Below are 127,240 nucleotides of genomic sequence, written 5' to 3' on the forward strand. Positions count from 1 at the left end.
AGAGCGACTCTTTCAAAGTGATGTCGACTTGTCTGATGAAGAGGACGATCTGGATGACTTAGACGACAGCAGTGAATGCTCAGACAGCAGCACTGATTGTGATGAAAATGAAGATGATGACACACAAGGCAGCCGCTAATTTCAGGCCCGTGGCCCCAGTTGGAAAGTGGCAGAGTAAGTATTTAGTTTCTGTAATTTGTTTCGATGCTAAGGCCGTTATTCGAAAGAAACTTTTTAATTCAAGATTTGACTAACAGGTTTTTTTTTCTTTTTTCACCGCTTCTCTCCCAGGTGCACATTGGACACCACACCACCACAAGTACACTCAAAGTCGCCTCTGTCTCAGTTTGCCTACTTCACCAAGTACTTTCCCGAAACCTTTTGGAAGCTATGCGCGGAGGAAACAAACCTCTAGTCGGTTCAGACGCGTGCCCACAGATCTGTGCGCACGTCCGCATCAGAGATGAAAAAACTCGCTGGAATCCACTTGTTAATGGGCCTTCTCGCGCTTCCTCGAGCTAGATTATACTGGTCCCGTATATCCGCTATACCTCTTGTTGCGGAAAACATGACACGGGACCGATTTTTCGAGTTACGTGGCATGCTGCACTTCGTCGAGATCACCCAAACAGCATCACAAACTGAGAACAGGTTGTTCAGAGTGGAGCCTATCATCGACTCATTTCGAAAGGCATGTCTCGAACTGCGGCGCCCGGAAGTACTATCTGTCGATGAGCAGATGATTCCATTCAGCGGACGTTGTCCTGCCCGGCAATACGTACCAAGCAAGCCAAATCCTGTTGGCCTCAAGAACTTTGTCTTGTCAAGTAGTGATGAACTTGTGCTAGATTTCTTGATCTACACAGGCAAAGGAACGGTTCCGGATGCCGACATGAAGAAACTTGGTCTTGGCGGCGCAGTTGTAAAGCGGCTTCTGGAAACAGTGCCAACGGACGAGCCTGTTCATGTTTTACCGACCGCATTTTTACGGGAATAAAGTTGGCAGAATGCCTTCTCAAACGAAATGCATATCTTACCGGCACAATTGTGGCAAACCGAACTGGAGGCGCGGCTTCCAAACTTCCAAACGAAAACAACATGATCCGCGGAGAATCGTGTTCCGTTGTCCGCAGTGATGGAGAAATGTGCGTCACCAAGTGGAAGGATCGAAAATCAGTCATGATTCTTTCGACCGCTTCTGGCATTAACCCTGAAGGAACGTGTAAAAGGTGGTCAAAGGAGCAAAAACAGAAAGTGGATATACCGCAACCATATTGTGTAAAAGCCTATAACAGGAACATGGGCGGCGTGGACCTTGTGAACAGGTACGTGTGCTATTACAGGACGAAGATCCGTACAAAGAAGTGGACAGTACGGGTGTTTGCCCATTTTCTCGATCTAGCGGTCGCAAACTCCTGGATCGAATACAGGAGTGACTTCAAGCTCATGGATGTTGCCGCAAAAGACATGCTGGACCAATTCGAGTTCAAGAACAGGATTGCCGAAACACTTATCCGCACCACGTCAAGGAAATTCCAGAAGTCGCAGATGAAGCAGAGCTTGAAGTTGAAAATGGCGAGAGTGTTGCAGTGACTAAGCGCACAAAGGTGACGGCGATACCACCAAATGAGGTGCGCTTGGATTTGCATGGGCACTTTCCAGAGCACGTGCCCCTGAAGTCTCGAATGGATGCCGCAACCAAGGTTGCAGCGGAAAAACCCGCATGAGATGCACAAAATGTGATCTCTTTCTTTGTCTTCTCAACAGAAACTGCTTTGTTGATTTTCACTCAGCTTAGGCCTGATGTGCCCAAATGGGTACCGCCATTTCCTCCTCCAAAATTACAGTTTTCGGTTCCTGCGCTTCAAAGAAGTGTTTATTACCTCTAAAACTAGCGTCCTTCCTGCCCTCCCCCTTCCCCTGCGGCTTCGGGGCATCCTTTCTTAATAAAGTTTTCTTCCTTCCTTACCTCTAAAATGTTCCCAATAAAGAGTTAAAACGAGTTTGCCTTGTCTATCCTTTTCTCGGGTCTGAAAATAAGCTAAATCGATTTAAAATGAAAAGTACGCTTTACATTATGCAAAAAACCCTCGACGGATGGAGCATATCCTATGATGGCTGACTTAAACAATTTGGTCGCTCGTGAGAGACCTGTCATGGAGCTTATCCTATCATGGCATACTTCAGGAATTCGGGCGCTCGTGAAATACATGGCAAATGCCCATGTGCATGTTCATTAATTTGTCCACCCACCAAAGCGGTTCAATTCACAGTGAAGCTTTGTTTTCCATCTCGCCGTCTTTTGAGGGAATTTTGCTGCTGCTGTGTCCCTGCCCGAAGGCGGCGCTCATGCCAGGTTGCTCCTCCCCGCCCGCCGCTACGGAGGCGTCGAGCATCATCGGGGTTTCCTATAAAACCACCGGTCGGCGTGCCGGTCTCATTCATCGATTCCTGCCGGTCTCCCGGATACGACGGAAGAGCATGGGAAAACGCGCCGTCAAAAATTTTTGAAGACATTCCCGCAGGTGTTCAAGACCGAAAGGCCCAAAAAAAGAAACACGCAGAGTAGGGAAGTATTCGCTAACATCAAAAGGTGGCGCATATTATGAATGTGTGCTGGGTATGCCGGAACGAGTACGTGAGTAATTATAACGAATTTTTATGCAATTAAAGACGAGGGTTGTCTTGAGAACTAAGCCCTGAAGGGATACGAAAACAAATATGCCACGTGTTTTTTCACCTCAACCCACTTTTACTATGGAACCGTTGAAATGATTTCACAAAAAAATTCCCCGCATTTCCCCGAGGGGAAGAATGTGAAAGTGCGAATGCACGAGTTGAATTTGCGCGGTTCGGTAATGTTCCCGAAAGAGAGATCACACACACACACACACAACTACAAAGAAAGAAAGATGCATTTATTCACAGACACCTATTTGTGTTGTCGTTGTACTTGATTGCTAGAGCGGATCTCAGCTTTGAAATTTCGTGTCAGTACTCCTTTAAGCGGGTGCATTAGCTCTTCTCACGCCCGATTCCTGGCCAATCCCCCACGTGGGTATGTGCCATGTCAGCAGGAACAACAACAAGAATGAGCCATGGGGACGCGGCCAGGCAGCGCGCGCCCATCTCCCCCCGTTGCTAGGGAAGACGAGGAGCGCGCGCACCCGCAGCTGTTGCTATGCGGACTACGGCGGCGGACGATTCAGGCTCCCTTAAGAAGTGCATTCGCACTTAAAATAATATTTGATCTTAGTTGTGAAGTTGAGAGTACTGGCAATAATGACGATGATAGCATTACCGATTCCTTGGCTTTATGACGATTCCCACGCGTTCTTGGAAGCCGACATCTTTTCCCACAGGAGCCGTTCTTCTCGCAACATTTGCAGTCTCTTTACAGGACAGCATGGCAGGCCAAACGTCGAGCCCGCTGGCTCTGCCAACCCTTCAGCAGACGTCGCAGCAAACCACCAGCTCCCTTAGGCTGGACTTCGACACCGAATCGTTCGGAACGCCCTCTCGACTCGACTCATGGGTGGCTGGTCTAGACGGATCCTTGGACCTCACCAACCAGACGACCTCCTTCTGCGATACGCGGGGCTTGTGCGGAACAGCCGACGAATCCTTCATGCAGCCGACGCTTGGCGGAGAAGAGTTGTACTGCAAGTATCCTCACCCACGGGGCATGAGAGAAGAGCCCTGTGAAGGTTCGACACTGCCTCAAGTCACCGAAACAAGTGGCAGCTGCCTCACTAGTGAAGCAAGACTCTTTATAATATACACAATGATGCTCGAAGTGCTCACCTTCTATACAAATGTCGTCAATATTATCTTTGTATTGAACTTTGCAGTAGGCGAATATTCGATAATTCAGCCGCGCTGATTTTTTTCGATACCTTCTTCGTTTTATGGGTACATGGGTTCGACACTGAAGGTCACGTGGCCTCTAATTTTTTTCTATTTTAACCAGATCAGAGTTAGCAGGAAGTTATTTCATATTGTTACGTCTTCGGAAGGCAAAGATGACACGAATATTGGACGATGGCACAGCGATGTATTTACATGCATGATCTATGTACAAGCGGCCAGGAAAGAGCTAGCGCCAGCAACATCATTTTCGTCGTCTTCTGTGACGTTATGGCGCTATGCGGCATTGTCCAGATCATGAGAATATATACAATGGAGTCCTTGTTGCCGCTGATTACGGTGATGGTCGGGATGAGCACCGGCTTCGGAACAGCTGTGACCACCGGCAACCCGAGGCCGTGTCGAAAGCCCTCGGAGAAGCGCCGGACACCTGGGTAGGGAAACGTCGACGGCTCTACGTCTGGTCGTGGTGGGTCAGTTCATCTGCTCTCGGCGAGTATTGGGCAGAGGACACGGGGCTGGGGAACGGTCACGTCCATGGATCACCGGGGCTGGGGATGGCCGATGCAATCGAACAGCCTTCAAGCGATGTTCAGGAGCCAAGAAGGGACGAAGCTAGAGGGCGAGGATGGCGATCGATACCCCACACCCTTTGCCAAAGATATTACGGGGCGACAAGACAAAGATGAGACGAATATTGAACGATGGTACAGAGATGTATTTACATGGATTATCTATGCACAAGCCGTAAATATATAATAATATGTTAACATATAGAATATGTTCCGTAAATATATAATAGATGCTCTGCATGACTGTCGCAGGCAATACAATATTTTTCGTCACTCCTCAGATTTTTTGCCATGGGATATTCGAGTTCCCCATATTTCCGAGATTGCCCACGTTGCCCACGAAGGTTGAATGGGGGACTTTCGTCTCTACCGAAATACCTTACGCAAGTGAGATATCTTAGGCCGTTAGCATTTGTTCCCAAGAACGCTCTGGCAGCTGCGTAATTGGCTTCGGAATTACAAGCGAATACGCAGAAGGGCGTTAAAATATAAAGAACCCAACATGCATTCAAATGTCGTAACGCAAATGAAGTTGTCCACGTTACAAGATCAATAACGCAAGATATGCTCTTAGGAAGCACTAAAATCTGTGTAAAATCTGTGTAAAAAATCTTTGTAAAAAAAGGCCGCGAAAGGTTCGCTTGTCTAATATCCTATTTTGTTCAGCGATGGGGGGCTTTTAGGACGTTTAGCTACAATACCTCTCTTTAGCTCCCTCTTTTACGTCAGCAACTATTTCTGTGTGCTGGAATGAAACATGGGAAGTCATTCCTTCGGGCTATATAATTGGCTATTCTTATTTCAATTGCAGTCCGGCCTGAAGAACGAGCTGCCATCTGTGCCTTCTACACCTTCAGGGATGCGCGCGGGTTTCCCGCCAGGCCGTACCACTGCTTCCCTGGTACCCGACAGCAAATCAGAAACGCCCGCTGTCGCACCAACGACCACGCATAAGGTACGGCGATTCAAAACGCAGGAATTCAAAACCTTATTCTTCTTATCCCAAAACACGCGACTAACCTTAGCCCGTCGTATCCCTTCCTTATCGTCTTGACCTTTATGCGCCGTTTTTTCATGCCTTAAAATGATTCACCGACTGGCCCAACAGCAAACTGTGCTTATTCCTCCAGGTTGGCGCTCGCCCTAATATGGGGACAGGCGGAGAGTTTAGTGAGATTATGTTTATTGATGTACCAGGGCTTCGCGCGCACAGCGTCACGCCGCTAGCGGCGTACGGATAGCAGTCAAGGGAAGCTGCACGATCCACTTCTTCTGTGAGAAAATTCCCAAGAGCATGGTTCTATACAGCCCCGCCTAGCTCGATATCCCAGAAAGGGTCGCGTCGTAAGAGTCCAGTTGCGACTTTAGTCACGCGTCTCTAGGTGGTCGCCACCGCGAAGCACAGGCGTATATGCAGATGGTGCAGCTGAGCTGGGCGTTTTCATTTTTCAAGTGGTTTATTTGCCGACGACATGAGCATTGGGAGACAGTGGCAAGCTTACTTTGTGGCAAGCTTACTTACAGCTTAATTGTGGCAGCTTACTTACTTGCAGTGGCAAGCTTACTTTGGACAGATTTGTCGGCAGAGGGTACTCGTATAATAGCACTGCGCATGCGAGTAATTGACCACTTTCTTTCTGAATGCGCTGTAATTCCTTTGGCTATTGAGGAGTTATAAATTAGGAATAGATGGAAGTGGAAGAAGAAGTGAGGCGGACGGCCGCCATAGGGGGTAGCTCGCGGAAAAAGCTGCTCTTCCTATTCGTTCCCGCGATTCACTACGCGAGCAAGACCCCCAGATGTCCCACCAAGGCATACATGTTATGATTGTCATCTTTAAAAATCCATTCACTTCGGAAGAAGTCCCCATATTGGATCTTGCGGTGGCTGGTCCTGCAGCCCACCTGATAGCTCCTTAACACACATGATTAGGTACTGCGTTGTTGAAGGTGAAGGTTTCATTGTTGTCATGCGTGGAAAGACTCCAATTAATTGTTATTTTGACTTGCTGAATCGTTGCAACCGGTTGATAAGTCTGAATTTATTTCCATTGCATGTTAAAATACTTGTTTATCTTTGAAATGGTGCTGTTACTTGCAGAGTAGCAAGAGTGGTTTTATGGCGTACTGTATTGAGCGTTTCATTCATCCTCAGCGCAACACGAAGTAAGTGAGGAGATTTGACATTCCAAGCGTTCTGTGACGAGATTTTATCGTTCTCAGTTGTCACGTGTATTGCATCACACGTGGATTCATTGGTGGGGTTATAGCTCCCGATTGCCCAATTTTTCTATTTAATGTGGTCAAGTCAGCGTTCAGATTCTGGTGTAAATATATTAAATGCTACTTAATTTTACTTGTGAGTTCAGCGCTGTGTTGTCACTCCTACCTTTGCTGTCCTCATCTCAGTGTATTTTTCACATCAAATCATTTTTTGAAATTAGGGGTGTTTTCGGCGTTTCCCGTATATAACCGAATATTATTTGGAATTCATTTTTGATAATTACGTTTCTCATAAAAATACGTAAAACTGTTGCAAGCATTTCGCTTTCCGACGCGGCTAGAAGTGCCCGAAGAATTCTTTGCACTTACCACCCTAACAGACTCAATCGCCTGAAAGGTAGCCAACGTCGAGCAAAACGCCCGATTCTAGAGGCTTGACATTTAAGGAGTTCATTATCACTATGCTGTAGATGCTCACTGTGGCTAACTTTTTTAAACGTATACATTTGAGAAAGAAAGAAAAACACTGACACAATTTCTATTAAGTCTTCACTATACTGCTGGTCCGTCAAGAGATCTAACCGGTCTTGATTTTTTACGCAACCCATTCGAATGTCTAAACCTGCTTTGCGACGTTCTACCAAAGTAACCCGCAATTGGACTTCTTCGGATTTTGTATAAAAGCCTTTTTACATATTTTTATAAGGATAAAGCCCGTTGATGGATCCAGTTGTTTTTGTCTAAAAATGTTATCAGCACGATTTCTGACGAACAAATTTCAGAATTTTCAACTAGCGAACATGTAAAAGGTGAGCGAAGTTAATAAATTTACACCATTCTTAAATCAAAAGTTCTCTGATGTAATAATAACACCTAGGTCAGAATGCTCCACGAACTGACACACTCAAAACAAAACTTTGGGAGGGCGTTCCTACCCTAGTGAAGGAGCTAATATAAGCTCTATTCCTCTGGTGCCGCTTTTCTCCCACATTCTCATCCATATGTTATGTGCCCCCTCCACCAACTACCGTGATAAATGTATTAAAGTTTTGTTTTCAATTCAGTTAATTTTTTCGCCCGCACCACGCTCCCGAATTATCTGTAGGTACCGGGATGGACTTTTGGACGAAACGTAAATGGCACATTTTTTCTTGGTTTTAAACAAAGCTATTTAATCAGTTTTTACTCTGTCGCGTTTGTGTAGCCTGACACATCCTACCCTCTGAAAAAATCTCCGACAAGCCAAAGTGTGAATGTGGTTTGGCACAAATGGCAGTATTGTCACTATTGACAGGTGCGCGCAGATTAAATATAGTTTGGTTTGTTTAATGATATGTTTTTTTCTTACGAATAGCTCACGCGCTATCTGATGGAGCAGCGCGTGGCGTTTTCGACAACCAGATGAGTCCCGTACGAGCCATGTTATGAAACTACGAATTACAGTTCTCTACTGCACCTATGGACGTAAAACCTACCAGTTCTGTAAAGGTAGTCGTTTGAGCACACGAACACCGTAAAATGTGTTTCAGGATTACTTAATAAAACACCGGTTCGAGATTTTTTTCTTCCACTACATGTGACCGGCAGGACTCCTTCTATTGACGACAGGCCGGTATTCCTCGTGGTATAGAGCCCCACGGTGAACTAATTATGACAGGCACCAAGAACCTCAATGTGGCTCACCTGGTTATTGCCGGGTACACCGCTAAATCTCTTACGATGACAACAACAGCTTGAAACAAAAATTCTTCTTATAAATAAACAATCACGAACCCAACTTCCCGTTGTACGACCATAAAAGATTAATTACGGCACAAACAAAACATAGTTTGGATTTATTACACACAACAGCAAGTGATTTCTGTAAGATTGATGTTTAATAAATATTATTCAACTCCAAATTTTCACGGCTTCTGGAGGACAGCTCTCACCCCTCCACCACGTAATAAAGCGCAGAGTGCTTAATGAAGCGGAGGTGATCGTATGTTATCCCTTACCTGCTATAGTGGATGAATCTAAAGTGGGAGGCACCTTAACATTCAACACTAGAATGAAGACAGGGAAACTAACACCACAAGAGGATGGCGTAGCTAACAACTCATGTATTTTCTCACTTACTCGCACAGACGCTGCTAGAAAGAAAAAAAGCAAACAGTTTGAAACACACAGTTTGGTCCGTGAAGCGCATTCTCACTATCAGTTATGACATCAATTCTGCCGCTTGTTTGTATAAGCTGATCGATTTGCGCTGATGTAGTTCTTTCTTTTCTTAATACCCTGCTATAGAGCACCAACTAGCCCCTTTGATTCGAAGCCAGGGGATTAATCTTTTTGGGTGCTAGTGGCCTGGCACCCCCCCCCCCCCTAGATTTCTCTGCTCAATTGCAGGTATTTAACACTATCGCTGTTATTTACCCTTACTGCCGTCTTTTCAGATGAATCGAAGAACTAGATGCACCCACAAATAAGCTCCCAAGTACGTTACACTCAGTCACAGAACTTTGAGCTTCGAAAAGGACATTGAACGAGCACGAACCAGTGAAAGCGCTCAAAAACTTGTGGTGCTCTTCAGTCACTAACTTATACGCATTGCCACGTAGACACACACGCATACACACACATCCACACATAAATTTATACATGCATAATTAAATACTCACACGCATATATACGCAAATACATACCCACAAGGGGAAATTCACTGTTGTGTCAACGTATTTCAAGAATTTCATGTTCCAAACAAGTTTTTGTTTTGTGGTGTGCTACAGCTTCGAATTTTTAGGTCACTTAAAATTTGCCGAGCTGTTTTTATTTTGGGCTCACCAGAAAGGCGCAAAGGTAGAAAAATTACACCATCTTCCCGTAGGGGAACCCTTAGTTGTATGCGAAGCAACCATGGGGTCGACTGAATTTCCCATTAGTTTTCAGTTCGTCGTTTCCGTTGGCGTTCAGCTTCGCGTGCCTTCGTTGTATCACTACCTTCTTGACGTAGTTTGAATGAGTGAAGGACATAAGGCGCATTCGCTGCACGTGCTCCCGTCCCGGTTTGCAGCGCAGTGGGAAGAGCACCACGTACCTCCCGTTGCGGCCAGAGAGTCGTGGGACCGAAACCGGGGGCCGCCTAACTATTTGTTTTTATAGTGGACTGCGCTGACGTCAGCCCAAACGCTGACGGGGCTGAAGAGACGCGCATGAGCAGTAGATTGTGGACGGCGGAACACGACAACGAGGGAGGGAGGGACACAGCCCTGAGCATGAGATGCTTCGCATCTAAAAATGGGAGTAATCTAACCCTAATGCTTGACAACTACACAAAGAGGCTGGTTAATAGCGGAAACACCATCTCAATACAAAACCTAAAAGACGTTCATACACTGCACCCCCCCCCCCCCCCCCGACAGCATATAAGTCTTTATTGAACTACCATTGCTGCTGGCGCTCCACAAAAAGCACTCACCTTACTATTTTGTTCATTATTCATTCAAGCCACACAATTTCCGCACCGGCATTTCTTGGAACAGAATAAATTTGGGTTCCAGCAGTTCTGCAACATTTCTGCAGTGGCACTTGTTCTGGTTTTGTTTTGCCAAATGTATCCGGCAGAAAGTTTGCTCTTGCTCAGATGTTTTGCTCTGATGGTTTGACTAATGTTCGTACATCTTTCTGCGCGTGTGCTTGTCAGTTATATTCCCGATATCGATTACCTTGTTGATGTCCTGGAGAACAATAAGGAATGGAGTAGGAATAGCAACAATATCCTGTATAGGAGGTGCATGGCGTTGTACACTCCAGTGAGCGCGTGTTATTTGGAAGAGTTTTTGTTTGGCGCACAACCTTGAAATTTTTTTATTTCCTAGTTTTCACTGCTCGTCATCACCGGCTTTCATTGTGCCCGTCACACCTAATTTTTCCTCAACCACCTTAGTCAAATAGACACAGTACATTTTTGTGATCACAAATGAAGGAAAAGAGATAACTTTTTACTTCTTTACAAAGACAATAGCGTACTCTGCTTCGATTCCGAAATTGGTACTTGTGAGTCTATCCTTCGAAACACCGTCGCTGGATTCTACAATAAGTGAAGTTCGCAGCTACTTTGTTTGCTTGACAAAAGAACAGACACCACATGCATTTTTCGCTATTTAGAATGAGTTTCCTTTGCACCCCAGTCCAGTATTTGAGGCCATGGAAACTTTTCCCAACATTCGAACACTTTCAACTTCATGTACGTGTTTCGTTTGTGTTGAACATTTTTACCGTCGCACAGTGTATGGATCAGTCATTATTACTGCAAAAACATTAGCAGTAATAATATGTTCCTGAGTTCATGCTTTCGTAAGCTGGTCGAAAACTTTCTTCATCGAGCTTTGGGTGCTAGGTTTACCTTTAGGTGGAACTCCTTTTTGCAACAAAGTAGGCGGTTACTAAAGTAGGGCGAACATACTCAGTAGGTTTAGGGCGTTACGGGCGAAATAAAAGCGTTGTGTTTTTTGTGATTGTTCTCGGACGATGCGAACTTCACAAGTCCTAACGCCACGGCACCAAACATTCTCAATCGATGGGCAGTGCAGAGGTTCCGCAAACGCACGTAAATCTGCGTCGGATGGGAACACAACATTGATTTTTGGGGAGTATAGCGGGTATCGCGTTCATGTTGAATGCGAGTCAGGGGAGACCAAAGTACTGGTTTTCTGATAGTGGTTGCCATGTAGGTTGCGCGAGCTTTATGCGTTATAGAAATAAAGTAGTGAGACAGGAGTTCGTTACCCTCACTGTTTTGAAAAGTTCAATATTTGACGCAAATTGCAGACACGAGGCGATCTAGCCCGACGGCGGTCATTAGTCACGCCAAAGGCGGTTCTTCGCGGATTGAATTCTCATTTTCCCATGAGAGGCGACTGCTGTCGAGCAAATGCTCCTTCCCGTTCACTCGACATACCCTTTGAGATACAAAGCTACACTATTTTGAGGAAAGGTTTTCGTTTGAACGTCTAGAATACGGCGAGACTATCAACATGTTGCCTCCTCTGCCAGCGCCCGAATTACCCGAACCAGGTTCCCGGAACTTAGCCACAATTTCGTGCCCTACAACCCTGGCATCGTGCCCAAGTTTTACAATGGGGAAAAAGTTGCAGTGGATTTGCAGGACGTGGCGTTTTTGCGGCTGCTTTCGTGTGGCTAGATTTAATCCCCGTGACCTCAGCCGAGCTAGAGTTTCGTGGAAGTCCTTCTACACAGTTTATTTTTTTCTCTGCGGTTTTATCTTCTGCACATTTAGAGTGCTTCAAATTGCTAAAGACGTAATGAACCCCAGTTTTGCTAAAGGGGCCATTTTTCGCTCGCTGTACACTTTCATGGGATTTGTAATTGGTGCGGAAAGCATTGTTGTGTTTTTCACCATGTCACTGAAGTCAGCTACTGTCTTGAAGTTCTTTCACGATGCGAAGCTTTTCGAGACGTCTGTAGTAGTGCCGTTCACCCATCGTTCGAAAAGGCTTTGCGTCTTATCACGATTCCTGCATGGGCTGTTTTTTGCCATCAGGTGGCTGCAAACATTCCGACCCGTCATTTCGGTTTTGGTGGCCCGATCTATGCGTCTGACGGCTGCAGAAGTGACGGAAGTTTTGTACTTCACGGTCGCCAACATTATCTATTTGTTCTGCGAATATGGCAACGTCGCCACAGTTCGAGCCGTAGCCGAGGTTCTGGTAGGATATACCAGTATCCAAGCAGGTGTCTTGAAGGTGAAACAGTCCTCAGGCCTCACACTTCCAGACGTGGAGGAGCTTGGCCTCAAAGTGAGCTCCATACAGGGCCTCAAAGACCATATCAACGGTGCTTTAAATCCTTGCATTTTGTTTTTTCTTTTGAAGGCGTTTAGTGTGATCTCGGGATCGGGTTACGGGGTGTTTCGGCTAGGTTTGACCCATAAGGCGAGCCCCACAATGTTGGTCTACAGTATGTACGTTGGATTTGGGCTACTCGACATTGCTTTAATAAGCAATGCCTTGGAAGACGAGGTATGTATTCGTGGCATTCACAGAGTACCGTTCTTTTCAATGGTGGATTTTATTATACAGTATCCGTTACTGGTGACGTTGATGTTTCCAGTGACGCGAATGCTACGCAGGAACAGAAATAAACGGCTGTAATTGTGATGAAAACTGGGAGGTGTGCAAACACAAGACCGCATCGAATACACAGATTTATCATTGCTTACTTTGTTACCGATCTATCTAGGTTAATAAATTACTTTGCCCTTAAGCTTTGTTAGTTTTGGGCAACGTAGGAAGACCACCTATATTTCCACGTATAAGGGCTAGAAATTATTTTTCGGGTAAAGTTGAATTTCTTTTCAATTTTAATTTGTAGGCATTGCGTATTCCTGTGACTATTTTTTGTGTGCATAGGCACATTTTGTGTGAACGTAAGTTCATTTGCTGCCTTGAGCACTTAGGACAGCTTTCCCTTCTCTTTAAAATCTCGAAGCTAAGTTTCCTTCTGAAATTGTCTTCGTTAACTTCACTGAAAATTATGATTTGCCGTAGACCAAAACTCGAGTATAAGTTAGCATTTATTTTAACTAACTGATTGAAGCAACATATCTGTATTTAAACGCCTTAGCACGCTCACCTCATACACAGTCAAACACAATTGCCCACACTTTTTGAATGCTTCTTTTCAGGCCGAAAATATAACACATTTACTGGCGGACACAGCCACACGAGGAATGTCACCAAATTTGATATCGAAGGTAAGCAGCAAATTATTGACGGCAAAAAATTCAACGCAAAATTTTAACGCTACCGAAACTGGACTATGAGCGACATCCCGTTCCGAGTTACGTACAGGCCAAGTTTTCGCTGTTCATACGCAGCGCCATCCATTGGTAGACTATTGGTTTAATATACCGCTAAAATAACTGCACTCTTCCGCTTAAATACCATACGGGACCAACAAAGTAAAAAGAAATCCTGAATAGCGTTGGGGTATAATCGCGGGTTTTTGAGCGAACGGACTGCGCTTGAGCTACAGAATTGCCAAGTTTTTTCTAAGAACCGTTATTTTACTGCAAATAGTTGCCGTCGCGCATTTCGATGCATACGTTTTCTCACGAATGGTGTTTTGTAATATTTAAGTCGAACCTGGAGTCGGGCGCGGCTTATAAACGTTTCATTACGTTCCGGATACCACCGGGAGTGCCACGCTCGAATCTGTCTGAAGAGAACATAGCGGCACTTAAGGCTGCTTATTACACATGATGGTTCACCAAAAGCGAATCGTTACCAGCATCATAAATATTATTATCTGCTGTTTAAATCCATTGCAGAGCCATGGAATTATGAGAAATGCCGTCATGCTTTTCCAGAAACTTCCCCTCAAATCCATAAGCTTTTCATAGCCGTTATTTTAGGCATAAAAGTAATTTTGAATATTTGCCTCCAAGATCTCATCCGTTAAATTGACAGGAAGCTGCATACTGATTTATAAAAAGTTGGGTAGTCGTTGCAATGTCCTGTACAACTGCACTGTAACTATTATCATTGACATAGTCGAGAAGGTCGATTTATTCGGCCAAATCACAAGAGTTCGTTTGCAGATCTGCTTTTTGCACAACAACATCAAACCATCGGATATACGTCTGAAAGGAGGGGGATTCTTCGCTATCAATTCGAGGACTCTGATGTATGTGAGTACGACATCTATTCTTACCAAAACATTAGTACTTCTAAGCATTTGGAATAGTGCTTGAAATGCGATTCTCAAAGTTAAATTGACATGCCTAATGTTCTCCACACTGCTGTCTCATCTTTTACCCACCCCGGCTACCCCTTTTACAAAATTAATCATGAGTTTCTTACGCATTGTGTAAACATCCTCCGAGTGCATACCTTTTTAATCGATGCAATTTTTCCGTTCCGTTGCATCGATGCAATCGATGCAACGGAAATCTTCACATCTCATTGGGAAGCCAAACGCGATTGTGCAGTGGAGTCATTGGGACCTCTTATTTACCACTGACTGTAACCATATGCTTCACACTTTATTCACACAGCATGGTTTGTTGGTAGTTTCGGTAACCAAAGTGCAAGCCAAGCTCCCGTTCATGCTCATTGTGTTATGCGCTCCATTTACGTCATTAGCAATGAAACTAGACGACTTAATTAGCCAGAGATGTCATATTGAGCACGTAAATCAGTGCACACAACAATGATGTTCAAGCAAATTGATTATTTCGAAGCAGGATGCAGGGAACATGAGTACACTTCACCGTTCTCTCGCAAGATAATCCTTTTATTTACAACAGGGTGTTGATGCATGTAAGGAAGGAAGGAAGGAAGGGAGGGAGAGAGGGAGGGAGGTAGGGAGAGAGGCGAAGGCAAGGAAGGCAGTAGGAGAAAAAAGGAAAATGGGCGGATTCTACGCAGAGGTGGGAATTGCCATAATGTGAAGCTTTCGTCGTGACATACTTGGCTTCAAATGAACTGGCGTGTGACATCTTTTTACTGTAAGTCTGCCTGGCGTAACTGGTAATTATTCAGTGTGGTGAGCCGTGCCAGGGCATACTGAAATCCGAATCGTAGAGGAAATGCTGAACATTTTACCTACATCTCAGAGGCGACATCAGCTCCGTAGATCAGAGAACGTGATGCGTGCAGGTACTCATCGTCCCAAAACTCCGCCCCCCCCCCCCCCCCATATACCCCCGCCTGTTGCTATGGATTTGCGGGGCAGGATGCACCGTGGAGATGAGGGTGCGCACCGTAGAACAGCCAGAAAAACCCAAAAGATTGCCATATTTTGATTTAAATCTCCGTTTATGACCCTAGAGGTACTCACAAAGGGCTGCATCTGCAAAATTCCCCGCATTTACCCGAGGGGAAGAATGTGAAAGTGCGAATGCACGAGTTGAATTTGCGCGGTTCGGTAATGTTCGCGAAAGAGAGATCACACACACACACACAACTACAAAGAAAGAAAGATGCATTTATTCACAGACACCTATTTGTGTTGTCCTTGTACTTGATTGCTAGAGCGGATCTCAGCTTTGAAATTTCGTGTCAGTACTCCTTTAAGCGGGTGCATTAGCCCTTCTCACACCCGATTCCTGGCCAATCCCCCACGTGGGTATGTGCCATGTCAGTGGCCAGGCAGCGCGCGCCCATCTCCCCCCGTTTCCAAGGAAGACGAGGAGATTCCTGGTCAATCCCCCACGTGGGTATGCTATGCAGACATCGCCGGTGGACGCAGGTTTAGGGTCGCTTAAGAAGTGCATCGCACTTAAAACTGTTGATCTTCTTTCTTTTTTTGTGGGACGAAAAATCGAGGTTAATTCCAGGTGTGAACGCCAGCTACTTCTCACTTAAAGGGGTGTTTCTTAAGAAGTTATTGCAAAGTTCACTGAGTTATAAAGCGCCTTAGAACAAGAAACTCACCTGCAAGAGATTCACCTCACCTGCTCACCTGCAAGAGATTCGCCGTTCAAGCCTTGCGCTTGAGTACTAGCTCTCCTGAATTTTACTGGAAGTTCCTCAAATGGTTTCTTTTTGCTCTTTCAATCCTTCAGCTTTTGCATTAGAGACCGACGGCTTGATTCCTGACTTTCATACTCTCGGCCAAAGGCGGGACGGCATCCCACAGGTAGGCTGCTGGGACAGCGGGACCACAGCCGCAAAACCGTGACATATCCCGTGTCAGTGGGGACGTCTGGTCACTAAACTCCTGGCGTCTGGATATGGTTATCGGTAGTTTAACCGCCACTAAGCGTCACCCTATAATAGCTGGCTGCGTTGCTCTTGTCCAGGAAACCACATAGTGTGACAAAGGCTATGAGAAGGTTTCAGTGCCAGATATCGCAATTCTCGTTCGTACAAAGGCAAGTGATCTTAAGGTGCAAATACTTGGACGTACGTTGCTATGCAAACTACAGCTGTGCTGTGACAAGAGGAGGAGGAAATAAAACATATAGTCTACAAAAAAGAAAAGTGCGTGATATCTTCACATTTCATCGAGCCGTACGCGTTTTATATATGCAGCCGGAGAGTGTAAGATGCCTCTAGTAAGCATAAACTCACCTACTAAAGAATTTGACTCAAAAGGTAGCTCCTGTTTGTATACATAGTGCAGCAAGATACATCAGTGGCTAGAAGAAGCACTAAACTGCCCATGGAAGTCCAGTGACAAAGATTCTGAAATGTCGATGAAGCGAGCATGAAGACGATGGGTGTTTGTACTTGTGCTTGAGGGGTCACATGGCAGATATATAAAACAGGGTGTTTACGACCGAGCTCCCAAAAAACATTTGCATAGCTGTGTGGTGTAACTGTGAGGCATAACTTACCTAGTTATGCCTCACAGAATGCTTCAAGAACGACAGCCCAGCCCTGATTCGGAATACTACTTGAAATAATGAGCAAATGAATGCCTCAATTGCACAGGCCCATCTTATCACAATTATCTACAGAATGCATGTATTAAACATTTAAACCTGAGCTGAAAAAACCTACATCTTCTAGCTCCGATCACCCAACATAGTATTAAGCGTTCCCAGAATAGAACAGTGAACCCTCCCTCGTTGGTTATGCAAGATACCTAGTTTACCATGCAATTTTACTCGTGCATCACTTTTGATAGGAATTGTTCTTATTTTTATGTTTTAATTTGATTCTACAAGGCCGGAATTAGAAGGAACACGTCCGATCGCAGCAGTTGTCTTACTTAGCGAAACGGCGCTTTGAATTTCAAGCACACCAACTGAAGCTTTTGGAGCTATGCTCTGAGATCCTTGCGATGCGTAAATACACGACATATTTGTCATAAAATTAAGAACAGCTATTGGCACAATATAATAAAACAATTCCAATATTTAATTTTTTTATTTCGAATGTTACTGATACAAAGGGTGCGAAATAACAGGAGATGTACAAACGCTTTTGAAGGATTGCCAAAATTGTTTCTTTCTGCAGGTTGCCGAGGCAGCCTTCACCTACGGCCTCATCTTGGTACAGACGGGAGGACACTAACTTTCAGGAACTCCTCCAAACTGATTTCTGTTCTTATGACTTATAATTTCTTCTCGGAACGAATAGATATTCCTTCCGTCCGGGAGGTATGGTATCCAGAAGAAGTGGCTGTGGTAAAGTCTTCATTTTTTGCGAAAGCGTTTTGTATTGCCAAAATTGTGCAATAAATATCTTTAGCTGCATGAATATGTTTACCTGCATCTTTACCTGCATGCTACCTAAACCCATAAATTTTGCTCTGTCTGTATGTCAGTCTGTCAGTCTGTCTGTGACTATATTCAACCACCCGGCCAAAGTGAAACTAAGTCTGCGCAATAGTCTTATATACTCACAGCCAATCTCAACGTCTAAGTCTGGTTTATAAGTTCATACATGTCAACATTGTTTGACAAGTACAAAACATAACGCAAACATAAGACAGGAAATAATACAAAAGAGACATTTACAGTGTCCCTTTATAAAAAAAATTCATGGATGCTTGGTTTTTGCGAAATAGAATACTACATCCAGTGCAGAAAATTACCCTGTCACCTGCTGTCACCCGCGCCACTATTACTTCTGGCGGCATTTTAAGAAATCAAGCTGCAACGGTTACGAAAGGTTCTACTATATAGATTCCAAGTTCTGCTTGGAACGCACGTGCACTAGGTCAACGCGGTTCTATAAACGTTGGAGTAGGGCGCATCGATTCACGTGCGTCTCCGCCGTACGGCACCGCTGGCATCGCGGCACCCGGCCTGCAGCAGTGCAACGCGGTAATTTAAAACTGACTTGAACAAACCTTTAGCGTCTTTACCTTGTAAGGGCCGCGACGCAAGAGGAACAACATGAGAGGTGAGCGGGTAAGCGAAGGGAAGCATTTACTTGGCAAATGTCGACAAAGGCTATCCTCTTTTGTCGACATGTGCAACGAAAGGAGCATATACGCTGCCAATTTTTATAGCTTGTGCATTGTAACATTGCCGAATGAGCTACTCTGTTATATCTAACACCAGATACCCTGTCCACTCCTTATTGTTCCCGCTGTCACAGGAAAGCGACTCGGTGTACGGGGGAGGCACCAGGAAGAACGCCATTTGATATGTCGGCGAATTCTCGGCGCTTCATGGATTAAAAAGCTCCGTGTCTGCGCTTAGGTCCATTGCCGTCTTTGCCAAGGAGAGTAACATGTTGAAATCGAGGCTTCGACGTACGCCCGTCTGGTCGGGAATAACATTAGAACGCATAAAAAATAAACGCCATGGTTTATTTTCTCTGCTGGTCGGCGTCTTCTTTATTATGTATTCTAGAAAACATGTTGATGGTTTGCTGAAACTTTCAAAAATCAGCCTCTACGCCAAGCAATATAATACTTTCAAAATGCGCCCCAAGTACGTTCGTCTCAACACAGACGTGCCATGATGAAACCACCGATTTACGTCGCCTCCCACCGATGCGTGGGATCCACCAGTTATTCTCTACGTTCGTGGTTACGTCCCTTTCTTTTCGAGGCGTGTAATAAGGCCCGAGGTTTCTGTTCTACCAGTAATCACTGCCAGTACATATTCGTTGTCCACCTTCCGCATCAATAATATACCAAGTTTTCTGTTCATTGGTTTAGTCTGCTTACCGAATGTGCGCTTCGTATTATAACGGACTGCAGGATTTCTTTTTTCGCGCTCAGCATCAGCAATGGCAACCTGTTAAGGATCGTTATTTCATACCGTCCTTCTATATTTCTCTGTCGATGCTAAAGGTGAGGCTTTCCTTGTGTCTCTATTATGTTTTGTTTTGTTTATATTGATATCTATTTATTAGGCTCAATAATATCGGCAGCTTTAGCGTTTTTGTAGATCTTCTCTAGTTCACTCAACAATATCTGGTCTGCATCTCCAGTGTTCGAAGAATTCCCCATTCACTTTAATTCACTTTAATGTACAAATGCCACTTTTGTCAGCCCTTTGATTTCTTTGATTTGTTTTGTTGTTGTTGTTGTTTTGAACAGTACGTTATTTCTAAACCTGACCCCCGCGTGAACCTGGTTCAGTGGTGTGATGCACTGCAGATATTAATTGCCCTCTTGCTCTCTCTCTCTCTTTCTATAATTTTTTTTTGTAAATTGAACCTTTTGCCCAGATAGGTGCCTTACTGCCGTTAGTAGTTTGTATTGATATGTGTTAAGTTACGTTGTTTGAATTGTATCCCCCCCTATGTAATGCCCTTTCGGGCCTTTAGGGTATTCACAATAAATAAATAAATAAATTCCTGAGTTCTCTCATCTAATGTTTCTGATCACCTTTCTAAACAGGCTGCTAAGCGAATGTCTCCTTGCCCACTCCCACGATCGTCCGAAAGTTTACACTCTTCTTTTAAACAATGCTGTAGAACAAGCACCTATCTATTGACGTTTTCAGTAGGCAGCTGTATGTTTATTTCATGTTCTGGTCCTCCCGTGATTTCTGTATTCCAGTTATGGGTAAAAAACCTAACACTTTCAAGTAATAGTATAACGCAATGGAAACGCTTTTATTTGACTCCTGTAAACTTTCTGTTGTCTAGTTGAATACGAGAAACGGATCAATTGTTGCGTAGCCTTTCGTGAAATATGACTGCTCTCTCCGGAAGATGTATGGCATTGTTTGTGCGCTTGACTGTACCAGCGTTAACCAGCGGGCCCGTAATGTTTAAGCCATTGGACATCTTCTTTCCAATAATATGAATTGTGTCGGTATGTTGCTTCGGTAGGGGTAGCTTGAAGGCTACGAGGCAATCTCATAATAATTTACGAGTATTTCTGGTCGAATAGCTCCTCAGATTTTTAAACCACCGATTGCTGATCCGCCGCCTAGTGGAAGTTTTCGCCTTTTCTTAGCCTTAGGCTTTTAATCTTGTAGCCTTTAGTAACTATTGTGACTCCGCCAACCCAGCTATTCTTTGTAGTACTGTCTCTTCGCCACCGTTGCTAGCGTACAACTCGGCGGATGTTTTTCGCTACTATAATTTCTCGTCCAAGTTAAGTGTATTGTTGCCACTTTGATCTCTCAGATTGTATATTCAATCTCTCCCGACAGTCAGCTGCCTTTAAGTTGACATCAGACTTCCAACTCGTTCAACATTTCTTCCACCATTGCCTGGTTGTAGATATAGATATAATTAACTTGAATTGTGTTATTAGAGTAAAAACCATTGATCTATGTGTTTGAATCACGTGCTTTTGTGGCGCAGAAAATTAGTACCACACAGAAGAAAAAACTGTTGCCCCAGAGAGCGCTATTCGTGGATAGCGCGCCGGGGAAGTGAAAGAGCGACACCATAGAAATTTTGGTAGCTGCCACGCGTGCAGTACGAGCCGCCGTATAGCAGGCTCCTGGTTATGGCGACCGAGGGGAAGAAGCTTTGGAGAGTGAAGTGGTGACAACCGCGGCCCCGAGAGACAGAAGCGGAACAACATACCGAATGTAAAACTGGCCTTTTCATGATATTCTGTAAAGTTCTAAGCGCACACCGCAACTTTTACGGCTTCGATTGCAGTGCAAATATTTTTTCATTGCCAATTTAGACAGTGTCATAGAGGGTTTACTGCTATAAGTCTGAGATTTGGGACTGATGATTTTTTTTTGTTTAAAAAGTTTGCTTTAAAATTCTCTATGCAACATTCGGCTTCCCGCAGAGAAAAGATTTAGTATTGGGTTCTACACGGCGAAACTGCACAGGTTATATGAGGCGCGCCGTAGTTGAAGGCTCCTGAATATTTTTGACCACCTGGGGATCTTTAATGGGCGCCGAAATATAGAACACGCCGGCGTTTTCGCTTTCCGCCTTCATAACAAAACCGGCCGCCGTGGGTGGAAGTCAAACCCCCGTTTTGGAGCCATCGAGAACACACGGTAGTCGCTGGGGTAGAGGGGACGGTTAGGTGAGAGGAAAACATTTTTAGTTACAAAATGTATCTAGGCTTTCATCTTCACATTCTTGAAAGTTCTAAACATCGACCACAACTTCCTCCACTTTGACTTGCGGCACCCATAGTACGTGAATTGAGGTCTCGTCGGACAACAACGACCCTTTAAGACGACAGTAAATTGTGTTATCATTTGAAAAAATTATTTTCTCTTATTATTTAGCATGTGTAGCCATGCTTGATTTAGTTACAAAACTTCAGGATGACAAATTACCTTCTTCATTATTTGCCGCCTCACAGAGCAGCAGCAGTAACGTTAGACTGTTTGACAAATAGATTCATTGGTGATCAGGGTTTATGAATGAACCAGTGTCATCGCTGCTTCAATTAACTCTCTGTCTTCATATCTTGTTTCTTGGCTTAGATTTTTCGATAAAATTGCATTCATTGTCATAGGGACAAAGCTCTCTGTTTTTGAGCGAAAATGTTCGATTTTGTGTTCTTGACCCCTTCAAAATATTTTTGTTTTCCTGACTCCGCAGAACGTCCCCCTTCGCCGCAGCCGCTCACAGTGGCCCAACCAAGAAGACTGGTTCACCCAATTATCCGTCTCTGTGAGCCTGTGATTCTGACCGTTCTGCTGCTCGCTGTGCTAAGCAGTGCCCTGCTTTTCCTGCTGCTGATGGCGCACAACTGGGGGCTTGAACATCTGCGTCATTACCGCGGTTAACACTTGAATACATGACTGAAATTACTGAGTAATTTTAATTATTTGTGCTTGTCTGCCTAATCCTCAAGGATATAGTACTTTAGGCGTGTCGTCAAGTGATTGCTGTGTGCAACCAACCAGATAATACGTTGTTACAGTAGCTCGTACCCATGCTCTAAATGGGCGTTACCTTAAGAAATTCTAAGACAGAGACCGCTTACTATGCGTCGAAAATATTGAAATACACCGAACTGCCGACAAAGTAGGGATCACCTATTTGACGTGCTCTTCCGAAATGACTTGGCTTGTCAGCATCAGTTGTTCATACCTGGTCATAAAAGTATGCCCATCCAAGCGAACTTTTCTAAAATATAAGACTCCGAAGTGAATCACTCTCCTACACATAGGTTCGCTGAAAGTTTCCACTGCATTACTGTGGGTAATCACGGCTAAACGTGACTCAGGTGGAACAACGAAATCACAAAAGATCAACCTCATAGTTCAACAAGGCACTGGGAATACATGACTCACGCAGAGAAAGTTTAGCCCGGAACCTACAAATGGATAATTGAGCGGTAAAGCCTGTCTTTACGTTGGCTTCGGCGTCTTCAAAAGCCAAAACGTTTTTGACCAAGCGTCTTTAAAACGTTCTGCAGCGATATGTGTTGCGTTCAGTCTCTTAGACGGGTCAGTTGCAAGAGTGGCCTTCCAAGCCATTACAGCGCTGATGAAGTGCTGAAGCAGAAATGCACGGCCAACTGTGCAAACACGGGAAATTCAGCCTCCCCCTCTAAAGTTTTCAGTTCGCCGTTTCCGTTGACGTTCAGCTTCGCGTGCCTTCGTTGTATCAGTAGCTTCTTGACGTAGTTTGAATGAGTCAAGGACATAAGGCGCGTTCGTAGCACTTGCTCCTGTCCCGGATTTGTAGCGTAGTGGGAAGAGCACCGCGTACCTCCCGTTGCGGCCAGAGAGACGTGGGATCGAAACCGGGCGCCGCTAACTATTTCTTCTTTTATATAATGTAGTATCGCGGAGCTGTGGGTGTAAGGAGGAGAGTTGCGCATGCGCAGTGAGCGTGTGGACGGCGCCGCCATCAACGATGGAGGACCAGGTGAGCCTAAGAAATGCTCCGAATTTAAAAGAGAAGTTTTGCAATCCTGGCCAACCCTTCCACTACAAGGAGGCACGAACCAGGAGCGGTGCAACGTGATGGGGTCAGAAGCCACTCGAAAGCGTAAGACGGGAAGAGGACCACGAAGGTAATTTTTTCGAAGACAGGATGAAGCCCTTCAATACAGCGGAAGGAAACAAAGCGTGTTATGCGTTTATTCAGAGGAGAGAACTTTAGGGGCCCGGTCGTCGTAGCTCCCGCTCTGGCCCCAAGTGGATCCCCACGGCATTCCGTCGGAGCGGCCTTCGCAGCAGCATACCACATAGGTTCGAGAGCCAAGCGATTTATATAGTCCGAACGGTGGGAAACTCGTGAACCGCTGTCATACTCTTCCCGTTGTTTAGCTCAAAGCACGCTAGGTACATTTGAGTCATATTATACGCCATTATTCGGCAGCACCAGCATTCATTTTGTTAGGAACGCTCGTTGGGTTGGTGCTTGCCATAGTAAACAAAAAAAGGGCCAGTGCAACGCTGGCACGGGCGGGAGGAAAAGCAAGCACAAAAACAACAGAGCTCCCGCTGGCTCTGTATCAGGCAGGGGGCGCCCAAGCACTGCAGATTTGGGAAATTTGCATTGCATGGCGTGGCTGCAGTTGGCAGATAGCGACACTACAGCCCATTATGGCGAGTCACTGCTCTGCCCTTCCGGAAGCTTTCACGTTGAGCAGAACGGCTTTAACGTTTTTCGGAAATCAATGTCTTTGATTACGGAACCCTTAAAAACTGCTTAGTGGCGATGTCACGCGGGGGCAGGTTCTCAGACGTACCGCCACAGGGCCCCCCTGTCTCACCTGTATGGGATCAGAGAAATCATAGCGCGCGCTAGGGGTCGAAAGGCAATTGGCGGTGAGTGAGTGAAAAGACTTTATTCGATCATCCGGCGGACGACTATCCTAGCCCCAGGAGGGGAGGCAATTGGCGGTGAGCGCGACCACGGGCGGTGCTGCGAAGCGCGCCTCTGTGACGTCGGCTTAGGGATTCTCGCATTTGTCGTCTGCTTCACTCATACTCGCTGTCCGTGCTGTTTCTTGCGCTCGGTTGATGTCTGATGCTTGTGCGCACCACATTTTGCGTGAGCGTAAATTTTTATTATAATAATAGACTTAAAATCGCATAAACAAGCTCAAGGCATGAGTTAAAGTAGGGTTTTGGATCCAGCAAATGAAAAAAAAAATATTGCCGGCGTCGCCCCATTCCTTGCGAAGCTGGTCCTGTGCGAAGCGCGAAGAGTTGGAGCTAGGCTTCAAATTCTGTATAAATCAATCTTCTGAACAAAGAGAACAACCAGCTGCTAGTAACCGACAGCAGCGAAAATACAAGACCAATACAAATTCCAGGCCTTTGGGGTTGTCGGCTTTGGCAGAAGGCATTACAATTTCCGGTAATAATTTGTAAAGTAAAACAGCTTTTGCGAGCTTGCATCATACAACTTTACGTTATCATGGCATGAAAGTATGCACTAAGACATGCACTATGGGCTGAAAAAACTGTAGGTGGAGTTACAAATAACCCACTGTGCATGTAGGCGGCCAGGGGTGCTATTCCAGAAGGCCCGAGATTGAGCAAAAATCAGGAAACACGAGCTCTTGCGACGCCCACATAACGTAATGATAATATTTCAAGGCCGAGTTCAAGCACTTTAAAAACGCAATTCACGCTATTTGCTGATTATTGGGGTGGCGTAACCGGTCCACGGCAGCGCGTGTGAAGAAGGCGCGACAAGGGCGTGGCGCTTTTTAGATGCGAAGCATCTCATCGTCGGGGCTATGTCCCGCGTGCGCCGTCCGCACTCCACAGCGCATGCGCGTCTCTCCTCCATTCTCCTCTCCCCAGCTGTATAAACGCAGGTGCGCTCGCTGCGCGGCGTCCAGTCTGCTCTGAGGCGCCGTCTGCGCCGGTTCTTCTCCCGTGCTGTAGGATGAGTTCGAATGGAACCAGCAGCTCCTAACCAACGGCCCCCGCAAATGGAAATTGAGTGAACCCCCATGCTGCGTCGCATCCCACTCGTGGTTACCCTGTGGGAAGATGGTGTAATTTTTTTCACTGCTCTCTTTCGTTGCACTGCTGCACTGGTGGATACTGGGGGCAAGCAAATCCAACTACATTACTTTATCGCGTTTTTATTTTATTAATGTGCATTTCACACTACAAACTGCATTTATATTTCATTTTAGGCGTTTGTATGAGCTTTTTGGTTTGAAATTCGCGGTCCTAAGAAGCAGTTTCTGCCAATTTCTGCCTTCGGTGGCAGACAATGCAATCACGTGGCTTAGGCCGACTGGCAAAAAAAGAAAGCGCGTAATGGAAACGCGTCACATTCAAAGTAATTGCTGCTCGGTGTTATCGAAACGCTCCGTGCACTTTCAGATACGCAATTTCCTAGAAGCACTTCAGTCTGCTTACTTGATTTAAAGGTGAAAGCTCGGCGACTCGTAATCCCGACTGATACATTGTACTTGCGATACTTATTAACAACTAATAATTGTACTTGCCGAAATTCTTGTCTTATATATTGCAGTTGCACATTTTTCCTCGCTTTTATTTTTTTTTGCTTTCGGCATGAATTCTGGCATTCATTTGAATTCTTTTCCGCTGTACTGCGTTTCCGTCAGTTTCTCCTCTTTCATTTCGTAGTGAACTCGTCAGCAAGAAGGCAGCCCAGCCTCCCTATAATCGTGGTTCTGCGCAGCTGGTGTGCACCTGTAATTCTCTTGTGCCATCACGTTCACGTGTCACGCAGTATTCTACAACTTTTACTTTTACAATTCACAGTTTTGTGAATTTTCGAAACCGAGCCCATTCGCTCTTCAAAGCTCTCAATTGCGGGCAAGTCACCCAATTGGCCACGTGCTACGAAGAAAGGAATAGCAACAACCACAGCTTTTCAAATTTGTTTTCTTTATTTCACTTTGCTCTTCGCAGCTCTTGTTCCACGAAGCTCTCTACAGTTGTTGTTTTCTTTTTATGAACTCTATGCCTTCACCCTCCTGCTGGCGTCGCGCTATTTCTTACGGTCTCAATCTTCCCTTCTCAAAGTTTGCATGGTCCGCATCCTGCCAGACCACAAAGACGCTGGACAAAACCCGTTGAATTGCGTAAAGATCGCCTCCGATAATAGACACACGGCATTGAATATATACTATCCTGCGAGTAATGTTTTCTCAAGAATGGTACGACACGAAACACCTGAACAGAAACCGTCTGCCGCGCTGACGATAAATGAAGCGCACGGTCATTCAACGCCACATCAGAAAGTTTTGCTAGCAGACGATAACTGAAGTACGGCCACTCAATAAAACCTTTTTTCCATCGAGCGGCCGCGACTAAAGCGTACGCTCTGGCTGCAGACGGATAAACGCATGGTAGAACCTGCGGAAACCACGTCCGGCTAACCACCTAAAAAAGGCGAAAAACTTGTCTGCGGTAAGCCTATAGCGCACACACCGGCTGACTGTCGACTGGGGGCTGTGGCTGGTGCGGTCGCTACCAACGCTATCGTGGAAGGTGTCCGTCGCGTAAAACCGCACCGCACGCAGCATTTGCTCCTCGGCAGTTATGAAGCTAAAGCCGCCTCAAAGTCGTCGCAAAGGGGGTCGGGTGTCAGATGGCTGCACAGCCAATGCACAGCACTTTCGAGAGACGAAAAAGGTCTTGAAATTCCTCCTCCGCTAAAGAAAAATCTCTGTCGGGATAGATATATGCCTGCTACGGCGACCGTGAACCATGATCCACGCTGCAGCAGCCGCCAACACGAGCGTCACGAGTTCAACTCGGCCATGCAATATCTATCCCGAGTTTCCTCCGAGTTCTCGTGTCAATCACACACACGGTGACACACCCAGCCCATTCGTGGGCGCGGCGTTGCGACCGAAGCCCCACCCAACTATGGCTGCAATTTTTTGTGAAAGAAAACTAACGATAAAATAAGATAATAAAAAATAAAAATAATAATAAAAAGGAGTTTTTGTGAAACAAAAAAATACAGGGCGTTGCATAGATAATCCGTATAAGAGTCGTTCAATGAAGAACTCTGTCCGTATTCATGATTTTTATTTGCGGAGGTTTCCTTATCTGCCCGTTTCCGTTTGTTTCGTGAGGGCAGGGTATAAGGTCTTTATGTGAGCTAGGTCTTCTTAATTTGTTGTTTATATGTTGTATATTTTTCTTTGAAAACCCACTTCGACTAATATAGGCACGTTGGCTGTCTTGTGACGGTTTTAGGTATTACTTTCCCAACTTTGCCTATTCCGGCCCATGTAGGGCGGTACACGTTTCATGAATTTTTACGATCTCTTTTATTCTTATTTCTCTAACCCTTTTCGGTTATGTTTATCATTGCCTTCGTTTTCTGGCTGAATTATAAAGCTGCTGTTTTATTGAGTTCGGTAGCGCAATTTTAAACTTTTTGCTGTTTTTTGTTGTGTTGTGCCTTTTTGTTTTTAAAGCGCTGTACGACAAAATATTTAAATGTACAGAATTATGACAATTATATGTGCTACTCTTCATAAATTTGTTTTTTTTGTGTGTGAATGCAGACTGTTTGGTACAATGGAGAAATAGCTAGGATATCTCAATCCCCTCGTTTAGCGTACCAATGAAGACAAGGCTGCAGCAGTCTCTGGCGTGAAAATGGCTCTCATGGAGAATGATTCATGCGAACCTTCAGAGTGCAAGAAAACAAGATCGACCATATCAGCATTTTGACAACAGCAAACCGGTGGTATATTAGGCCAGTAATAATGTAAATATAATCACTCGTGAAATAAACAGCCGGAGCTGCAGAACTGTGGCCAGCTAAAAAAAGTTTGAGAAGCAAAGTTAAGACTACACAAACGAAACTGTTGAAGCTAGAAAAAAATGCCTCTATGCACTCCACAAGGAATATTAACCAGCAAATCTGCAACATGCGAACTTGCAGGCAAGCTGCAACCAATGTGTTCCTTCGCATAATCATTAAAGTCTTTTTATTGTACATCACGTGTTTGTGGCATTTAGTTTGTTCTCATTTCCTCTAAGGGTGATCTGCCATCTCCTCGGTAGTACGTATGAAGAATGATTTACCCATTTCAAGTATTGTGCGGCCAGTGTTTGCTAGTGCAACGTTGGTGCTGCTCCGCCTGAGAGAGAGAGAGAAACTCTTTATTAAAGAGGAAAATGCAGAGAGGTTTGCCGACATCAGTTCGCCGGCATGCTACTCTGCGGGGAAAGGAGGAGAGGGAAAAGGTAGTAGGTGTAGTGAAGAAAATGAGAGTAGTAGTAGTGAAAAAAAATAAATTATGATCCTTCTTCAGGGTATTGAGTTCAAAGGCTCCTGAGATGGAGGAATGACTATGCCGCCCTGCCCATCGCTGCCTCTTCAAGAGCTGCTCATTAGGCCAGTAGCTCGCTGCTATTCGCAGGAGCGAAAAAACACCATTTATGCCTGTCCACGATAACAAATTCCTGGAAGCTTGCACTCACGCGCAAGACTTAAATGGCTTAGCTGTGATCATTGATGGTCACAACATTGAGCTTTATTATGGTTTCAGATTACATTACAGCAACCACCTTTGTCGGAAGTTCTTATCTGGCACTCGGAACGAAAAAAAGAACATATTCAAACCACTGTACTAGCGGTCATTGCCACGTGTATTTTACACACATGAAGGAAAAAATGATCAGGAGAGTGCCCCGGAATCCACAATTCATTAAGGAAAGTGAGAAGGAAGTTACGTCATTTTTGAAAGGGCGTGGGCCATAGTGTTTAGTTTTTTATTGCCACGGCTTCTTATGTGAAAACTACCACGTTGAATGTTGCACCACATCTACCTGGTTGTGGGCGTGAACAGAATTAGTGGCGGAGAAGGCGAGTACGGCTGATTGGCCGCATACTTTGTGGCGTCAGCCAAATTTTTTGGCTCTTGCGTGCCCCGGCATAATTTATCAGCTGCGCTTTGATTGCGTGATTGATTTTTCGGTTTAACGCGCTGACGCTACACAGGCGATGAGTCGCGCCGTATTGGAGGGCTCCCGATTAATTTTGACTACCCGGGGAATTCTTCAAGTGCACCGAAAGTTCGATACACGGGTGTTTTAGCTTTTCGCCTCCATCAGAAAAGAGACTGCCACCGCCGAAAACCGAACTCGCTTCCTTGGGTTCAGCAGACCAACGCCTTAGTCACTGAGCTGCAACAAGTTGCGGCAGAGTAGGCGAGACCCAGCAGCGCAGAATGGGGAGGGTACTGGGCACAGTAGACCTCTCGACATGGTGGTAGCGGCTTCCCTAAACGTAATGTCAGCACCTCTTGTAACGTTTTGTTTCCTCGATGTTTCCGCACGTATGGTGACATCTACCCGAGTGGAATTTCCATTGCAACACCGCGCCTCCAGATGTCCCGTCGGCGGCGTGTGACTGCCTCACTATCATCTACCACCCCACATACGGTTCCACCCACCATTCTCAGATTCCAAAATAAAATATTTTGCTGTGCTGCACGTGAAGTGAACATGCTTCGGGTTGGATCACGTCCAGTTACGGCACCTTAGTGCAACCTGTGCCTAACGTGGTCACTCCCACAACCTAATTTTCTTAGTACGCCGACCGTTTCATTGAAAACCTCTGTAGTTTATACACCAAGCCAAGTTGTTAGTGTAGCCGTGCTCTTATTCATCCATTACGCCACACGAAAAACGTTTGGATAATAACAACAGACACGCACTTTTAACACGACAGTGTTTTATGCCTGGGAACACCAAGGTCTCACTGGCGTCATATCCGTCCCGAAAATGACATCGCCAGAAAAAGTTCAACTGACGCGGCTCCGCTCGAGTTCGAGTCAGAGACTCTCTCACCGCAAGGGCAAATACACAACGCTATGCCAACTGAGTTATGAGTACAAGCGGCAGTAGGTCTACGAACGCGCCTTATATCTTAGCCACTACTTTTTTCATTCAGATGCTTGTGCCGTCTAGGAAAGGCCAAGGGAAGTAGTTCATCATGACGCTAATGAGCGCCGCCAGTTCGCGCCTCGGTGCCAGCGTTAGAGTGAACTACAATTCTAGTTCACTCTACCAGCGTTTCCTTGACTCACACGTCCGCCCTACAGGGTGTAGACACGTATACTCGAGTTTTCGCAGCCATTTTGGGTCCCTCGCTCGCCGCCGCAACAAGTCATTGAATCAAAACCGCGCTAAACGTATCGCCGCAACGCTTTAACTCGCGAAGTTTGAATAATCTTATCTGTTTCTCGTTGCTGGGTCTTATGGGAAACGAAAAGAACAACACGTTCAGCACTTTGACGAAATAAGAGCGGCACGAGACCGTTCAAAGAGTGTATTCCCCCTGTACGGCGGCGCTGGAATCGAGGAACCCTAATCGTCTTCGTGTACGCGGGACGGGGCTGAATTGAGGCGCCCTCCGCCACCTATCGGTTTTGGTTTTGGTTTCGGTTCGGTGTCGTTCGCGCGGTTTTCAAGGGGCTCGGGTTTCACTTGGATATACGCAATGTTCCGGCGCGTGCAATCCAGTGTCTAACGTCGATGCGTCTAACGGTGCCATACCGACGTAATATAAATAGCGATGTGCACATTCATATGGATGCACAATAAATATTTAAAGGCACATTTCACTTTCGTGTTTTACCGATTCCTATGAAAGAGGCATCAACCATTTTTTTTAATTATATGCGCTCCTAATTCAAACGACGCCGTAAGTGTTATTGATGACCCGTTTAGGAGCTCAAAAACTGGTCGCTTATTTTAGAACAATTTATTGAAAAGTTGCATTGCCGAAAATCTTGCAATGAATTACGTTAATTTCCGACGGGAGCTCTGAAGCAACCATCGGAGTTGTATCTACTGTGACTTAGTTCCGAGATGGGTGGCGGGTAGGCCTTGCTTTATTCGCTGCCTTCCACGCCAGTGTTGCTGGGCCCCATGGACTGTAAGCGGCGTCACAACAGCACCGATGACAGTCGGGGCGTCCTTGTTCCGCTTGACGGATCACCCAAGGCGGAGAAAACGGCTCGAAGTGATCATGAATGCGAGTGTTGCGATAAATAATTGAAATCCAATAGCAACCACTGCAACGGCGAAATATGTGTGGGCAAAACTTTGCTGGCATTTATTAGATGCGAATAATCTCATGCTTGGGGCTGTGTCCCTCCCTCCCTCGTTGTCGTTGTCCGCCGTCTGCACTCTACTGCGCATGCGCGTCTCTTCAGCCCCGTCAGCGTTTCGGCTGACGTCAGCGCAGGTCACTATAAAAAGAAATAGATAGGCAGCGTACGGTTTCGATCCCACGACTCTCTGGCCGCAAAGGGAGGTACGTGGCGCTCTTCCCACTGCGCTACAAATTGAGACGGGAGCATGTGCTACGACCGCGCCTTATGTCCTTCACTCATTCAAACTACGTCAAGAAGCTACTGATACAACGAAGGCCCGCGAAGCTGAACGTCAACGGAAAAGACGAACTGAAAACAAATGGAAACTTCAGTCTACCCCATGGCTTCTTTGCCTACTACTCAGGGTTCCCCTACGGAAAGATGGTGTAATTTTGTTTTGTCTCCGATATCGTCAAACGCCTCTAGAGAAACGATGAGGGGATCTACGTAGAGATTGTTTTAGGGCGCAGCCCTTTGGCGCCTAGTACTTGGGTTTCGCGGTGGTAGTGGCGGAGTCCGTTTGTGACTGCGCAACCGAGTGAGCGAAGAAAGGAACGAATGCATAAAGAAAACGTGGGGGGGGGGGGGGGGGGGGCTTCTCGGGAAGGGTCAGGAAAGGCTGCAACGCGCAGCTGTGGCGTCATCTCTCTCACTACCTCTCTCTCACACCTTCGCCATGCGTCTCCGCCAAGGAGTGCGCTCCCCCTGACACTTTCCCGAGACGCTGTTCTGTTCGCTGATAATTCGAACTAGGTTCAAACACGACTTGCAATAACCTGCTGGCCGGCGGCGGCGACGCACCACAAGCTAACAGCAAAGTAGGGCGCACCCTCGAGCGTTCGCTGATCACGCCATCACTTCTTGAGACCCAGCAGCTATGCGCCGCGACCTAGAAGACTGCAAGTCGCGCTGCGCACAAATTTCGCATTAGGGAGCACAGAACTCGTCAGTGGATTTTCCCTACCGCTTTCATTTTACGGTCTTGTATATGATCTCGGCTGGATCCCACGACCAGAAGCAATCGGACTCGGCACTATGTGTCACATCCGCGTTATCGGGAGCGCCTTGAGACTACCGCATTCTTGGGGCCAGCAGGGTTCCTACATGTTTTTTGTATGCTCCGGTGAGGTTTTGGGCTCTTTGTAAACAATATTTTGTGTGATTGACCTAAGAAACTAAAAAGATGTTTTGTGGTGTAAACAGAAGTAAGCTGATGATAGAAATGTAAGCAACGAGATATTAGGAAAGCCTGTAGAGAATTACAAGCTCCCACATAATTCATCCAATCTGCGCGAACTATACACACGGCCGAGGATATGGTGATAACTATGATTGGAGACCTCATTTTGCCACGGGTGAAGGAGGCGATTCCGCCTTTTCTGTGGCATTGAACTTTATCGAACAGAAGTCTAGAAATTCTTGGCGTTAGTTTCTTCTTCTAAAACACAAAAAAATAACCAATTTTTGGGTATATTTATACATTGAGCAGTAAAACAGTACCAGGACATTTTTCCCTACAATTAGAACTTCTTTTATGTTTATGAAGCACTTTAAGTTATGTACTCTGCTCACCTGAAACGACTGCCCAACATTTATCCCCACGTTCACTGTCGCGATTGCAAACGCTCCTGTCATTTTCTTAGGATGGGGAAACGTAGACCTCCTTCAGGTAGAGAAATAACAACATTTGTAGCCCTTTGTGCTCCAAACTGCCACATTGTGTTTTCGTAAGGAACCTGTTGTATACACGTAGTAATAGGAAGGTTTGTTGCACTTGACCTCATTCGTACTACAGAGACCCAGTCTACTAAGGGAGGAGTAACATCTAGGCCGGTTGGGTACAATTTAACACCGACTACTCTTAGAACGCGAAGGCAGTTCTTCCTAAATTATACCGGACGGGCCTAAACGTTACCGCTCACTTATAGCATCCTCTGTAAACCGCACCGGTACGCACCATCTGTACTCGATAAACCGGGGCGCATAGCGACGGGGCAATTTTTAACACGAAAGTATTTTATACACGGGTACACCAAGATCTGAGTCACGTCATATCCGTCACGGAAGTGAAGTCGCCAGAAAATAAGCCATTGAAGCTGCGCCGCCCGGTTTCGAGCCCATGCCCTCTCGAGCCCTCACCGCAACGGGAGGTACGTGGCACTTTACTGACAGCGCTATGAGCAAGGACGTGGGCAGCTCTATACGAACGCGCCTTATGTCCTTCCCTATGACTCATTCAGATGGTGCTGCCATCTAGGACAGGCGATGCGAAGTAGCGCATCATGACGCTACTGAGCGCCGACAGTTGGCGTCTCGACCAGCGCTATCGTGTACGCGAGCCGCGCGTGAATTGAGGCAAGGCTCCGCTGTGGCGTTGTTCCCATGACCGGTGTGTTTCAAGCTGCTCTTTCTTGCGCATGTTATTTTTTTTTTCGTCCCGGAATAAACGGGTTATTTTTTTGTTTCTTGCATGTCGGCGCCACTTTGTCTGGTGGGGTCAGGCTCGCGAACCCTTCGCACATGAAGGAGGTTCCTTTAACATTCGACGGCTCCTGTGAAGGCAGCTTTCACTTTCGTTTTTTACCGATTCTTATGACAGGGATCAACCACAAGTTTTGGTAACTATGTCGCGCACCGAGAGAGTTTACGGAGCGCGGGGGTGAGTGACTGAGTGAGTGAAGACTTTATTAAAATCGCCTGCAGGCGGCCTCCCGTACCGAAGTGCCGTGACGCGGCCCTACGTCTTTCCGGCTGGGCTCTTTACTAGGCAGCTCCCTCGCTACTAGCGTCGAGGTCCTCCGGGAGCGCGGGGGTGCAATCCCGAAATGCATCGCGAACGATGCCGAGAAAGCGGCTTCCTCGACTGCGAAGCAAGAGCACTTGTGTGAAGGCCCAAATGGCTGTAAATAGTTGCTGACAAGGATAGGTCGCTGACTAATTCGCTAGACAGCGATTCCACGGGCTCAGAGCGGGCGCTAATAATGGCCAGAGATTGCATATGAGCACACAACAGTATGTGCTGTGTAAGGAATATCGCTTACTGCAAAGCAGGCTGCATGGCCAGCCAGTATGAGTAAATACAGCAACTGTTCATTCGTTATGTTCGAATGAGGTATCATACGCAGTCACTAGAGTGCCTAGACCATGAAGGGCCTGCATATTTTGGCATAGCTTAGGGCAGGCCGTGTCTTCAGGCCATCGCGTTGTTGTGGTTTCAGAAGACAAGAAAGAGCTTGTAGTGGCTGTTTAGCTGGAGTATATTGTCACGCATGTGTGAGGGGTGTAGGTTGTGTGGTGGCTTTCAATAATTAACACTTTGTAGCTGCGCTGCACCCTATTGAGCCGCTTCATTGCAACGTGTCGACATTTTCGTGAGCTGCCCTCACAGCCCAAGAGAAGGCGCTAGTGCAGAAACGCCCATTTTGTCCTCGATCAACGCTCCGTGCCGGTGCACACCTTCGTGGGGCACTTTGCACCAAGCGAGTTTTAGGGCGGCCCCGGTGCACGTTTCTCCAGGACTCTATTAGTAGTCTGGAGTGCGAAAAACCTCTAACAAAACCTCTAGCGTCATCATCGTGCATCGCTGTGAGCACTACCACCACAACGCGGCGTACCATTGGAGACGAGAAGCGCAATGAACATAACCACTAAAAGTAAGATGCAAACAAGGACGGGTACGGACCTCGCGAAAGAGATGGATAAAGTGAAAGGGTGATTTGAAAAAGGGGTGTTGCAATTCTTCTAGTTGTCGTACCCTCCTTCAAAGGCCCCACAATATTCGCCCCTCCACGAGCACAAAGAGTCACCTACCTCTGAATAGGAGAGTCCGAACTGGTCACAGCTGCCTCCCATAGTGTGAACGTATTTGTGGACCTGAATACTGAGGGTCAGGTAGGGCAGGCACGCGTTGCATAGAATAAGCTGAAGCGATTTTGGAATTTATAGCATGCCTTTGCGAGCGCTGAGAAAACATTTTGATAGTCTGAACATAAAGCTTCACTTTGCGACAATTACCACGTGTGTGTGGCGGGCGGGGACGAGGGGTACATAGCAGCTTAGTCGGCATTGTTGGGCTTGCCCGGCCTGCCTCTACATCAGGGCAAAACCGATGAGAGAAGTTAGCCCGCAGCGGTGCCTTCATGATCACAAAGAGATCACAATAGGCAGACGCACGATGTCTATCAGGCAATTCACAATGGTCCTTATGAGACCACCTTTTAGCCAGCGACGGGAAATGGGTCCTTAAACGAGCATCAGAAACTCCTGTTCTGTTTGCTCGACGAGTGTACTCGGACTACTCCCGCTTAGGACTTGTTCAAAAGTCCTCTACAATGAGGTGGTGGATGATGCGAGCAGTTGTAAAGATAAGATCGGGATTCCGCGGAGGTTCGCGAAGACAACGAACTTGCACCCGAAGGTTCTCGGCATTGCGATCAGGAGTCGCGGACTTTTTCAACGGGCAAAGCGTTGCGCTACAAAGTTTGCTGGCCGTCACAGTTCGCGCATCGAGGTTGGGTCCGTGGCGCAGAGTCTCTGTGTAAGTCCCGGAGCGTACTTTAGAGCGTCCTGACCATTTCCAATATTTGCGATGTTGCCATGACCTTGGCATTTGAAACACTACGTGGCTGCACAATGTATGATGCAACAGGAAAGCTACAGAAGTAACGGAATACTCATGGTAGTAGTGACGTGGCAGGTTAGAAGTGTAGAATGACGGATCACAAGAGAGTTCCAGCAACGACATCGTCCTCGTTACGCGTGTAACAATAATTATTTTGCAAGGCTTTGACCTATGTATTCTGTTGACAAAGAAAAACCTGTAAAATTTATGCTTCCCGCAGCAAAGTATATGAAGAATGTTGTTGGTAAAAGTACAAAGCTGACTGCTTCACAACCGCTCGCAGAGGTCACTCTTAACAAAAATGTGGAATAACCTTTTCATAAAAATTGACGTGGATTGCCTCTAAATTACCTTGACACCGCAGTGACCAGTTGCCCAATACAAGGTTTTGTATCCTAAATTACCGTCACTACTCAACTGAAACCTATATTTCGGCCACGCCGTGTTCTTAAGGGGTATCGGCATACCGTCGTATAACGATAAGACGACAAGGAAGAAAATCAAAGCAGAATATTGTTTCCACCATTTCACAGTCACCCAATTCCAGAATCAGTCACTGAAAACTTTCTCAGCTGCTCGACGAGGACATATATTCCTTACCCATAAACCATGCTGCTGCTTCAAATGCCAGCGGTGCCTGTATACAAAAACACCTCCCGCGCGAAACTCACGTGTGTGCAGTTCTCACAGCGAACTCATTGGACGGAAAAACGCATTAAAAACCACTGCATACGCCCCATGTGTTATGTACCACATCACACCCAAAAAATCATGAACCTGAAAGCAACGGAGGACACCAGCTTCCTTGAGTCCAGGGGCTGACCCTGCCCGTTCCCGTCCGCCCATCCTACGCATAAGAAGGGGCTATTGAAACCACTTAAATTACCTGACAGGCGCTGCTGCTTCCGGCCCTTCTTCACTTGGTTTCAGCAATATAGGGGCGCATTGGGGATGGACACAGAAGGACGAGCAGCACCGTCCCCGCCCGCCCTTCCACGTTCAGCGCTTCTGGTGCCCGTGGCCGCCCGAAGAGCCACTCCTCTCGCTGAACTTCCGAAAGCGTGATCCGTCGTATCCTCTGCGGACATTCATTTGTGCAATCGACGTGACACCACCTCCACTGGTATCACATCCGCTTATGAATTGGCACCGCACCTTCCGTTGTTTTTTCCCACCAGCCAGAGAAAAGCGTTTCCGGAGGCACAAATGACAAAACCAGCAGCCAAACTGAACGCGCACTGTTCCCCTAGACAAAATTATGCAAAAAAAAAAAAAAAAACTGAATTCAACAAACCTCCAGAAGCATCATAAAAATCCTTAATGCGAGTAGAAAATTGTACAAAATACAGGCCAAGTGCTTTATACCTTGAGGAGATGCCCTCACATTGAACAAAAAACGTCTAACAAGCACATTAGAATAACTACAGTCAGATGGCTGTGCCCATTCTTCAGGGGGAGTACCAGTAATCTTATGAAAATCACCATCAAGTAGTAACTTTTGTTTAGAACGAGCGTTGAATCATTTGCGGGAAAATTATTTTTATAAGCCTTCTAGCACTGTGCCGTGTTTGTCACGTGATGCCATTGTGGGGTTTAGCGCGCCGAAGATCTACCTGGGTTCTGAGGCGCGTTTGGGGGAATGGCTCCGGATTAATTTTGATTACCCAGGCATCTTTAACGTGCGCCGAGACCCCAACACATACGCATTTTCGCTTTTCGCCTCTATCAGAAAACCGGTCTCAACGGCCGCGAATGACACCCGCGTCCTTTGGCTAAACAGCATGACGCCTTAGCCACTGAGCTACCGCAGCGAGTGTGAAGTTTTTGCACCTTTTGATTGTCGGAGAGAAAACTTGGGATAGTTGGTGCTCGCATTATTTATGCATATTTCCTAGCTCAAAAAAGGCATGCGGCTGTCTCGTTCGCCATCTTCTCAAGTGCTCTCGTCTCTTTTGCGCCAGGAAATATACCTATGCTATCCCAGTACCAACTTCCCAGTTTCCGCTCTGAGAGGGCAAGTACGTTACCATCGCACTACGTCCCCACATTAGAACAGGCCGTGCTGCGTGGCACGTGTAGTTGACGGCACTTCAGTAGAGGAGTGACATCCCAGGCGCCCATAAGCGTTATTTTCAAAGCTGTGTAGCGTGTTACAAGGCCGCTTGTTGAAATAAGTCACGCAGAAAAAGATAGGAAAGCAAACAGGCGCAAATACAATGCAGCAGTAACGGACTCTGATCAGTGTGACCTAGCTTTCCCATTAAATACACGTAAAAAAACAAAACAGAACGGCTCCGATGAATTTTTGTGAGGCATGGACCGTACTTGAAGCCAAGTGACGCGTACAGCCAGTAGGATTGCCTCTTTATAAGTGCTCCCATTTATTGTGTTTTATCCTCGTACTTCAGGTCACGTGACGCGTCGCAGCCGACCTGAAATGTCCTTCCTGCCGACGTCGTTTCATCGGATGACCAATGTATGCTTTCGCTTGAGAAGGTAGGGACATAATTACCGAGCAGTTTTATTCAAACGTTGCATTGGTGCCGTATGTGCCTTTCGTTGAGTCCTTGTTTTCCAACGATGCTTCCAGAGTCGTAACGTCAGCATCCTGGATGGATGCTTCGTCGTGAGAAGAGCGATGGTGCAGGCGCGTCGTCATTCTCCTCGCACGATGAACTCCCTGCGCGCCTGTGGTATTCGGTTCCGTTGTCGGCTCCCTTTCGTTCAAGACGTCATGCCCCCACGCGAACTGGGCACGAACGTTTGATAAGATGATGGCGACCAGTGCGATGACAAACAAAAATCCAACAGCGACAGCCAAAATGAGTTGAACAGGCACGAATTGTATTACTTGCTGCTGTGTACGACCTTGGGTTACTTCAGGCGATGTGAGAGATACGATGCTGAAGTGGTCGGCGGGTAACTCTTCTGCACGAGCATCACTTGGTGCCGGTAAACGTGCCTTGGAAAGAGCTTCAGCAGCAGCTGCGCTGGGGCCCCGGACTCGTGCGGTCTTATTGACCCCAGAAGCTGAACTCTGAAAAACGTTTTCCGGATTCCACATCCTTACAGTGCGAATGCTTTCTTCTTCGTCGTATAATTACAGTTGAACATACCCACGTACATTGTATCTATCATGTGCTTTTGAGAGGTTGGATGGTTTGTTTGCTCAAAGGAGCGAGGTTTATCGAAACGTGAGTATTACCAACCAAACCATACTGATTTATCTTTTTAGGGAGATCATGCTTAACGTTTTTAGTGTTAAACCATCACGAACCTACCACTATTGATTTCGCCTCTATCTTTTAAGATATGTGTACTAAACTGGTGAAAAAAAGAAGGCTGGAGGGATTGGCGTCCGAGCGGGGTTGCTTTTTCCAATCGTGCACCGTACTGCATAAGCTCTTTGTGCAGGGAGCATAGCATACAACAAAGACGGCAACAGGCTGTACACTGCGTAACGGGTCTAAATAAAACATACCTGACCACTGTTATTTACGGAAAAACTGGCACAAGTATCGATTTTCATTTTGTCTACACTGCAGAAACGGCTCTTCCTGTACTGCGCTAAGCATCGACTGATGACAGTGATACGCCGAAACTTGCGCCGCCATCGACACGCCAATTTTCTTGGGAAACCTCTGTTACTTTACCGTATGGTGTATACGCCGAGCCGATGTGGTATTTACTCACATTTTCCACTCCCCAATGCAGTTTGATGCAGCGGCCTTGGTTGTACGGGACCATAATGCGGACGCTAATAATGTATTCTTCCCATCTGATAATATAATTAAACTTCACCTAATAGGAAATGTTTATTTGCAACAATTATCAAATTGGTTATTACATAACAAATTCGAACTTAACGTACAAAAATAACTTACACGATATTCAGGCCCTACGATAAAAAGGTCGATACAGAAACTTCGATCATATTCAAATGAACCAAGTTAAACCGGGTGACAGAACCGAAGTTTTCAGGTGTTTGGTTTCAAGAAGAACTTTCCTGTAATACACATATTGCTCACCTGTTCACCGAACTCACAAAAAGTATAGGTATCGTTTACAGAATCCACCATTTGATACCACTATGGTTGAAACAAACTTTATACAACGCCCTCATTTATTCGAAACTCTACTACGGGATTTCGGTGTGGGGCACCCCACCTAAAACAAACTTTAACAGGCTTATTGTATTACAAAAAGAATTTCGCGCAGATATTTAAATTATCACGAACATTACGCAAATTCGAGCAGAAGTCCTTTATTCAATGCTTGCAGCTGACCAAACTTATTACATGAAAGACCCACAATCAAGTTACTATAAATCCCGCTACCATCACAGGCAAACAATACGGCACACTGACAAAGTAAGAACGAGTTATAGGGAGAAATGTTTCCTCTGCCAGTCAACAGCAATAATTACTAAGTTTGGAGAAAAATCGAATTTCGACGCCAGTGTAGCCACGTTAAAAAACAGATTAAAGAGTTGTTACGGAAGTAAAATGCCTGCAATACATATATATAATAAATGTTTGCTGTTGATGTTGATCATAACCATCATCATCAGCCTATCTACGCCCACTGAACGGCAAAGGCCTCCCCATAGATCTCCAATTATCCCGGTCCTGTGCTAACTGCGACCAATTTATTCCTGCAAACTTCTTGATCGCTTCTGCCCGTCTACCATTCTGCCGCCCCCTGCCACGCTTGCCTTATCTAGGAATCCACTCGGTCACCCTTAATGACCAACGGTTATCTTGTCTTCGCATTACATGCCCTGCCCGCGTCCATTTCTTCTTCTTGGTCGCGGGTTCGATTCCCGGCCGCGGCGGCCGCTTTTCTGATGGAGGCGAAAAGCAAAAACGCCCGTGTGTACGAGATTTCGGCGCACGATAAAGATCCCCAGGTGGTCAAAATTAATCCGGAGCCCTCCACTACGGCGCGCCTCATCGTCTGCGTTGCGTCGGCGCGTTAAACCCCACAATCAATCAATCAATCATTTCTTCTTCTTAATGTCTACTGATATGTCCGTAACACGCGTTTGTTCCCTGATCCAGTCCGCTCTCTTCTTATCGCTTAACGTAACAAATATTATCTTCCGTTCTATTGCTCACTGAGTCGACCTTAATTAAAGTTGAGCCCTGCCCATACGTTCTGCCAAAGAGAGAAGTTAAGAGCATTTACCAAATAAATACATTATTTTGTAATTGGGATGTAGTTGTGTCACAGCCGAAACTTAAAGCGTGAGAATTATTGCATCAGCGTGTACACTTTTTCCTTCCGTGCATTTTAGACCTACGCTTTGCATAACACGAAGGAAATGTATTATTGACCGCGAGTTCGGCTATTTTGCTGCTATGATTGGGCTATAATGTTTACATTTGTTTAAATTTGTGAACGACTCTTCCATTGTGTACGCTGTCAATAAGGTGGCTGAGCCCTCTGCCAGGCCGCTTCTGCCTTTGGTCTTAGCCTCCCCTTGTTCTTCATATGAAACAAAAATCAAATCAAATTAAAAGAAATCAAATCAAATATTCTCACGCTGGTCACACTTGACGCTTATATTGTTCTTTACCTGCGCTGCAGGAACTTGTTTGCTGCCTCGTTCTGCAATGTCGCCAGCCAAATGTGGTTAACTTGGGAGAAGCCGAGGGCAAGAAACTCGGGGAATGCGCCTTAATGATTTAAAAAGTTCCGAAAACGTTTCCACGCCACAGGCCCCCGCCATGATGTCAGCGTAGAAAAATACAGTTACTACTGACCTTGTTGACAGAGGTGGCACAACACTGAGCCGTGCTTACTCGCCGACAAGATTAATGGAAGAGCATGGCAATCCAACACTTCAAGCACGCCGTCAAATTCAGAGGTTAAAATTTCTATTCTTGCTTCAAAATAACAAACTTTCACTTTAACCCGAGGAATACCTTCAGCCACTAACTTCCCGACATACACGGCATAGACACCTCGAATGTTTGACTCCGTACAGCGTTCGAACTAACATTTTTAAGTTTTCCTTTTTTCCCGCATACAATTACAGATTGTAATAAACTAACTGAATCGGCTGTGACCAATATTCACTCCCTTGAACAACTGGAATTCTGAATGGCATTGTTTTGCAATTTTGATGCATTCTTGTGTATGTGTACAATCTATTGCCAACAGTGTACCACGGTTATTGGTATTTTTGTAACTTTGGTGCATTCCTGTGTTTGTTCAAACTATTTTGATCAGTGTACCATGCGTATTGCGCCTAAATGTTTTTTTCCCTTGTGATGCCCCTCCTGTTTGGGCCCTTCAATTGGCTTGAATTATGTTTTAAATAAATAAATATTCCGCGGTGCCTTGTTATATCATTCCTGGGGTATTAATCCTTGGTGTCTGGTAATCCTGGGTACAGCGGTCCATAGTAGGTGTAGTGGCACGAGACCCTATTGAACTTAGAAGTAGGAGTGGTTCCTTAGTACGATAATCCGTGATCACTGGGCGACCGACACAGTGAATGCGAGAAGTTGCCGGACATCCAGGTGGCCGCTGATAATGAGGTTTCCTCACCGCTCATGCTGGAGGAGGTGGAAGGTCGGGTGATGTGAACATTTCAACAAAATGTGAGCTAGTGTGCCAGGATCAGAGCAGAAAGTGCATTGGGCGGAAAATATAGTGGGAAACATGTGGTGTACGCGATTTGAATTTGATGGACGAAAGCATTCATCTCGATGCGACGGAGAGTCCTTTGTTTTTATTTGGACAACTTCCAATGAGATTGAGGAGATATTTATACCCAAAGCGTCAACCGTCAAAACAAGCGTTCCCTCTAGATTGGGCACATGACGCAAACGGCACAAACACACACAACACTCTTTCCACAATTCCTGAGCGATCGGTGGTAACGGTGCAAGCTGAGTCCGAGAGAGGAGGTCTCGGCAGCGGTTTCCGCGTCCTTTGGGCAAGTCGAAACCTGCCTCGTCCGCCAACGCCGGTTTGAATCACGCCGATAGCGAGGCGCCAGAGATCAAGACATGTCGCAGCTTGTTTTCCGTGGGCAGCAAGTGTGAATCACCGACAGGGAGGCCTGCCCGAAAGACGCATGTAGTGGAGGCTTCGCCACACAGCCGAGGAGTGTTGAACAAAGCCCTGCGGCGGGCTCATTCGTAACAGTTCATACTAACGACGCGAAAGCGACATCGTGATCTATGAACGTAAAAAACGGCATGTCACGCTGTTCGGTTGGCTGAGGCGTGAAATGATGTCATTCTTTGAAGTTATTACGACATGTGTGGCAACAGTCTAAACCCGGCCTAAGTCGCCTATCTCACATTCCTTACCGAATTAGCCATAATTTCCCTGCCTGCGTCAGTGAAACACGTTGTAAATGCCACTTCTACGGTTGTTCTGTACATTCATTTTCAGTGCAATTTTCGGCATTAAGCGTACTTAAAGAATCGCAAAGTGCCGCTCTGAAGTTGGGGGCTGCGTCGTTCCAGTATGGCTGTGTTGCTGCAACGAGTTACGCTATATTCTGGCGATACCCGGTCCCTAATGTTAAACCTATTTAGACTTATCTGTGAATAAACATAATTAGTCCAAATGCGCTGAGCAGGACATGGGGGCCCAGTACGATCATCAATCAATTTACGCCGGCGTGAGCAAAATACAGATTCAAGAACAATATTTTTGGCCTGCCCGCCATCACGCACCGTTTGCGGACAGCGGTCCCTTTTGTACGGTCCCTGCGTCCGAAGCCGACGCAAGCACCTTCTATGGACCTGCCCTCCGGGGCACGGGGCACGGGGCACGGGGCTCCATCCTGGGCACGGGGCTCCATCCTGGGAAACCTCCTGATCTACAGCGGTGGATATGGGGCCCTCAGTACCTCCGGGGCACGGGGCTCCATCCTGGGAAACCTCCTGATCTACAGCGGTGGATATGGGGCCCTCAGTACCGGTCTCTGCTGACGTTTCTGCGTGAAACCAATGTGATGTTGTATATATAACTGTTATCCCGTAAGGTACACCCTCGCAAAAAAAGAACAATATTATTGCGCCGACGACAACGTAAACGTATTTTGCAGGAGCCACAATCTACGTGCATGGGCCAATTCACTGTTTCCAGCAGGGCACACGCGTCAGTTCAGCCAGGATTAAAATAATATTCCTTCGTATAAATATTTCATAAAGATTCCTCAAATATATCCTCTATGTTACAAGGGAAAATACAGGGCAATGTTGAAGAAACCTTATGCTGCGCTTTAGGTTACACAAGCCAGGAAGACAAGACGTAATTAGTCCATTTAAAACAACTCGTCTATGGTAACTAAACTAAGCTCTATTTAATGTGTTAACGAAAAACACCGGAATTAATGAAAACCTATGAACTTTTGTGCTCCAGGGACGTTATACGGGCATGAGTGACGTAATATGGGCCATCACTAAATCTAGTAGCACAAGAGTATTAGCTACACGGTAGCATTTACTTACTGCCAACAGAGGCCCAGCTTGAATAGATTAGTAAAGTTCCTTGGTGGTGGCTTAGTTCGGCGGCCGCAATTTGCACAAACAAGACCATTATACTGTGACACATGGTTAAGTAGCGTAGTAAAAACAGGACAAAATTAGATACCACACAGGAATAGCGCTAGTCCTGTGTGGTCTCTACTTTTGTCCCGTCTTTACCGCGCTACTTAACCATGTTTCACAGTTTGAACCAACTAGCCCATATTTACGCGTTGACAAGATCATTATACGTCACGCGAATTCCGCGGGAAAGTGGGGTGGGGAGAACCCACTGCTTCATGTAAATTCTGTGTTATCTTGATTATTTCTCTCCGATAAATTTTTACTATTATCGGAATAAAGGAGTCTTTCATTGAGCCACATTTGTAATTTCTCCTCAGTTTAAAAATTGATCGGACGGGTTTTTAAGTTGAAGGCTGTCTATATGTATTGACACCTAGTTTAGTGAGATTTTGCAACGCTTTCGATATTCACTTTTACTCTTTCTTTCGCCCCTGGAGCATTGTCAGTGCTTTAGTTCTCAACAGCATGGAACGGAGCTGCAATTTTCCCTCGTCACAGCAGAACTATCCTCCTTTCGTTTCTGCTGGGAAGCTTTGTAGCTTTTTGCCAGTGTGGCAAGCGAATGCGTGTATTGCTGCAACAGAAAGAAAAGGGCACATAGCCGTTGTAATGGCTAAATTTGTTGTTGTAATGACGCAATTCGAGCGCTCAAAGAACACGAAGACTCGGGCATGAGAGAAAAACTTTGTAGCCGGTTTTCTAGTTATTTGTTCGACTAGAGCATAAATTTTGGGCTGAGGTGCAAAAAGACCCCTTTTCTAAGTACTATATGTGCTAGTGCACTGCGTCTGGAAAGCATTGAGGATTTAGAAAAGAGAGAGAGAGAATAAAAATTTTGTTTTTCGAGCAGCGGCTGATGAATGGGCCTCGCCCAGGGGAAAGCATCCCTAGTCCGGGATGCCTTGACTTCGGCTGGCTGTCCTTGCTCGGGTCACCAGTTTGAGCTGGGTATCCGGGTCTGGGCTGGCCAGGAAGCCCTCCACTGCTCGTAGGTGGGATGGGGAAGTGGGGGAAGGTACGGAGTACGTTGGCACTCCCATAGTATATAACAGAGGGTGCCAGGCTGGGGACAGTGAGCACAGAGGGAAGGGTGTTTGGTGGGGAAGGTGAGGTGGAGGCGGGTGGTATGTGGGTAGGCATTCGTTTGGAACCGACGCCAGAAACAGGAAAAAACTGTTGCAGGGTCCATCTAAGCCTGCACTGCATCTGCGTCTTTTCTTCGCTTTCATTTTATTGTGCTTGGACGTGAGTTCCTTTGGTCGTTTTCTTTTCTGGTACCCTGTGTACGCGTCTAGTGGTAAGTTGTAAATGTTTGAGCACCTAGTGACAAGCTGCTGAAAGACATGGAATCCCGGACTGGGGACGCCACCCAACTTGGATGAACCTCGTTCGAGTACCGTTGATCATTTGTTGTTCTATTTTGGTACAGTAAAAGTGTTTTGGCGACCCCCAGGGACCTCTGGACTAAGAAGCCCCACCCCCCATTGCCACTACTCCAGAACTAATATAGAAATAAAGATTGATCCTCCTCCTCCTTAACCTCTTCACCTTCTACGTCACAACAGTAATCATCAACCAGCTCCCACGCTGCATTGTGGAACGTGAGCGGAAAATTAGAATCCGCCCATAAGTGGTCGTGGCCCCGTGGCCAGTCGTAGTAATAGTACTAGAATTATTGTGAGAAGAAGGGGGAAGGGGATAAGGGTGGAAAGTTGAGAGGGAGTTCATCAGTACTAAGAGGCGCCATCTATTATCGATATGGAGAGGCTCACCTACCTGAGCCAGTTATCGTCACCACTAAGTGGCGCCATCTATTATTTATATGGAGAGGCTCACGTACCCGAGCGACCTATCAAGACGGGCAGATGGGCAGTACGTCTAGATTCCGCGTGGTGGACAGCGCCATCCATGGAGGTGTCGGCGAGGTGAAATTTTTGATGAAGATCGCCTCATGAAATTCCTTACGCATCCGTTAACGTGACCCATGACGTGGGCGCACTGCTCAGATCGGTTCGAGCAGAGCTTTCATAATGAAAATCGCTTTCCCTGGTCGGAATCTGACCTGGGTCGCCAGCGCTACCAGAGTGGCGTCTATTTGATTGCACAACATCGGCAGTGTTTTATTCGCAAGCAAAGCTTTGGATGTGAAATTTGCGGTCAGTGGCTTCCACGGACGCTGCCGTTGATAGGCCACGCTGCATTCCGGGAGATGAGCTGCGAATTCCAAATTTGTCGTGAACTATGTTGTGTCAGCGCTGCAGAGACGTGTTGTTGTTTTAAGGTTGTTGCTATGCCGATGTGAATGCTGACACGCGATATTTTTGTGCCGGAATATCAAAGAGCATTTAAAAGACGCCTTCGGGGTTAGGTAAGGTTCGCGCCAACTTGGAACTTTGGCCTGAATTTGCAACACGCAGATGAAATCGTTGGTGGTAGCGGTATACAGCTTTGGTATAAAAGTCTGGTGTCTTTGAAGCACAAACTGTTGTTGCGGGATGCGTTGGAAAACAAGTGCCCCGAAGTGTTCGTTTAGTATGTGTTTTTGCCAATAAAGGCGAAACGTTCTAGTGCGAGTGGTTGCAAAACTAGTGTTCCGGCGCTTTCTTTTAGCACATGTCACTTTCTACCACGGGGCGTTGACAATTAAAGGGTCGCGGTGTTCAAGTACCGTGGCGACATAGACGCCGACCGCCCGAGCCCCTAAGGTGCTTTGCCCATAACAAATTGTGCTGTTCTGGAGGGAAGTGCCAGTGCAACATTTGTACTAATGTGATACCTGAGGAGGAGCGAAGCACGCAGTGTATAAGTGTATTGTAACAAGGGAGGAGATGACACGAACCATGTGGTAATAAAGCGGTATATGTACATGAAGCAAAAGACTATTTACATGCAGGCATAACTGAGCCCGGGCTGGCTGCGACCCGCACCGAGCTCATTCGGTGCTGGCCCATGGCGAAGCGGGGATTGCCCTGTCCCGTGACAGTATTATTGGCGCCTGCGGGCCAATGGCGCCAACGGAGATGACAGCGTCGGGGGTAGAGGTAAACAGCTTCGCTGCAAAAGTCTCGTGTCTCTAAGCGCGAAGCGTTCCTTCGCGAGGCGTAAGCGAGTGCCCGTGCTTTCTTAGTACGCGTTACGGAGCGTTGCAGTGCGCGGTGTAAATGAGTGTACCAGTGGTTTGCAGTGCGCATCACAAAGCGTTCTAGCACGAAGCGTACACGAGTGCCCCGGTGTTTTTTTAGTACGCGTTACGTTCTAGCGTGAGGTGTAAATGAGTGTCCCGGTGTTTTAGTAGCGTGACTATATATGAGACAATAGTTACGACGAGGACATGAGACGCAAGCAACCCGAGCTTCCAAGGGGATGCGCCCTAAAAATTTGACTGTTGAGCCGAGCGGTAAAATCCTGTAATACATGACGCTTGTTTGCAGCAGCACGCTATTCAAAAGTTTGTCAAGTTGTTCCCTTGTTTCGTCATGTTGTTTCATTCTTTGACGATTGGTGAAATAACAAACCAAACTACAAAAAAGGCAATGCATGGGGCACTTTTAATCATTTTAAACCCTTTGTCAATTTTCGCTGTACCAAACAGTTTTCATTGTTGCAACTGGTGCAGTTTTCTTCTTGGCACTCCGGTGTGCCCGCATACACATAGTTGTTTTGTCAGTTTAGTGTAGTTTTTATTGGAAAAGCCATTCCAAATAGCACATTCGCTTGTATTGTCCCGTTAGCGCAGTATTTGAGGTAAAAAAATCAGCCCGCCTTGCAAAATTAATTGTTTGCTTATACATCAAAAGGAGCCTGGAGCATGTTGAAAAATATGACTTGCTGATAATGCACTCAATGTGTATGTAGGGCGGCAGGGCGGCGTTGCAGGGGGCGGCAGAAAGTTAGATGGGCAGATGAGATCAAGAAGTTTGCGGAGATAAATTGGTCACAGTTGGCACAGGACCGAGGTAATTGGAGAATAATGGGAGAGGCCTTTGCCCTGCAGTGGGCGTAGATAGGCTGGTGATGATGATGATGATGATGTGTATGTCTGAAGTTAGGGAGTCAGGCGCCAGTTTGCATTCTTATTATTGTCTGCCAGACATGTTTATTCCTTGGGCGCTACTCGAGCATGCAGTCAAGCCCTGTGGAAGTAGACATGCTTCATCTTCACACGAAGGAATAAGACTGCACGAAGGACGACGACAAAGACTAGGTTGACAGGGCAGCACTCGTCCGGTCACCCTTGTCTTTCGTGCAGCCTTTGTGTGTCATGAGTGTCTTTGCTCTTGCGAGTCTCGGATAAGGGCGCTTTCTACGTCGATGTAGCCCAATACCCGGACCCACCAAACGCGTACGTCGCAGTTGTAATAGCCGCCGTCTCTGGTGAGGTATACACTGCGAGCAGCATCAAAGCCAGAAGCGCACACCACGCCGAAGAAATGGCCATTGCACTTGCAATCACCAATCCAAGATGCACCACTGTGCTTAGTGACTCGAAGACGGCGATCATGCATTACGCTACAAACTGTGTCTCCCCCAGTGTTGTGAGGGTGTGCGGGGCCCTACCCCCCAGAACGACACCAGTGACTTTAAGATGGTTTCCGGCACACGTGGGTCCACTGAACTCACGCGATGGACACGGCAACCGCAATGAGGAGGCGGACCGGGCAGCGCACGCGCTCACCAGCCCCGGCACTCCTGAGGTCCAAGCCCCCGATTTGCGACGCAAGTGCCCGAAGAAACGGAGCCACTCACTGCATATAGAGACATTCTCGAGTGGTACCGCATCAATCGCCTAACTTTCCCACCACCACACCCTAACCTAACTAGACAAGAAGCAGTGATTTATAGACAATTACAGACTTGTTCATTAATGACTCCAGTGGTAGCCAAACACATCTGCCCAGAGGTGTATGTTAGTGATATGTGTACACTATGCAACAGAGAGAGAGCCACCATGGCCCATATCCTATGGGATTGTGAAAATCACCCGTAAGAAGCCAGAAACACTACAATTCCGCCAAGATTCATGGACGCCATGCAGAATGGAAACTACGAAGACCAACTCCAGGCTGTCCAGCTGGCAATGGCTGGCCTCGAACGCCAACGGCCTGCAAGCGCCGCCTCCACGGAGGTTGTGTGAGCAGGCCTGGCAGCGGCTCAGCTATTGCGACGTACTAGCCGCGTCTTCACAGCAGGCTCTAATAAAGGTTGTTTCTCTCTCTCTCTCTCTGTCATGAAACAACTACCCAGCAACCAAGTGTTATTAAGTCCTGAATATTCTGCTTAGATCTTAGCCTCAAGAATGGTCCTGAACACGTTTGCTGGTTCTATCGCACCCTACCCGTCGGAAAAGGGCTCACTGCCTTTCGACTCTGCCCTTTTCTAAGACTTTATGCCAAAGGGCATACTATCGCAAAAAAAAGAAAAAAAACTCTGCCCATACGACGTTAATCAAGCGTAGAATTATGTTTTCGTGTCTTTCAAACGCGGTCACAAACTCCTGTCCCCCCCCCGTACGGAGGAAAGCCTTAGCTTCCAAGTCAACCGTCTGAAGAGAAGTGGTTATCGAGACTCGTTGTTAGTTTCTGTTGCAGAAAGAGTCCTGAGAATTGTTGCCAAAGGAAAAGGTGTAAAGTAGGAGGAGTGAAAAAACGCAGGCGACATGCCGTCTTGCAATATGTTCATGTCGTTTCCCTCAGGTTAAAAAAAGTCAGGGACAAGCATAATGTGCCCGCGGTTTTCACTGCCCCTATAAAGTTCGGCGGCCTTCGCAAAGCTTTACAGATAAGAAAGGAAAACCGAGCACCTAAGGCAAAGTGAAAGATTCGGCACGTGCGCAAATTTGTGAATACCACTCAGAGAGTTGTGTATAACATACCCTTGTCTTGCGGTCGTTTCTACATCGGCAGTGAGGCCCGTATATCGACCAAAGACTGCGTGAATATAGGTATGCCGGCCAACAGGTCAGCACAGTGGGTAATTTGGCGGCATACCGCGCCATGTGCAACTGTGAGGTTGCGTTTGACAAAACCACAATTTTTTTCCTGGCTAAAGAAAAAATGTCCCGTCACATTTATGAAGTGCTTTCCATGATTGATTGGTTGTGGGGTTTAACGTACCGAACGCAAGCGATGGGGCGTGCCGTAGTGGACGGCTCCGGATTAATTTTGACCACCCGGGGATCTTTAACGTGAGCCGAAATCTCGTACACATTTGCGTTTTTGCTTTTCGCCTCCATCGGAAAAGCGTCCGCCGCCGCCGGGAATCGAATCCGCGTCCTCCTGCTCAGCACTAGCCAGTGAGCCACCGCGGCGGGTGAAGTGTTTTCCATGAAACCAGGCCATGAGAGAAAGTGCGTCAGCACCACTTCTATTACGCTCACCCAGCGTGAGATGCACCTTTAAAACGAAGCTTTTTACCTCTACCACCCAAGGGTTCTGTCGAAACCTCTGGTTTCAACAGAAAACTCCCGTGAACAAATAAAAGTTACGGCTAACGCGAGGAATCGAACCTGGAACGAATAGAGAAACCGAGCGAGAGTCCGTTGTGTTAGCGAGTGAGCTACGAGCCCATGCGGATACGGGGTAAACAGACGGTGCACTCACTGAGAACATCTGACGGTTTACTCCCTGCGTCTTCGCTCAATGCCACGTGAGAGCACAACGGGACCTATCGCGCCGCTGTGCGCTCCGCCACTTCACATGTAGTGGCCATGTGCGCGCCCTGCGCATGCGCTAGGAGTTAGTTAAAATTAAGCGAAGCTCACACCAGCGCATGGCATATCATTTCTCTTCTGTGTCTGCCGCCGATCTAGCTGCCTCTGTCGGAGGCGGCAGAAACGGAGCAGAAAGCTCCTATAACAGGGGGTTTATGCTGGCCTTCATTTTATAAAAAAACGGGTCTCCACTCATGTGCTTCCCCATACAACTCAACCAACCACCATTCGTGCCTCATGCATTGATTTGACCTGAACAAAGAATATCTCTTTGAAGTAATAAAGGTTGTAGTTAAGTGAATTTCCCTTTTTGTCTCCGGTTTTGCTCTCTTCAGAGCCACATGTGCGAATACAAGTGACATCGCATGGGTAATCGTTGTGTGTGTCGTCTACAGCTTCGCTTTCCAACCACCTTCACAGGGTGGATTGGCACGCATTATTTTATAATCATCTTTTTAACCACAGCATGTGGGCGCGCTTCGACATCCCCTATCTTTATATTTCCCCCTCATGACATATCTTCCATGTCATTACGGAATTTGTTTTCTCATTCTTTGTTGTTCTGTACATATGTTTTCGTCTTCTTCAAAATAAATCAGTTGTTAGTGCGCCGTAATTTTATGAAAGTCTACGTTTTTGTCCTGTGTCCGTCTCTGTGATAATAACAAGCGCAACTTACCTTCAAGGACACTTCGTTCGAGCCCCAGCAACCCGAGCATGTTTTTTTTCAAGGAGCCTGGTACATACCGGAAGGTGTCCCCGAACCGGTCTCCGTTGCTTGAATCATGTGAGTCAGCATGGTTATAAGCCACCAGCAAAAGTTGCTGCCTTGGTGACGACCACGACAAGTCGAAGGCAAACTTAATTGATTTACTGCTTGGCGAGAGATGAGCCGAAGCAAGGTTAGAGTACCGGACTCAAGCAGAGCAACAGCATGGATTCGCTGCTCCAAAACGAATGCAGACTGTCCTCCGATAGGGCGGATTTTATACACAACAGCCGTAACGGCTGCGGGCGTTTTACAGTGCTACTGTGCACACGGCCCTTAAGGCGCCCAGCCACACACCACACTCTTTCCAAGTTCGTGAGGGGGTGAGCAGCGGGGCTCGCTGATACTGAGAGAGACGAGAGAGAGGAGATGTTGGCCGCGGCGTCCGCGCTGCCAGGAGTTTCAACTTGATCCGTTCACTGTCGCTGCAACGCCTTGAGTCACCGCCAACCAGGCGCCGACGCGGAATGCGGACGTAGTGGTAGGCTCTGCCACTAGCTGCAGGAGCACTGAACGAAGCTTGCAGTACGCGCGGAGTGAATAGCGGCGCTAAATCGTTACAACCCCGACATTTATACTTAAATACGTTCTTTTACGTCTATTCTTGTTATTGTAAGAACTAAGGATTGTTTGGTATATGTTAGTTAGGCTTAACCTACCAACACGTGTTAGTAGTCATGCGGTATGAGGCGCGACAAAGAGACGCAAGTTGGCCATGTTTTGGCGGAAATCCTTGTCAAATACGCCGGAGGGTTTGCGGTTCTCCGCCAGTCAGCAGGGTGCACTCACCGGTACGGGTAAGACATGCAAATCAGGACTTCCAAGGAACCGCCTGAATGTAACAGGCACCAAAAGGAAATAAATAAGGGGGAAAAACCGTCAATGAAACAAACCGCGGCGTTCCGCCTAAACAGATGAACTGTGTTCCCCCAAGAGTGGCGCTAGCACCAGATCAGTGCCACTCTCCAGTTTTCTTGTTCAATAATCTAAGCGCCAAAGGCAAGCCCGGCGGGATATGGTCGTAAAACCCATAACGGTTTGCTACGACGACCGCAAAGTGATCATTGCTACGAATACCGCAAAATGATGAAACATACCTTAACAGGAGAATCAGTTGTTCCCATAATATAATGCGCAACAAAAACATGGGTGGTGAATCCAATGTAGACCGTACAGGCACTATCCTTTCTTCGATACTTTCTGTACGCAGCATGAGTTTTAAAGACTATACTTTTACTGGGCTACTTAAACGCGCAAATTTACTCCCTCTCTGGCCGTCCGTCCGTCAGTTCATCCATACGTTCCCTAGTATGACCACCATGCCAAAAGCTTTCCATCTGCATCTTGTCATGAGAGCTATTAAGCAACTAGCGCAGCAGAAAGGTCCACAAGGTCCAGTAGTCTTGCAACAGCTTCGCTGAACATCAAATTTCCAAAAAGAGAGATGGCGGGCAAAATTTTTAAGGCGGTAGTCCTTTTTGAGCTACCTACATGCGAATGTGTTCGTCTTTGTCTGCCTATCTACCGATGAACCAGTGATGCAGGGTACAGCGACGCAGGCCAAAAACCAAGCATCCATAAATTTTTTATTAAAGGAACACTGCAGATATCACTTATGTAAAGATTTTCTGCCTCATATTTGTGAAATGTCTTGTTCTTCTTTAACGATGTTGACAAGTGTGAACACTGACATCGGACCTAGACGTTTCGATTGGGCTGAGTATATAAGACTATTGCGCAGATTTTATTCCACTTTGGCCGGGTGGCTGAATCGAGTCACAGACAGAAGGACAGACAGACAGAAAACACTTTCTATGTTTTAGTAGCCCAAGAAAGACTATCGTTTTTAAAAAAGCGTAGCGGGAAGCGTCGGAAGGCGGCATTCCGGTCCCTGAGAGGTACAAGCCAGGCATATTCTTTGCGCACCCTGCGCCATCTATCGGTACGATTGAAACACTCCTATTTTTTTTAGCAACGAGCACATAAATTGTGCTGCTAGAGCTCAGTAGCTTAGTGGTAAAGCTGTAGTGTAGTGTGTGTAGTGTGGTGTAGTGTGTAGTGTGTGTTTTACTGGCGTAAGGGCGTCTGACACCAAAAGGGCACCAGGTCTATGTCGCTTGGTCTTTCAATTTTGAAGTTTTTAAACTAACTACTAACAAGGTAATTATTATGGGGTACACTAAAACAGCTGATAGGTGAGTGTAAAAGGACCCGAATCTCAAACTTTCAGATGGCCTCAATGTTAAGTGCAAATGATGATGCGAGACTACAAGGCGCCGGGTAAGGTGTTTGTTTAAGAAAAGACTGTGAGAGTCCTAGCACATGCCAGAGAATTTCTAGAGCCACACTCGCTCCCGAGATCGCCTTAGGTGACTTGCAATGCTCAATTAAGGCAGGTAAAAATTGGTTTGCTTACAGAACATTAGTTGATCCGTTGGAAACAATGAAGGGTACGATAGGTTTTTTGCAGGTATGCAGCTCCTCCAAGTGGCAGCGCCCAGCAGGATTTAACACCTCACAGTGGATAAAACTGTGCAGCATAAAAAGCCCTTCCCTGCCCACGTCACGCATGGGCGGTTGCGTACCATTCAGAAGGTGTGAGTTTGTCACGTGTGCGAGGTGAACTCACAACAAGGCGGAAAATTGAGACTGAGGTAAATCTTTGTTTTTCTTGTGCTGTGTATTTTTCTATGTGAGGTTTTATTATGTTGAGTTTGTTGCCTGGTATGCCACGTTTCCTACCAATATTTGCGCAGTACCATTCAAACCCGCCGGTTTTATCCCGAACAGCCTGGGTGCTAGCGCCACCGTGGCGGCATGAGAGAGCGCAGCCGCAACGGGTAAGATACAGAAGCCACTTGAAAGCGCTGGGCGGAAACCGATGGCGGAGCAAGTCTTCCGAGCAAGTGTTACGCCCATTACGGCGAACGCCCGAGTTTTTTTTTCTTCTTCGCAATCTTGGCCACACTCCATGAGTTAGTATGATTGGCTTCGTGAACGTGCACCGGGGTCGCTGGGTGGTCATCGCGAGGCACGCACATACGAGCGGTAGGTATTTTCTTGGCTTTGTTAACTGCCAGGCGATTTCCGCAATGCCTGTGGTCACGTGCGGGCGCTCGGCAATTTCGTCGTATTTTTAACTTCGGACGCGAAAAGTTTCGATTTTGTAAACATTTTCGCTGTAAAAATTTCATCGCAGCCTTTGCACTTTCGACGTTTTGTGGAGTATCCAAAGGTGTTTTGTTTGGTTTCTTGGGCATACATTGCAGTAAGTATACTAGCTCACCGCTTCTGCATGCACCACAGTAGTTTGGAACTATGACAAGTAAGGTGAATATTGCCTTCATTCAATCATCCCATCATGAATTGTCAATTTCATAACAATAAATACACAAATGACTAAACCATTTCCTACTTCACGTATCGTTCCTAATTAACGTTGATCGATCTCAGGGGGCTATTTTTGAGCCGACTCTTTTCGCATATAACCACCGCAAGTAGCGTGAAAGCGGCCACTATAACATCGAGACGTATTTCGTACAGTTTTAGATATAATGCAACACACCGGCTGCAGAAGCTAGACGATGTGAAAGAATTAATGGCATCTATTTCGTTTCCAAACTAGCTCGGCGGTCCTTTTGTACCCCTTCAGCAAGTCAACAAAGCAGAGACATCTGCGCAATTGAGTAACGCCCACTTTAAAAATTAATTGGGCAGGAGACTCACCGTTTTGACAATGGAACCAATCAACATCGATGCTGTAAAAAAGCAGTTTTCAAATACCAACCTTTGAGCAAGCTCACCACGTTTTTTGGTTCTCTCAAGCTGTAAAGAAACACAACAAGCCACTGCTTTGAATTGAAACAAGACATAGCAGTTGTTTCCCAGAATATGCATTTATTGTACGCATCATTATATCACTATTTTCGCTCGGATAGAAAAAGAAGGACAACATAGTGTTGTGAGTTCTTCAGCGAACACGGTCGCCTGGACCGTCAACGTCGGCGAACGGGGGACACAACACAGCATCAGCAGTGGTGAGATGCGCTGCGTGTTCAGTTGTCCCCCTTTAGGCATGTCCCCCCGCAGGCGACGCGTCTCCGCCTCTGGAGGGTCCTGGCCTCGGGGACGGACCTGCTGGAGACGGCGTGCTGCCCTTGCTTTTGTGGCCACGGCTACGCCAGTGCAGGAAGTTCATGAGGGTTGTGTAAATGGATGAGCCCGTCGACCGGTCCTCCTCGCCCCAGTGATGCGGGTGGTAGTCGGCGCCACTGTGAACTGTGGAGTTGAAAGGGGCAAAGAGAGCGAGAAAAATGAAGCAGTGTGAGTGCATGTTTCGACCAAACGATCCAAATTGGGATTAGTCCCAACTATACTTGGGTACAAGCTAACAACGGCTATAGCTCGTGTAGTGTATCACTCCACCGAAGTGACGGCGCCACGACACCGATGCGCGCGCACATGCTTGGCAAGGATATTAAGCTTACGCGTGGCATCCACAGCTTTTCCTGACGTAGTTTGTTGTCGCTAATTCAGTCAAAACAATAACGAAAATGACTCATGCGGCGCCCCCAAATACAGTTGAACATTGTTGTAACGTACTCTGATATTGTCACGTGGCCAAAGACGACGCGGTTGTCTTCAATGGAAACACGTTTATCGGAGCAAACGTGTGCTCCCCTAACAACTCAAAGAATACAGGCGGCGAAGCAGCAGTCAACGAAGTGACATGCGAAGTCGAGCATCGACGATTCGAATGCCGCGGCGTTTGCTCTGCAGGCTTTTATCTTTCGGCACAAGTGTTTCTGGAACCGTCGATTCACATCCAGAACTTTGTAGATCACAGAAGATTATTCTGGGCTAGTGACGTTAGGGTGAAACAGTCTGCTTATCTGAATGTGATAGCCCGTGCGGCATAAAAGTAAAGAATGTAAGACGCGCTTCGTTTGGAACGCAGATAACACAGCCGGGCGTGGCCCGGCAGTAAAAACAGAGAATAAATAAACAAAGCCATACCTGGTTCGCGGCAATATAGGGAAGTATCGGCTATAGCGAACTAAATACATACTTTGGTTGGTCACAGTTTATTTCAGTGCCATTCTTGAATAAGAAACTGAAACCGTGAGAGCGCGCGATATCGGATATAACAAACAAACATTTGACCAGGAGGCTGAGAAGCTAATTGGAAAAATCTACCATAGTCCTAAACTGCAGAATTACACAGGCCCTTCTGTTGGTGGGCACTGTGGAAAACTTCATCCAGCTCAGTGCTGTGCGTATCCACCAGACGAAGATCACATCCTTCATCAAATAAATGAGGACGCAGTCCTGTTTTGAAAGTAACTCTCTTCTGGTGTAAGTTCACGTATACTAATGTTCCGGTTCACTGAGCTCGAAATGGAACAAGCAGAAAGGTAAGGGTTAGCTTTGTATAGGGGGTTGGAAGCCTCAAAAATGCATTTTTATGTAAAGAATTACTGCGCGAGACAGATTGTCAATTTGCTATAGACGATTTTTACCTCTACTGTTATAATAAATCTTGGTTACAACGAACTCATTTACTTTCCCCATACTACTTCGTTATAGCGAGGTGGTACTCGCATTAACAAACTCGAATTACTCACATTAACCCACTCCAACTACTTCCGTTAGCGTTGAGCGAAAGAACAGCTGACGACGGTGACGGGGTGAAGGAGTAAGTACAGTTGTCTTTCTTAAGTTCTACCACAGTATAGAATGGAATCGCCTTCCTTCTCAAGAATGCATACACTAGTGGCAAATGCGTGGTTTAGAAGAAAAGCCGAACGTGGCTGAGTTTGCTTTGCCTTAGTCTTCCGCGTCACTAGTCTACGAGAGAAGGCTTATCACGCGAACATTGTTAACTGCACGGAGAATTCGTGACGTAGCAGGGATTTTAAATAAAAGCTTCTTATGGCTTGTGTTTTGGAAATTTTGGCTGTGGTAGCACATGCCACTTTGCGTCTGAGCCTACTTTATTGCAAATTCTTAGAAGAAAACCGCCGTTGCTATCATTTGATCAAAACAATTCGCGAAAACTTTTCATAACAATTGGCAGCAAAGCTGACCATCATTACACTTAGATCCATTTACTTTTTATGAATACGGCACAGCGAAATTGTAAAAGCTGTGCAACACCATTTTGCTGTCAATGCATTTGCTCCAGCAAGATGAAAACGAACAGCCCTATTTGCCTTCTAGTACATAACAATATTCCTTCGAAGTTTCATTAGGTCTAATCACAAAGTCGCAGTCACGGCCAGATGCGAAAATGTGTATGTACATAATCTAACAATGTTTGTGTAGTGTTTTATATACATCTACCTCCACGGACTGAAATAGCACCTAATATTTTTATTTTCATATGCCTTAATATATAGAGACGGATGAGTGGGAGCAATTATGCATCGCGCCGAACTCGCTCTTTAAACGCGCTCATGGAGCGCCACTTTGTAATCTTCCAATTGGCACCTTGCAAACACAGATATTACATGTACGGGAGTCAACTGTCAAATTAACATGCTCCCGCCACCTAGGGCGCACATGTAAATTGCGCTGACGAACCAGTAGGTAGAGTAGGCGGCTTTCGAGCAGATTTTCGGCTCACTTTCCCAAAATTAATGGTACAAGAGAAAAAGAGCTCGCCTTCTATTTCAGATAACCTCCCTATCAGAAAAGATGCCTGTGCACATTGCTTATTTATCCAGAATGATCGTCTGAATTTGAGAGTGGTAGAACTACCCCTAAGGTTTCGTTGAAGCAAATAGTGAGGCAACAGCCCCAGTTCTCTACTCAGCTGCACATAGTTCAGTGAAGTGTGTGTCCCATACAGTGGACGGGCGGTGTCTGTTTATTGTAGCGTCACTACATAAAGGTTTTACAAGGAAGCTGTATATGCTCTCTTTTCACATACAGTGTGCATTGATAAATCGGCGTGGACCGGAAATTTCTCGCATCCAAGAGCTAGCGTATTGTGATTCCTTCTTCAAGGGCTCCTGATGGGACGACTTGTCGCGTGTTTTCTCGTTTAGACTGAACGGCTTCCGCAGCGGCCATTTACTGGTGTCTTTCAGATGTAATCACCCGCACGTCACCGATTGCTGGTTATGCATGCACGCGGGGGGGAAGAGGGGAGGGGGGTTAAAACAGTTTAAAGGCGCCCAACAGTGGTAGTGAAACCCTAGTACGGGAATCCATGAGTTTCCCTAGCCGTCTTCACCCTGGGTCAAAGGAAGGGCCTCGTTCTCCAGTCGACTGCTGGTCAACAGTGTCTCCCACAACTCATCCAAGAACTCAGTAAAGAGGGGTGGTAGGGCTGGGTTCTTAGCGCGAACTAAGTAAAGAGGGGTGGAGGGCTGGGTTCTTACCGCATTCCATAACTATGTGTGGGAGGGCACCTAGCTGTGGACCAAATTTGCATTCAGCAGTGCACGGTGTTGGTAAAAATAAATGCATTTAGACTGGGTGTACGCGTGTTCCACTTTGAAATTGTCGGACTATGATTTCCTAATTTTTGCTGAGTTTTTGCCTGGTGGCCCGCAAAAATTGGGTAATGGCGTGATAGGTAAGAAGGGGTGTGGGGGCTGCAGGGATTTGTGGGGCACGGTGGGTGAGTTCGTGACCCTGTCCGTGGGTAAAGCTGTTATGTTCTACACAGAAATGTTCAGGCGTACACATATTGACATCTCCGCAAATAGGTTGGTAGCGTTGAAGAACCCGGAGTATTGTTGGGGCAGCCTCCCCGACAGAAAACTTCGGCAGGCTGCCTGTAAGTGTGTATGACTTCGCTGAAAGAATAAGTGAGGCCTAAGGCAATGGCGAGCTCTTCGGCGTCCCTAGCCGAGGTTGTCCGGATTGACGCGCATGAAATTAGACTGCCCCAAGGTGTAGCCAGTGCAACCAAAGATTCGAAGATTTTGTTTCATCAAGACTATGAATAGGAAGGGCGGGACTAAAGGCTCCTCAAGCGTGACAGAGGCCCCAGCCTCCTTTGGTACAGTACAATGCATAAGCAAAATTTACAAGCTGAAAAATCTGGTGTGTGAGTAATAACAAACATAAGCAACCTGTACACCACCAGAAAATAAAGAACAATAAGAGTAATGTATAATAAAATACACTATTGTATATCACACCAAAGTATAAAGTGAAGTACAGGAAATCCGTCTCGGTGTATGGTACATCCCAGTGATTGCTCTACATGCGTTCGTATACGCTTGGCTTCGCGCAGTCCTCCGCTCGAGATGAAGCTTCGGATTCATTTTGTTGGGGACCGGACTCACGAATATATATTTCCGCCATTACTCTGCGAAAAGGTCACAATGAACATGGCCGGCGATATTCCAGTTGGTGTTACAATGTGGAAATCTCCCCACCCGACGCGACCTGAGTAGCGTCCTACTTGGTCAAGAATCGATTCCGCATGCTACACAGAAAGTAAGTTGCCTACGACGTGGAAGGAAAGCAGACAGCCCGTGTTTCTGCGGCCGAATAAAACTGTAGTCGTTCCAAGTTCCATTCACGTCACTCGTAAATTGCCAACACTTTTGTTTTGTCTCGTGCGCTCCTTAGACTCCGTCCAGCATCACCGGCCATCCTTCTCCACAGAGTGGAAGGGCAATGAATTTCTTGGTTATAGCTTACCGTGGCCTATCTTTGTGATGTAATGCCAGACAAACTCGTCGGCTGAGCGGAAGCGCTGCAGGTCTCGCTGCATGAGCGCCAGCAGCTCGAGCTTGCGCTGCCACTCCCCCGTCGGGTTGGGCACCGTCAGGTAGTCGCTCAGGTGCCCGCACAGGTACGCCAGCCACAGCGCGTTCGTCTCCGGGTGGAACACGTGCCAGCGGTCCCTGCACGCGTAGGTCGATATGGTGGGGTTTTGTGGAGGTCTTCTAATCGTAAGTATAAGCGGGGTAGGTGTGACGTCACTCTGCGCCAACGCTGGCTTAGACAGGTAAAATCAACACCATTTTCGGATTATTCAAGCTGATTGACTCGAAATTAGGTAGCCGTAAAAGTCATCTTGGGGTCCACATACGCAACACCATTTGAATAGGACCGAAACTGCAAAAAAAAAAAAAAAAAAAACAGAAAAGAGCGCAATTTTTGGGAATAACGTATGAATAGCAAACCAAACTCTGTAGCGTTTGCTTACTTCGCTGTTGAAGCACCCAAAACTATTGTTTTTACTTAGGTTCGGGCTGTGTAGCATGTATTTTAAAAATAACGAGTGTTTTACGTCCCAACGCTACACCCGGGCTATGAGGCACGCCCTAGTGGGGCGCTCCGAAATAAATTGATCAATCGGCGGCAGATAAACTTACTTTCCGCCTGCAACATAAATATGGGTGCCCCTGTAGGTATCGAACCCACGTCCTTGGAATCAGCAGCACACCGCCTCAGCCACTGAGTCACCGTGGTTGGAGGTAGAGTGTAAATAAAATTTTATACACACTGTGGCTGTACCGTTAACCGCTGGTGTCACGGAGGCTGCCGTCAGCAGAAGTCGACGGGGTGTCGTAAGCGTAAGGGACTCTATTTGCTGTAATGATATTGCTGGTGATACCACTTGATTGATTGATTGATTGATTGATTGATTGATTGATTGATTGATTGATTGATTGATTGATTGATTGATTGATTGATTGATTGATTGATTGATTGATTGATTGATTGATTGATTGATTGATTGATTGATTGATTGATTGATTGATTGATTGATTGTAGGGTTTAACGCTCGGCCACGCAACGCAGGCGATGAGGCGCGCAGTAAAGGAAGGCTCCGGATTAATTCTCCACACCTCGGGATCTTTAACGTGCGCGCAAATCTCCTACCCATAAGCGTTTTTGCTTTTCGCCTCCATCAGAAAGCGGCCGCCGACGCAGCCGGGAATCGAACCCACGACCTCGTGCTGAGCAGCGCAATGCCTTAGCTACTTAGCCACCGTGGCGGGTGGTGGTGGTGGTAGCACTTCAGCTTTCGTACTTACGTACGGTTGTCAAGACAGCTCTGCTGCTGAAGATTTTTATCAACCCCTTCCCGAATAGTTATTCCGTTTCCGTGGCTTAGAGGGTAAATGCTCGCTCACTTCCCGAATAGTTGGCACAAGTTTGACTAGCGACCCTGCAGCGTGCTTAGAATGCTCTGGTGTGGCTACCTTGCCAGGACTATTTGGTGTCAAAACAACTTGGCGATGACTGCTATGAACGCGCGGACATACGCATGTACGTTCCGTAAGAATTTGCACAAGCGGGCACGGCCTACTTCGCTGGAAGTTAGCTTTTGCTACAAAGTTGGTTTTGCCAAAAAGCCCGCCCATTATCTAGGGCGGAACGTCCTGTTGTGACAAAACTTACAGGAACAGCGCAACGCCCTCTGTTAAAGATTTCGATCAGCCGCCTTTCCTACTACTGTGGGCTGCCTTTGTGCCCGTTGTGTTGCAGCTTCCTTATCCTCCTATTCAGGTATCTTTTCACAGACAGTGCTCCATTCCTGATGATGGCGTTCAGGTCTGATTAGGGTGAGAACGGGCGCACTCGCACACGAACGTAACATATCTGCTTGTTCTGAAATTGTTGGCTTCGCTCTGGGATTAGCGCTTCCTCGAAAGCTGCAAATGCCTCATCGGTGTTGTTTGCTGATGGGACACTGCAAGTTATGACATCACGTTCGCCATCATTTGTGTCAGCCCCTGTCCCCTAACCTGCAGTTTTTAAGCCAGCACTCTGTAGATGTTTGTTGCTCCCTTATGAGGCAATTTTTATCTGTGCTGGTCCGCAGAATACAGCGAAGGACGTGGCCATGTCAGTGAAGTGACGCTTGTTCAGAGTAACTTTCCCCTTAAACTAAAACATTAAAACTTCAGAGGGAAGAGATAGCGGACGTAGGCGTCTAACTACGTCTGCGTCTAACTTCGCTGCTTTTTGAGTACACAAATTAAAACTTTAGAAGATGCGTATAATCTATATTTACTAACGGTGTGGAAAATTTGATACTAAAATATGCACTAAATTCAAGACTTCATAAACATTTTCGGAAATGTTTTTCAGAGGTACAGAGCCCAAACTTTTTCTATTTGTGTTAAATGCCTCAGGGTTTCTTCTGAACCAGAATAATAATGGTGGCAACAACCGTTGATTTGTAAAAAAACATTTACCTAGCACGAACACAAATTTTAGTCATTTAAAGCAAAACAGTGCGAAAAAAAAAACGATTTTTTATGAGAACGCGTTTATTCTGGTTAAGAAAGTGTAAATACCATTGATAAAGAACTCCCAAAAACTATTTCAGAAACTCGAATTTTTCAAGAGGAAACCTTCAGGGGAAATGCTGTTTCGAGAAATACCACTTCAAAGTTTTGTTTCATTTTTTTTTTCAAATTGTCGCTTCTTGCAAGGATTCTGAGAAAAGCGAGGCCATACAACTAGTACAGTGCACTTTACGCGTGAAAGATGGCACTAATCTGTCAATAAAGAAACCAATTAGATGTGCGCAAACAGAATGATAAACGACCGACCAGGCGTAAAAAAAAAGGTTCGCAATGCATGCGCAACGCTATTTCAACTAACCCAGCGCCATTGCAGCATTTTCAAAACTGAAGAAACATTCAGCTAAGTGAGCGCTATATTTGTAAGTAATTTTAAAAGTAAGCACCGTTTACTCATTTTTAATGAAAAATAAAGTACACACCACTGTGCACACACAAAACTTGCAGTGACCAGGCGGGGCCACATGGAGGCACGTTTGGCGCAATTTTTAAATGAATTCCGGTGCAAATCGGAGGATACCACTTTGTGGTTATGTTTCCAAAGAACGTTATCATATTTTCGCACTATAATAAAAAATGCTTAGCCGGTCTTGCCCACTATCCCCCCTAATCGGGACATGCTCGATCTGGCGTTCGAGCGTGCTGTCTCAGGCTGACGTTCCCCGTATGTCATTCCCTCTGTGCCGGATGATGCCCAAAATATTTTATAGAAGTATGCTAAAACAGCTGGAACGCTCCCCAATCAAGATCCTCATGCTGCTCGGAGCTTAAAAGTCCCCCCAAAAGTTTCTAGGGTTTTTGGCGAAAAATTAGCTCCATTTTCGTGCGGCATGCGGTTGGTGGACATATGACAACAAACCGCCTCTCTGTGATGGCCGGAACATACACAAACCGATTCGCGCCGATATTGAAATTTCGCTGATAAGCGGGCCGTAAAACTGTTAGACCCCTAAGGCACCAATCGAACAGACACTACATAGTTACTGCTTCAAAATTGATGCTATGAGATGTCTTCACACGGTGCAAATATGCGGTGCTTGTAAGACCCCGTTGCCGCCACATCACTTCAGTTTAGGCTGGTCAGTTTTTTATTTTATTTTACTGCAGCGTGCCGGAAGGATGAACGGAGCGTGATTGACAAACTTTGAAAACTATGCGGAACCATTTTATTGATTCCTATTAAAATACGGTGCATGGTGCATGACGGCAACATTATGGCACTCCAAAATCGAACACATAACGAGAACGACACGCAGATGCACATGCGTGTTACTTCCTTCCTGTGTGGGTCTGGTACCAGCACTCCGCTACGTCGAGCTGGAAGATAACTTCACTTAATGCTGAAAGCTGCGCTGGTTGATGCTGATTCAAATTTTCAGTTGAATTCTAGCTATCGTTCAGTCTGCTTCTTTCTTGGTACGTGCCTTTTTTGGCTGGTATTAAGAATCCTTCACTTTATTACTAACGGGCACAAAGAGACCAATTAGTTTCTCGTGCTCATATTTTGGGGCATTAAAATAGAGAAAAATGAGCATAGAAAATCCTTATTATAGAATGATGCCCATATGATGGCTAACTGTGCCTTTTTGGTGTGCGGGGAAGGGCACCTTGAAAACTGTTGAAGGAGAACTAAGAAAGATTAAGTTTAGGCCAGCTGGTAGACTGTTCCCTCATAACGGGCTGCTTAAAGACACACGAGCCAGGAAATAGCGTTATTGCTTCACCAATTTCATTGTTCACGTGCCTCCGAGGAGAACGCCAAAATGAGCAGTTTAAACTGTTGCCATGCGGGAAATTTACGTATGGGTACAATAAATGGTGCTCAACAACGGCACGAACCAGCAGAAAGACCTTATAGAAGAAAGCATCAAATTACAGAAAATCTTCTCCCCTAGCAGTCGTGGTTTCAAAAGAGAAAACCCTCGCAAAGATTCACGTTTTTCCGTAGGCAACCGGGCTACAATCTCGTTGCGTGAGGTTTTCTTACTTGATAATCCGCTCCATAGTGAGGTAGATGGCAGTCTTCTCCTTGTACACACAGTTGTAGTTCCTCATGCGCAAAATGATTTGGTCGTCTGGAAAGATAAAAATTTGCTACTTAAAAGAAGGCCCTTAAATTCATCATGATCATCAACATCATCGTAATTCCGCACTGTGACTTCCTTGTTACCACAAAAATAGACCTGAGCGAGAACCCTCCACATGGCCTCTAGTTTCCTTAGGTTATGGGCTGGAACTCAAAAGGAACCATTGGTGTTAGTAACAGCTCAGGTTTTGGCGAATCAAGCTCATGCAACTGGTGTGTATGTTCTTGAGGAGCCGGGTCGCGTATTCCCAAACCATATCCCGTAGGGGCCCAGGCCGACCACACCCCCTAAGCAGGGGCGCAGCCAAAGAGATTAAAAAAGTTGCAATTTTTTAACCTCCTTGGACGCAGCACCGTGACATCTCTACCTATATGTGCGCGAATTCATGCGAGGTGGATTTCTGCTTTTTCCCCCCTCCCCTCGTTTCGACTGCTTGGCAGGCGGCCGATGGTTTCGCTCCGTGGGCGGGGCTGGCCTGCGGCGCTGGGGAAGCTGACGCACATGTGGTAGAAGCTAACCTTTTGTACCTGAGCCCCTGATCTCATTATACACGGTCCGGAAACCAAACACCCTCATTGAAAGCTCATTCTACAGCACACAGAAGGGTATACAATTGAGTTGGGTGCTCTTTCACTATATACACAGCTCAAAACACGATTCGGTGCTGCAGGTAAGAATTACAAGAAAGGCAGCCAATTACCCATGACTACATTTACAAACTGTCCTTCTCTTGCGGAATATTACAGCTGCATGAGCTGCTACATTTTGGCACTTTCATAAGCACTATTACATTGAATTTCGTTAACATGAACTTCATTGCATTATTCTTTGTCAGGAACAGTGCCACTAAGGAAAACATTGACATTTTGTTAACAGCAATGGAAGGTGTGAATCGTTCTTGCAAGGGTGATACATTGATAAGAAAGACACCAGCTCAAACGTACACGTTTTACACTCGGTCATGAATTCTGCATAATATACACTGCTGGTCATAACAATTTAGGGAAACAATATCGAAAATATATACCAACCAAGGGCTAAGTAATAGTTGGATTGTACAGCAACTGAAGTACTCGAGGAGTTTGATATATGTCTTCTGTACAGGGCTATTGACCACAGTCTCTTCACTGAAGCCACCAGGCCGAGTTTGATATCAGTAATCATGCGTGCTACCACTCACGCTGTTGCCAATGTCGATTAGTTATTTTAACAATTTGTGCCTCATGCACACAGAAATTTTGCTGCATAAGATACGTTATTTATAATAGACAGCTCCAGCAGGATCCCAATGGCGCTGATGCCCCCCCTGTAATCGGGAAGGCACACCAAATCGTTACCACTTAATTTGGCTCTGTCCATTATTCGACCGTAATCGCCACCAGCTTTTAACTCTAGGTCCCGCCCCTGCGACTGAACAGGAACATGTTAGTCGGGTCCGTGACGATCCCACCGCACTAGAAGCAATTACCGAGTACGCCCTTGAAAACAGACTCTACAAATTGGTGTAGCAGCCTGGCCGACTTTCCTGTTCGGTATACAATGTCAACTGTCTGCAGCGTGCACTGTTTTCAGTGTGAACCCCATTGTCCACAGTGTGAACTGTACATTTAAGTGTGAACTGTGTGTTTTGCTGCCACTGACTGACTTTAATGTGTTCATTTTTCGATTAGGACCCCAAGACTGCAACTGTGTTCATTGTGCGAGTTGTGACCTTCCCCTTTTCTCGTCATCCTTGCTCCCCCAGGGCTCCATGGCCTCTCATTTAATGCAGTGTTACACTCACTCAGATACGTATATTCTTTTCGCTGGGACTAATTAGTTGCCCGTGAGCTTGAAGTCACGGTAGTCGCAGCAGAGATAAAACTAAGTAAAAAAGGTATCTCCTTGGCGCACTATTTTTACGATACTGATCTCGGAGTCCAAATAGCGGCAAAAAATTGTCACTTGTAGAGATCCACTGATGGGTATAGATGAGCAGTTTGTGTCTGTTTCCTGCGACGCATTTTTAGCTACCACATATATATATTTCTGTAGTGTCTGGCATTTTAAATCGCCAGCATTGTGTCACAGCTCGTGCCTCAGCTGTAAGCCACACACACGCAAAAAAGTATACAAATGTATAAACAAGAAATAGCAGGAATAAAAATATAAACAGTACAACACAAGTTGCCCGCGGAGCGAAACCATCGGCCACCCGCAAAGCAGCCGAAACGAGGGGAGGGGGAAAAAAGAAAAAATCCCCCTCGCATGAAGTCGCGCACATATAGGTAGAGACGTCACGGTGCTGCGTCCAAGGAGGTTAAAAAATTGCAATTTTTTAACCTCATTGTCTGCGCCCCTGCTTAGGGGGTGTGGTCGGCCTGGGCCCCTACAGGATATGGTTTGGGAATACGCAGCCGGGTCTTACCACAAGTCTCAGAATGCGATATATGGCTCCAACAGAGAAGAGAGGAAACGGGGCTACTGCTTACAGTCATACGAACGTTTTGTTAACGGAGACGACAGATATAACCGCCAAGAACATGCGTAAAGCAGTCTGCCTTCTCGCCGAACATTTGCTCCCTGCTGCCGCTCCTCCTTTTTAATACCTTCTACTCCAGAAGGGCCGCTTCAACCTGTCTTACCAGTCTCAAATTTGTGGTGAAGTACAGATTACGCTTTACCACCAACCAGCCGGCACTTCCATTTCACTCCAAAACGCTGATATCGCAAGTACAACATTATTTCGCAAGAACAATTGCGACGACTAATGTTCACGATAAGGGAAATACTGTACATTTCGTCATAACGCCGTCCCCGCGACATTCTGATGTGGTGGTTTTTTAAAAGCTGTGATAACTTGCTTTTTGTTCCCGGCAGATGGGTCCGTAAAAAAACTTCGTAGAAAGCGACAGTTTGAAAAAAGATTTTATTCTGCGGAGTCTTATTCACTGTTTTGTAGGAAATATAAGCCGAGTAGCACAGCTCAGTTGACCCTCAATCGGTGAAGGGTTGGAAGTCGGGCGAGTTCGGGATTTCATATTGTGGAGAAAAAGCGCGGCGTAAAAAATAGTCAAGAAGGAGAAAACACATGAGCGCCTAATCTTAAATTAAAACGGTCGCGCTGCACACACTTAATATAAAGCTTCAACCAGAGCTGACAGAGGCCATATACGCCTCGAGCTTCGTGATCGCTGCGCCGCCTGCGGTCGCTTCTCCGTGGCGTTCACGGGATGAGAGCTGCGTAGCTGATAGGGGCTCATGCAGTGTTCGGGTTTTCTTTCGTTTCTTTTTGCGTTTCGGCGCCTTAAATAAATAACTTGTTATGGTGATCGTCTGTAAGAAAATAGTATATTTAGGGCACTTCAAAAAACAGTTGCGTCTTGTTAGAGTGCTCGAGCTGCCTGGGAAGGCGGTTCTGCGCGTTTCTAGACCGCTCTTACTGGCGTCCGCGACGGCAGAACTATACCACCACTGTCACCTCTAAACCCGTCCGGCACAAGTGAATTCTATTGTCGTGTCGTTTAGACGGGATATTAGCGCAGTGTGAGGTTGGTTTCGTTTTTCAGCGCGGTCAACAAATGCGGCTTTGTTTCGAATATGCACGTAGTAGAAAAATATGTTTCGGGGATGTGATCACCCAATACCTGACAATAACTCGTGCTTTTGTGGGAACATAAGCCACGCGAAAAGTTTTAGCATATTCAAGGCTGTGAGTCATTAAATATGTTCGCACTCACTTATTATAGTAAGAACCAAGGTGGGTAATGAAACCACAGAAAAATAAATGGTCTGCAAGTCCGGAAGAAACAGAATAGCTCGCACAAGAATAAAAAAACATGCAGTGTAGCATCGGAAACGCTAAACACGTTCGTATAAACTTAAGCACCTGATAGGACTCACCAGAGCAACTAGATGCGAAATTCACTCCTATTTCGCTAGACATCGGGGGGATGGGGGCGCTTAATTATCGTTGCGTTCAAATGCGAAGCGGAATCAACAAATGAACGTTTTAGTAATCACAAACACAAGCTGCGCGTTCCTTTTCCTTTTGTTTTTCGACGTAACGAACGGCTCATAACTCGGCGGCGCATTTTGTGAATAGTGGGGTAGCCAGTTCGCAAGTGATAAAAGGTGCGTTCGAAGAGCTTGGTATCTCACAAGGCCCGCTGATTTCAGTTTGTGCTAGATTCTGCATTATCCCTGCGTCCTATGACGCTGTTTCTAAGAAGAGTTTTGTCGGGGACCCGTATTGCTCTATAAGCCCGTCACCGCGTGGCTCGCAGAGGATAAACGTAAGGAATGTTTGCAAGCCCCCCCCCCCCTCCCCCTTCCGGCCTCACCACAACACGATCCAGGATTAAATTTTTCTCATGTCCTGATTCAGGAGTATATTTTGCATTATCTATCGTACTTCTTTCGTAGAGAGTTCGTGAAATTTAAGCCACTTTGGCTTGTTTAGGGTAGTGATCAATGTCTGAGTTGCTGTCTGGCGTAACTGGCTGTTGCGTAACTGGCGTGCTGTCAGGTAAAGGTGCTCCGCTAGATTATGTCAGCGCGCACACACACAAATCCTATTTACATCGCTGTGTGTATCCGTAGCATGACCATAATGAGGAAACGCTCCTTAAGGGGGAACTGTTAAGTAATTTCAAGGCACTGGAATTACAATCAGCTCCACACTTATGCTGGTTTCATGACTCCGGACTGTGACGCACGCCTGGCGCTTATACAGACCGAATGTACCACACTAACCCTAGTATTCTGAGTCCTTCCTCCACTCGAGGATTCAATGGCAGAGAACCTCGAAATTGATTTCCCCAAGCATGAGCATGGCGGGATCTTCTCCTCAGCCGAGGAGAGGGAGCAAATGGAGTAGAAGAGGGACTCAAACTACGGCCCTAAGACCGCGTCAGAAACAGTTACATTCTCGTAAATACACTGCTCCACATAAATATGTATTTAGAACGCATACAAACGGTAAATCTCAGTCGCGAACGTGCCGCAACAACAGCGGCGTCAATGGGCAGCAGGCCGGAATCTGCCGCGGCTGCTTTCGAAATGGGCCGCAAGGGGGATTTCAGTGGCGCCCCTACAGGCAGCGCTCGAGGCGTATAGATAAGACGGCCTGGGGACAGGTGCGTCAGGCATGCCTGTTGGGGCCCACACAAAAAAACTCTGCCGAGCGGAACGCGTTCCGCTCCCCGCTAGCAGACGACGCTCGCTTTCCTAGCGCAACTCGCAACCGCAGCGCCGTGGTGGCGAGAGTCGCGGCCGGCCGCCTTCTCTCCACGGCCGCGGCGGGGAGATACGGAACGGAAACTAAAGCGTGGCAAACTGTTCGCGTGGCGACGCAGTGAAACATCCCCCTCGCGAGGGGCACGATGAAATGCAGAGCATTTCCGGGGGCGCACGACGTTAAGTAGTTTGCGTTACGTTTATGTTGTTGCACTTGTGGCAACTGCTGACGATAGAGCGCTCATCAGCAGTAAAATTGGCAGCCTCGGCGCACGTTTAGTGCGAGAGAGGGGAGAGAGTGTCCTTGAAACGTGCCTGGGCGCGCTATCGAATGTTGATCGCGCCGATAGCGAAACGTCTCAGCCGGGCATGTCGAGGCGAGCGATGCGGACAACTACGGACGCCAAGAACGGGTGACATCGTGAGTCAAAGAAGTGGTCTGCATTTAAAAGAGCTTGCCTTTCTTGATCGTAAATTGACTGTATGCCCAAGTGTTGCCTTTGTTGCTTTTCGGACCTGAACTTGTCGCGTCTTGGAAATGAAATGTCCGCATGCGCAATACTAATAAAACTTGTTGTATTAATGTGTGACCTCCCGAAAAAAAATGGCTGATGATTACTGTACTCCCCAGCGCGCGCCAAATTTGTGCCCAGCGTGAACTGCAGTCTTCGCGGTCTCCGCGCGCATCTGCTGTGTCTCAGGAATTGATCGCGTGATCAGCCAACACACGGCTCCGCGTGCAACTTCGCTGTTATATTGCAGTGCGTTGCCGCCGCCGAGCATGTTGTTGTAAATCCTGTTTGAACCTCCCGCGCAAATATCGCGTGGTTTGCTTTCAGCCGCGCAACGTGGAGGAGAGAGTTCTTTTATTGAAGGAGAAAGGAGCGTAATGTAAGTGTAATGTAAGTGTAACTCCGCCCCCCCCCCCACCCCCACCCCCCGACGAGCTGGGCTTCTGTCGCACCGCCTAGGCATGCCGCCCTCCCCCTAACACTTCCCTCATCTATTTCCCTTCTGTCTTCGGGCTTTCCTTCGTTTGCTCGGTCACGAGGCCGACAAAGCCGCCAAACTACAGTAGCAGACGGTCAAGTACTGCGCATTAAAAAATTCACTTGATAGTCAACGCTCGCCCGGCCTGTTTTCTTCTTGTTGTGTATTTGTTAGGCTGCGCTGTTTATCCACAACACTAAACCGGGCTTTTTTGCGCTCCGACATACTGTATGACATCCGGCTGAAGCTGTCGTCCAGGAGGGTGACCTTGATTCCGGAGCCCTTGACGCAGCAGGTGCGGCCGTCGATGATGAAGTGCTGGTTCTTGCTGGACGACGGGATCAGCATGATGTTCTCCTCGTTCAGATTCCGGTGCTCGAATTCCAGCTCTCGTTCGGCGACGGCCAGGGTGCACGCCACCTGGCCGATGATGCTAATTGCCTGCGAGGGTTTAATCTGCAAGAGAAAACGTCTCGCCATTATTGGCGGGGCACGCACAGGTATTGTGCAATATAGCTAAAGCTCGGTGGCTCGATGATTCTTTTCCATCGAGCAACCGTGGCTATAGGCTCAAGCTGCCAGGCGAAACCATTCATTGATCAAGGAAGGACTTTAGGGTGACTGATCCCCATTGTTGCGTTCCAGGAAAACCATTGTAAGCTACGTGCAGAAGTAGCAGGTTTTTGAAAAGACGATATACTAGCTTCATCAAGAGGGGCTCACATTGTTGCTTCCTTTGGACACGAGGATTTTCTGTTTGTGAGCGAGTGACGACATTCTCCAATTAATGGTCAAATCCCCCTCCTAGCACCATTATAATCACCGTGACAATATCGCCCGCCCCACTTTGTAATATCTTTTCACATAACCTAAAACGACCATATCGTGCATCATCTTAATCCTCCTTCTATTCTCTTCCCTTACATTTTTTTAGAAAGTGACAGAGAGGATAGGTCACTGGTGGTTTTCTATTCCCCTGCGATGCCAGAAACGTGTGGGGGCGCTTGACAACGAAGTCGAGTTCAAAAGTAACGGTCCTGACGAAATGGGAAAAAGGGATTGACTGTTGAAGGATAACAGATAACCCATAAAGGCTTACGTTTGTGTTACCTTCGAGGAAATGTTTCAACGAGGTAATAAAAGCCAATCCAAGCACCAGCAGTGCCGTTCGTTGCGCCCTTACTACAAAACTGTTCGCTCGCACTGGCCACTCCGAAACGGTATTTTGTCGAGTATATGCGGCTAATTTCTACTGCTAAGGGTTCCTTCGAAAGTCGCATGTTTGTTTTCGCATTTCTGCCCTGACGGCAGTTGTCATCCTCATTTACAATGCAAACGCCCATTGTCAACTAGTATAGGCACATGACCTGTTCGAAGACAATACGGAACTTTAAATCCAGAAACTATGAACTCCTATTGGGGTATATTCATATAACCAGCGGGACCTACTCGCAATCTGGAAGCAGAGTATCGACAGGGAAAGCCGTACAGATATTTTATTGAAAGCGCACAGGAAGGATTAAGTGAACCTTGCAGCACAGTTCTGTGAGGCATAGGTTTACTGCAGCTGTGAAGTCCCGTTACACTACTGCGCTTCCCTGGGCTCTATTCCGGTGCTGGCCACGGCTTTTCTAAAGTTAAGCTTATTACTCCAAGTAAAAATCTAGGAAATGCCTGGTAGCGTCCTTGTGTCCTTCACGCTCAGCTAAGGTCAAGTAAGCGCCTCGTAAGGCTTTCAGGCGCCGGCGGAAACGCCACCGGCCATGCTCCGGCTACCGACCGATCCAATTCGTGGTGACAATAGCGCAACCGACGGCGCTTCAGTCACCACTCGAGCCAGATCACGGCGCTGAATGAGGCCGTGAAGCAGTCGCCGCAGTCGCTTCGCTGGCCGGCTGAAGCAAAATTGAACACAATGCTTGGATCTGGCGTCTAAACAGCGGGGTGGCCACGTATGCGACGCCGTGAGAGACAATCAGTGCGGTAAGCACTAGTAACACAAGTGACAACAACGTCTTGTGGCCTTGCGAGAGAAGCGCGTAACATTTGTCCCCTCCGATGAATGCTTCAAAAACGACTTTACGATGGACGAGTAAGAAGCGTATGTAGTTAAAGCCCCGCTTCATTTCGATGGGCACCCAAGCGTGATATCGGACAATATTTTGAGTAGAAAGAATGGGGAAATTTTAGGCCACTCACAGGCCTTTATCATCCCACGGACACAATGATTTTGCAGTAAATATATAAACACATTAGAAACCAGCCGCTGGACCTGAAATTTAAAATTTCCCAACGCACGGCCACGCTGCACTTCATTTCCGCAATTTTCCAACATCGAGTGCCTCTGGGTGGCTCACAGTTCACGTAAGCAATTGATAATTCGTTAATCCTCAACAAAAGTTCTACGTAACTGATTGCTATAACCTTTATGCATGTGGTTGGTTTTCATTGCGCATGTAATCGACATCTTACTGGTAGTTAACCAAGTGTGCTTGCTTGTTGTCTTTACCAAATATTGGAAGAGTTCGTTTTTCGGCTCTCGTGCAGAGTTTTTGCACTCTTGTCTGTTTTCCTTCATTGCATTCACTTCTTTCCGATCTTTTCCCGGGGCGGTGGCCTCGTCAGGGGAAATAGGAGTCTCCTTTTGCGACGCCTCGTGAACATAAATAACTACATGCATGTATTTATGTCCGAGATAAGTTGAAATTGAAATTGAGCAAACCTTTCCCGTACTCTTCTCCACCATTCCACACCATAGAAATCCGGAAATTGATGGAGCATCCATTGTGTCCCTGACCGCTCTAGTAAACAAGCTGAGAGCGGAGTATACCCATTTGTACTTAGGTGACAATATCTGTCAAGCCCTCCGAAATGGCTTTATATCTTCCTTTGAAGACCCCACAGAAAATAATATGAAATTGATTATGAATAGATTACCCCAGGGTTATTGCAGGGGAAGAGAAAATAGGAGGCCTTTATGTAAAGAAGCCGACATTTCTCTTGGGTATAATATGCGCTTTCACGAAGTTGCAAGAGAAACCGCAGTAGTCTTCGGCTGTGGATACTTACACGGCAGTGTAGAACGGGGGTGCCACTGTAGTCACTTTCCATTACAATGTAACGCTGGTCCTTCGGGCGCACATCTGCGTGGGATACAAATAGAGCACACCAGAAATAGTCACTTTTAAAACAGAAGTCAGGAATTGTCAGTAACATGCACTAGTTATGCGAATTTGAGTTCTTTTATAGAAAAAAATTCAGGCAAGCTTGCACGGACGCGAACCACTTGATGGAGAAGCTGTTGTATGTTAGCATTGCCGCAAACAGAGATAAGTTTCAGTATCAATGTTTATTCGCGTAGTTGCGGAGCTAGTATTCGTCATCATATGCATCGAAGAAGCTGTCGTCTTCATCGCGGCAAGTGGTTGATGCAAATTCATCCTCTGATTTGTTGACGTCCACCACCTGTTCGTCACCAACTCGAGGCAGCGGTGGAAGGATCTGCACCTCCTCTCGGCAAGGATTGGCCCACTCGTAGCCATGTATCCAATTATTCATAATGGCATCTAGAGAATGCGGCGGCCATGGTTAGCTCTCCAAAGCAGGGTGTCTTTTAAACTTTAGCATTAGCGCTGAATTTTGTTTTTCATGCACGGGAGCAGCCAAAAACAGCACTGCCGTTGTTTTTTTTTTTTTCTATAGTCACTGCGCGATCCGGGGACTCGGCGGTCATCACGAGGCACGCACTCACGAGCGGTCTGCATTTTTCTGGAATTTTTTTCCCGAAACGGCAATCTTACAGCAAGAAAAACAGCTCCGCTGCTGAAATTATTCTTCTTCGCAGAACTGAATGCACCCACTTGCTTTTAAATGCAGAGCATTTCAGTAACTCACGATGTCACCCGCGTTGACGTCCGTAGTCGTAGTCCGCACCCCTCCCCCTACACTATATAAAAAAAATACTATCCGGCACCTGGTTTCGATCCCTTCACCATGCGGGCGGAACGCAATGTACATGGTTCTCTACCCACTGCGCCACAAAGCTGACACAGAATGAGAGGCTACGCACGCGCCTTATATCCTTGCCTTATTCAAACTACGTCAAGAAGCTGCTGATACAACGCATTCACTACCACCAACTCCCCAAACACTAAACGTTAACGCAATACACCCACCCCCTATGCGACGCATTTACTCGAGTCCCCCTCGCGGGGAGATGGGCCCAATTTCTTTTGTTAATAGCAACGCGATAAACTTCCTCAGCACCGCTATTTTCAGCCTTCAGGGCGACTGCATTACACTCCAAAGAGGGCTGAACTGATTAACTTTTCTCTCTGATTTTCTCCGACGAGCGGTGCGGAGAGCAGGAGATTGCTTGGCCAGCGACACAACTCTCCCCTAAGCTTACGGAGATCAATAACTTTTCCCTCTCTTCTTCGTTCTCTCAGTGTTACCGAATTCTGTCAATTCCAAGCACCTTCGTTTTAGCGTCTATGATACTGAACACTCCGAAAGGAGCGTATATTTGACCAGACATTTCAATATTATTCTTCTAAGAATTTTTTTCTCTCACATGTTGAGGAAGCTGCTTAGCATGAAGGTGTCTTCAGAATCGTGAAATCGCAGTAGTTTTACATGGCAAATCGCAGTCAGTTTTACAGTGCAGCAATAGTATTGTCTGAGATTTGCAGCTTTGTATTTCTGTGACGTAGACTACGTGAAGCTACGCTATTTGAATTCTTTATTTTAAGGCTGTCATTGAGCGAAACGATAGGCGTCTGCAAAAATTAGGCGTGGGTGGTCCCTAAAACCCCACACACTCGTGCGGATGCCGCATTGTACCACACCAAAATAAGAAACGTTTGCGTTCAGTAGGGCAAATTAAGCAAGTGAGAATAAGCGACATATATCTTGCTTGAGCGCGCGCTGACATCTTGCCATCCAAAACATCTACTAAATTGCGAGAGTTGTCTGCTAATGCGTGGTGTCCTTACGCCGCTTGTCTATTAAATGCAGAGCATTTCAGTAACTCACGATGTCACCCGCGTTGACGTCCGTAGTCGTAGTCCGCACCCCTCCCCCTACACTCTATAAAAAAAAATACTATCCGGCGCCTGGTTTCGATCCCTCGACCCTGCGGGCGGAACGCAATGTACATGGTGCTCTGCCCACTGCGCCACAAAGCCGACACAGAATGGGAGGCTACGAAAGCACCTTATATCCTTGACTCATTCAAACTACGTCAAGAAGCTGCTGATACAACGCATTCACTACCACCAACTCCCCAAACACTAAACGTTAACGCAATACACCCACCACCTATGCGACGCATTTACTCGAGTCCCCCTCGCGGGGAGATGGGCCCAATTTTTTTCGTGAGTTCTGAACACCCAGACGTGGCAATCACTGGTCGAGTAGGTTCCCTTTCTAAGTCGCCTTAAATGTGCATTTACATTCTAGCTATTAGATGCCTTAACTCTTTCGTTACCGCGTCTATAGAACGTGGGTCACCGGTACCCGAACGCGACATGGGCAATTTTTTAAAATACCAGCGCTCCTAAGCACTTGCGGTGCCATCTGTCGCGTTCTACAGGCACTGATATCTCATTTCCTGTCAAGTTAGTATTTTTCCCGCGCGGGGGCGATTTTTAACGGCGGTTCAAAGTGTGCGGTTCGCTGCGTTTGTTTACGAACATGGCGTACGATCCGGTTGCGGGACTCTCGTGCGTACGACGATTTTCTGGAAATTCTGTTGCGTCTCAAAGCGACTATTTGGCTGTTGCTAGCAGCAGTGAGTCTGAAGATGATCCCGGACCATAGGATTTTAGTTCGGGCAACGAAAACGTTATACTTTCACAGTTAAGTTTTTTTTTCTTGAGCCACAATGGGGCGGAAATTGTCCATATATGTATGGTTTAATAGCGCATTTCTTTCTCTTTTTACTCCTATTTACTGTGTTTATGTGTATGGAAAATTTGTACAATAAGTAGATAAGACTGTGCCACCTGGTCGAACAAGGCAATTTCTACTGGGAAGGAAAGAAAAAAATGTAACTCGCATACTTTTTGCGCTAGGGCACTGAAACTTTCCTGTAATGTACAGGACTGGTACGCCAACAATTCGGATATTTCAGAGTATTTTTCATTTTTCCTTCTTTTATGTAGTTTCAGTTTCAGTTTCAGTTTATTATCCGTTCCAAAAAAGTAGTACAGTAATAGTATTATACAGACGAGGGTCCCAAAGTTAAGAACTGTAACGGGACCCTCGATGAATTACAACAAACAATAAATTAGATCAAGTAAACAAGCAACATGTAATACGAATGAACGGCAATCAATTATACAATATATTGGGGTCAGTAATCATTATAAGTTAAGTGACACATCAGGCAACAAAAAGAAACTCAAAGAAAGAAAGAAAGAAAAAGAAAAAAGAAAGAAAATCACATCTAGTTTAATGGCTGACAATATCAATCAAATACAATTGTCTAAATTGCTCGTTTTTAAAGGGAAGTGTGTCAGGTTCATTTTTATATTTCGCTAGTCCGGCTTTATCCTATTGTATTTTTATTGTTGTATACCTTGGTTTTTCAAAAGTTTGTTTGACCGATTATCCCTTTTTACGCTACTACACTGATCGAAAGGGTTTGCTCTACCAATTATGCGTTTTAAGTGCGAATGCACTTCTTAAGCGAGCCTGAATCCTCCGCCGCCGTAGTCCGCATAGCAACAGCTGCGGGTGCGCGCGCTCCTCGTCTTCCTTAGCAACGGGGGGAGATGGGCGCGCGCTGCCTCGCCGCTGACATGGCACATACCCACGTGGGGGATTGGCCAGGAATCGGGCGTGAGAAGGGCTAATGCACCCGCTTAAAGGAGTATTGACACGAAATATCAAAGTTGAGATCCGCTCTAGCAATCAAGTACAACGACAACACAAATAGGTGTCTGTGAATAAATGCATCTTTCTTTCTTTGTAGTTGTGTGTGTGTGTGTGTGTGATCTCTATTTCGCGAACATTACCGAACCGCGCAAATTCAACTCGTGCATTCGTACTTTCACATTCTTCCCCTCGGGGAAATGCGGGGAATTTTTTTGTAGAAATCCAGGGTGTCAGACGGTTCGTTCGTTTTCGCAATTTTTTATTTGTTTCTGTAATATTGTTGGGCCTTCTTTTCGCCTTTTTTGGGGGGTGGGGGGGGGTGGTGGGAAAGGAGGTGTTTATCGCGGGATAAGCGAGACGGGAGGGGGAGCGTTAGAGCTGGGTTGGGGAGCGAATAGACGCATGCACAGCCTCCCAAATTTTTATTAATATAGCGGGAGCGAGGACCGATCGGCATGTCAGTGCCTTATCAAGGTGCTCAGCAGCGAAATAGGAGAGAGTAAACGCACGCGCATACAGCTACCTCCTGTATGAGTGTCGGCTGCTACGCTGTTTTCTTCAGAGTGGTACACCCCCTGCCACTGCATTTGAATGACTTTGCACCACACGCTGCTTAGCTACATTTGGAGGTAGCAAAAAAAGCCTTGCAAGATAAGAAAAACAGGGGGTGTGTTGCCCTGAGAAGAACAGCAGAGCAGACGACGCTCCCACAACAGATAGCTCTAAGCGCGGGCGCGTACCCTCGCCTATTTTGCCGGCGAACACCGTGATAAGGCGCTGACACGCCGATCGGTTGCCACTCCCGCTAGATTATTGAAAATTTGGGAGGCTGTACGTGGTAGGGGCGTCAGAAGGCTTATTGTCTTTCGAAGACATTTCCAGGGAAGTAAGCAGATACGCGACGGGTATCGTTCGTTCCGAGGAAGAAGAGCGGACATTGAAGAGCCGTCGGTATTCGGTTTCAAGAAGGAAGTACACAGAGATGTTTCTGGCTCTTCAATGCCCGCCATAGCTACGGCGTTGCTCTTTGTAACGACTCGGAATATTTTGTGTTCACGTATAGTGGCATAGACGACGCTTGATTATTTCAATTGTAGCGCTCGTAACAGATAGCTGCCAGTAAGACTGGTGAGGTGTATGACGAAATAAAAAAAACAGTAATCATAACCGGCCAGGCGTGTGTTCTTATAGTGAATCCGGTAGTCTGTTGATTGCTATCAATAGGGCGCCTTTCCTAATGAAAATACGTACCACATTGTAATCACACAAAAAAGATCGCGACTGTTGTGAAAATACTGTAACAAATTGGGACTGCTTTCTCGAATAACCAGTAATTTTGAAATATAATTCATTCGCAATGAAAAAATAAGAAAGCATCACGGAGAACAAATACAAGAATAAATTCCGCAAGATATTGCTGCATCTCCAATTTTCAGAATTTACAACGGGTGCTTCGTGAATAAATTCTGCTAAAAAGTTGCAAACGTCGTATCGTTAAAATTTGTTGTGCAAGATGAAAATACCACGCACCGGCAGCGTTCCCCATTTACGGAAATTGCCTCCTCAAAGTAAGTAACACCGATACTAATTTGCCCCCAGGAGATCACATTCTCTACATTTGGATTTTATTTATAAATTAGTATTTTTCTGCAGTAAACTTAGACAACCGTAGAATTTTGCTTTGGCAGTTCAGCGTTGCCCGTAGTTACAGTGCTGTAGGAAATTATGATTGTGCGGTTTAACACGCCTACACTATATATATATTATGAGGCGCGCCTTAGTGGAGGGCTCCGGATTAATTTTGACCACCCGGGTGTCTTTAACGTGCGCCAAAATCTGGAACATACGGGCGTGTTTGCTTTTCGCCTCCATCAGAAAAGTGGCCGCCGCCGCCGGGAATCGAACCCGTGTCCTTGGGCTCAGCAGCACAACGCCTTAGCCACTGAGCCACCACGGCGGTTTCCGTAGGAAATAGAACATCACCGAGAAAATGTTATGCCTTCGACGGGAAAGAAGTTGTAGATAATGATTTTTCATCAATCAGGCTCTCCTTTGGAATATCCCATTAAGGTCACTGAGGAATGCGAGGGATTCAAGTCACAGCACAACCCTGGGTCAATCAATATTGAGAAACCTGCACAGGCTGTCGGGATTTCTGCTCGCGGTAAGAACCTCACGGGGCCTTATTTATCCGCATCCCTCCGCTACGGCGCACCTCACTGCCCTTGCCTTGCTTCATCGCTTAAGACTCTTAAAATTACAATTGGAAAAATGGACGGGTGCCTACGGCGTAGCGAGTTTCCGAGAGCACAGGTTTGACGACGTGGTAAAAGATTACCTGCCACTAGCTTCCTTCATAAGCACAAAAATGCGCTCAAATGCTGTCTTCGCCAAAAAGTGTGTCTACAAAAACACTGCGTTTGCAAAAATTTCATCCTAAAACTGGGAAGCGTAACGAGCATAGGCAGCAACGATTTCGATGGGAGAGAATTGAACAGCACTTGCCTGGGTGGGCATGATATGACCGTGGATGGGAGGCGGAAAATTCGTCGTAGGCTTTGGAAAAGTTTTCCGGAAGAGCGTCTTGTACGAGGGCAAGGCTGCGAGTAAACAAAGAAGTCAGGGCGTCAAGAAGACAGTTTGCAATTTCTTCACGACAACAGCTCTGAAGGTTGCTTCTGTACGTACCTCCGCACTATTCTGAAGCCATAACACTTGTTCTTCCCTCCATCGTGAAGGTCGCTTAGTTTCCTGAGCAAAAAGAGGGAACACATTGTGCAAGAATGAACAAACGCTGCTACGCGGTTCCTAAAAAATGCTAATGCGTAAGGGTGCGTGTTAGTATGCTGCTTAATTGCTAATGTAGAATAGAATATTGTTACATATCTATATACAATTCAAAGCATTAAGACAGTAACAAAGGGTGTAAGAGGAGGCCAAAGGCAGCGCTGAAGTGCCCTACTTGTAATCGCTGATTCAGCCTTACTAATGTAACATCAGGCATTCGTAGAATGCGTAGACAGGCCACAATCATTTTGACTACTTTGAAAGCCCTTTCATGCGCCGGCAGCCGTGAGATGCGACTCACCAGTAAGGGATATTACGCATACTGATATCTATACGCAAAGCATGAATCTCACTCCTCTAATGCTACAATCGTGATCTTGGCTGATGGCATCCAGAACTACAATGCGACGGACTGGAGCCAATATTTTGTGTTTCTCTTTTAAAAAATGTTGAGTCACAGTTGTTGCGATAATTTGTTATCTAGGGCCAGTGTTGTGCACGGTATTCCTCATTTCGGTGGTAGAACATTCTCTACCGACAATTTTGTTTTACAGAGCAGTTTTAATTGTGCAGTTTGTAGTTAAGCAAAAACCATAGACCAATATGTTAGCGGGTTGGGGACACACGAGAAGTATGAGCTTCTTTATGCTATGAATACGCACAACATAGGCTATTGTGCCCTGCAAGCTTTCCAGAGTGGATAAGATAACGGGCAATGCCCCGACAATACAAACAGCAAGCCTGTCAGCAAATGAATATAAGGCTGCGGTTTCCTAAATGGCTAAGCTGTAGCGCCAGGCAGTGGAGTAAGATTTATTAGGATCACTTTCGCGAGTTGTGAATCCGAACTGCTTTCTTTTAGCGGAGAGGAATACCCTAAACTTCTTTCCCAACCCCTTTTAGCTTATTTGAGCAAGTGGCCGTGAGCAAATCTTTGGGCTCAATTATCATACAGTACAGAAGCTATGGGCCAAAGAGAAAAGGTGCGCCATAGGTACATTCTCTTCATTCGTTAAATAATATTTGCAGCTTTCCAAACCACACCATCCTTATTAAACATTCTGTGATGCTAAAAGGTAAACTTGCAACTTTCTGTAGTGTTTAGGGCTCAAAAAAGCAACAATTATAATAGTAGGACTTGTAAACACCGTTATGTATACACTCCTTCAATATTGGAAGTATGTACCTGCCATGACACGTGTTTAATAAAACCTATGAGAACTGTCACACGCCAGATTTGCTTTTTAATACAGCTACACTGAGTATAGCGAGAACAGTTTTGTTGAGTTACATGAACAAATTCAAAAATTTGACGACCATTTTTTTTTGTTCTGGGCACCCTATACCACCCTAAAACTGAATCAAACCCAGTCAGCTTTGCCGTATTCGTTTGTCTTCTTTTTTATTACTAATCTACCCGAAAAGTGCAATATTTCTTACAGCTTTCATCCTCGGCGAACAACGTTTTTTCTACCATATTCACTGCATAAACCAGCGCGTTTACAGTAACCGCTGTATATGGTAATGGCGCTGGTAAAACCGCAGGGTACTAATGCCGCCTCCACATCACCAGTGGAAGTTGTGTCCAGTATGTCTTGCTGTGCGTGCACAAGCCTTTCCTGGGTACTTGCACATGCGTACACCGCAGAACTCTCCCAAGTATAACCTCCGTTCGTGCGGTCACAATGAAAGCTGGCTTTGAAGGAAGTCAATTCTACTGGCCTCTTGTGAGAGTTTTAAATATCAGGAAACCTCTTTCTGCGATTCAGATGATTGTACCAAAATTTAGTAAAGCGTCTAAAAACACTTTACCTTGGACAAAGTTTTCGAAATTGCTGAAAAATCTGTTCACTGTAGTGCCCTACGATGCGATCATTGAGCCTTTCTGCTTCCTCGCGCACTAACAGCAGAGCTGTCATATTGGGACTACGAGATAGCCTCGGAAAAATTAAAGGCAGCCGAACTACGTTAGGTACTCACGATTATTTGGTTTCGCAGGTAAGCTAGAAGTAAGACGTTATGTCTACCTGTTCCAATAAACTTGTCCCCTGACACACTGAGCGAAAGATATTTCCGAGCTTCAGAAGCCGATAATAAATTCTAACCCACTAAAACTACTTTGCCGTGCAGGTAGAAGTCACACAGGTAAGCTCACATAGGTGCGGTCACCTATGGTGCAGCCGCGCTCAGCATTCGCGTAGAAGACGACCACAGAGCAAGCACCTCAGCTGACACCACGAGGCACGGGACGCCACTTAAAAATCGCACCACCAATCAGCAAGACTCGATTCCACCGCAAATTTCGGCAGCAGCTATCAGTCCCACCAAAGACTTGGGGACAAGCTCTACGCAAGCTAATTAATAGTTGGTTCACTCTGTGCGGTTACCTCACATATTGATTACCTTTACGTTACCTTATGTTAAAAGGTTATGATTTAGATCATATGACAGACCTGCTGCAGCATGACAATCGTTCAACAAAATGTGACCACGCAAAAAATAATTCACCGTCGGGGCGAAGAAAGGTAACTTCTTGCGTATTTCGAAGTAACCACGGGACGAAGCTCATCATCTTAAGGGGCTCTGCAACAGTTTAGGTAAACGCTCTCCCTTTTTCTTTCTGGTCTGGAAGCACTGCGAAAGTTGTAGTTATCGCCTGCACTGAGCGGCTCTACGTGATTTCCTCATCTCATCAGATCCGCCTTCCGTTTCTCATTTGCTTTTGTATCAATTTTGAAGTGGCTATCGTGCGTTTACTTTGCACCTGAAAGGAGCCAGCCAGCTGCCGGTACACCACTCAAATAACGTAATTCAAGCGCTCGAAGCAAAACAAAATCCCGAAAGAGTGAAAAAATCTTTTAAGAGCAGTTGCTAAGTTATCTGACGGGCATAGATTAATACTTTTTTGGCTGATGTACTTCCTCACCCGAATTCTAAGTACGGAATGTGTTTGTTGACTACGTTGTGAAAGCCTTTAGGATTTACAGAAAAGTTGAGCAAAATGTTGCAGGGTCCCATTCAGCCCTGAGTTGCGTGCGGGCGTACTTGCAGGCGACGAGGTTGTAGTAGATCCTGGAGGCGGAGTTGGTGTCGATGGAGTAAAGCTGCAGCACGGGGTCAGCGTGGGTGTGCCCCTTGTGCGGCGTCGTCACAATGTACGTCTCCGAGTCGACGGTCTCCGAGGTCTTCTTCAGCTTGGTACCCTGGAACCTGCGGGAGAACAAATTAGGTGCCAAGGCGAAAAAGGACGCCGTTGCAGAGCTGACCGCATCTATTCCCTCAACACAACTAAAAATGCAAAAGCATTTTGTCGGAGTTACTGCTCGCGCGTACATTGCAAGACACCCTGTGTCAGGCCCCGCAGTTTTACATGCGGTGGAAGAGAATACAACTTTTTTTTTTCATCAAACCGGCAGTGCGGGGGCAAGCGCGAGGTGTTGTCGCGTGTTTTTCCCTGGTTAGAGCTGTTTTAAATTCTCGTATGTCGCAGTCCAGCATAACATTCACCACAGCCTTTAACACACGAAAGAGTTCAGCAACTGCGGTATTTTTTCTTCCCACCTAACTCCACCCCAATGACTCGCACACCACGGCAGACCGGCAGCGAGCAAGAGGGTGATCGTGCATCGAAAAGGTGTTCCGCGCACTGTCTGCGCACGCGGCCTTGTGGACATAGTGGCAATGCTGGTTGAGGCAAGACACCCGCTAGGCTCTAAGAGGAACAGGCGTACGCCGTTTCGCATGGCCGCCTTTAGCAACGAAAGCCGCTTACAGGTTTCATTCTAGGAAACCCACGAATTCTGCCGTGCCGATGCGCTGGCACATATCTGCGCGCATTAATCTGGAGTATTAGAGTATCCTGACAACGCCCCACAGAAATAGGGGGATGACGCGTGAAGTCATCCTGGATAGTCTAAATCTCTGAAAAGATTACTACTTATTATCAATGAATCCGTAGTACTCCCGAAATTCCCTTTCTAAATTTTTACTCAGTCAGGGACCGGTGTTCTATCTTTTCCTAGTAGCAGAGTCCTGCAAAGGACTTTTGCTAGTAGTGAGAAGAAGCTGGCCGATGGGCATGAAAGGAGCACGGATGCAATGCGTTTTGACGATGTTTTCTTTTTATTTCTCGTTGCAAGAGAGATGGGCGCCAACCTGCTTCCACTCAGATAAGGCTATGTCTGTAGTTCTACAAGGCCTCTCATCAGCGAGCCTTGTGCATTTCCTGCGTAGTCGAAACCGTCTACATCAGTCAGCATAGTTGTAAGAAAATATAATAAAATGTTCCTTACGATGGCTTCAGGGCTTGGCCGAAGCCTATCGCTTCCGGGGGGTCACAAAGGCTCATGAGCTTCTTGATGCATTCACTGTAGCACGTTCGGCAGCTGTGTGGATACTGAAACGACAGAAAAATAAAACCCTGAGCTCCGTCTAATTTCTAAACATTTGTGAAGAGGCGAAATATGTTGAGACGCGCTACGCGAGGGAGGAGGTGCACATGCACCCGTCCGCGCGCGTGCGCACGCACGCGCGCACGCACACACGCACACACACACACCGCTTCCCACATTCGTATACACGAGCGCAAACACACACATGACACGCGCACATTACACACACCCGCATACACACACAACCACACCCACACCGCAGCCAGTGGCATACTAAAGCACGGGGTGAGGAGGTCACGACTTTTAAAGATATTTTTTGCGTTTTAGAGGGATGGAACAACGAGATGGCGTATTTTGTATGTCATCAAGTAATGGTCACAGACAGTTATTGTTCTCTCATAAGTGGTCCACGACTGCTGTCATCAAGATGAGAACAGCCCTCTGTTAAGGTGCAATGATTTTAAAACAAACAAAATAATCGCAAGTAAGAAACACCGACGGCGTCACGAAGTTTTTCAAATTGATTCATGTTTTTTGTTATGATTTTTGTTTTACGGTTTCCACCCACATTTCTCTCTCGCGGCGAAGCACCCACCTTCGGCGACTACAGACTAACTCCTACCCGCATATCACCCTTCTAGATGCCAAGTATCACACCGTACACCCCGCCACATGCAAATTCTGCCCCCAACCAGGCACACTCTACCAAGTGGAATTGGAGTGCCAGCATACCCCAACCATCACCCCTAACCCCATCCATACCTATGAGCGGTGCAGAGCAGAGGGTGAGGGTGCTGACCAGCTCCACCCTCTCAGACCATCGGCAATTGGGAAAGAGGGCACGGATGGCCAGCATAATCCAAGGCATCCCGGTCTAAGGAAGTCTCCCACCGTGCGGGTGCCCTAATACCGAAACCTCGACTGAGACAAATAAAGTTACTTCATCATAAGCATTACCTCCGCAGCCCGTACTTCTTGTACTTCTTGGAATGCCCCGAAATAGCACGCACAGGTCCGCTATTGACGATAAACTCTCTGCAGCGTTTGATTCTTCCAGGACCGCCGAAAAAATTTTCTCCGGAGCTTTGGTGCATTTCAACAAGAATTAAATGGCGTGAAAAAAAGTTGGGGCATGTCCGCCAAAAGTTCCGGCATCGATCAGTTAACACCAAACAAAAGAACAACACATAACTACAGAGTGCATGTGGAGAGGGGGCTGATGAGCCGAGCTCCGGACGGCAGTGACTTTTGCTGCGGTAGTGCAGCGCACGCACTTGATAAGGGGACGTCAAGTTAAAGACATGCTGGGTAACTTCTCTGTCCCCCGCGTCAGTCGCATGCCATCTCGACGGGTGTCGCCACTTCAACGCGTTGTAAAATGAGATGTGCAGCCATTGCAGGTAACGAAAATAGCAAGAAATTTCAATGACAGCGAAGAAACGATAGCTGGTCAACAAATTGGGCGGCAAGCAGACAACTGGGGTGCTAAAGCGAGGACGTGTGCCGATTGAGACGGTTAGAACTCGAAGCACGGATGGAAACGTGTGCGAACGGGGTACGAGAAACGCAGTATCGCGTGCTTCTAAGGGAAAAGCAAGGCGTCCGCATATGGCCAAAATTCCTGGTTTGGGAGGCAGAGAGATTAGGAGCTTATGGGTTCTTAAAGGTCCACCAATATAACCTGTATAAATGCGGATATACTGTCTTAGTTCCGCGCGCCACTGAGTCCTCTCCACGAAGACATTTGTGAACTATTCTCTGCAAAGTTGATCGCTTTCTCAAATTTATGCGCAAGACATTTCTTCGCGAGCAACACGTGCGTTACATCGTGCACTTGGTGGATGAACGATGTGGTTCATGCCGTTGCTTGTCATGCTTGCAGCGCTCTCGAGCGTTCAAATGGCCCGCGTAGCGCGGCGGGCTCGTAAATAAAATATTTAACTCAATTACGCAGAGGTGGACGCTGGTACTTTCGGATCCGTGGTCCTCGTGTCCGTCGGATTTTCTCCCCTGCAAATTCCGTTGAACACCATCTCAGAGTGAGCACTCAAAGATTGCAAAGCCCATGCTAAAGCAAATATTACTGTCAAGTGTCACACTGGCGCCCCCTGATGTGCACTCATATCCTGGTTACTAGCGAGCGACAGGATCATGGTATGCAAAGACGAATCCAGGCAGCGATAGCCAATCCTTCTGCAGTTTTTTTTTCACTTCCCGCCCGTTTGGTTCCTGTCGGCACATGACGCAATACATACCACGATTGTGGTTACAGTTTATGCAATAGAAACACTCGTTAAAAACAGCTCATTACTACTGGGCGATGCACGGCAGTACGCTCAGAAAAACGTTTCTGCAAGTACCGAGAATTACACAGGGAAAGAAGAATTCAGGAACCCGGAATTAGTAAACCATGATTCTCTCATCATTTGTAGCATTCTTGCACCGCTTGTCTTCGTTGTTAGTGTTTGTAGCTGCCAGATTTGGTTGGGAGAAACCAAATACGTTACTTATTTTGATGTTTTATGATTTTTGTTTCCTGTCGCCAATTATGGACATATATACCATTATAACAATTAGGTGCTACAAATTTTCCAATTATATATTTTCCCTCAGATACAAGGAGTAGCGCACATCTGTATTAACAATTGTCTATTTGTTTTGGGATCGATGTTTTAAAAGATTTTTATAATTTTGCATCGTTTGGTGCGGACGTGGTTAAGGTATGTTTTAGCGGGATATGCACTTATGATGTTTCTTTCCTGTCGCCAATTATGGACATTTACACCATTATAGCGATTAGGTGCTTCAAATTTGCCAATTATATATTTTCCCTAAATACAAGGAGTAGCGCACATCTGTCCTTACAATTGTCGATTTGTTTTGGGATCGGCGTTTTAGAAGATTTTTATAATTTTGCATCGTTTGGTGCGGACATGGTTAACGCATATTTTTCGTTTCGTAGGGGCACTTTTAGAATTTCTTGTCTTACATAAATTATGTACCGTTTGAATTTTCTTAATTCCGTGCTGCCCCCTTGTTCTCATTATCGCTATTGTGACGATCAGATGTGTTAACCGTGCCAATTATGCAAGTTTTTGTAAATTCACGGTGGTACACGGCTGCTCTGTCGTAACGATTTCTAAAGAGAAGCTTTCAGCCTTTGACTAATGTCGTCTGTATTTCACCAAAAAATCTTTTTTTTTCACCGTTTGGTGTTCCAAAACTTTCTTCGATAACTTCCCTCAGTTTACACTAATGTAACGTGTTTATCGTGATATTTCAGCGCACTTGCGCAACTGGAGGGGGTTACATGGTTGTTGCGCTAAGGTACTCTGTAAAGGCGACTTATTATCATGGGAAGAGAAGAAGGAACGCGCTCTTTAAGGAAAACGTGTCATAACATTGCTATGGGACGAACAACGCACGCGCGAAACTCAAGTTGGGTACCTCGCATTTCGATGTTATATACAGTATTGCGACGGTAATTGGAACACTTTAAAATTTTTTTCCTGGGTGAACCGCCGCTCTGTTCGCGCTCAAACTTCACACGAAGGTCGCATTTTGTGGTCTATTTTGTTTGACACCGGGAACAACGACGGTACTTACCTGTTTATCCTGAAAATAAATTACAACGATTTTCGCCTATGCGAAAACGGCGGCGATTTGGACGTGCGAGCCCGAAAACCGGGTTTTCTGATCGTATGTTAGCTCATTTCTAGGCGCATTTTCTGATCGTCTACTGCACCATTTGGCTCCGTACATGAATCCCAAACGTGCGTTTTACTCTGCAGGTGGTTCCGTCGTTCCAACATCAACTTGCGCTGGTTCGCACGTCCAAATCAGCCGACATTTTCCCATAGATGTCAAACGTTTTTATTTATTTTCAGAATACACAGGTACGTACCATCGTTGCTCCTGGTATCAAACAAGATAGACCACAAATTGCGACCTTCGTGGCAAGTTTGAGCGCGAACAGAGGGGCAGGTCGCTCAGGAAAATTTTTTAAATTGTTCTAATTATCATCGCAACACCCTGTGTGTGCCCCTTTTGCTTTGTCTCTTCTCCTCGCTCTCTCCGTTGTTTTTAAGGAGAAGCGTTCTTTGCCTTACTGATGGCGACCGTACGCAAAAACGCACTCGGGGATAACCAATTTTCTCTGACAATGATGATGATGATCAGAGTGAAATGAAAGATGCTTGAAACGCGAAGCCTTCTTTGGTCGAAAGCCAACACCTTCAAAGCCCCAATCAAAAGTCTGTTCTCGAAACGCATTGCAGGAAAGCCAACTGACACGGTGGTTTTCGACGAAGGCGTATGAAGCGCAGATGCACATTCGGCATTTTATTTCTGGCCAATCCCCCAGAGTGGGTACGTATGAAACAGTTCAAGAGAATCGCCATAATCAGTCCAAACTCGGACGACAAGATTGGACTTCGACTCGAATCGGTTCGCGGTGAAGAAAAGCTTCGCGTTTCAACAAGCTGTCGTTAGACGAAGGAACGTTCACTTTTTTAACTTTCGTTCAAACATGCCGAAGACACAATTCAATGGTGAAGGAACACGCACTAACCACAAACGATCGAGTCCTGGGCCGCCTGGTGCCGGCCGCACGATGCGTTGACTTCCGTTCGGAGGAATTGCCGTCCGCGGACGACACTGACGTCTGAAACGTGGCAGTCGACAACTAGCTTCTAAACGACCCACACTTATGAACACTAAGTGATCCATATGCTACTGTTCAATTAATTCTCAATTCAGCGCTGCTTCTGTGCACGCGACGTATGCTTCCTCAGAGAAGGCTAGCAGCCGTGTCAGGAAGGAGTTGTCATATGTCAGCAAAGCCTGTTTCAGCATGAGCTCAACGCGGTATACATTGTTTTTTCTTGGTGGGGCGACGAGGCAGAGTCAATGGGGCTGTGAAGAGGACATATAACTTTGCTTCATCAGAAAGCACTGCATTGTCGAGATAACAAAAACACCAATTTCATTGCATACTTCGAAAGAGAAATCCAGATTTTAAGGAAGACAGATGATGAAGTAGAGACTACCGAGCCACTGGGGCTCTTCGATTTACAGACTCAGATTCACCGCGACTAGTCTGCGGCACGGAGCGATATGCGGGTAGACCGAGGATTACCCCGGCCATAGGGATACATGTCAAAACGAACGACGGTTTGCTTCTCGGGAAGTTCGCGGTCCGTTCGAGTCTGTAAACTGAAGAGCCTCGCTCTTTGGGCGAATGATGTCACAGAACCTTGTTTGTGCGATTTGCGGTTGTCAACCATATCCAGCGCCAAACAAACATGAAAGAAATTTTAGTTGGCCCACCAGTCCAACTTGATCGTATCATTTGTGCGATAAGGCGCAGTTACACACTGCTAACTATATTTTTAATTTTTCCCTGTACTGCGTCAAAACTGCCACTGCCTCACTGCGGGCGCTATTAAGCCGGCGCACAACCCCGCCGCAGAAACACGCCAGCGCGTGCTCACCGCTGACTGGCCGCGACGAGTTCTATAGCGCGTGAACTGCAAATAAAACAACACATGACGGCCGACGAAGCATCTACAAAAGGAGTGCGTTGTTGTCCGCAGTCTCACTTTGCCTCGAGATTCGGTAGATGCAATTTCGCGGCGATCCTCGTAATCGATGCTGCAGTGAGGCTCGTGGATGCACCTAGCTAAAAGAACTGCTTGTTGGCTCTCACTCACTAGATAAGGTATAAAGGTACAGCCACGGAGGCATGTACGTCAAAAACGGCGGCCATTTTTGGTGTTTATCAATGTCGCCAGATTGCCGCTCCTACAACTTCGCCGCCAACTCCGACCCTGTCGTTTGCTTTTGAGATTTGTTTTTGTCTTTTTCTGGCCTGTTTGCAAGGTTTATTATTTTGGATATGTTATTGGGAGCGGAGAAGGCTCGGTTAACGTGGGCGCACTGTCCTATTCCAATGAGGTTGTGTGAAATACAGCGAACATACGGCACCACAGTGCACTTCATCTCTTCTCTCTCTCTCGTCCTGTTCCACGCCCGGCTTGTTCCTAAGCGGTTTGAATAGTTTATCAGTGAAAGATGTCACAAGAAATGCAGGGTAACCCGCAGACCTTAGACGGGAAGTCTGCTATGAAATTGTCGTCCACTGCGCGAAAACACGATTAAGTCACACTATTCGAAAACCAGTGCCTTGCGATCCCACGATTTGTTAGCTTTGAGTTCGCCGAGTGGAATGTAGAATAGGCTTCAGGCTGCGTGTGTTATGCTCCCTGCATACGTGACTGGGTGAAAACTAGAGCCTGAAGTCAAGGAACCTAATTGTCCAATCACTGGGAATTTCATGCGTCAACACGAGGGGTGCGAGGTGCTGCTAAAATTGCGACAGGACGCTGGTTAGGGTAGGTGTGAAGCTGTTGCGGCTACATTCAAGGGGAACAATAGAGACATCTAAATAACAAGAGATCTTCACCACAGCCAACCCTTCTAGTCACGAGACGAGAAGTCGATCAAGAGCTGCCAGATAATCACCATACGCGACCTGGAACGACAGGAAACACACCCAGAAAGAAGGAATTTCCGAGTCGTCTGTCGTGTTTAGCATCCTTTTTGAGTGAGTTGTATCTGGCAGCTCTCGACCGTCTTTAAACTGATATTTTGTTTGTTCAACAAAGTCACGCACCCACGCCCAAACCTTACGAGACACTGAAGATAGCTTCCTTTGCATTTTGCGCATGTTTTTTTTTGTTTCACTAGCTGAGCTGCTATGAAGCTTACGGGAACAGAATTTTTTTCGGTGTAAATATTCCACTTCTTCGTAATAAACATCAATAATTGTTTGCCTAGGAGCCATACGAGGTTGAGTGCCGCGCCAGCGATACGATTGCCCACCAGACCTCCCCAGAAAGTACTCATATAAATTCTAACAAACATTATAATGGTTAGCGTAAGACTCATGCGGTCGACTGCAGCCGCTCGGACGTTTCATACGGAATGACCACGCTATAATTATACCTAAAAAGGTGTCCTAGGGGAGGGCATCGTTGGCGGTAATTACGAACCTTCTCGTCAGGTATCCACTCCTTAAGCGTGGGACCCTGCGGCACAGCGTCGCCGAAGATGCGCTCGGGGACCGTACAGGACGCCTCTTCCACCTGCGTCGAGCGCGAGATGGCACCAAACCCGCTGGTAACCACACCTTTCGTCGGACGTCCGAAAATACCGTTTTCCTGGCGTGTTAGCGGTTGATCTGTTTACAAACTTCTTTAATAAACGGGGAGTTACAGTGTTCCGTAAACATCCAGCGGAATCCCTCTTAACCAGGCGTAGGGAGCGTTTCTGTGGCGTTCGTTCAAAATAAAATGTAGTAAAACCACGTAGGTACCGAGAGCATAGCTTTTAAGCATTATTTATTTCTTTTTGCTTTATTTTGACTTATGTACATCTCAGAACACTGCCTTTCTTGTGCGTCTCGGGTTTTCTGCCGAGTACTCGGGAGGCGATGTTTCAACTTATGAAGGACTGAAGAAGCAGCAATAAAGGACGACCAGGGTTGCATGACGAGAATACGACACCCTAACAACAAGCGACTGATGCAACTGAAGCAATTAGCTATGGCTTACCCCAAAATTATTATGGCATATTAAGGACAGGACCAACTACATTGGACGGAAAAGAGCCCCCATGAACCGTACTCACCGTTTGTCGACAAATAAAACGGAACCACAAAAGAGCGTAAGATTGTTTCGACTTAAACCCCGCCATAAGTGATGCTTATCGAAGTAAAAAACACCGACGTTTGGCACAAAGGTGGAAGGTGGAGGAGCTAACTTAGCGACGAAATCAAGTCCGCGACCAAATCTCTACCACAAGTTGTAGACATAATTGAGCTCCATAACCTGGCACAAGAAATAAAAATCGCATAATGCTATACGGCGATCATCACCAAGCTAAAATGCAAATTGGACATTATAGTATCTTGATTAAACAGTCATAAAAAATTGAAGAGAAAGTACTGACTCAAGGACTACTAATTTGAGCCAGCACGATGTCACTTGCCACATATATATCAGACCCAAAGAAGGCGACTTCCGACTCACGATAACCAGCCCCGGAACTTCCGACCAACTGCGCCAAAATTCCGTAACTTTCATTAAAACTTCGTAATGTTGAGTAAAAGAGTCGGTAACCGCTTGAATCCGACGCCAATGAAGCGAAAGCGGTGTCGACGAAAGTAACTACTGAAATTAAAACTCCTGCCACACACAGAAAGGCACAACCCTAGTTTCAATAGTGCGATCGTTGAAGCGGAATGGTAGCATAAAAGAAAGAAAAACGCTAGAGGGCAAACTTCCGAAGGCTACTGGCCCATGAAAGACCTTCCAACGTCCCGTAAGTTGTCTAGTTTGCCAAACCTTCAGCGATGACAAGAAATATTTTCTGATAAGACCATACCATCAGGCGATCAAATGTGTCCACACTCTGGAGTCTGGCCAAGAGCAAGGACAAGACCGGAGGAAAAACAGCGCTTGCCATGGCGTCCAAATAACGTCACAAGCATACGGCCTAAGTTAAGCTCGCGGCACCTGACGCACAACAAGAAACTGCGTGGTTGCCGTGATCGGCATTTGAGCGCGCAGCGCCGGAAAGAATTGTGGCCGGCGTCATTTCGTTCATCAGGTGCTGCAACCCTTCCTTCGCTTCCCAGCGACGAAGCTTTGCAGTCGACCTTGGTTTTCGCGGTGACATTTCCTGGTCGCTCGCCCACGCCAGCCGCATTAGGCCATTTCTCGCCCTTATATTTCTTGATAGCTGAGTGTTACTATAGAATTAGCGGAGATTAGGTTAGTGGTGGCTCAATGACTGTATGGACTTGATGAATCGCCCTCCACCTTTCACCTAAACTGTGAAACCGCGGTCAGAAAATTTGTTTTCGCCCCCTGGAATGCGTTGAAAATGGTCGTCTACCCGGCGTGTTGCCCCTGCACTCATCATCATTGATTTGTGTTCGATCGTTTACATTAAAGAGCAGCTTTGACTTTCTCGTCCGTCTCAGTCCCTTTTCGCGACACCAACTTTGGGGAACCGCTGAAGCCCGTTCTCCATGGCGCGCTTTAACATGCGAATTCGCAGATGCGGCGCCGCTCGTGCAGCAAAACCTTTTCGTTGCCGTGGCAAAGCGCCAAAATGTAACAGTAGAGCATCCCCGCGGCCGCCGCTCGTGCGGGGTAAGGAGGCTGGTCGTGGGGTCAAATACAGCTAGGTGAACGTCACGGCATCACCATCTGCACACTTGGCAACCAGATGGCGTTGCTTGTATAAGCGCAGCATAAGCGCGGGCGCACAAAAACAAAGGCACGTGCGCTCACAACACCATGCCGCGTGCCGTTTTCAACGAATCTTTAATCGATAAAGGGGAAAAAAGGCGTATCCATGGGATACGGATGAAACCCAAGTACACAAGATCCCAAGTATAACCGTCCGAGGTATACCGAGGTGTGCTCACACGCAAGAAGCGACACAGTGTTGCTTGCTGTGTTTGTCTTCTCTGGTATGTGTGCGCATATTGATAAATAATTAGAGATTCTTATGAGAAACGGCTTCCGAAATGTACTGCTGGAGGTCTTTCAGTGGCGTCACTACAGATTAGCGTTTATGGCCTACAGAAGCGGAGCTCGTAGTGATGTGAAGATAACGCATTCGCAAACATGACTAGTACTCATCTCAACGGGCGATTTTTAAACGCAAAACGTGAAATCTATTGGAACCAGAGCAACTTAAGCTGCATTGTTTGAAGCCATTATCCTCGGGGCATTCGAGGTACCGCTTAAGTGAAATTGGTGCATAACACCAGCCGTTATGCAACTTTCTTTTGGAAATGCCTATTCTTTGGACCAGGCCAGAGTATAACGTTCAGCTTTATTCTGTGGACCGTACCGCGGTAAAGGTGACACTTATTCATCTAAACTAACTTTTCAGGTACCAAACCACCCTTATTTGCATATATAATGCATAAAATTGATTAGGCAGTACATTTTACAGTGAAAACGTTCTCTTAGAAAAAAAAAAACAAACTTCAGAACTTATGTGGCTCAAATACAGGCCGGTAGCGTCGTAACTTGAAACTTTTCCTCCGCCACGAAGCCCACGACAAGAACCCATTTAGCAGTAGCTCAAATAGGAACATCGCCCTGAGGTATGGTTGACAGAGTAAAGCTGAGCATTATTCTGCGACCATTTCTATAAGAAAAGGCAGTGAGTTTCATACTGGCATGCACGGCGCAGGAAGCATCCTAACGACGGAAGACGGCCGAAGGAAGAGAACAGAAAAGCCTTTTGCTGCACGCAGTTACCTCGAACAAAAAATTAATGGTAGAAAAAGGCCATCAGCACAGACCGCGTTAAGTGCATTATCACTGCCACTACGGAATAGAAATAGTACCTTTCCATATTCTAAAGAAACTGATAAAAAAGTCTGGGTCCAGCACATACCTCCCCATCAGACCGGTTGTCGCAGGACAGTTTCCCCTGAGACATCGCGCCTTCGCTGCACCAGTGGGGGTGACGTCGGTCTCAGCAGTTGTCGCTTCGTTTCTTCAGATGCGTGTACCAAGCGCGTCGTCAATTTCAAGCGGCGAAAGCGGTAACAACGGCGACGACGTAAGATTCACATCTGGCACCTTTCGCGAGGCCAGGAAAAAAGCCAGCACGAGCGCATGACGTTTTCACATTCCTCGTCGTCGATCCATCACCCTAGTTGGTGTCGCCTTGCGGTTGTGTTTATTGAGCTTGTTTGGCCACTCAGACCGGCAGTGCGGGTGATGCAGTGTCTCGTACCACCAAGGCTGCAACCTAAGGCTGTCTTTGAGAGCAGCGAGCAGGACAAATAAGATGAGGTGATGTGATTGGCATTTACATGCTTTTTTAGGCCAATTCCTCTAGGCCATACACACACTGCCGTCATTTCCGTTTTTTATGGGTCTGAGCCAGGATATCTACTTTCAAACGCTGTGGTAAACTGTCCCACCAGCATAACACTATTTTAAGGCAAAAAAAAAAAGCTCCACGTGAAACAAATGGGTAGGACAAATGTTGGTGGGCATACTTTCACATAAGGTAACGTATACAAACCGCATAAATTTCCCTTCGCAGGTTCTATGCTATGTAGTGGTCATGAACATGCGAGCCGATGCCTCCATGACAAGCAGTCGAAAGCCCAGCTCCATTTCCCAATGCCTCGAACAGATGTGGGCATTGTTAGGAGCGAACGACTCGATGAGATTCAGTACTCAGGGGAAGTTGCATTGATTATTATTATGCGAAATTGAACGTCATGTGGTCTATACCAACTGGTCTAAAATAGTCAATACAGAATGAAGGCACGTTCTCGATTCTGATGCACGCTAAATTACCTAAAGTCATCTGTATATTTTACAACGCCCTCTAGAGTCTCCAATGCCCCAAACTTCAAACCAATCCCTCACGAAGGTAAGTACACTTTTAGAAAGAGTAAAAACAGCGGCAATTGCATAGAAGCGCGAAATGGGAGACTTTTGATTCATCGGCGGCCTGGAAGAAGGTAGTAGGAAACACCCTTTGTCTGTTTACGAGTAATGTATTTCCCATTTATAATGTGATAAAAAAGTTTCGTAAGTTTTAAAAAATCTCCAAAAAAAAGAATTTCATAAGTTGCCACCGCAAACGCAACCAACCCTAGCGAAAATCAGAATTTTCTGCGGCTTCGCTCTAAAACATTGATCACAGGTCTCTTATTATAGCGCTGGTTTGAGGGCTTGGCGTGCGTAAGTGTATGAGGTATAGGACGGCTAGTGGGTGCCCTACAAACGTACCATTTAAGACCAAAGCTTTAAGTGCCCCAATCAGCGAAAAGCCATCGTGGTTGTAATTTTTGTTTGCTCAAAAAATGGAAGCCGCTGTAAAGATTAAATATGTGTGCGCAACCCGGTTGAACAAATATGCTGTACCCGTTTTAACACATGTGTTCAACATAGGACTTGATAGAAGCAGCCCGATGCAGTACCATTGCGCTATCGCCACACTTTGCCAACAATGATGACGATCATGATTATGATTCTTGGCGAATGTCGCACACCAGAACAGGGGATCGGCCAATGATCAATGGAAGGAAAGATCTCATTTAACTGTAGAGCTCTTTATAAAGGACACTTCAGCGGTTGGAACATTTTTAAAGCGCAATTCAAGATAGAGAAGTAGGGAGAAGTGGAAAGAAATCAAAAAGGAATTTCATAAGTTGCCACCGTAAACGCAACCAATATTACCGAAAAATGAATAACAATTGTCTACGAAGCTCAGAAGGGCTGAGCACACATCCCGGCTCAAAACCCCGTCTCGGACGCACCTAGTGAAAGCAGACTCGGCACAGATAAGGCCATCCTCAGGCTGCAAAGCAGTACCTCAAGAAGCTGGTATCTGATCCTAGAAAAAAGTCGACAGGGCAACAGGTAATGATCGGCGGACTCATCTTTATTGCAGTAGGTGCACACAGGAGATTGCGTCAGACGTGACCTGTAAAGATGTCTTCTTAATTGTGGTACACGACCGCGGATGGCGCTTCAAATCACCTCGAGGTTATGTGAAGGGAACCAGTGTGGTTCCGAGGGATATTTAAGGTAGTGAAAGTCTGCCAATGACAAAAAACGGATTCCTTCTCGCTTTTAAGTGTTAGCATTCTACGATATATTTCCTCCGTAATAAGGGTGGTCGCTGAATGACCTCTACGACTGGCCCAGAGAGCGCTACCCGTGCCAGACAGTCAGCAACTTCGTTTAGGGTATGCGGCTGATCAGAAAGCTGCAAAGTGTAAAGGAAGCTGCTGACTCTGGCATAGATAGAGCTTGCGTTCTCCCATAGCTCCATATCAAACACCATCCTGTCAGACTCGCAGTAGGCCATTCGACACATTACAAAAGGTTCCATAAGGTGTGGCAGGGCTCATGAGTAAGGAATAATTCAGTCCGCCTGTTGCGGTCTTTCCCGCTACTTTGATAGAAACCACGTAGTTCACCTCGACAGCACAACGCCTTAGCCACTCAGCGCCCAATGCGGCTGTGAAAGTTCCAAAGCGGTGCCTGTGTACGCACACACGCGCACGCACACGTACATACCCACGTACACGCTCTCATGCATACACATGTACACGCACACAAACACGCGCACGTACGCCCCCCCCCCCACACACACATACATGCAAGCTCACACAAACTAACACGCACGCGCGCGTTTACATTTATTGGGGGCAAGCCGGCCTTTTAGGTTGTTAAAAATTAGAGCGAGACTACGACAAGCATTATAGAACGACGACAAACACAAGCGCTCAAAAAATAAACTCAAAATGAACTCAAAAGAGCCCTTGTGTTTGTCGTTGTTCTATTGTCCTTGTCGTAGTCTCGGTTTAATTTTTACCAGATATGCACCACCTCGCCCAACAGTGTGTTCTACTGAAGTTTTAGGCTGTCTCCATACATCCAACAGCTTTCAGAAACCTAATACATTTAAAATTGGCTAAGATATAATTGGGGAATTGGAATTTGCATAGACCGATTACCCGGCGTATAGACGCGAAACAAATGCCGGGCCAATAATTTTGTACTTAAACACATGAGGTTTTCTTCTACAAGACGCCCAACAACAGGAACAAGAGGCGAACGAAATTCCTTGCAAAAGAACCTTGTCTTGCCAAGCAAACTTTGCTGGGCAGGACCAGAGGCGCTATTTGAACGCCATGAAGACTGTATGATGAACTTGGCTGTAAAACACTTCGTATTCTGGCATCCTTCTCAGGAGTAAAGAGTTCTTGAAATAAACTATGTGCCTTGATTGGAGTGTACAATTTGCCTCTATACTTACTTTTATATTGCTTCGTACATAGGGTTTATTCTTTTACAATTCCTCTCCTGGGAGTTCTTCGTTGGGATTTGGAAATTTTCACGTGCGAGCTTTATGACTCAGTCAAATTTTGGGGAGTTTTACGCGCCCAAGCTAAACATTCGCTAGGAAGCGCACCGTACTGGATTGTTCCGGGTTAATTTTAACCGTGTAGGGGTCTTTAGCATGAGCCGAAATTTCCCCACTCATCGAAAGTTTATTGTAAAGTCTAGATTCTTATCATTTGAAAAGGTCAGATTTCTGTAACCAGAAAGAAAGAAGGAATGAGAGAAACAACGAGGAAAACAAGAATACAAGCAAAGAAAGGAGTAAACAAAGACATAAAGAACAAAAAAATAAAGAAATCACGAAAGGGAAAAAGAAAGAAACAATGAAACAAGGAAGAAAAGGAGCAAATAAAGAAAGGAAGAAAGAGAGCGAAAACTAACTTATTCTTGGTATGTTTATACAGTGGTACCCGCAACCTTCGCCTAGGACCGCAGTCGCTCAGTTTTAACAGTACAGGTATCAAGAGGCCCAATGTGGAGAAACAAATTACAAGGTCCTGTAGTTGGTGGATATATCTCATTATAAACGTTTTTAGCTGCGCTAGCATCATGATAAGGTATAATGGTGCACTGGGCGCCTCTACAACACATTACAAGTGAGTTTCACACGCCACCAAGGAAGCCCACACATAATACTACACGCGGACAAAGGCCCTGCGTTTTAATCGCTTCTCCATTCGAAAGGCTGGCCACCCGAAACTCGGAAGATGAAGCCTCAACAAAGTAGTGCGCAAATCGCACTCTGTTCGTAAAGCGCGTGCGAATAAAGTACTATAGTTGGCGCATGGCTGGGCCGACAGTTTTTCTCAACTGAACTAATTACACGTGGGTAGCAGCTTACATATTTTACAATTTGTCTTACGTCGTATAGCCCACACCTACAGCCCTAAAAGAATTACACTGAGCTTTAAAAAAAACTCACAAGTGATCAATCTGACAGAAATAAGCCAACTTATCCCTGCAGAGTTGTCATTTTGAAGGATGTCCGATGAACCCTTGGTGTGGTTCAATGCATATTATTGTGTGCACCATACTTCATGCGCTGAAGAAAAAGAAGAATCCACTTACGCACACCTCCTGGCCAGATGAGACTTCTTCATTTGTGGTGGTTGTGGGAACCAGCGTCGTTGAAACCACTGAGTAGGTTGCCACACAGTTTTCTGCAGGTGACGGCGAAGAGGTTTCAGTGCCTTCGTTGAGTGTGGCATTGGCGGTGGTTTCAATCTCATTGGAGCGTACAAAAGTGCCGCTGATGTCACAGGCAGCGTGGCCATCCTCGTGCTCTTCGACCCCGAAACTTGTTAAATCGACCTGCGTTGAGTGAAGATAAGAAAGCGAGACAGAACGTAATGGGACACTCCGTTACGTATGATGTTTCTAGGTAGCCGTTTATGACGCCATTTATTCGGTAGTAGCGTGGCCTCATAGAAGAAATAAGGCGTAGATTGTACGTTTATACATCGCTTTGAATGCGGAATAACTTTTGTAGTGTGCTTAATGACTAAAAAGCCTTTTGAGGCACAAAAGAAACGTATTTCACTCAAAAAGCTTGCGCGGGTCACTTCAAACAGGCTCTGTTTTTAACGTTTTGCACATAAAAGAGTAGCACCCGGTTTGCACAGTACGGAGCATGGGTATTATTTCAGGGAATGGTCGCTTGTGGTTTGTGAGAGATTTCGAATATCTGCAAAGATTTTGGTTGACGTTTCCTTGATGCAATAACATCCAGCAGTCAACCCGAAGGTATACAAAAAACCCTCCGAAAAACAAGACGTATGACAGGCAGGTTACTCCGTGCGTTTCGCCAAACAACAGGAAGGGCTAACATTTCCTACAGCAATTCAAATTATCATAGCTATACAAAACGTTAGCAGGCAATCCTCACCGTCAGCTACGAGTATTCATGCATATTACGCTGGGACTACTTACGCACGCAAGGAGTTATGGACACAATGTAAACTTTGTCGTAATGTTTGTAAAGCTGTACGTTTAAATTTAGGCCTATTTGCTGCAAGACTTAGGTTATCCAGGACACAGCTGTTGGCGATACGCAACGATATATTCAACTCGTCGCAGAAGTAATTATGGCTCCATCTCAACGCGATTTCAAAGGCGGCGGACAACTTCCGCACGGTAAATATCACATTGATTCGCTCGCACAATCCGTAAAGTTGGATAACATGCTGAGTTTCTATGTTACCAAGGCAAAAAGATAGAACCAACACACTGTCAAGAAAAACTGTCGTGGCTTCTTGCTTGGTGTCATAAATATTGCCTTAATAAATGGTATTTTAGAACAGCTGGTAGGAAGCGGTTTCTTTGGCGGGAAAAAGGTGCGCACAACCAACTAAATCCCAGACTGACGACTGAAACAAAGGGAGAATTCTCCTAACGGCATTAGTAAGGGTGCCTCAACAAACGAAAATGGAAATATACGTTGGGCTACTCGTTCTTTTTAGAATACTAGACATGAGAAGAACTATTGGTGCAAGAGCTGTCATAGACCAGAACCACAGGATGAAGTTTTGCTAGAAGTTTTTTGAGCGTACGGGTACATACTTTTTTTCAAGGCCGTGTCTAGAGTGTCGTCTGACGGTACTGAAAACACTCCACTAAAGCGACGTTCACGGGCGGTTTGGTATAAAAATTCCCCGTCTGGTACTTTTTCGCCCCCCCCCCCCCATTAACGTAACCGTACATAGAATAAGCTTACACAACTTGAGGAGCAAAAACAATATTTAAAACACCAAAAACTAACGTGCGCCATAAGAATCAAGATTTAAGATGTAAAAAAAATATAGGAAGCACAAACCGGACTCGAACTATCGCCTTTAGTAACGAGAAGCTAAGACGGTACCTCTACACCCTAACGGCTTTTTTTTTGTTTTTTTGTTTTCCACGTGGTATTTATTGCGCTACATGTCAGTGTAGGAAACGATATTTAGAACACATATTTACAACTATGTACAGATACAAATGAGTTGATAACAAGATAAAAAACAAAACTAAACACAGTGAACAAATGTGCACACTTGGTTTAAAACGGGCAGAACAGTGAACAACTAATAAGGAGGGGATACTAGTCAAGACGAGAATTATTTTGGGCGTAGATGCCTTTAAGATTAATGACCATTTGGCAGAGGTGTGATCTGGGGCCCAATTCTCTAAAAGTACAGGCCGTCGTTTTTAAACGACGTGTTAGCGATATGCCAATGCTTGTGTGTCGGTTTGGGGCGCCGTTTTGAGGGCCGGAGACAGAGCAAATACCCCTAAGGGAAGCCCTGTGGCAAGAGCGGAAGCCGACCTGCGGCATTGTAACGCGAAACGCAATACTTCATGCCACTTTTGCAATGCCGCACGTCGGCTTGCGCCCTTGTTACACGGTTCCCTAAGGGTTTTTCGCTTTGTCTTCGGCCCTGAAAGCGGCGCCCCAAACGGAGAACACAAGCATTTGCATAGCGCTAACGAGTAGTTTCAAAACGACGGCCTCTGGTTTTAAAGAATTGGGCCCAGTAAGATAACATACGCTCAGCGCGCCTATCCAGCATTTGCGTTTTCCATAAACTATGCAGAGCTATTAGAAAAAAAAACAATCATGTGGCACACCACCGTCTGCATGTGGGACGAGATACCGTATACCATGTGGAGTCAATTCGAAGTCGTCCTAAATAGTTCTTTGGAGACGTCCCATAATAGTATAACATCCTTACAATTTATGAATCAGTGCTCAATTTTTTTCGATATATCGCACAGACGACAGTTTACCGAAGACACAAAAATGTTCCGGTTGTGCAGCCATGTCTTAATAGGCGAATGTTCGCTGTGCAGTTCCAAGAACCTTTGGGATAAAGCGGCATTTTACGGACGCGTGAGAGCACATCTTCTTCAGACAAGTTGCAATGAACAGTTCTATTCTGTGGGGCTGGGAAAAGCACGAAAATTAGGTCCCTGTAGAGATTAACGGGAGACGCAGTGAACATATACTCTCGAAAAAAACGAACCAACAAAAACCTTATCGAAGTGTACACTTCATACCTAAACCCCCACAAACAAGGTCTTGTCGAGAATGTTGATGAGAGAACAAGATTAGGCAAAACATCAGTGAAGTTAACATGCAAAAAAGCGCGCAGAACAGGGTGGGTATAGTACCGAAAAAAAAAGACCCATGCAACTATCTGCGTACAAAGTGTAGTGCAGCGCAGACCGCTGTAAAAAGGTTGGCACGCCTCATTGGCTCCATTGTAGAAGACCACAAAAATGTTGCGAAAACCCGATGGGACGGCCATATGTGACCGAGTACAATTAAGAATTTGCATTACATAGACCAATTTTGATGCCAACAACATGCTGCATGCCGGAGACGTTTTAAAAATGGGCAGGTTATGCTGGACGAAAGCCTGCGAATAACTATGAAGCACTTTAGTGCACCCCCACTAATAGTAGGCGCTTTGTTGGTAGGAGTCGAGTGGAACGCCGAGATATTTAGGTGGTACGCAGGTCCATTGGGTGCCGGCATACGAGACGTGGTGGGTTGTGTCAGCCGAGTCTTAAAAATTCGACTGTCGTCGGATGGCACTCTAGACACCAAGTTTTTTTTTCAAACCTTTATTCTGTATACCTAGCAAAAAATTTGCAAGTGGCATTTACGTTTCACGCGTAAGGTGATCGGCGCGAAGGCGTCATTTCGACTGCGGGGGAGCGTTTTCCAACGCAGTTGGTGTGTTTGCGATCTATGGTTCAAGAGAACTGAAGGTCAGCGAAGGAAGAAGTACTAGCATCGAGGGTGTCTAATCGCCGTGGCCCAAGAGAGAAACAAGTCCCTTCCGCGATTGTTTGGCTTAAGATGTGAGCATGAAAGGTTCCGGATGCGGGGCGTTGGTCAGTTTGAGCGAGGCGTTAGTATTAGTGGTTCAAAGTGCCTATTATCTGATGTATAAACCGGACTAAATGTTATTTCTTTGTGCAGTGAGAGAGAGGGGGTGGGAAGACAAGATCTATGTTACGGTAGAAGTAGGGGGCGTTTAGGAATAAGGGATAAAGTGATGATTGGAAGGTGAACCATGGATATTGAAGTTCAGGGCGCAGAATGGACAGCCCCTTCCCTTGCCGTCTCGTCACGTCGCGCTCATCCTGAGCTAACGAGCTGTACGAAGCGGCCTCCCATGTCTCAATAGAAGTGAAATACATGATGTTTGAGCTTTTCTCACCTGAGCATATAGTTGGGTATGGCTAGGTTGTGCAGAAGAGGGTGGATGTTTCCCTGATTTTGCCGGAGTTTTAAGTTAATGTGTGATTTTCAACACCTAAAATATTCGCCTACATTAGATTTGTAGATACTTGTGCTGTTTATCCTGCACAGGGTTCACGATTCTTAAGCATTGAGGCCCCCTTGAAGAAGGAGAAAAATGTTGCTTTAAGGAGTAGGATGAGGAGACGTTCTTAGCGTTTTGCTTGGAGAGAACTGTAGTGAGAGAGAGAGAGAGAGAGAGAGAGAGAGAGAGAGAGAGAGAGAGAGAGAGAGAGAGAGAGAGAGAGAGAACAATCTAATAAAAACTGGCAACGTCAGCCGAGCTAAGATGCCTGGCTTGCTACGCCAGATGAATGCGATGACGATGATGATTATAATGATGAGGAATATATAGTGTTCGCAAGGAGCACAGTGGTGGTGGTGGCCCGAAAAATGGCGCATATGTTCACGTGCGTCTTGGTCTGTGCCTCGTTTACTTCCAGACCTTTCTTTTTTGTCCGGGCGTAGAGATGACGTTGTTAGCTTTCTGAATTCTAGAAGGGAGTACATTACCCAAGCGTTTGCGCATTATGCCTGGAGAAAACACTCTAATGCCCTTTGAGAGTCTCTAGTGATGTCTACGCTTCTATTTTATTCTTCAGCTAGTCGGATAGTGAAGAGGATGTCTCCAACTTCTGTTTCTTTGTTCCTCTGCGTAGAAGGGTCATGCAGCCACAAAGGTTCCCTAACTAGTCGAATACGAATATTGCTGCCTCGTACTTTTGTACATGCTGGGGTCGGTCTACAGTGTGGTCAAATGAGTTTTAAACTTTCCTCTAATCAACCTGACTCTGCCATATTACCTGTTCGTGTGCAGGTTTCGATCGATGTTTTCGGTATGGGAGAGTTTTTTCAGAGGATGTGCCTCTCTCCCATACGATGGCCCATCCCGATTTGTTTTCCTAGCGGCTGTCTTGACGCCAGGAGAATGATTTTCATTATTTATCCAAAAGCGTTATGAAGACTATTTGAGGGCCTCTTCATTTTCGTCACCATCAACATCCTATCTAAGTGGATTTCGGGACTACAGCCTTTCCCACTGACCTTCAGCGCTCTTCGTCTTCGATCCCCGAGTCCATTTTGTGCCTCCAAATATTGTTATTTCATCTCTCCATAGAGTTCATGGCATTCCCCTTCATTTAGAGCCGTCTCTGGCTGTCCAATCCATTACCCTCGTTGTCCACCGGTTGTCATTTCGCCTCAAAGTCAAAATTGCGATTTTGAGGAGTGCCTTAAATGCTGCCATAATGATGATGTTTCTTTTATTTCCTTCGATGCAGGTACATGTCTTCTACAGCAGACCCTACAATATGTGGCTCATGATGAGTGGCTGAACGAGCCTGAGCATTTCTTCTTTCTTTTGTGCTCATATCCTGGTTAGGCGTTGTGCTATTGGTTAAAGATTTTCTCTTTTTAGGCGACTGGGAGTCCGGCTCTGCCGCTTGACTTTAGAGCCACGCCGAGCAGACTATCGTGACTGTTATCTGGGAAGACATCCGTACGCATTTCAGGGTGAGTCCTAGCTTGGCCAAGTGGAGCCTTCCGTTGTCTGCCGAACAGAGCTTTCAGCGGAGACAGAACCAGGGGGGTATTGAAGAGTGGTTGGAAAATTAATGGGATGAAACCCTATCTACTGGCTTTTATTTTAGTTAATTTCTGCATATAATCAATGCCTTCTTTGTTTTCGGGGAGACTGACGTTAATCATTTGCTTCCTGTTGTAGTTATGGGACCCGATGTAGGGGCCGGCATCAGGTCCGGTGGAAAACACTCCGGGATGGCTGTGTCTAAGTTGTGGCGCTGCTAAGCCTAAGGACGCGGGTTTGGTTCCCAGCTGCGGCGGCCATTTTAAGAAGAAAACTTAAACGCTCATGTGCCTAGACTTCGGCGCACTTTAATTAAAGATCGCCAGGTGGTCACAAATTCCGAGCCTTCCACTACGGCGCGCCTCGTAACCCAGGAGTAGTTTCGGTACGTGAATAACCCGAAATATATATTTCTTTATCTTCCGGTGTAGAGACGCTTTGTATAATGGAGTCAGTTGCTGGCGCGGCTAGCGAGAGTGTCTCTATTCTATGCTATCACAGACTGGGAGGAGTTGAACGAACTTCACTGCGCAGGCGCGGCTCCCGCTGAAAATATATGTCCTTTCTGTCGCCCCGCCGTACCATCAATGTCCTCCTTTCCACACATCACTTGCCCTAGCGCCATATTCCATATTCAGAACGATGCTCGAGTCTTGCTGCCTCGTCTTAGTTTCCAGGTGGCAGCGGTGACGTATTTCCGCGGACACTTGATCATCACGGCTGATAGCGGACAGCTTAGTGGCCACGGGAAATTCGAAAAATGAACCTAATAATGCTATCGCGTTAAAACAGTATGTAGAAGGAACGGGGTGAGAAACCGGCGGCAGGGTGCGGCGTCGTCTTCCCGTACCGTTTCAAACCTGGTTCCGAAAACAGCGTCTGGATGCGCTCAGAAATTAGAAGCGTCAAGTACGTCAGCATACAGGCTCAACAATTTACCCAGCAGGTGAAATATGCGACACCGATATCCAATTCAATATTCACCGACAACCTTGTTTTCGCTTGCTGCGTGTGTGACAGCCTGCGCATATGCGGGAACTGCTTTACAGTTCCGACGACTGTGTCCAAGTAAAGGAACGGAAATTTGCCCCTCCGGCATGATTACCTTCCTGGTTTGTAACACACAAGGTCTCGGTCAAAGAAAGTTCCTCACTAAGCCCGACCTACGTCCTACGAATACATTTACTCACCAAACATTAACCATTTGTGCAATTGACTCGGATTACTCTAGGAATAATTTCACCACGGACCCCCGTCAAACAGCTGGTTCGTTTGACCTAGAACACAGGCATTTACAGCATTAGTCTGTTCTCGTCAAAATAGAAAAAAAAATATTACATCAACAAAGATGACAGAAATGCGAGAAGGGACGCTCGCGCCAAATACAGGTTCCCTGCGCAGAACGAGTAACAAATTTGTTTCGTTCGCGGCGAGGCGATATCCGACGGCGCGAACTCATCGCAGATGCGGCAACCAGTGACGCGTGCAAATCATACACTGTGTGTGAGGTCAGAAGCGCGATAAGGCCGGGTTTCCGCGCGAGCGTGCTTGGTTGGCCGTGCGTGAAGCAACGGCCGCATAATGAGTGTGCTTTGGCAGTGGGTTGTATATACAACGACGGAGAAGCTCACCTAAGCGAAATGAGAGATAAAGGCGGAACCTCACATGTGTACAGCGGCCGGTTGGCCATTATAACACGAAGCTTCACTACCGTCGCCTTTGTTCCTGCTATCCTTATGGTGCCCCGAAATCTGAGCTGCGCACCATCGATTCAAGGTTCGGGGTGCACAGGGAGTGTTTTTCAGACTAGAGGTTTGATTTGTTGTTGATTGATTGCGGGGCTTAACGCGCCGACGCAACGTCGGCGATGAGGCGCACCGTTGTGGAGGGCTCCGGATAAGTTTTGGCCCCACGCAGAGCTCTAACGTACGCCGAAATCTCGTACACACGGGTGTTTTCGCTTCTCACATCCATCAGAAAAGCGGCCGCCACGGCCGGGAATCGAACCCGCGTCCTCATGCTCAGCAGCGCAACGCCTTAGCCACTGAGCCACCGCGGGGGGTCCTGCATCAGGAGACGACTAGAGGTTTACATTTACAGAGGTTTACATCAAAGCTGCGCCCGCGCCATTAGAACCCCGCAATAGGGAGGCGAGGAATAGTCTCCACCACTTGCGCTCGTAGGCTCCAGTGAAGGTACAGAAGGCCCCCTCAAAAGAGGCTTAAAAAAACAAAAAAAAACAAGAAATCGCATTCGGTACACTTCACTGTAGCACAAAAAATGAAATAAATAAAACAGAATTTTACGCGACATCAAACAATGTCAAGAAAAGTTTTGAGTGCGTCTGAAGAGGATGATGAATGGGACGGTTGTGTGCTCTGAGGTGGCAACGAATTCTATTCTGTGGTTGCAAGAACTAAGAGAGTTTTTATATCTTTCTATTGTAGCATAAATTGCTCTAACTTTGAACATGCGATCCTCCTGGTTCTGAGACATGAAGCGGTGGAAACATATGAAGCTGGGAAAACGGCGTGTTACTGTGGTACAAAGCACGAAAAAAAGAGTCGAGCCAACTTGAGGCGCGTGGAAAACGGAAGCAGATCAAGTGAATCTAGAAGAGGACCTACGCCTGACCCCTGAGGGACGCCAGATGAAGATCGTGTTTGGTTAGAAATATAATTGTTTAATTTTGCTGTCTGGAAACAATTGGTTAAAAATTCTCCTGCCCACAGTGTTGTGTTTTCATCAAGTTGGAGGTGGCGAATCTTTAGTAAGCGGTAGTAATGGCAGTAACGCGGATAGTAATTGGAACCTTACCACAAAATACAAGTTTTGTTTGTTGGGAAAATTGCCACGCAAGGATAATAATGCCGCGAGTGGAAATGCAAAAATTTAAACGGTTGATGGATAAATGAGAAACAGAGATAAAAAGAGTACTTCTTTCCAAGTATTTTTTCTCTGGCCCCAATGACGTCACAGGAACTGGTTCGTGCGAGTGGCGGCCGCCGCCAAAAGCTGGGGCCCGTAAACATGACTGCTATTGTAGCCCAACCTATGGTTCCGTTCGATCGGGTTGGTTGAATGCCAGCATGTACTAATAAACTGATAACTGGTCTGGTACTGTGTCATGGGCGTCTCAAAGCAATTGCTCGTTAAGCAGGGGGGGAAGGAAAAGCTTTCTAAGGCGTAGCCTCGTACACAGCACAAGCGGCTCTGTAAAAGACGTGGTAAGCTGGTGGTTAGTGTGGCAAGCGACTGACCACCGGCTCAAACGTCTCACCATATATATAAACCAAGCTACATCATGCAGATTTTCCCTCGGGCAAATTTCTGTTGGAGTCGGCTGCCTTGCCCTCCCCGAAATACAGAACATTTATTGCGCAGATGCTTTAACGAAAAAAAAAACGCTTTTAGCACTGTTTAGCGCACGTGAGTTTTAAAGAGGACACCAAATTCCATCGAATACAGGAAACGTATCTCTATGTGCTCGCGCAGAACTGCACCAGTGTTATGAAACTTGCCTTAACAGGTCATCCGACCATAATATTGGTCTACCTCTTCAGTTTTATTGCGACGTAGGGCAAGTCAACTTTTTGTCAGTACGGTCTCTGAAAAGCTCATGACCAGATTACATGGAAGAAAGCATTACACTCAATTGGATTAAGGCGTGCAACACGAGATTACGAATAAATACCACGAAGACGGTCTGCATGATGATTAGCAACAACACGAACGTCTTCGAGGAGAGAGGGGAATGAAGATGGTATAATAAGAGCAAGAAAAGTACCCATGCTATATTCTATAGGTAACTTGGTTGTGACGTAACCAAAGCCTTTTCTGAAGTTCGGCTTTCAGATTTACAGCGCTGCGTGACATTAGAGAGCCAGCTAAGTTAACAGCCTTCCGTTCAACCCGTGCTCCAACGTGGCCACTAAAGTGACATTATTGCAAGCTATGTATAGTACGCTACTCTACTCGTCCACAAAGGGAGAAAGAGCAAAAATGAGATTAGAAAAAATAAATGCCCAAGAAAAGAATAGAGCATAGTGATACATCATGCCGAGCGATAGAGCACTGCACGCTGAAGTTCTATTAGTGTAACTACGGTCAATTGTGGAAATTAGCCACTCGCCTGTAGCACGTGAGCGCCTTTGTGACGTTCTAATTTGAATAAGGTAACCCGGCAAGGGGGGGGGGAGCGGGGGGTTGCATACCATAAGCTGACCGCATTGAAATATGAAGAGTAATACGCACCAGTACCTTCAACTTGGAAATCTAACGTCACCTGGTATGTCAGTGAGCGTTAATGCTGGATGCTTTTATTGAAACCTGCGCAACGTTCCCCTCCGTTGTTTTTTGGACGCCTATAAAACATTACCCTAAAATTTGGTGTAGGCAAATGTTGCGTAGGGAACTCGATAACGGCACATCGAGAATTGATAGAATCTAAAGGATTCAAAATTGACTCTGACGTTTTCAAAATTCTGTTTATACGCGGCAATCAAGCAAAATTTTTGCGTACTAGAGCCCGGTTACATACATCACAAAATCTCTGGGCTATATACATTTTCCCTATGTTAATACGGACACCTTGACTTCTTCAGGAATATATTTAAGTAAAACAACGAGGAAATTAAAAGCGGCGTCAACTTTTGCCCCTACGGGAGATAATAAAGTGCCGACTGAAGGGAAGAAAATCACGCCATATGATAAGTGGGGCGAAGCTCGAGAGGGAGAGATCATCGGTAACCGTAGCTCTTCCGTGAAAGTTCGCCCATTACATCATTAAGAAAGACGTAAGACTGTGTGCGTACATTGTACAAATCAACTTTTATTTTCGAAGTCAATGCTCCCAGGCCCAGACCTGGTGAAAGACCCCGCACCATCGAGGACTACCCCGCACCTCCACCACAATTTGTCACGTAGGATGGGACACAACGGTAAAGAAAGAACTTTTATTTAGGGCGAACTTGTGCCCGAACAAGACGAGAGGAAACGAGCAAAGGTCCTTGCGTCTCGTTCGATCTCCGAGAACGACTGCCTGCGTTCGTGGCGTGATCTCTTGCGTGATCTCCCCCTCGCAGTGCACGTGCGCTCGCGCCTCCGTTGGCGAACACAGACAAGCTCGCGCTCCCGGTGCCGAGTTCGCGCTGCCGGTTGCAGCCGGTTCTTGCGCGTGCAACGCGGCCCACTTTGCGACATCTCCGAAAGCATGCGGCGGTCACGTACCACGAGACACAAGGGATGGACAGACCCATGGCTTTAGGAGCTTCGCCTCTAAAAAATGCTGGCAGGATGATCACGTAGTCGCGACGAGTCAATGGTGGCGCCCGCAAAATATAGTGTTTGTTGTATTCTGAACACATTAATCACTAAATGCAATACAGCCGGCACAATATCTGGGATAGATAAATTTCCGGCTGCCGGTCCAGTACGGGAAAGGTAAAACGAAGGCTGCCAGCAAAATGTCCATACCCCAATACAGTAAAAGCTCGTTATTTCGAACTCGGTTGATTCGAACTTACAGTTAATTCAAAGTGACGCCATGGTCCCGGCACAGCGCTGTGTATTTCAATGTGGGAAAACTCCGGCTAAAGCCCGTTCTACATGGAGCGAATTTCGCCTGCGAATCCGCTGGAACGAACATTCGCACTTGCGAAGCTCGCAATGCCTGGAATTGTCGTCTACATGGGGCCTGCGAACGCCGCGATTTTCGCATTTCAAATGCGCCTTGTTTGCAGGCTGAATTAAGTTTGCCACCAACAAAGGTTGTTGTGATTTTAACAAGGGTGGTTTTATTTTACTTTCTTGGCAAGTTGTTTTTGACTGGTTTGCGGTAAATATAAGTTTATTTGCGGTTTTATATAAGAATCGCCAATTCTTTATCAATATACGCACACACAGCAGAGAAGACAAACGTTTTGGTGTGCCCGCGCTTTTGTCGCGCTCATACAAGCAACGCCATCTGGTTTCCAAGCGTGCAAGTGGTGCCGAGCTGTGCTCCTATTGGCCGCAGGTCCGGCCCCTCTACGCCGCACACGCCGCACGAGCGGCGTTTGCTCGACCGCTTCAAATGTTTGGCACTTTGCCGCAGAAACGAAAAAAGGTGGTTTTGCCGCACGAGCGGCGCCGCATCAGCGAATTCGCAGGCGGAATCGCTCCATGTAGTACGGGCTTAATTCGAACGAGTCGCAATCCAGAAAGGTTAATTCAAACTGGGACTCCCTGGTTCCCATCACTCCTCCCAGAAGAAGTCGGCCCAGAGTGATTACAATGTGCTGCAAATTTAAAACAAATCCAATTTATACAGCTGAAAAACAACTAAACAAAAATTTACTGAGGCTTAACTCAGTTATGCCTAAGTGTGCTAGCGAGAGGTACGGTTAATGTTATTGTTTAGCTTCGTTCTATGTACGGTTACGACACTTTGAGGCGTGCGGCTCGGTTTTCCTCCGTCTCCTCGGCTCGCTTCGTCCTCTTGGTTTTGTTCCGACGACGAACCATGGCTTCTTTCAGTCTCTCCGACTCACTTTAGAAATCGGACTACGAATCCCACCGAGCCCCTTCTGTAATCCGTTTTTTCATATTTTTCATTTTTTAGTTTCTCTTGTTTTTTATCTTCGTTTTTGTTTTTGCCCGGTGAGCGGCGCTGTCTGTTGTGGTGGCTAGAGAATCGCTACGTTCCCTAGCCGCCGCAGGTTTTCTAGGAATTTCTGCCAACTAGGGAACCGCTCAGCTCGCGGTGGGGCCACCGGTCACAGTGAAACGGCGAGAGCACGGCCATTGTAGTGATTGTAGCTCTCGCTACAGCAAAAAGAACCGCGTAGCAGCGCGCGCGCTATGCTGCTACACCGCAGCGTCAGTCGTTCGGCGCATGACGTCTCAAGTTTTATTTGTGCCGCGGTCGCTAGTTTCGACCTGCGATCATGTGGCGTGGGCAACAAACGTGTAGAAGCGTCTAATACGCAATAACAAGTCCAGAAGTAGCTTCTTTGCGTTTCCCCGCCGCAGTGTGGCGCGATGTCCATTTAATCTAGCTCCCGCCCGCATAATTCGAACTCTGCTTAATTCGAAGAATTTTATGGTCCCCCTTAGAGTTCGAATTAAGGAGCTTTTACTGTATGTATGCATGTACACGCTTAGAGAACACACCGGAGCGCGCGGGTGGATCTGCTACCTGAGCATCCTAACAACCTTGAGCCAAAACAGCGCTCATGCGCTTTTGCGGAAGCCGGGAGAGTATGCACTCTTGCGCGCATTCTGTAATTGGGGCAGCCACGTGTCGTCTGCTACTTGAGCGCTCCTGGTGCTGAAGAAGAAGTCAACTTTGTATTGGCCATGAGCCGGAGCAAATATTGTGCTTCTTTTTTTTTTTTAAGTGAAGCTGTTCGCCTCTGGTAGGTCGGAAAAGTTTCAGTCGTAAACAAAAAACCTAGACTGCACCCCGCAGTTCTCGCCCAAGACGCCGAGCGCATGCGTAAGGCGAACCAGGCTTGCCACATAGAGTTCAGTATTCGTATACAGAAAAAAAAAACACAAATCAAGCATAGAAACGGACGGATGATAAGGTGGCGGTGAATAATGGGAACCCCCACCCCCATGTGTTCTGGTAAAGATTAGGTTTGCAGATGCTCTGAAAAGGGGTGGGAGTTGACGCTCGCACATCCGTCAAGCAAGGCAGAACCCACCAGCTCTCACCCAAGATGCCGAGAGCATGCGTCAGGGCCCCGAATTTGCTTCCAGAGAAGCCGAGTGCAAGCAAGATGACCGCCGAGACAACCAGGAACAATTCACACCCTCCCCCATCAGCATGTCTATTGGTCTACAGCAGCTGCGGTTGACATCCGCTTTCGCAGGGCGAGATGGATTCCTTTTTTTTTTTTGCTTTAAGTTCGCATGGCCCATGCCAGCGCCTGCAATGGCACGAGGCGCCAATGAACCCAATTTTTATTATGCGTTTATTTGCATCAATTAATGAATTGATCAGGTCAAGATATATTGCTATTGAGCGAGCTAGGTGCGCGCCAGCGATGTTCATTTGCTATCGATGTCATGCTCAAGAACCTGAATTTTATAAGAGCCGCCATTTTAAACGAGGTTGCTTGTCGTTATGACCGCGGCTATGCTGTGACGACGTGCTCCGCAAATGGTGCCAATAGATGGGGCTGCAACCTGGTGACCCACGTAGTAGGGATGAATAGTAATTGCTTCTTACTGTACTGCATCAACACTGATGGTAGAAACAGCACTAAAGTATTTCAGTGTCATACGATTGTTTCTCGTCTTTCACGGCCTTAGACATTTAGACAGCTTTAGAGCCGGCGGAAAACAGACGGCGCGCGGCTGCACCCATGACGTGATGCGCGCGATTGGTGATACTCTCTCCGGTGTTATGTTTCCACGCAGCGCCGTTAGGATTCTCTAGTAGCAGCTGCAGACACGCCCTCCCGTGTTCCCTCCCTTTAAGTGTGAGCCCCACAGTACCAACTGGTGAATGTAATAGAGTGCTGGTAGGCTACTTCATACCTGCGTAGTTTCTCGCTTAATAAAAAAAAAAGAACTTTCTCGGCAGGATGGCAAACCCCCGGCACACAACACATTGGTCACTCCATGACCTTACCGAGCTAATTTGAGGATTCCCGTGATGTAGTGCCTAATGAACCTGTAAGGAAAAATCAGAGCCCCGTTTTTATGAGAAAGATGGTTACAACGCGAAGCTTTCTTCCATGCAAGCTTAGTTAAAGTCAAATGGCAAAATCCAAACTGCTTCGACCGTTGGCTTCGGTGATAGCCGTTGGATTCATAACGCCAGGGATCCAGGTTTCAATCCGACTACGGGAAGCGTTTTTTTTTTCTTGATGCGCTTCATGCGCCTTCGGTAACCGTCATCTTTGTGTGAAGCCCCTTTTGTAAAGCACGCTTTCCTGCAGCTCTTTCTGGTGGGACATCGAAGGCCGTCAGTGAGGCGTAGAAGGCTTCGCGTGAAAAACAGTCCACCGCTACGTACACCTGGTAACTTTAGCCAAAAAAATTACAATTTTAAATGTGCTCACTGCCATGTAACGCCAAGAAAACGCTGTTCACATAATAAAGGACAGGAAACAAGCTACATTATTGAGTCGCAGCTGGTGTATAATACACATGCCGCACGGCGTAAAAGTTCTGTAACAAATATGCGCGGCAATCGGTTTAGATTTTCGTCACTCATATTTTGCCATAGTAAACAAATCGCCAGTCCCTCCCACCAAAGCTCATATTTTAACGGACCCGTTTCTAGAGGTTGTCGAAACTTGAGAGCAACGACGGACGTATCAACGCAACATCGGTTCTTCCAGAACAAAGGAATACACCGCTTACCTTGCCTCCGATACCGTCGATTGGATGTAGCCGCCGTGGGGGACAGCACGAATGTTCCGCCATGATTTCTAATAATCAACACAGGTGATCGCCTTCAACGAGCACGGCGTCAGTTAGTACTCAAGCGAAGCGCACAAATTCCGAACTGAGAGCACCCCTTGTGCGCATTACCGTAGTTTCCGTGGAGAAAGCACGTTCCGACGAAAGTTCTCTCTTGTCAGAATTCACCACGAGGGCACAATTGTAAACACAAAAAAAGGTCGGGAAAAGCATATTCGTAGCAGTCGCACACAACGCTGATGGCGCTAACCGCACTTCCAATAGACCAAGCGATACCTTTGCGTCTTCGTAGGTGAGCGATGATGAAGAAAGCGTTCTAGGAAACGAAATGGTGCAGGAACACGCGTAACTTGCACGCTGTTCTCGGTGAACGCCGCTGAAGCTTCACAACAGCGCTCAAACCACACCTTGTCCGTTTTTCCGCCACTTCCCTGCAAATCGCGGCCACCGAAATCTCGTCCTCAGTTGCCCACATGCATCACGCAGTTATTCGTCTTGCAGCGCGCACTTTTAGGGTTTCCCCGTCTCACTTTGGCCTCTAGCCATGCAAACAAACCAAAATCACGCGGTCGAAAGACAGGCCCACAATCTAGATTGCTGGATGACACACGGGAGAAATTGCGCGAGGGATCATTAGGGCCGATAAGACTGGCCGGCGTGACGTCAAAACAGCACGCCGCTGCTCCTTCAGCTGCCCCGTTGCCGACGGCACAAACTGCGCTCATGCATGCTGTCGGTAGGCATCCGCGTGTGCACAGCTGTCATCCGTACCGTAAACGAGGGTGCGGCCGCTGGCACAGCGGCCGGAAGCGACGTGGCTTCGTTCCGGCACCTCGAGCGAAAGGACGCAGCGTGCTTCCGCTGCTCTGCCAGGAAAGACACGTGTGTGCGCGGTGACAATGAGGGAACGCGCAGGCTTTGGTTGTTCATCTTCACTGCCTGCAGGTCGATGACAGCCGGCCTATGATGCGGAAAATTCTTCTTGCGTTGACTATGCAATATGCAACTCGCCCGGCTGCGTGTAGGTGCGCGGAATGCGCAGCTGTCGGGTCTGGTGCTGTTTGCGCTCGTACATTTGTGATTTGAGCACGATCCGCGAGACAGAGGCGCGAGTGTTCCAGGTGCTAAGATGGAGGAATGCTGAACCTGACACAGTTACGAGATAAAACCTGTAGAGGCAAGCGTTTGGATGACCTTGTCAGAATCCCATGACTGATGTTGCTATCCTAATGCTGCGCCTTTTACAGAGAAGCTGAAGCGCTTTAGAAAAAAAAAATCGAGTTAGAGGGGCTTATATACTTTTCGCACACTGACTCCGAATATCACATTGAATTTTATCATACATGAGTCCGACCGTCATTTATCTTGCAAAACGCACGCGCCCGTTTAAAAGACGCGCGCTCTTCGTCTTTGACGTCTCTGATTGGTCGCGCTTTTTGTGACTACAAAGGAGGACACCCTTCGACCAGACTGGATATTGGAAGCATTGGGAACGATCGCGCAGTACTCACGCTTGACTATTCTGCGATTTAACTTGCAGTTAAGGGTTTGCACGTGACTAGAAGTTCACTTTCTAACTTCCTGACCTTTTGGTTCAAGAATCATGGCGCTTGAATTTGCTTTACACGAACGATAAACCCAAAACAGTGACTTTCTGGCGTGAGCTGGAGGGTTTAGTCGAGAACATTTCTGAACTGGACAATCAGCATAGGGCATTTGTATTCCTTAGGTTAACATTAGGTGCTTCCTGAACTGTTTGTGATGCATAAGAAACCGTTTATGCTTAAATATTAGGCAGCGTTCTAGAAACATATTACCGGCTACAGTATAACCCGCTTATATCAAACACGGATATTTCGAAATATTGCCTATATCAAACCATTGTGTAATTCTGATAAAAATTACATGCATTTTAAACTTTTTATATCTAACGCAATTTTGCTCATAATGGATATATCGACAGGACCGGGGTAATTGGAGATTAATGGGAGGGGCCTTTGCCCAGCAGTGGGCGCAGAGAAGGCTGGTGATTATGATTACGGGATTTTTCCAACTCCCCCGCGCCGGATTTTTCGATCGCCTTAGGCATGCGGCAGGCTTTCCCGCAATACATCGGCCCCCAGCGGTGGCGCGGGTGTCGCTTGCGACTCCCGTGCGAGCTCGAGCGCGTCCAAACCGGCCGTGGCAGGGTGGCAGAGTGCACCAGCTCCACGCATGCATGCCGTTGGCGCCGAGAGCGCTACACAGGGCGCTGCGGGCTGCCGTGTCACGGAACTTCAAGTCTGCGCCACTCGCTGCGCGCACTCGCTCGGTTCGCTGCGTTCGCCGTTTTCGCTTGTATCCATGTGGGACGCTCTTACCGGCCATCAAGAGATCGAGGTCGTGACGCCACAGCCCAAAGTCACGTGATAAATACATTTTCGTCACTCCCTGGGCCGTGAGCCTTTTTTTGTAGTTTTTACTTTTATCACGAAGGCACTGCGCATCAACGTTACTGCGCATAGCATCGAGAAGCTAAGCACTGCGGAAAGGTGTTTTTTTATCACTATTGCGCAAGTGCGCCCTTCTGCAGCGGTGGGTTCGCTTTGGCGTTTTGTTTGATGCCCGAGTTTCTGTCAACGTAGCCGCTGTGGACAGTGCTTACACGATTGTCAAGTGTTGCGTCGAGCTGTTGGTTGATGAACGGGTCACGTATCTGCTGTAAGCGTGTGGCTCGTGTTGCCTGTTCGGCAGTCACTGACTTTACCATAACTCCGTTGTAGTACCAGTGTCAGGCCAATAAAATGATTGGATGACCGATATCGTACTACACCAAAACCAAACAAAAAAAGTGTCGTGGCAGGGCCGTGAACTCGAGCATTCGTGTGTGCTAGATTGATCAGACCTTGGGTACAGTCTTTGCCAGTAACGTTGTGAGAGGGGGGGGGGGTATTGTGGGTTCGAACCTCCTCCGAAAGTTTTCAGGGAAGCGCTTAAGCGAGAATTCGTGTCCCCTTGGGCAAAACTCCTGCCTTCCGATAACCCATAACTCCTTCCGAAAAAAAATTATGGCTACGGCCCTGGTCTTTGCTGATGCTTGCTTGCAACTGCGTGATTTAATTTTTATTGGTCTAAACGAACAGGCACGTGCGGAAGCGAGCCAATCTTTGCTTTCCACAGCACGAAGTCCTAGCTAGGCTAGGTGCAGTGAGTTGCTAAAGACATTGTGGAGACTGCGGACGAAGGAAAAATGTTTTAATATTGACTTCATGCTTTTCAGTACTTGGTTGGGGATTATGAGTGCTTCATTTTAAATCACTCTCTTCCGCGAAGATTGCTGTACTAGAATTCATGCCTAGCACTTCAACTGAATGTCTGCATTGGCGAGAAGGAGTGGGCATGAGCAAGCAATTTACCACACACGCGAGTGCTGGGTGGGTCACGTCTTACATATCTGTCATTGCAGCTAAGAAGTTTTTTTCTGTTGTGTCCAACCAATGCACCCAAATAGCCAGTACATGGATTGTGTTTGGCGTCTGCATCCTACAAAACATTTCTCCATTCATGCATCGTATTTCATAAAATTCTTCCGTTAAATGCACACTCTACGGTGGTGGAGCTGCCCAAAAGCAGAGCAAACCATTAGAAAGTTCATCTGGTGCCTTGCGAATTTCATCTGATTGATCGATTGTAGGGTTAACGCACCGACGCAACGCAGGCGATGAGGCGCACCGTAGTGGAGGGCTCCGGATTATTTTGACCACCTGGGGATCTTTAACGTGGGTCGAAATCTCGTACCCACGGACGTTTTTGCTTTTCGCCTCCATCAGAAAAACGGCCGCCGCGGTCGGGAATCGAACCCGCAACCTCGTGCTGAGCAGCGTAACTCCTTAGCCACTGAGCCACCGCGGCGGGTGCGAATTCTATCTACGCCACTTGTGCGCATACTCATTCCTGAAAAGGGGGAATTATATCATAGCCATCAAGTTCTTTCCAAAGAGGATGTAGCTGTGGATTGCACCAGAACTTGCACTTTTCTTGAGCATGGTGTGGCATTGGACGAAGCTTACGCCTGAGGCCGTCCTCGCCTTTCGCAGAGATTGAAATTGCTTTACGCATGTTCAAATTTCTTAAGAGGAGATTTGAACAAACAGGAGGAAGGAGCCGAAAAAATATACGCTTTACAAGAACAACCGACGAGAAAGGCAAGCAGCTGGTGTATTTGTCGTCCGTTCCTTACGTGCGCTGTTCTTGTAGCGCTGATATTTTTTTATTTATTTTGTAAATATCGTAGACCAACTCAACCAAAACGGGTTTTCAAGAGAACGGTGCTTTAGGAGGGCACTTTAACTTGAAAATATTTGTTCCTATTAAAAGCTATTCCAATAAAACAGCTTCAAAAGCAGAATTTCATATTCTCGCACTGCTGGTGTGGCTGGTCTACACAAAAACACCTATAAGAAATGGAACTAGGAGGGTTGCAGGCTTTTAGTTCAGGCATTTTGTTCCTACTTAAGACCACATTTGTTTAGTGGTAGAAAATATGATTTCATTTCATACCGAGTACCTATAGCATGGCAAAAAAAAAGGAAGCAGCAGCAGCAACTGAGACAAGCTATTTTGATACCACAGAAGTGGCAGGCTTCATCCATCTTGCACAAGAACTGAACCGATGGCTGTTTAATAAGTGGATGCCCTCCCCTGGTTTACTTGGCTTCCTTTGCATTCTGTCTGCCATTTTGTGGAATTTATCCATGCGTATTCTAATTCCTGTGTGGTGGTAGTGTTGTTCCTCACACAACAATATTGTAGTAATGATGTGCACTGTCTGACCTTTTGAATAAACCCAAGTTGTAGGTCGCATACATTGTAGGGCTGGGCTTTGGCTAAACGTTTTAATCCGATTAACTGGCTAGCTTTAATCTTAATTAATCAATTAATTGGTAGCATTTGTTTAAAAAAAATGACTAAAATTATTATTTCAATGATATCCATTAAATAATATTATAATAATAAAATGCTTCTCCGCCCTATCAGTTTTAATCGCTGTCATCTCTGAGCATACTTGCATTGTTTTCTATTGTCACGTCAGGCGGGTTATTTGAACACAAATATGGATCTCAACATGCACACAATTTCAATGCGGCACTCCTGTTTCGGTTTGCTCACGACTTCAACCGATTAAAAAATTAATCGCAACTAAAGCATTAATCGGAAAGTTGGTCGATCAATCGGCCACCCCTAATACGTAGTCCATTCAAAAGTACCACATAACATTCAACGAGCCACAATTTGTGCCTTTCGTAATTTGCACTAGGAACAAAAATTAAAATTTACAACAATATGCTGCAAACACCTCAAAAACAGGAATGTAAAAGAGATCACCAGCACTCTCCTTTCAGTGGGTGTGTTGATAATAGCTGAATTGTTTTTGTACTACCTTCACCAGTTATAAGGGGACAGTGAATTCCCATTAGGTGAAGCAAAAGTCACTGAATGAAGATATTTACTTGCTCTAAGGGCACTGCATGCAGTTTTTGTTTCTCTTCTAATAAAGCCTTTTCACTTTATTGAGTATAGAAGCCACACCTCTATGCATGATAGTTTTGATATAGATACAGTGCTGTTAGCTAACTCTGTGCTTGTGATGTCGGCTCAGAAAAAACTTCGCTGAAACAAACATTAAAGCCAACGTGTTCCGAGGCCCTGTTGCACTCAACACTGACTCTTCTTTTTTTTTCGGGATATTCGATTGCAATAAAAATTGTGCCCAAACAGCCTCGTATCTTTTCCAATTTCTTTTGTGCATTATACTACTCACTTTTTCTCTATAGATGTTAATTCTGGATGGCTAGTGTTGGTATCACTTGAAGCTTAAAGCCTAATTATTAGGTGAAGCCATGCAGATTTTTAGTGGGCGGTGTTCTGGATCTCTCATGTAACTGACCGATATGAACTTTTGGGTGACTGCACACGTGTAAAGTGCACAGTTTGGATGAGCGTCAAAAAAGGATGACATGAACAAGTGCTATTTCCAACTAGGATTTATTGGTAAGATACATTCGCATATATACAGGCAAATTTTTTACACGAGACAGAGGAGGTTGACAGGAACAAGTGCAACAAAGTATTACTGGTAAAGTACAATCGTGTATATAGAAAAACCATGTGCACATCAGTAAAAAAAGCAAATTCCAGCACACAAAACAGTCATGCACAGGCACATGATAATATTTGTGACACAGCTCATGCCCTGATATACAAAATATAACTAGAGGTTGACACTTTAGGCAAAATGTCCATTTTTTTCCTGGAGTCCCTGTAAAGTTTATTCAACAAATGAGCACAAACTACAGGAATTTAAATTTAATGAACTGTTGATTGTGCCTATAAGGGCTTATTTTTAGATTCGTGCCTATATTGGCTTTTTGTTGCCCTAAAAATGCCTTTTTAGGCTTGCCGAGTCTATTTTACGTAACGTGTTGCCCCAAAACATACCACCAGAGTCCACTCTTTAGAACTTATACCTGCTATCAATGTGCAAAGACATAATGAAAATTTACGACTTAGTGACTCATGTATGTGAAGTTTAGTGGAAAGGGTATTACATGTGTCCAGATTGAAAAAGTGTGAGGGCCACTCCAACTAGACGCTTTTGGAGAGAAACTTCCTCTCGGAAACAGTGCAAAGAAGGGAGCAGATGCATCGGAAACTTTGGGGGCAGAGATATTTGAGTCTTAAGAAAGCAGAAGGAGCTGAAGGCAGTAATTTGGCAAAGAGTCTGGTATGGCGAGGGGAAAATGTGGTCGGCAAAGTGGTTAGAAACATTCAGGCTGTGTCTTTGCAATCACCGGATAGAAATATTGAATAGTTACCATGAATATGCTGGAAGACTCAAAGCATCTTCCTGTCCCAGTGTTTTACTGCGCTGATGAGCTAGTGTACACGTGTGTTCCTGCGTTGAGCATTTGCAGTTTTGAGAGCACAATGCACAGTTGAGAGTTCAAAGGCAATTGGAGTTACAATAGCATGAGTGCAGGTGACTATTGACATCTTGATGGGGAAGACTCGCATAAATGACTCGTCCTTCTCTCAGTGGAATGGCTGCTTCTTTGGCCAACCCAAAGTGGGTCTCAGAAACAGTAGTCATGGGTGTAAAACGCCATGGGAAAAGGTGTTTTGGTTAGGGAAGGCTTGCCATAAAAATAAGAGTACAGCGCTATGACCACTCACAGCTGGATGAACTTCGCTTTGCTCTCATTTATAAAGTTTGTGATGATGCTGAGCTGGGTGTGTTCCTGCACTAAGGAAACAGAGAGACAATAAAATACCACGACTATATGTTAATATTCTCGTCCTGTACCGTCATTAGGTGCATTTAGGCCAGGTAGGGCAGTTACAGCTGCAGGAGGTGCATATAAGAAATGCTGATCACCACTGGCTGCCTGCGAGGTGCAGTTATAATCGACCAAATTTAGGGGAAATCCCCAAGGTGGAGTAAGTTTCTGTGAAGGAAAGTTTGACATCCACCTAAATGCAGCCATACAAAGAAAAGCTATACAGCTTTCTCAGAAATTTCGCAGTTGAAGAAAAATTCGTCCTGGTCCAGGATTCGAACCTGGGACCACTGCTTAACCGGAGCAGTCGCTCTTCCAACTGAGCTAACCAGGAGGCTAGTCGTTAGTAGCGCGAAAGCGAATTGATCAACAACTCGAAGTGAAGGACAGGTGTTAATCGACCAGATTTAGGGGAAATCCCCAAGGTGGAGTAAGTTTCTGTGAAGGAATGTTTGACATCCACCTAAATGCAGCCATACGGCTACAAAGGAAAGCTATACAGCTTTCTCAGGAACTTCGCAGTTGAAGAAAAATTCGGTCCAGGACGAATTTTTCTTCAACTGCGAAGTTTCTGAGAAAGCTGTATAGCTTTCCTTTGTAGCCGTATGGCTGCATTTAGGTGGATGTCAAACTTTCCTTCACAGAGGTGCAGTTATCAAACTTTACATGCCTTCAGCTTCCAACTGATTTACAATTTAAAGTTTGCTCTTTTCACGAGTTAGGAAATGTAAAATAGTAAGTATGTGAGGAACTTGTATCCCTGCAAACCACGTTACGTCGTGCAGATATCCCGGAGACGTCAGCAATAGACATTGCAGATGTCCAGGAGACGTACTGTTGGGGTCAGAGTTACATATAATCAACGTCCCCACAACTGCAAAAACCCCATCCAAATAACACGAAGGATCACGTACTGTAGACGTCTCATGGTACTTTTATACGCTGTTTGCGGGACCTTACCTTAGTGGTACGTCGTATGGATATTGTAGCGGTACGCATGCAAGCCGTTTATAGACGTCTGTTCTACATTCTTTTTCTGTCTTCGGCACAAGCATTAGTTTGTTATATTCATGACTAGTGTACGTTAGTATGATATTGTAGAGATGAACCTGTATAATGGAAATTTACATTCTTTATACTCTATCTGGATGTTTGGCCAGCCCCCTTTTCAAGGCTGCCTACGTGTTGTAGGCAATAATATTTCAAATACATGTCTTACTAGCTATTCAGCACTGTTTGCTGTTACTTGTCACCTGGTTTCTAGAATGTTTCCACTTTTGAAGTGCTGCATACTGCATAAAGTCCTATATGTGAAGTAACAAGCTGACCACACACTCTTGCAGAAGCACACGAAGCACTGCTCTAAACAAGAAATGTCGCATCGAAAACAAGTGGCAGTAAGTAACAGCCAACCAGTCCTGATCAGCACAAGTGACCTTGACACTAAGGCAACAACAGTAGCGTCATCGAATTGTACCACCTGCATGGCTGTACAGGCATTCTGAAAATAAACTATCAGGGAAACAATTCAAAAATTAAACTATAAAATGACAGTCTTGCCAACCTAGATGTAAGCAAGTGTAGCTGGGTAGTAAGAAAGCTTTTAATGCACACATAAAACACAAGAGTTCAGTAACACAGTTTATGTTGACTTCACAAAATTATGTAATATGCTTTCGCAACACAACCACTTTATTTTGATTCCTATTTGCCCTGGCCCACAGGGTACACATTGTATATTTGCAAGAATAGTAAACATATTCATGACAAATTAAATAAGTCAAACGCAGCAAAAAGGTTGACAAAAATAGAAAAAAAGCAAACATGACATGTAAACCCAGCGTACAAGCACAAGATAGTTATGCAACTTGAAGTATCTCACAATAAGTGAAATGGGTGAAAAACAGCAGTGTGGAAAAAAACAGTGTGGAAACAAAAAAAATGATTGAATGGTGGTTACAAAAACAAAGCAAATTTACGGAACTAAATAGTTCAAATATAGTGAACAATTTGTGGAACAATACACCAAAAGCACCTTGGAAACACAAACGTGGTGTTGAGTGGTGGGTGTGAGTGCCATACAAATTTGAGATACTTTAAACAAACCAACATCTAGGGAAATGGTTATAGACACTAGAAAAGGTGAGTATACAGAAATGAGTGTACGGCGGTTACAAGAGCACTAGTAATTTACGTGATGAAATAATTCACACTTAGCGAAATGGCAGGACAACAATAAAACAACAAAAACCTTTAGCAACAACTTATCCAAGTCTGGATAGGAAAACAATACAATGTTACACTATTTCAATATTTCACACAAAGTGATATGATTTGGCAACAAACGAAAAAACGGGGAACACGGAAATGATTGAATAATATTTACAACAAGACAGATATACACAACTACATGATTCACACCAAGTGATACGCTCAAGGAACAATAACACAAAATAAAAATGCATCGAAGCAAGGAAATAATTCAATGGTGGTTCTAGGGTGCATGCCTCCATCATCAGTTATGGTAGGGATTCTTGAACAGTTTTCATTCTTCGTTGTGGTGCCAGAAACTGTCAAAATAGTTGCGGACCGGATTGGTTGGAAAGTGAGTAGAAATTTCATGATCCAAAGGCTGAAGGAAATTAAATGCCTCTTCTAGCAATAAAAACTAAGAAGCCGCAGGTTGTCGACAATGTTGATATTTGCGCAGGATGTGACTGACAATAAAAATCTGGGCCCTATACATTGTCTAATGAAAGAATTTGATGTCTGTAACAACACGAAGACATCTAGTTACACACAATTCAGGATGTCGTTCGCAGGTGGAAAAAAGGGTGCTTCTCTTTTTCCCAAACCAGGAGAACTCCTGCGCCGAGTTGACCGTCAAAAGTAGCTCGAGCAGGCGCCTTGTGCACTGTTGCAGTAGCACCTCCCTTGCAATCCAGTTCTTCAATCTAGGCATGGGTACAGGAAAATCTATGTTGTTAATACAGCTTTTTAGGCTGGTATAATACAGAGTGGCCGCCTACCATTGTCCTAGAAAACTACAGTGTATGACAGCTGCAGCTTACCGGTACTCACCTACGGGGCAGATACTTCCAGGGTCAATAAAAGGGTCTAACTGAAATTAGGGACTACTTAGCAGGCCGTAGAACGTTAGATGATGGGTGTAACATTAAGGGAAAGGAAGAGAGCGGAGTCGATCGGAGTCGATGTAATTTAATGCCAGCATTGGCACTACTAAGGCAACCTTAAAATTATGACTGCTAATGTGAGGTACCACTATTTATACGCACTATATTTCGTGAATCGGGACTCTGAGGACATTTTAGCCCAGCTACGGGTCCGACCTGAACTTGCAAAATATTTTTCTGTGTCTATGTTAACCACTTTTTTGAGTGAAGTGACAATATATACACCGATGAAGCCATGTCCACAAAATGTGGCAAAAGGAAACATGCACAAACCCGGACAGCATCTCTGCCATGGACGTACAGAGGGCAACACCCTTGTCTATGACACAAGTTTCGTACTTATAGCCTTATCTTGCCTCGGCCGAAAAGCATTTGACAAAAACTATTGTGTCATTCTGAAGTCTTGAACATATATTTTGATGTCAACGTCATTTGCGACACGTTTTATTCCGCAGTATTGAGCGGTAACCAGTTGAAGTTGAACTCAGTGTTATAGACAAGGGTGTTGAGTACTGTACATCCTGCAGCACAATGGCGAGGTGGGCTAGTTGGTATATATGCATAACTAAACCTTCAAA

At 46.2% G+C, this 127,240-nt stretch overlaps 1 protein-coding gene across 7 annotated transcripts; it reads right to left on the reverse strand.

Annotated features, from left to right (window-relative positions):
• Positions 1-56,140: 56,140 nt before the first annotated feature.
• LOC144146937 (uncharacterized) lies at positions 56,141-117,012 on the reverse strand. Of its 7 annotated transcripts, XM_077678897.1 has the most exons (14): positions 116,093-117,012; positions 100,932-101,174; positions 92,952-93,044; positions 90,470-90,562; positions 87,850-87,909; positions 85,801-85,904; positions 84,554-84,718; positions 81,410-81,472; positions 81,227-81,321; positions 74,912-74,985; positions 72,070-72,298; positions 65,536-65,623; positions 60,925-61,130; positions 56,141-56,541 (listed from the first exon to the last, which is right to left on the reverse strand). In XM_077678897.1, exons 1-14 carry the CDS (start codon positions 116,153-116,155, stop codon positions 56,333-56,335), a joined length of 1,785 nt encoding a protein of 594 aa, XP_077535023.1. In that variant the 5' UTR covers positions 116,156-117,012; the 3' UTR covers positions 56,141-56,332. The 7 variants fall into 7 exon arrangements, with proteins under 7 accessions (XP_077535023.1, XP_077535024.1, XP_077535025.1 ...); XM_077678898.1 differs by lacking the exon at positions 87,850-87,909 and having other exon boundaries at positions 116,093-117,010; XM_077678899.1 differs by lacking the exon at positions 90,470-90,562 and having other exon boundaries at positions 116,093-117,009.
• Positions 117,013-127,240: the final 10,228 nt, after the last annotated feature.

The sequence above is a fragment of the Haemaphysalis longicornis genome, unplaced genomic scaffold (genome assembly GCF_048455015.1).
Source record: "Haemaphysalis longicornis isolate Haplotype H1 unplaced genomic scaffold, Haemaphysalis longicornis Haplotype H1 scaffold_7, whole genome shotgun sequence".
Lineage (NCBI taxonomy): Eukaryota > Metazoa > Arthropoda > Arachnida > Ixodida > Ixodidae > Haemaphysalis > Haemaphysalis longicornis.

Coding starts and splice junctions, on each gene's coding strand:
- LOC144146937 (XM_077678897.1), bottom strand. CDS start 116,155: ATGGCGGAACATTCGTGCTGTCCCCCACGGCGGCTACATCCAATCGAC. Junction 101,175..116,092: donor TCGACGGTATCGGAGGCAAG/GTAAGCGGTGTA, acceptor CACTCAACGCAG/GTCGATTTAACAAGTTTCGG. Junction 61,131..65,535: donor ACTATGGAGCGGATTATCAA/GTAAGAAAACCT, acceptor CTACGCGTGCAG/GGACCGCTGGCACGTGTTCC.